The sequence below is a fragment of the Bombina bombina genome, chromosome 3 (genome assembly GCF_027579735.1).
Source record: "Bombina bombina isolate aBomBom1 chromosome 3, aBomBom1.pri, whole genome shotgun sequence".
NCBI classification, from domain to species: Eukaryota; Metazoa; Chordata; class Amphibia; order Anura; family Bombinatoridae; genus Bombina; species Bombina bombina.
Window position 1 is genome coordinate 490,190,175 of NC_069501.1, and position 125,622 is coordinate 490,315,796.

The 125,622-nt window shown below is 40.3% G+C and overlaps 1 protein-coding gene across 1 annotated transcript; it reads left to right on the top strand.

Moving 5' to 3' along the window:
• Positions 1–34,967: 34,967 nt before the first annotated feature.
• Positions 34,968–116,842, top strand: GGNBP2 (gametogenetin binding protein 2; the record flags this gene model as incomplete). Its single annotated transcript, XM_053706832.1, is given in 11 exon segments — positions 34,968–35,164; positions 46,616–46,696; positions 50,333–50,586; positions 51,380–51,478; positions 52,766–52,879; positions 77,198–77,407; positions 86,195–86,369; positions 113,586–113,780; positions 115,553–115,697; positions 116,487–116,609; positions 116,694–116,842. Coding segments are annotated over 11 exon segments (1,638 nt in total), but the record flags the coding sequence as incomplete, so codon positions are not given.
• Between the last annotated feature and the right edge of the window lie 8,780 nt (positions 116,843–125,622).

Sequence of the window (125,622 nt, forward strand, 5' to 3'; positions counted from 1 at the left end):
GCACTACCTGGACGGTAGGTAATTAGATAGTTAAACCTATCAAAAAAAAGACTCCACCTAACTTGTCTAGATGACAAAGTTTTGGTGGTTTTGAGGTATTCTAGGTTACGATGGTCAGTGTAAATTAAAATGGGCAAGTCAGTGCCTTCCAATAGGTGTCTCCAGTTCTCAAGAGCGACCTTAATAGCCAGCAACTCCTTTTCAGCGATAGGGTAGTTCATTTCGGCTGATGTGAGAGTTCTAGAGTGATAGGCGACGGGATGCACTGGAGTACTGATGGAAGTCCTTTGGGAAAGTATAGCACCAATTGCGTAATCAGAGGCATCTACCTCTAATATGTACTGTAGAGTAGGGTCAGGTAATTTAAGTATAGGCTCAGAGGTGAAGGCATTTTTAAGTTTGTCAAAGGCATGTTGGGCTTCAGAGTCCCATGTGAATCCTGGAGTGGTACCAGTGAGTCTTGTTAAAGGTTTAACATTGTGCGAGTAGTTCCTTATGAATTTTCTATAGAAATTTGAGAAACCAAGGAAACGTTGTAGTGATTTCTTATCGATAGGAGTAGGCCAGTTGAGTATGGATTTAATCTTATCATCCTCCATTCGGATCTCACCCGGTGTAAGCTTATAACCTAGGAAACTGATATTTTGAGAGTGGAATGTACATTTCTCTAGCTTTGCATACAGACGGTGTGTTTGAAGCCTGGCAAGGACCCATCGGACGTGTTTAATGTGTTCTTCTTCTGAAGATGAATAGATGAGGATATCATCTAAATAGATGACGACACAAATATCCAATAGGTCTCGAAAGATATCATTAACAAAAAACTCATAGAGGCCATATCTAGTGCGGAAGGCTGTTTTCCATTCATCACCACTCTTGATTCGCACTAAGTTGTAGGCACCCCGCAGATCAAGTTTTGTGAAAATTCTGGCCTTTTGTAACCTCTCCACTAGGTCAGGAATGAGTGGAAGAGGGTACCTATTTTTTATAGTTATTTTATTCAGAAGCCTGTAATCTATAATAGGGCGAATGGTGGCATCTTTATTTCTCACAAAAAACATACCAGCCCCAGCTGGAGAGGTAGACGGTCTTATAAATCCCTTGCGTAGATTATCATCTATGTAGGTCTTGAGTTGAGCGAGTTCTGGTTCGGACAAGGAGTAGACATGCCCGTAAGGAACACTAGAGCCGGGTAATAGGTCGATAGGGCAATCATAAGGACGATGGGGAGGCAGGCTTTCAGCTTCCTTTTTACTGAACACATCATGGAAATCTTGGTACTGTTCAGGTAATACATTAGTAGAAGGCTGTAGTAGTAGGTGGTGCTGTAGACAGGTTTTACTGCAGTAGTCAGAGTTAAAATTCACATGTAGGCTATCCCAAGATATGGAAGGGCAATGTAGTCTTAACCAGGGTAAACCAAGAATTAAAGGGTAAAAAGGCAAAGAGATAACGTCAAAAGTTATATGTTCAGTATGTCCAGAGGTAGAGCACATTTGTAATGGTATTGTGTTATGTGTAATAGGACCATTAGGGACAAGGGAGCCATCAAAGATTCTGAGAGACACAGGAGTAGATTTCTTAACAGAAGGAATTTCATTAACTTGTAACACAGATGAATCTATGAAGTTAGCAGAGGCTCCAGAGTCAATAATTGCTTCTAGATGTAGCAGCTTTTTGTCCCACTGTACAGACACGGGAAGTGTACAATAAGCAGAATGTGGGGAGTGTGTAGAGAAACAAGATACTGAATGGAGGCAGGTACCAATAGTTTTTTTATTTAGGACTGGGCATGAGCGGACTTCATGGTCACTTGCAGCACAGTATAGGCATAGGTTTTGGAGCTTTCTCCTACGCCTTTCTTCAGATGTGAGAGGACCACGGATAACACTTTTTTCCATAGGTACAGGCGGATTGGCTTGAGGGGTTGAATCCTGGTGTGGTCTTCTCTTTCTCTTATAGGACTGTTCCAAATGGGAATGTTCTGCTCTTCTTTCCCTGAGTCTTCTATCGATGATGGTAGCTGTTTTAATAAGTTCTTCAAGAGTGGGGGGTAGCTCTGTCCTTGAGAGTTCATCCTTGAGGTTCTCAGAGAGGTTTAGTCTAAACTGATTTCTCAGACTAATGTCATTCCACTGTGAGTCACGGGCCCATTTTTTAAATTCTATAACATAATCTTCAACGGGTCTTTTCCCTTGTTTGACTGCCCTTAGAGCAGTTTCTGCTGTGAATTGACTATCCATATCCTGGTATAATGATGACATTGCTGAGAAAAATTGTTGCAAATAATTTAGGATTGGCTCTTGGTTTTCAATAAAGGCGTTAGCCCAGGTTCTGGCATCCCCACGTAGGTATGATATGACTGTACAAACTTTAATGTGCTCAGAATGGTAAGTTTTTGGTTTCATCATAAACAATAGAGTACATGCAATTTTAAAATCTTTAAATTGGGATCTGTCCCCAGAGAATGTATCTGGGGGGCTAATTGAGGGTTCAGGGGCCTCTGGGATGTTGTGAGTAGAGGTTAATGTAGTAAGAGTTGCTTTTAAATGTTGAAAATCATGTTGTAGGCCCTGCAGGCCCTGGGTAAGTATGTCAACTGTGTGAGTCAAATTCAGAATGTGTGTGTTCATTTCAGCAGGTTCCATGTTGCTTAAATATAAATTAAGAAAACACAATCCAAAAGTTTTTTTTTTTTTACACAATGTATATATATAGAAATATATATATATATATTTTTTTATTTTGGGCTTAGGTATTCTGTCATATCAGAGTTTGTTAGCAGTTGTTGTTAGAGTGGAATCATTGACAAGAGGCCACACCATAGGAAACTGCAATTTGATTTAACTATCAGTAGCAGTCAGAGTCTGAGAGAACAGACAAGACTGCTAACAATAGTTGGTTAATTAAGGGTTAGCTGGCTTGCAGCTGATACTAATGTTGTGGGTAGATGAAAACATTATCTGAACACAGGGGCTGCCTTGAGATTAATGGAAAAATAAACAAACAATCTCTGTTTTAGATTAGTAGTTTATCAATAACAGTTAGAGACAAAGTTTGTTAATTGCAGTCCATTTAAGCAACAGGTTATAACAAGTTGATGATTAGTGTGTGTGCTGTTAGCAAAAAGAACTAGTAAGATTTGTTGTATTACATATTATAGCAAGCACAGACTTTGTGAGAGTTAATGAGCAGCACACATAAGCATAGATTGTAAGGGAAACAACTTATCTTATGGAAGGAATGCAGTCCTGTATAGGAGATCATAAGAGCAGTGATTGCCAGCAGTAATTCAGTAGTTAAGGTTAAAGGCTTTTCCAGACAGCAGGAGAGGAACAATGCAGCTTCAGTGTGGAGTGTCCTGCTGTTATAGAGAAACTGAAAGTGAATCCAGAAGCAGTGAAAAAGGCTGCAGCTCCTTTAAGTTAGCAGCTGATACAGACTGAGGAGCAACAGCAGTCTGTAGTTGATTGGCTTCAGTAAGTTGCACAGGAAGGAAACTCTCTGCAATTGAAGATACCTAAGCAGAGTGTTAGAGGAAGTACTGGCTTAAATAGGCTGAAGGAGGAGGGCCATACTTAAAGGGGCAGTAAGTTAGAGCATTACAGCAAGCCTGCTTCCCGCAATGTAAGAAGCAGCAGTCATTAGACCACTGCTTCTTACACTGTTTGTCCGCTGCCGTATGTAGTGAAGGAGAGCGGACAACTTCTTGAGCTTAGTACATGAAGGCCATAGAATTATATTATTTTGTCACTGCTTTGCAGAAATTCTTAGACTGGCATAGAAACACTCAGACCAAAGCATAGGTCTCAATAGACTTGCACATACATAAATGTTTTCAATACATGGGATAAACGTCTTAGAAGCACCCCTCACATTTCCTCATTAAGGTCCCCCCGTCTTTCCAATTCCAATGAACGTGGAACTATTGGGTGGCCCAAAATTTACTATCAACTGTAAAAACTACAAGGAAATAGGCTATACAATCCCAATACACACACTCTTAGAGGGTACTAATTTAAAATGTAGTAAAGAGTACTTGGGTGGCACGTATGGGAATTAGCTAAACTATAGGCAATTGCAACACCTTATTCATTCTTCCCCCCACAGACTTGACCTATTACCTATTTTACATAAAAAGGAAAATTCAAGAACAAGGGGTCAGGATCTCAAGCTGAAGGGTAGTATATTCAGGAGTAATTTGAGGAAGCACGTCTTTACAGAAAGGGTGATTGATTCATGGAATAAACTTCCACAAGCGGTAGTAATGACAAACACTGTGGGGGACTCTAAGAATGCCTGGGACAAGCATAAGGCTATCTTACAAACTAGATAAGTTTATACTTTTAGGATATATTGGGCAGACTTGCTGGGCCTATGGCTCTAATTTGCCGTCAATATCTATGTTTCTATTAAGGACCATGGGGCCAATTTATCAAAGCGCCAATCTCGTCGCATTCGCTGGAGGCAATACGCTCGCCAGACAACGCTGCTGCGAATCTACATTCAATGGCCTTATTTATGAAACAACCTGTCAAAAACTTGCACGTCAACTATGGCGCAATGTGTAGCGGACTGTTGATAAATAAGAGTCATCAATGTTGCGGATATGTATCAAATTATCTACCTTGAATGTCTATCAAATGAAGACAATTTAGTCTTCTTATTCCCAATTTGTTTATAATATTGTACATATAAACTTGTGTGTATATATATATATATGGAGGGTGAAGAATGGGGTTTCAGAATTCAGCGCTCATAGAAGGGAGAAAACAAAAAAAAACAAATTATGGTGCAGTATGTCAGCACTGCGGCAATAAGGCAAAAAAGAGAGATAAAACTTGCTCACCTATTTCGACCTCAAACATGTGAGGTATGTTGGAAGCGTGGAGGGGATATAATCCCTATCTGTGGTAAATCTGTTTTTGACTGATGAGTAGTCCCTCTTGGTAAGAAACTTTTTCTTTTTGGTATCCGTGGAGCAGTGTTGTGCTTCTTTGTGAACAGACTTCTCCTCTCTGGAGTATGGTGTAAATCTTTGTCTTTTATTTCTTGAAAGGCTTCTCCTCTCTGGAGTATGGTATAAACTTTATGTGTGGAACCCAGTTCACACACAGTTAAGGTGGTTGTGGGCGTTCTCTGCAGCAATTCTGCAATGCTTTAAAATGATGCTTCATTGATTGATGATAAAAAACAGCTTTATTTCTATATCCTAAAAAGTAAATATTAAAATAAAATCCTCCTGGTGTTTGCCCAGATGGGAGACAAACGGTTTGAAAGAGATGCAAATGAAACTGGTGTAAAATCCGTGGAAACCTGAACAAATAGTTGCAGGAGCTGATGTGAGTACAGCTGACTGAAACAGGTGTGAAATCCGTGGAAACCGGAACAAATAGTTGCAGGAGCTGATGTAAGTACAACTAACTGAAGAGTCCAGGTAGTTTTTAGAGCTCTGGATAGCTCACAAGGTCCAGATGGCTGTGGATTGAAAAGCCTCTCAGTGACAGGGTCCAAAATTGAAGATAGGAATCACGGTCTCGCCGGAACGGAAGTGACGTCAAAACTCTGTGTGTTGTATTAATTTGTTTTGTAATTTTCCCTATGGTTCTTGCACCCAGACCCGTCTGGGGTTAACTGCCTGTGACTCTGGGGACAGCACAGCTTCCTGTGAGTGCCGGTGAGCACCAAGGGCTGAGCATGTTACAGGGTCATGGGATGTGTACCCGGTCCGGTATGAGAGTGTAGTCCCCTTCTGTGTTTTGTATATGTCTAGGGTGATTACATAAGCCTGTGCACCCTTCCCTTGTTCCCAGTTTGTTTGGATTTGAGAGCTTGCATTGTGTGGCTGTTTTAGGGTCCCAGGTATTGGAAAAGACCTTGACGTGGTACCTGGGCTTGTCCCATTTGGCCAGATGCGGTAACTAACCTTTCCATTTTTGCTTTTAAATCTTAGCTGAGAACTTGTAAGTGAGTGCTGGACTTTCTCTGTGTGTTGTATTAATTTGTTTTGTAATTTTCCCTATGGTTCTTGCACCGAGTCCTGTCTGGGGTTAACTGCCTGTGACTCTGGGGACAGCACAGCTTCCTGTGAGTGCTGATGAGCACCCAGGGCTGAGCATGTTACAGGGTCATGGGATGTGTACCCGGTCTGGTATGAGAGTGCAGTCCCCTTCCGTGTTTTGTATATGTCTAGGGTGATTACATAAGCCTGTGCACCCTTCCCTTGTTACCAGTTTGTTTGGATTTGAGAGCTTGCATTTTGTGTCTGTTTTAGGGTTCCAAGGATTGGAAAGGACCTTGACGTGGTACCTGGGCTTGTCCCATTTGGCCAGATGCGGTAACTAACCTTTCCATTTTTGCTTTTAAATCTTAGCTGAGAGCTTGTAAGTGAGTGCTGGACTTTCTCTGTGTGTTGTATTAATTTGTTTTGTAATTTTCCCTATGGTTCTTGCACCCAGACCTGTCTGGGGTTAACTGCCTGTGACTCTGGGGACAGCACAGCTTTCTGTGAGTGCCGGTGAGCACCCAGGGCTGAGCATGTTACAGGGTCATGGGATGTGTACCCGGTCCGGTATGAGAGTGCAGTCCCATATATCCCTCATTCATGATTCAGATAAACATAGATTTAAAAACATTTTCCAATTTAATTCTATTTTCATATTTACCTATTTCCCTTTGCTGAAACCTAGATCCTCTCCATAAGGCCATACTGAGGTAGGCTCCATCGTGCACTATGGGCTCCATTTATTAAAGATTCAAAAAGTAGGAGAGAGCGTATGTGATAAAGTCTGTGTCACTTTGAGCCCTCCAATTTAGTGTCCAACGGCAAATTGATCATATATAGTGCAGGATATCTTTGCGTAAAATCGGATGCTATGGTCAGCGAAGATTGATAAATTAGACGCGGATAAGTGGATTTATTATCTCTAAATTTAATATTACAAAAAAAGTTACATTAAATGCCACTACAGTTGGATGGCCTAAATATAATTACATTATACACATTTTTATTAGAACTAATATACTCACCAAGTAGCCATCCATATGTCATTTCATTATTTGCAAACCAAGCATAAAGTACAGATTAACACAGAATATAGTAGTTGTGACATGAACCAGGGGAACCAGCACAAACAAGTTGGGTATCACATACCATTTGTACATTCAGGGAGTGAAAATGCTTTCCGTTGCATAACATTTCTGTTCTCTTCCCTTTGGTGGTCTCAAAAAAATATGTGTGCAGTTTATAGCACCTAATACATTTGGAATGCCAGCAATACTGATTGCCATTCCTCGGCTGTTTGATGGAGGCAAACACAGAGGGTGTGTACATGGAATCTACAGTCTGTAGGTGTATGGAGAATGTAGGTTGACTAATACCTACTGCAACTCTGGACACAGATTGGAATGACCCGGTGAGCATGAAATGCAAATTGCCCAACAATTTCAACGTGCCAGGGATAGCCTTTGTTCTGAAAGTAACTGGCTCCAAATAGTTCTGTATCTGGTCAAACAGCATCAGAATGTATTGCCTTGAAAGCCTGAATCTCTGCAATATCTCATGGTCTGTTAAAGCTTTAAGACCACAAGGAGCAAAACCAATTTTGGGACCCTTATAGTCTTTGTCAGTTAACCTCTTCCCTTTGCTGTAAATCAAGCTGTTGTCTATGGCACCTTCTAAGGAGAAGTGTTGTTAAGGGGGTAAATAGTAATACGTCCATTGCCAAGCACATATAAAACTAACTATTTATTTCTATGTCCCTACTTATATTCATTCCAACTTCCTCACTGTCTATTATTTTTAGTTGTGTTTAATTATAGACATGTTTGGAATACACATTCATTATACACCTGTTATGCACAAAATGCTCTTGTGACACTGCTTTCATTCAGACTTCCAGACTATTGTTTTGTATGGCATTCAAGACAAAGCAGGTTCCGAACATACCGTACATTTGCTATCCGGGTAGACTCTTAGGCGCAACTTTCAGAATGTACAGTGTAATAATCTGGAGAACTTAATCGGAGTTGGCTTAATATGGGCAGAAAATATGTGAAGTCGATCAGACATGAAAATACATTGTGATTGAATCCAAAAAACAGGGAAAAAAAAGATTGTTTTGAATAGGGTGCACACCTTGATAAATCTTAAACCTGAATTAAGCACATGTTTTGATATGTAGACACAGGTGGATTGAGGGTTGAAGGCTTGATAAATTGAGCCCTATATGACAGCTGTGTTTGCAACAATGTTATACATACAGTGGGGCAAAAAAGTATTTAGTCAGCCACCAATTGTGCAAGTTGTCCCACTTAAGAAGATGAGAGAGGCCTGTAATTTTCATCATAGGTATACCTCAACTATGAGAGACAAAATGTGGAAACAAATCCAGACAATCACATTGTCTGATTTGGAAAGAATTTATTTGCATATTAAGGTGGAAAATAAGTATTTGGTCACTTACAAACAAGCAAGATTTCTGGCTCTCACAGACCTGTATCTTCTTCTTTAAGAGGCTCCTCTGTCCTCCACTCATTACCTGTATTAATGGCACCTGTTTGAACTTGTTATCAGTATAAAAGACACCTGTCCACAACCTCAAACAGTCACACTCCAAACTCTACTATGGTGAAGACCAAAGAGCTGTCGAAGGACACCAGAAACAAAATTGTAGACCTGCACCAGGCTGGGAAAACTGAATCTGCAATAGGCAAGCAGCTTGGTGTGATGAAATCAACTGTGGGAGCAATAATTAGAAAATGGAAGACATACAAAACCACTGATAATCTCCCTCGATCTGGGGCTCCACGCAAGATCTCACCCCGTGGGGTCAAAATGATCACAAGAACGTGAGCAAACATCCCAGAACCACATGGGGGGACCTAGTGAATGACCTGCAGAGAGCTGGGACCAACATAACAAAGGCTACCATCAGTAACACACTACGCCGCCAGGGACTCAGATTCTGCAATGCCAGACGTGTCCCCCTGCTTAAGCCAGTACATGTCCGGGCCCATCTGAAGTATGCTAGAGAGCATTTGGATGATCCAGAAGCAGATTGGGAGAATGTCATATGGTCAGATGAAACCAAAGTAGAACTGTTTGGTAGAAACACAACTCGTCGTGTTTGGAGGAGAGAGAATGCTGAGTTGCAACCAAAGAACACCATACCTACTGTGAAGCATGGGGGTGGCAACATCATGCTTTGGGGCTGTTTCTCTCCAAAGGGAACAGGACGACTGATCCGTGTACATGAAAGAATGAATAGGGCCATGTATTGTGACATTTTGAGTGCAAACCTCCTTCCATCAGCAAGGGCATTGAAGATGAAACGTGGCTGGTTCTTTCAGCATGACAATGATCCCAAACACACCGCCTGGGCAATGAAGGAGTGGCTTCGTAAGAAGCATTTCAAGTTCCTGGAGTAGCCTAGCAAGTCTCCAGATCTCAACCCCATAGAAAACCTATGGAGGGAGTTGAAAGTCTGTGTTGCCCAGCGACAGCCCCAAAACATCACTGCTCTAGAGGAGATCTGCATGCAGGAATGGGCCAACATTCCAGCAACAGTGTGTGACAACCTTGTAAAGACTTATAGAAAATGTTTGACCTCTGTCATTGCCAACAAAGGATATATAACAAAGTATTGAGATGAACTTTTGATATTGACAAAATACTTATTTTCCACCATAATTTGCAAATAAAATCTTTCCAAATCAGAAAATGTGATTGTCTGGATTTGTTTCCACATTTTGTCTCTCATAGTGGAGGTATACCTATGATGAAAATTACAGGCCTCTCTCATCTTCTTAAGTGGGAGAACTTGCACAATTGGTGGCTGACTAAATACTTTTTTGCCCCACTGTATAATGCTCAAATCACCACTCTATCCGCCTACCCACAATAAAGATCTCAAATTATTAGGCATAGTATCTGGCATAGTATCTGTTATGATGATAGATATTACATGGTTATTACATGACCTTCTAGATATCACATAGTTGTCACATTACCCTCTAGATGTGACATGGTTATCATGTGGCCCTCTAGATATTACATGGCTGTCACATGACCCTCTAGATATCAAATGGTTGCCACAAGACCCTCTAGATATTACATGGTTGACACATGTGCCTCTAGATATCACGTTTGTCACATGACCGTCAAGATATCACATGGTTCTCTCATGACCCTCTAGATATCACATAGTTTTCACATGACCCTCTAGATATTACATGGTCATCAAAAAGCCCTCGAGATATCACATGGTTGTCAAATGACCTTCTAGATATGGTAAATTATTGTAATTAATTTATTACATTAGATACTTACTTTAGAGTTAACAAATGTGTGTTAATAATATTTAGTATTTATCTATATTTATATTTTAATAACAAATAAAAAAAAAGATAGCTCAGAGGCGTGTCCAGGCATAAACCAAGATGGCCACAAAAACTGAAGCTCGTTTCGAGGTCTAGGATATACGTTGCTTTTCCTAAGACATTGGCAGCATCGACACGTAAATAATTCTGCTATAAATACTCTATATTCTGGAGTACCGGACTGTTCATTCTAAGCTGCATACATGACCTACAGGCTCTTTTCTGGACATTTATTTATTTTTATTTATAATTTTTTTTACCAGGAAGGATACATTGAGATTTCTCTCAAGATCAAGACATTCAAGATCCCAGCCGGCGGCTTCCCTCCTGGATCTTGGCACCCTCCCCCGGTAACCCAAGCTAAGCAGGTTCACACCAACTGCTATATATTTTCCCACAGATTAAATTGAAGCTTGCTATCCACTTAATTTAACATGGAGGAGGAACAGTACAAGACTATACTAACTGCACTTGATGATTTTGAGAAATGTATGCTAAACAGTTTCGACCAGCTCATCTTTTTGGCGTATGTAGAGGGCGCTGAGGACATGACCAACATGGTGGAGAATAAGATCTCACACCAGCAATGCAATCACAAACAGTATAGCACACTGAGCCTTTCCACTGAGGTAAACACCTTTCAGAGCTTTTCTTGGGAGCTTACTGAAATTAGTACAAGGCAGCAAAGTGTTACTCAAGATAACCAGAAGTGCGACAACTCAGGCACCACAGTTTATTATTCTGCCCCTACAAACATCAGCAAAACGAATCTGCACCTACCATTTGCCTCATTCTGAGTAGACGCGGACGGTCTGCTGGGTAGCGTTTGGGACCTATGCACAGATGAGACCTCATGCACCCAAGGTCTTGGAGCATGGAGAGAGGGGAGGCTTTGTTACTATTATGGTTCCATGGAAGAGTGGCTACTTGAGACCTACCTACCACGGAGTCACTTGTACTCCCATCTTACTGTTCTGGGACAAACTGGATACCCTCGAGGACCCATAGTTTCCTGTATAGCATTAAAGTCTGGTGTGGGCTAGACTGAATCCTTGATCCTTATAGAATCTGCCCTGCTCTGAGAAGGTTTAATCTGCAGAACTGGATATCATTTGAGGGCTCTCTAGATCCAAACAAGATGTTAGGGGCTTATCTGTCATGTTAGACTCACACTCCTCTCTAGTACTAAACTTAATGAAGATATTACATGTTTTTGATATTGCATTTAGTACTACTCATGTAACCCTTTAAGCTGAGATTCATTAGCATATATGACTCTCTATTTTACCACAATCTAATTGACTATATCCTACTCATTATTGCCCTAACACCTACTGACCCTGGACCGAGGTAAAGAGAGACATAGCCTTCCTAGTCCTGATATACACTTGACAAGATGGGGGCTAGTTATCAAGCCGTCTACTTTTCTGGCTTCGCCGGCCCAATACGTCCGCCTAAGCTCGCCTACCTTCGCCGCCGCGGACCTTGAATACGTTCGCCTAAGTTATCAAATAAAGCTGTCAAAAAGCCGCGGGGCGATGAGCAGCGGACTGTGACAGTTATCACTCATCCGATCTCGCTGCCCTTCGGCTTTTTCCCAGCTTTATTGCTAGCCTGTCACTAAGCACTCACACTAAACTGCACTGTTCTGCCCCCTATACCGGCGCCCCCGGAGCCCCCCGCAACTAAATAAAGTTACTAACCCCTAAACCGCCTCTCCTAGACCCCGCCGCAACTCTTATAAATGTATTAACCCCTAAACCGCCGCTCCTAGACCCTGCCGCAACTCTTATAAATGTATTAACCCCTAAACCGCCGCTCCTAGACCCTGCCGCAACTCTTATAAATGTATTAACCCCTAAACCGCCGCTCCCGGACACCGCTGCCACCTACATTATACCTAGTAACCCCTATCCTGCCCCCCCTATACCGTCGCCCTCTATTATAAAATTATTAACCCCTATCCTGCTGATCCCGCACCTCTCCGCAACTAAATAAATAGTTTAACCCCTAAACCGCCGCTCCATGAACCCGCCGCAACCTATAATAAATTTATTAACCCCTATCCTGCCCCCCACTACGCCGCCGCCACTGTAATAAAATGATTAACCCCTAAACCTAAGTCTAACCCTAACCATAACGCCCCCCTAACTTAAATATTAATTAAATAAATCTAAATAAATTAACTCTTATTAACTAAATGAATCCTATTTAAAACTAAATACTTACCTTTAAAATAAACCCTAATATAGCTACAATATAAATAATAATTATATTCTAGCTATCTTAGGATTTATATTTATTTTACAGGTAACTTTGTATTTATTTTAGCTAGTTAGAATAGTTATTAAATAGTTATTAACTATTTAATAACTACATAGCTAAAAGAAATACAAAATTACCTGTAAAATAAATCCTAACTTAAGTTACAATTAAACCTAATACTACACTATCATTAAATTAACTAAATAAACTACCTACAAAGAACTACAATGAAATACAATTACATAAACTAACTAAAGTACAAAAAATAAAAAAAGCTAAGTTACAAAAAATAAAAAATTAAGTTACAAACATGTTAAAAATATTACAACAATTTTAAGCTACTTACACCTAATCTAAGCCCCCTAATAAAATAACAAACCCCCCCCAAAATAAAAAAAATCCCTACCCTATTCTAAATTACATAAATTTCAAAGCTCTTTTACCTTACCAGCCCTTAAAAGGGCCATTTGTGGGGGCATGCCCCAAAAAGTTCAGCTCTTTTGCCTGTAAAATAAAAATACAACCCCCCCCAACATTAAAACCCACCACCCACATACCCCTAATCTAACCCAAACCCCCCTTACAAAAACCTAACACTAATCCCCTGAAGATAATCCTACCTTGAGTCGTCTTCACTCAGCCGAGCCACCGATGGAACTGAAGAGGACATCCGGAGCGGAAGAAGTTAATCCTCCAAGCGGCGCTGAAGAAATCTTCCATCCGATGAAGTCATCATCCAGGCGGCGCTGAAGAAGTCTTCGATCCGGCCGATGTCATCTTCAAAGAGGCGCTGAAGAGGTCTTCTATCCGGGCGAAGTCATCTTCCAAGCCGGGTCTTGAATCTTCCTTCCGCCGACGCGGAACCACCTTCTTCACCGACGGACTACGACGAATGACGGCTCCTTTAAGGGACGTCATCCAAGATGGCGTCCCCTCAATTCCGATTGGCTGATAGGATTCTATCAGCCAATCGGAATTAAGGTAGGAAAATCTGATTGGCTGATGGAATCAGCCAATCAGATTGAGCTCGCATTCTATTGGCTGTTCCGATCAGCCAATAGAATGCGAAGCTCAATCTGATTGGCTGATTGGATCAGCCAATCGGATTGAACTTGAATCTGATTGGCTGATTCCATCAGCCAATCAGATTTTCCTACCTTAATTCCGATTGGCTGATAGAATCCTATCAGCCAATCGGAATTGAGGGGACGCCATCTTGGATGACGTCCCTTAAAGGAGCCGTCATTCGTCGTAGTCCGTCGGTGAAGAAGGTGGTTCCGCGTCGGCGGAAGGAAGATTCAAGACCCGGCTTGGAAGATGACTTCGCCCGGATAGAAGACCTCTTCAGCGCCTCTTTGAAGATGACATCGGCCGGATCGAAGACTTCTTCAGCGCCGCCTGGATGATGACTTCATCGGATGGAAGATTTCTTCAGCGCCGCTTGGAGGATTAACTTCTTCCGCTCCGGATGTCCTCTTCAGTTCCATCGGTGGCTCGGCTGAGTGAAGACGACTCAAGGTAGGATGATCTTCAGGGGATTAGTGTTAGGTTTTTGTAAGGGGGGTTTGGGTTAGATTAGGGGTATGTGGGTGGTGGGTTTTAATGTTGGGGGGGGTTGTATTTTTATTTTACAGGCAAAAGAGCTGAACTTTTTGGGGCATGCCCCCACAAATGGCCCTTTTAAGGGCTGGTAAGGTAAAAGAGCTTTGAAATTTATGTAATTTAGAATAGGGTAGGGATTTTTTTTATTTTGGGGGGGTTTGTTATTTTATTAGGGGGCTTAGATTAGGTGTAAGTAGCTTAAAATTGTTGTAATATTTTTAACATGTTTGTAACTTAATTTTTTATTTTTTGTAACTTAGCTTTTTTTATTTTTTGTACTTTAGTTAGTTTATGTAATTGTATTTCATTGTAGTTCTTTGTAGGTAGTTTATTTAGTTAATTTAATGATAGTGTAGTATTAGGTTTAATTGTAACTTAAGTTAGGATTTATTTTACAGGTAATTTTGTATTTCTTTTAGCTAGGTAGTTATTAAATAGTTAATAACTATTTAATAACTATTCTAACTAGCTAAAATAAATACAAAGTTACCTGTAAAATAAATATAAATCCTAAGATAGCTATAATATAATTATTAATTACATTGTAGCTATCTTAGGGTTTATTTTACAGGTAAGTATTTATTTTTAAATAGGAATAATTTATTAAAGTATAGTGTAGTGTTAGGTGTAATTGTAACTTAGGTTAGGATTTATTTCACAGGTACATTTCTCTTTATTTTAGCTAGGTAAGCTATTAAATAGTTAATAACTATTTAATAGTTATTGTACATGGTTAAAATAAATTGAAAGGTACCTGTAAAATAAAAATAAATCCTAAAATAGCTAGAATATAATTATTATTTATATTGTAGCTATATTAGGGTTTATTTTAAAGGTAAGTATTTAGTTTTAAATAGGATTCATTTAGTTAATAAGAGTTAATTTATTTAGATTTATTTAATTAATATTTAAGTTAGGGGGCGTTAGGGTTAGGGTTAGGTTTAGGGGTTAATCATTTTATTACAGTGGCGGCGGCGTAGTGGGGGGCAGGATAGGGGTTAATAAATTTATTATAGGTGGCGACGGTGTAGGGGGGGCAGATTAGGGGTTAATAAATGTATTATAGGTGGCGACGGTGTAGGGGGGGCAGGATAGGGGTTAATACATTTAATATAGGTTGCGGCGGGTTCAGGGAGCAGCGGGTTAGGGGTTAATACATTTATTATAGTTGCGGTGGGCTCCGGGAGCGGCGGTTTAGGGGTTAATATGTATAGAGTAGCTTGCGGTGGGCTCCGGGAGCGGCGGTTTAGGGGGTAATAACTTTATTTAGTTGCGGCGGTGTAGGGGGGGTCATATTAGTGGTGTTTAGACTCGGGGTACATGTTAGGGTGTTAGGTGTAGACAGCTCCCATAGAAATCAATGGGATGTCTGTCAGCAGCGAACTTGTACTTTCGCTATGGTCAGACTCCCATTGATTCCTATGGGATCCGCCGCCTCCAGGCTGGCGCTTTGAAAACCAGGTACGCTGGGCCGTAAAAGTGCCGAGCGTACCTGCTAGTTTTTTGATAGCTAGCAAAAGTAGTGAGAATGTGCCGCACTTGTGTGCGGAACATCTGGAGTGACGTAAGAATCGATCTGTGTCGGACTGAGTCCGGCGGATCGAAGCTGACGTCACAAAATTCTACTTTTGCCGGTCTCGAGCCTTTGATAACTAAGGCGTATCAGCCTCGCCACAAATACGCTGCGGAATACGCAGCGTATTTGAGGTTGACGGCTTGATAACTACCCCCCGATATATTTTGAATGCCTACGGCTGGGATCTCATTCAGTGTAATCTCACATGTACTATATATATTTTTCAGGCAGGTTCTATATGTTTAAATGCAATTTATATTAGTAGATTCATAGTATACTATATAATAACCTGTATTATATATAAAGCTTTGGTGCTGTTACTGTTTACAGGATTTATCTGGTTATATAGACATATTCTCCACCCCTACAAGGATTTGGGCTCTAGAATAAGGCTATAATATCCATGTCCTTCTCAAATGTGATGTATGTCTAATTAAGATCTGTGTAAGGCTTGGTACTCTATTTCAGCAAATGTCTTATAACTTATCACCTTAACAGCTATATGTGATGCACTCTGTAACATATCTCAGCCTAATATCACTTTCCCTTTAGGACTGCCTTCCCTGCTTCTGACAATCATGCTGGTTTGGGCAGTATTTGCATTCAGCTTGCCTGCCTGATTAATCATTCATGCACCTGATTTCCTCAGCCTCTTTTTAAGTCTTCTCAGGCCTAATGTGCTTTGCATTAACTTTGAAGTTGTGATCCTGAACAGAGGTCTGTGACTGTTTCCTGCATGAATTCAACCAAGTTATTCAAGCTACAGCCTTTCCTATGTCCGATGCTTAAAATCATCAAATCGCAAGTATCCAAATAATTCCATTTTTGTTACCTGGACACTGCTACTTAAACTCTGAACTTTATTATAAATCAAGTATACTTTTGGTTATCATCACTCTCTAATTATAACAACAGCATCTTACTCAGAACTTTATAACTATTCTCTGCAACAAGTTGTCATAGCTGAAATATCCATCTACAAATATGTTAACATATTCAGAACTCTGCATCTATGTGTTCAGTTAAAAGCTTTCAAGTGATTCTCCAATATATGCACAAACAGTAATTGATGCCTTAAACTTTCAACTTGACTAAACATGTGCTGCTCTGCTTATTACTGACATACAGCTATATATAATATTATGTACTGTGAACCTGCAACAAACCTTAGTTTGCATATATATGCACAAACAGTAATTAATGCATAAAAGTTGCAACTTGTCTATCACCTGTGCTGCTCTGCTTAATTCTTACATACAGCTCTATATAATATTATGTACTGTGAACATGCAACAAACCTTAGTTTGCATCTAAGTGTCAATCTTCTACCAGTTTACTTTAAAGCCTGATCATTCCATATTGCTATATTTTTCTCTCATTAAATCCTGCAGCTACTCCTATTAAGTAACTATAAGTCACAGTGAAGTCAGAATATATTGTATACACATGTTGCACTCTCCATTAATTCTACAATAACTTCTAGCAACTATGAATCACAGAATATCATCTATCCACGTCCAGGATACTCTTCCCCGGGTCAGGGGTCGGTGTCTTCAAATCCCAACCACTGCCCCAAGGGTCTGTGTCCTGAGCGCATGTACACCGGATCATGACAGAAAGTTAATGCCTAAAAAAGGGATCTGCAGTGGTAGTGGATGCACCGACCCTCGAAGGAAAAAAAAAATTACAACCTATCTCAGACCCAAGCTGTCCCCAAAAGAAAAACAGAAGATTTTCATACTTTTCAAAATTTAAAGACACAGTACTCCCATTCTAGAGTATCCTCTACTCATGTTCGAGGTTACCATTTTGGTGAAACTGATCCTGAATCTGACTATGACAATGAAGAGAATGTAACCATAGATTCAGCAGAAAAAATTCAGATCTTTAAAGATTTAAAGAGACAGAACCACTTATCTAGAATTTCATCTATTCCACATGTTCGTGAATTCCATTTTGGTGAAACTGATTCTGAATCTGACTATGAAAATGAAGAGGATGTATTCATAGATTCAGCAGAAAAAATGCAGATCTTTAAAGATTTAAAGAGACAGGACTACTGTTCCAGAATACCATTTACTCCTCCTGTTTGTGATTCCCATCCTGGTGATACTGACTCTGAGTCTGAATATGTCAATGAGGAGGATGACTTCAGAGATCCAGCTGAACTGGCATTAGACTGGTATGAGCACAACTTTAATTCACCACAAACTCAGACTAAACCTCAACCTATTGGCTATAATGACATCCTTGGTAGCTATATTTACAATATAGATGATACAGACAGCTCCCATCATGAAACCTCTCATGAAAATACTGATCTTCCTATTTCTGATATTCCCATGGATTCGTTAGATTGGACAGATTCAGAGCCGGAAGAAAAGACATCCGGTTTACAGACTGCAGTTTGGAGAAAAGGTTCCCTCAACTACTATGCTGATTTATTACATCAGAATTATGCATCCAGTGATGAAGAGGATTTCTGTTCTCAACCTGATATAAGGTACTACAGGCCACAGTGGCACCACCCTAAGAAACCTCATATAGGGAAGAAATATCAGTTATCTAAGCTCTCAAAAAATAAAAAGAAGAAAAAGAAAATCTTTCTGCCTACAGCAAATCAGAAGTGTAAAGAGGAAACTCAGCCTGAATCTCCTGTTTCAGTTTCTGTTGTGCCAGATCCTCTTTTGCCTCATGATATTGTCAACACCAAGTTGGATGTTGTCTCTAGTCACCATCAGTCTGTTTTTAAAGCATCTAATGGTATCTCTTCTCGGACTCTTCGACTACAAACACTCTGTCCAACTACTGATTTCTTACATCCCTCTCATGCTGCCTTAATGTCAATAAAACCTGTGCTAGAAGCAAAAGATAATTTTGATCCAGATATACAACCTTTCAGTTTACCAGAGATAGTCCCTGGAGAATTTAGCTCTGATATTCAAACTCAAATAAGTATGCCTGCTGAACCCCAGACAACTTCTCAGTCAGAATCTTGTGTCACAATTCCTCCGCTTCTACCTGAGAGTGGCATATTTCAGTACACTTCACCTTCTCAAAATTCTTTTGTTACTGCATCTAAGAAATTGTTTTCCTTGGGAGATACTTCACATCAACCTACATTTTCTACTACATCCGTTTCCTGTACAGGAATTCCTGATACTGAGCCCTGTGTGGACAACATTGTAGCTAGTTCGCAAGTGGACGTTCTTGACCCTGAAATTTGTACAAAAGTTCTTCAAGAAGATTCCCCAGTGGTCATTCCTGTCCCTGTTTTCCATGATGATACTACTAAACCTGGCATCAAGGTGGACTCTCCTGTTTTTGACCCTGGTATGGGTATTCCTTTGTTTAACCTAGAAATGGGTGTAATAATACTTGATCCTGAAGATAGCCATGCCCTCTGCTCAGAAGAGAGTATGGTTCTTGGCTCTAAAGTGGGTCTTGTAAATTCCTCGTTTATGAACCCTGAAGAAAGCCTTGCCCTCTGCTCAGAAGAGAGTATGGTTCCTGGCTCTAAACTGGGTTCTTTTCCTTTTTCTATAGTTGAACCTTGCCCTGGCATGGACATTCCTTCACCCGATCCTACTGAGGATATTCCTGAACCTTGCCCTGGTGAGGGCATTCCTTCACCTGATCCTACTGAGGATATTCCTGAACCTTGCCCAGATGTGGGTACTTCTGAACCTTGCCCTGACATGGGCATTCCTTTACCTGATCCTACTGAGGATATTCCTGAACCTTGCCCAGATGTGGGTATTCCTGAACCTTGCCCTGGTGAGGGCATTCCTTCACTTGATCCTATTGAGAATATTCCTGTACCTTGCCCTGATGTGGGTATTCCTGAACCTTGCCCTGGTGTGGGCATTCATATACCTTTTCCTAGTGAGGACACTCTTGATTCCGAATCCAGTAAGGAGACATTTCATATTGAATCAGAAGATGGCAAGAACTAGACAAATCTTGCAGTCTACACTCCTATCTCCTACTTCGAAGAAAGCCCTGTTATTGGGTTAGAAGTGGCTATAGCTTTTTCTTTTGGAGTATATCTAATCCTCAGACAAGAGGTTAATTCTGAGGATACTCAAATCTCTGACACAAAGGTGGATAATCTGGTTATCAATCCAGAATGCTGCATCTCTATTTCTGATGTTGAGGAAAGCCTACTCATATGTCTAGGACTGGGCGCCTTTTCATTGGCTGTGTACATGGTCATCTATTATGAAGAACATCCGCCTATCAACCCTCAGGATGTGTCAGATTCAGCTGTCTCAATACCTCCTCTCCTTGCCACACCTATTATTTCCTGATTGGTTGGCCCTTCCTTAAATAAGCTGTTCACCTTTCATTCCCTGCTCAGTATTGAAGTTCTCTGCCACAGTGAGGATTGCTTGCCAAAATCTCTCCTAATTCTCCTTGAAGAAAGGATTCTCTGAGCCTCCGGTTCTACTACAGATTTTCACTGGATTCCTTACTCAGGACACTCTCTCACTTTCATGGGGTAAAGTACTTGTCTAACTTTGCATAATTCTCCTCCTTGCCTCTTGCCGCAGCTGCAACCTTCTCTGCTACGCTTGTGCTTGTCAGCAAGATTCAGCGCTGCTCCCAAAAAAAAACAACGGACGTCACTTCCGGTTTCTCCGGTCTCAAACTTACTACACTCAGACGCTACCGAAGGGATTGCTGCTAGCTCTCCACACTTCACTTTGCTCCAAGGTACTTTCTACTTGTTTATGCAAATACCATATCAACCTCAGGCACTATATTGCTACATGTTCGCTAAGCACATACCATAACCTTTTTTCTGGCTCTTTCCTACTATCTGCATATTTTCTCTGGGAATCTGCCTGTTTGAAATCTCTATCTGTCTCCGCATATGCTGTTGTTATCTGAGTGTGATATTAACAGTTGTAGTCCACAATATCCAGTTCCATTCTGTATGAACTTACCATACTTGATATAGTATATCTAATCACTACACTGAAGGAAGCCTTTCCAGCGATAAGGGTTTCAGACAGTTTTGTGATACATACATACATTTATTCAGTATTCTGCAGTTGTGTTCCAGTCCTACTTTTATAGACTGAGTCTGATATATATTGTTTCTTACATAATACTGAGCCTTAAAAATTATGGAACCAGCAGACTTACGTCAGATAGTGTATAATCTTTCTCAAAAGGTTGAGCAGCTTGCACAAGGCCTGCATGACTTACAAATTGAGAATGCTGCACTAAGGAAAGTAATTACTGAATCTATTGCCATAAAGGGTAACCAGTCTGAAAATATAATTGAGCCTCAAGTGTCCCTCCCTGATCTTTTTTGTGGTAATAGAAAAGCCTACAGGCAGTTTAAAAATGCCTGTCTGTTACTCTTCTCTTTGAAACCTAGGACTTACCCCACTGAGAGAGTGAAAGTCCTCACTACTATCTCCTTTCTCAGGGGGGATCCGAGGAACTGGGCTGATAAATTTATAGAGAATCAGGATCCCATTTTAACATCTCTTGTGGATTTCTTTACCAGTATGGATCAGATGTTTCAGGACACAGACCTTCAGCTTACTGCTGAGATGAGTCTGAGGAGTCTCAAACAAGGAAAGAGACCTGTGGAAGATTATATCACAGACTTTAAACAGTTCTCCACAGATGCTCTCTGGACCCCTGTTGCCCTTCGTAACCAATTCCGGTTAGGGCTTTCAGAGTCATTAAAAGACGAATTCGCCAGAATCGAACTACCTACAACCCTTGAAGCTTTCATGAAGACAGCTATTCAGATAGACCGCCGACTACGTGAAAGAAAGGCTGAAAAATATGCCTCTGATATTAAACCTAAACCCGTTTATTCTTCCACGGCCTCCGCCTCTGTTTCTCCTACAAAACCCTGTGTAGAACCCATGGAAATTGGTTTCCTCAGAGGTCCCCTCTCTCAGGAAGAGAAGCAACGCAGACGCATAAGGAATTTATGCATGTATTGCGCTAGTTCAAATCACGGCGTTCAGGAATGTTCACTACTCTTAAAGAATAAAAAATGTAAGTCCACTTATTTGTATACCTCACTACATTCACCTGAACAACCGCCTTACTGTACTATGTCTGTCTCTCTACAGCTGGAGCAAAGTCATCTGAGGATCAGTGACGCCATTATTGACTCTGGTGCTTCAGGGAACTACATAGACCATGATTTTTGTATCAAGAAGAACATACCTCTTATCAAGAAAACCACCCCCATACCTATCAGAGTCATAGACGGTTCACTTATGTTCTCTGGTCCAGTAACTCATCAGACTACACCTATAATGCTCAATATAGCTGGACATTTTGAACTTCTTTCTTTTGGTGGCTTCAACTTCATAATCCCACTATTGTTTGGCACCCTTTTCAAATAAAGTTTTGTTCCACTTATTGCAGAGAAACATGTTTTCCTAGTCCCATTTTGTTACACACTACCATTTACTCTGAGGGCTTACCCTCTCAGTATATCGAATTCAAGGATGTTTTCAGTAAAACGGAAGCAGAGAACCTGCCACCCCATAGGACATATGATTGTCCTATCGATCTCCAACCAGGTGCCCGTATACCTTTTGGACACCTTTACCCTCTAAGCACTCCTGAGTTAGAACAACTTAAAGTATATCTCGACGAAAATCTAAAGAAAGGGTTTATTAGGCCATCCACCTCACCAGCTGGCGCTGGGTTTTTCTTTGTTCGTAACAAAGATTCCAGCCTCAGACCAATCATTGATTATCGTGAACTCAACAAATGTACGGTTAAAAACCGCTATCCCTTGCCCCTGATCCCAGAGATGCTTGAGAGGCTTTCTGAAGCAACTGTGTTTACTAAACTTGATCTCAGAGGGGCATACAACCTCATCAGGATTAAGGAAGGTCACGAGTGGCTGACGGCTTTCAGGACCAGATACGGTTTGTTCGAATATCTTGTAATGCCGTTTGGTCTTTGCAATGCCCCAGCCACCTTTCAATACTTCATTAATGATGTATTCCGAGATCTTCTAGATATATGTCTTGTCATCTATCTCGACGATATACTCATCTATTCCAGATCCTTGGTAGAACATGTCAGGCATGTCCGTCAGGTCCTTGCACGTCTCAGAGCGCATAAACTCTATGCTAAATTGGAGAAGTGCAATTTCCACACATCTGAAGTATCCTTTCTCGGATATGATATTTCTCCATCCGGTATTCAAATGCAGAAAGAGAAAGTTGAAGCAGTTCTGGATTGGCCTGAACCAAAGAATAAAAAAGACTTGCAACGTTTCCTTGGTTTTTCAAACTACTACAGGAAATTTATTAAAGGGTTCTCTAAAATCGTAAAGCCACTCACACTCTTAACAGGCTCAACAACACCCTTCACATGGGGAACAGATGCTGTACAAGCTTTTCATTATTTGAAATCCAGATTTACCTCTGCACCCATTCTCCAATTTCCTAATCCTTCCTACCAATACACCTTAGAAGTTGACTCTTCCGACTTCGCCATTGGTGCTGTACTCTCACAACAAAAATCTCCTACTGATCCTCTCCATCCAATCTCTTACTTTTCCAAATTAATGACACCTGCTGAACAGAATTACGCCATTGGAGACAAGGAGTTACTGGCCATAAGACGCTCTCTTGAACATTGGAGACATCTCCTTGAAGGCACTTCTCAACCTATTAATATTTATACTGACCACAAGAATCTACAATATTTGCAATCTAACAAGACGTTATCTGCTAGACAGGTACGTTGGAGCCTGTACTTTGACCGCTTCAATTTTGTTATTATCTACAGACCAGCTAATAAAAACATCAAAGCTGATGCCTTATCCCGCATACCTGAAAGACCATCCCATAATCCTACCAGAAAGGACATTGTATCTCCACAATGTTTCATTGGGCTGACCACCCCAATCTTAACCGACCTCCGCAACTATTGTAAGCAGCACCCAATTCCTCCTGACCTAGTTTTGAGTAAAGTGCATGGTATCTATTTCCATGGTGACAAATTGTTTATACCTCCTACCTTAAGGACACAAATTATACGGACCTGTCATGACATTCCTTTAGCAGGTCACCCAGGTCTTCAACGTACTCTGGACCTCGTCTCCCGAACGTATTGGTGGCCACACATGAAATCTACCATTTCAGATCATATTGCCACTTGCGCTGTCTGTGTCACCTGCAAACCGGAAAGAAAACCACCATTTGGACTGCTTATGCCTCTACCAGTCCCCAAGAAGCCGTGGCAACATATTTCCATGGACTTCATCGTTGATTTACCTCCGTCCAAAAAATCAAACCACTATCCTTGTGGTCATTGATTTATTTACCAAAATGGCCCATTTCATTCCTTACCATAAACTCCCCACATCCTCTGAAACAGCGACTCTCTTCTTAGACCACATCGTCAAGTTGCATGGGTTTCCCTCTATTTTGACAACGGATAGGGGCACACAATTCACCTCAAGATTCTGGAGCAAGCTATGTCAACTGGTCAATATGGAACATCGTTTTACCACAGCTTTTCATCCCCAAACTAATGGGCAATCGGAAAGGTTAAACCAATGGCTTGAACACTTTCTCAGATGTTATTGTTCTTATCAACAGAACGATTGGATGAAATATCTCTCTATGGCAGAGTTTGCCTACAACAATTTAACCAATGCCTCCACTAAATTATCACCATTTTTCGCAAACTACTCCTATCACCCCACTTTGGCCTTCTCTACACCTGCTTCGTCAGATTCACCTGCGCTGGATGAACTCCACTCCTCTCTCCAGGAGAATTTCAATGTTATTCAGGAGAACATTCGGAAGGCTCAGGATACTCAAAAACATTACTACGACCTCAGGAGACGTAAACCTCCTGATTACATCGTTGGAGATTTAGTCTGGCTCTCCACCAGAAACTTGAAATTGCAAGTTCCTTCAAAGAAATTGGCCAGTCTTTTCATTGGTCCCTTCACTGTCCAAAAGGTTATCAATGCCAATGCTGTCAGACTAAACCTTCCCAGTTCTCTTAAAATACATCCAACCTTTCACGTTTCCCTGTTGAAACCCTATGTTCCCACAAGGGATGGACAAGTTCTTCTACCTCCAACAACTTTTCCTTTAGCACCAGATGAATACGAAGTTGACTCCATATTGGATTCTAGGATCTCCAAGGGTGTTCTTCAGTACTTGGTCAGGTGGAAAAACTATTCAAGCGATGAGGATTCCTGGGAACCTCTTTCCAATCTAAACTCACCTAGGCTTTTGTCCCTATACCACCGCCGTCATCCTGACCGCCCACGTCCTGCCGCTGTGGAACAGCGTCCTTGAGGAGGGGGTTCTGTCAGATTCAGCTGTCTCAATACCTCCTCTCCTTGCCACACCTATTATTTCCTGATTGGTTGGCCCTTCCTTAAATAAGCTGTTCACCTTTCATTCCCTGCTCAGTATTGAAGTTCTCTGCCACAGTGAGGATTGCTTGCCAAAATCTCTCCTAATTCTCCTTGAAGAAAGGATTCTCTGAGCCTCCGGTTCTACTACAGATTTTCACTGGATTCCTTACTCAGGACACTCTCTCACTTTCATGGGGTAAAGTACTTGTCTAACTTTGCATAATTCTCCTCCTTGCCTCTTGCCGCAGCTGCAACCTTCTCTGCTACGCTTGTGCTTGTCAGCAAGATTCAGCGCTGCTCCCAAAAAAAAACAACGGACGTCACTTCCGGTTTCTCCGGTCTCAAACTTACTACACTCAGACGCTACCGAAGGGATTGCTGCTAGCTCTCCACACTTCACTTTGCTCCAAGGTACTTTCTACTTGTTTATGCAAATACCATATCAACCTCAGGCACTATATTGCTACATGTTCGCTAAGCACATACCATAACCTTTTTTCTGGCTCTTTCCTACTATCTGCATATTTTCTCTGGGAATCTGCCTGTTTGAAATCTCTATCTGTCTCCGCATATGCTGTTGTTATCTGAGTGTGATATTAACAGTTGTAGTCCACAATATCCAGTTCCATTCTGTATGAACTTACCATACTTGATATAGTATATCTAATCACTACACTGAAGGAAGCCTTTCCAGCGATAAGGGTTTCAGACAGTTTTGTGATACATACATACATTTATTCAGTATTCTGCAGTTGTGTTCCAGTCCTACTTTTATAGACTGAGTCTGATATATATTGTTTCTTACAGGATGATTCTTTGGTAGGAAGCTCATTGTATGTTACGTTCATGCATTCTCACGATGACTACAAGAAAGATGACTTCAAGTTTTGCTCTCATCATTTCCAAGATCTTTTGATACCTGAATTCCTTGGCTTTCGCTTTGTCATTTTACTTTTTCAAGAGATCTCCAACCCTCCTTTCTTGATTTCGGATTGGACTCACTACCTCCATACATATACTATCGGCTCTCCATATCATTTTTGTTCTCTCTCCATTTGGATTGCGTTGGGTGCCAGGAAGGTCACCTTTAAGGAGGGGGTTCTGTAACATATCTCAGCCTAATATCACTTTCCCTTTAAGACTGCCTTCCCTGCTTCTGACAATCATGCTGGTTTGGGCAGTATTTGCATTCAGCTTGCCTGCCTGATTAATCATTCATGCACCTGATTTCCTCAGCCTCTTTTTAAGTCTTCTCAGGCCTAATGTGCTTTGCATTAACTTTGAAGTTGTGATCCTGAACAGAGGTCTGTGACTGTTTCCTGCATGAATTCAACCAAGTTATTCAAGCTACAGCCTTTCCTATGTCCTATGCTTAAAATCATCAAATCGCAAGTATCCAAATAATTCCATTTTTGTTACCTGGACACTGCTACTTAAACTCTGAACTTTATTATAAATCAAGTATACTTTTGGTTATCATCACTCTCTAATTATAACAACAGCATCTTACTCAGAACTTTATAACTATTCTCTGCAACAAGTTGTCATAGCTGAAATATCCATCTACAAATATGTTAACATATTCAGAACTCTGCATCTATGTGTTCAGTTAAAAGCTTTCATGTGATTCTCCAATATATGCACAAACAGTAATTGATGCCTTAAACTTTCAACTTGACTAAACCTGTGCTGCTCTGCTTATTACTGACATACAGCTATATATAATATTATGTACTGTGAACCTGCAACAAACCTTAGTTTGCATATATATGCACAAACAGTAATTAATGCATAAAAGTTGCAACTTGTCTATCACCTGTGCTGCTCTGCTTAATTCTGACATACAGCTCTATATAATAGTATGTACTGTGAACATGCAACAAACCTTAGTTTGCATCTAAGTGTCAATCTTCTACCAGTTTACTCTAAAGCCTGAGCATTCCACATTGCTATATTTTTCTCTCATTAAATCCTGCAGCTACTCCTATTAAGTAACTATAAGTCACAGTGAAGTCAGAATATATTGTATACACATGTTGCACTCTCCATTTATTCTACAATAACTTCTAGCAACTATGAATCACAGAATATCATCTATCCACGTCCAGGATACTCTTCCCCAGGTCAGGGGTCGGTGTCTTCAAATCCCTACCAGTGCCCCGAGGGTCTGTGTCCTGAGCGCATGTACACCGTATCATGACACACTCTCTATATGCTTGGAATATATACAATCTCTACTGTTTAGTCGATCTGTGCTTATCTACTCCTACAACTGCTATATACTGAGAGTATGGCCCCAATCTTATAGCTCTCATATGATCACACCAGAGTTTTATGACTTATTTACCATAAGCCATACCAGGAACGATCAATTCATAAAGCTCTTTAATAAATGCCAATACAGAACTTTGAGTTTGGTTTGCTCTGATAGTCTTAGTTACAGGCAATGGAATTAATATTCTGCTGATCATACATAAAAATTGTTATAAGGGAACTGAACATAAGTGGAAAACCCTCTTGAAAACCATTCCTAGTAACTTCAGGCACTTTATGCTTATACCGGGGGTATAGTAGCGTGGACACCCAGTACAGGTCGTTCTCCTTCAGCTTTTTTATACGAGGGTCCCTCAACAGGCAAGACAGCATGAAAGACCCCATTTGCACAAGGTTGGATGCCGAGCTAATCATGTCCCGTTCCTCGTCCTCACTGATGTCACTGAGGGTATCATCTTCCCCCCAGCCACGTGGCGGTGTCACCAACTCCTCTGCAGAGCCACGCATTCCATGCTTGTCAGACGTCAGCAGGTTTACCCAATGCGCAGTGTAGGTGATATACCTGCCCTGACCATGCTTTGCAGACCAGCTATTAGTGGTCATATGGACCCTTGCCCCAACGCTGTGTGCCAGACATGCCATTACTTCCTTTCGCACAATCGAGTACAGGTTTGGGATTGCCTTTTGTGAAAAGAAATTTCTGCCAGGTACCTTCCACAATAGATACAAATTTTTTGAAAGCCTCGGACTCCACTAGCTTGTATGGTAAAAGCTGGTGGGCTAAGAGTTCAGACAAGCCAGCTGTCAGACGCCGGGCAAGGGGGTGACTTTGGGAAATTGGCTTCTTACGATCAAACATGTCCTTGACAGACACCTGACTGTGGGCAGATGACCAGGAACTGCTACGTAAGAGAGACTCAGTGGACGATGGTTGAGAGGGGGCAAGGAGGACAGAAGTGGTTGACATGGCTGAAGATGCTGGACCAGGAGGAGGAGGGCGGCTTTGAGTTTGTGTGCTGCTTCTACTCATGTGTTCTTCCCATCGGCGTTTGTGATGTGAGACCATGTGCCTTCGCAAAGCAGTTGTACCTAGGTGGGTGTTGGACTTCCTACGACTCAGTTTCTTTTGGCACAGGTTGCAAATAGCATCACTGTTGTCAGAGGCAGACACACAAAAAAAATGCCACACTGCTGAGCTCTGCGATGACGGCAATGGTGGTGGCAACAGCATGCGTTGATTGGCGTTGGCGTGCTGTCTGGCTGACCCCGGGTGCCGATGCATGCTGTCTGACTGTGCCACTAGCTCCTTGCGACGACCTCCCCCTGCTTCCAACTCATCTCCTCCTCCTCCTCTCTGTCTCCCCATCTGAACTTTCCCCCTCTTCTTCTTCTCTTCTAGCAGGCACCCACGTGACATCCACCGACACATCATCATCAACCGCTTCACTTGTATCTGACACATCAACAAAGGAAGCAGCAGCGGGTACAACATCATCATCATCATCACACCGTACCTCCATGTCTGTAATGCTGCCTGACTGAGACATATCACTGTTATCTACATCCTCTGTCAATGATGGTTGTGCATCACTCATTTCTTCCAACTGATGTGTCAATAACTCCTCTGACAGAACAAGTGAAGCGGCTGTGGTGCTAGTGTTGGTGGTGGCGACAGGCGGGCGAGTGGCACTGGTCACTTGAGAGGTGCCCAAAGCACAGCTGGAGGTGGATGGTGCGTCAAGGTTAGGAGGACTAGGAGCGGAAGCTGTAGAAGATTGGGTGTCCTGTGTTAGCCATTCAACTAGGTCCTCCTCAGAACTTTTCGCGTCCCTGGCACCTGGCCTCTGAACAATGTGCATATTTGTAGGGTCTAAAGGAATCACAGCACCACGACCACGACAGCACCTGCGTGGGTGGCCTGCCTCTGCCTGTCATTTTTTTTTTAAATGTACACTTACAATACTATTAAACAAATTATGAGTGGTGGCACTGGGCAAGTGGGCACAGTATACGCTGTGAGCCTGACACAAAAAAACAGACTGATGTTTCAAAGTCAAAAATGTTTATTTTTTAAATATTAAAAGTACTGTGACAACAAATATGATTGGTGGCACTAGTTGGCAAGTGGGCCTGGCAGGCACACACGCTGGGAGGAAGGCAACTGCAATTAGATTACACTAGCTGACTGATGCTTCACAGTCCAAAAAGTTTTTTTTAAATTTTTTTACAATACTGTTAGAACAAATATGATTGGTGGCACTAGTTGGAAATGGCAAGTGGGCCTGGCACACACGCTGGCAGGCAGGCAACTGCAATTCAATTGCACTAGCAGACTGATGATTCACAGTAAAAAAAGTTTTTATTTTAAATATTTTCAAACCTGTTAGAACAAATATGTTTGGTGGCACTAGTTGGCTTGGCAAGTGGGCCTGGCACACACGCTGGGAGGAAGGCAACTGCAATTAGATTACACTAGATGACTGATGTTTCACAGTCAAAAAAGTTTTTATTTTAAATATTTACAATACTGTTATAACAAATATGATTGGTGGCAGTAGTTGGCAGCAAGTGGGCCTGGCACACACGATGGCAGGCAGGCAACTGCAATTCAATGGCACTAGCAGACTGATGATTCACAGTCAAAAAAGTTTTGATTTTAAATATTTACAATACTGTTACAACAAATATGATTGGTGGCACTAGTTGGCTAGTGGGCCTGGCACACACACTGGCAGGCAGGAAACTGCAATTCAATTGCACTAGCAGACTGATGATTCACAGTCTAATTTTTTTTTATTTTAAATATTTACAATACTGTTAGAACAAATATGATTGGTGGAACTAGTTGGCAAGTGGGCCTAGCACACACGCTGGCAGGCAGGCAACTGCAATTCAATTGCACTAGCAGACTGAGGATTCACAGTCAAAAAAGTTTTGATTTTAAATATTTTCAAAACTAATATAACAAATATGATTGGTGGCAATAGTTGGCAGCAAGTGGGCCTGGCACACACGCCGGCAGGCAGGCAACTTCAATTAGATTACACTAGCAGACTGATCTTTCACAGTCAAAAAATATTTTTTTTAAATATTTACACTACTGTTATAACAAATATGATTGGTGGCACTAGTTGGCAAGTGGGCCTGGCACACATGCTGGGAGGAAGGCAACTGCAATTAGATTACACTAGATGACTGATGTTTCTCAGTCAAAAAAGTTTTTATTTTAAATATTTACAATACTGTTATAACAAATATGATTGGTGGCACTAGTTGGCAAGTGGGCCTGGCACACACGCTGGCAGGCAGGCAGGCAACTGCAATTCAATTGCACTAGCAGACTGATGATTCACAGTCAAAAAAGTTTTTATTTTAAATATTTACACTACTGTTATAACAAATATGATTTGTGGCACTAGTTGGAAAGTGGGCCTGTCACACACGCTGGCAGACAGGCAACTGCAATTAAATAACAATAGCAGACTGATGTAAAAGTTTGTTTTTAAAAAAGTTACACTAATGTTACAACAGATAGGAGTGATGGCACTCAAGATAGAAGTAGGCACAGTATGTGCTGGCAGCCTGACACACAGGCTGGCACTAGTGGCAGGCTGGCCTGGCAACTAAAATTAAATAAAACTAGAAGACTGATGTAAACGTTTTTTTTTACAAAATTTAAACTAATGTTACACCAGATAGGAGTGGTGGACTGGCACTGAGGATGGAAGTAGGCACAGTATATGCTGGCAGCCTGACACACAGGCTGGCACTAATGGCAGCCAGGCTGGCCTGGCAACTAATATTAAATAACACTAGAAGAGGACTGATCTAAAAAAAAATTTTTAAAAAAATTTACACTAATGTTACACCAGATATAAGTGGTGGAAAAAAGAGCTATTAATCACACTATATGATGTGGGCCTGACACACAGGCCTGATGGAAAATGAAATTAGATTACACTAGCAAAATGATTTTTTTTTTTTTTTTTAATTTACAATAATTTTTATGAGTGGTGGCTGGAGTGGTGGCTGGCACAGCAATTAAGAACAGTATATGCTGTGTGAGCCTGAGACACAGGCCTGATAGAAAATAAAATTAGATTACACTAGCAAAATGATTTAAAAGTTTTTTTTTAAAATTTACAATAATGTTAAGCAGATATGAGTGGTGGCTGCTGGCACAGCAATTAACCACAGAAGCCTGACACACAGGCCTGATAGAAAATGAAATTAGATTACACTAGCAAAATGATTTAAAAGTTTGGTTGTTTAAATTTACACTAATGTTAAGCAGATATGAGTGGTGGCTGCTGGCACAGAGCAATTAACCACAGTATGTGCTGTGTGAGCCTGAGACACAGGCCTGATAGAAAATGAAATTAGATTACACTAGCAAAATGATTTAAAAGTTTTTTTTTTTTAATTTAAAATAATGTTAAGCAGATATGAGTGGTGGCTGCTGGCACAGCAATTAACCACAGTGTATGCTGTGTAAGCCTGACACACAGGCCTGATAGAAAATGAAATTAGATTACACTAGCAAAATGATTTAAAAGTTTTGTTTTTTAAATTTAAAATAATGTTAAGCAGATATGAGTGGTGGCTGCTGGCACAGCAATTAACCACAGTGTATGCTGTGTAAGCCTGACACACAGGCCTGATAGAAAATAAAATTAGATTACACTAGCAAAATGATTTAAAAGTTTGGTTGTTTAAATTTACACTAATGTTAAGCAGATATGAGTGGTGGCTGCCTGGCTGGCACAGAGCAATTAACCACAGTATATGCTGTGTGAGCCTGAGACACAGGCCTGATAGAAAATGAAATTAGATTACACTAGCAAAATGATTTAATTTTTTTTTTTTTTTTTATTTACTATAATGTTAAGCAGATATGAGTGGTGGCTGCTGACACAGCCATTAACCACAGTATATGCTGTGTAAGCCTGACACACAGGCCTGATAGAAAATGAAATTAGATTACACTAGCAAAATGATTTAAAAGTTTGGTTGTTTAAATTTACACTAATGTTAAGCAGATATGAGTGGTGGCTGCTGGCACAGAGCAATTAACCACAGTATATGCTGTGTAAGCCTGACACACAGGCCTGATAGAAAATGAAATTATATTACACTAGCAAAATGATTTAAAAGTTTTGTTTTTTAAATTTAAAATAATGTTAAGCAGATATGAGTGGTGGCTTCTGGCACAGCAATTAAACAATGTTGTATGCTGTGTAAGCCTGACAACACAGGCCTGATAGAAAATGAAATTAGATTACACTAGCAAAATGATTTAAAAGTTTTTTTTTTTTTAATTTAAAATAATGTTAAGCAGATATGAGTGGTGGCTGCTGGCACAGCAATTAACCACAGTATGCTGTGTAAGCCTGACACACAGGCCTGATAGAAAATGAAATTAGATTACACTAGCAAAATGATTTAAAAGTTTTGTTGTTTAAATTTACACTAATGTTAAGCAGATATCAGTGGTGGCACTAATCACAGTATATGCTGTGAGTCTCACACACAGGCTGAAAGCCAGGCAAATGCAAATAAAAAACAAAAAAACAACAACAAAAAAACAACTGAAGTTATAGCCCTAAAAAGGGCTTTTTGGGGTGCTGTCCTTACAGCAGAGATTAGATGAGTACTTCAGGACTGTAGTGGACACTAAATACACTAGCCTAGCTATCTATTTCCCTATAATGTCAGCAGCAGCAACACTAAAGCTCCTCTTACTAAGAAAGCAAGATCGTAATGAATCTAAAATGGCTGCTGCCAAGGAGCTGGGAGGGTCTGTGAGGGAGTGTTTGCTGCTGATTGGCTCAAATGTGTCAGAAGGCTGTGAGATACAGGGTCAAAGTTTCCTCAATGATGACAAATAGGGGGCGGATCGAACATTGCATATGTTCGCCCGCAACGGCGAAAGCGAACAAGCTATGTTCGCCGGGAACTGTTCTCCGGCGAACAGTTTGCGACATCACTATTACTGAATGGGATTGCGGGCTGGAGGGGGTGCCTACTGTCATAGGCACCCCCTCTGACACAATCCTATCATTGAAATCACACGATCCCCTGAACTATGGCGTGATTTCCATTTTTACTTATTTGTTTACATCTGAATTTTGTTCTGATGTAGACAAATAAGTACCATCAGGAAGGGGTTAAGCATTATATTGTAACATATGTATCTCTCCATATCCATAAGCCAAAATAACGAGATAAACAATTATCAAACTAAATTTTGCCTTTGTAAAATTATTTGTTGTAATACTGACAGACTGACTAGATGTCTTAGATCATTTCACAAGACCAGAGCTTTAGAGAATCAGGCCACAATACTGGTTGTTAAGAAAAACTGTGATGCTGAAAAAGGACATGCCTCTGCAAGCCTGACAAGAAACTCAGGTTTATTCAGGACAGGAAAATATAGCCCCCTTTTTAAGAAAAAACAAAGAAAAACTTGTTTGCAGCGTCTTTTAAAAGAGACATAAGCGCTATAACCGTATGCTAGGACTGCATAATAATCCCAGAATATATTAACACACTTTGCAATAAAGAGTTTAAAAAAACTTGCATGATATGCACATAAACATAATATGCTGACCATCTAAACGTTATAAAATATGCTTCTCAAATATTCCAATTTTATTTTAAGAACATATTATTGGGTAAAATTCGTGCTAGCAGACGTTTTCTGACATTTAGTTGCAAAGCCAGTGCATTTGACAGAAAAGGGAGGTGTCAATTATAAAATGGGCGGAATTTGGGTTAGAAGTGATTATTCCGCAGATTCTAGGCGCAAAGCTGTTTTTGTATTTTTTTGTTGTCATTTTTGCAAAAAATGGCTGAGTCTCACATAATTGTGTGACCTATTATCACGTTTGTAATAAATGTTACTTCAGTGAAAACACGAAAAACAAAACCGGTAGGTCAAAAAGGTTTACCCAGCAGACCACTTATAAAACGAGCACACGTTACCCAATTTACTGATATAAAGAAGACTGATATGATGTAAAACTATTAAGTCGTCAATCTGAACTTTTTTTTAAAAAAAAATAGCAAATGCTCACTTTAATATTTCGTCATACTGTCAACCTTTTTTTTTTTTTTTAAACATAAGTAAACAGTTTTAGATTGGTTTATTTCAGTAATAAAATGGAACATTATCTGTCCCCTTAGCTGTCAATTGTTAAACTAACAAGCATTAATTGAAAGTAACTATATATTGTACTGGAACCTTCTCTGTTCATTTGAAATGGTGTTATTAAAGTTATACAAAAAATCCCGGAAGCTACCTACGTTTCTCTTCGGCAGATTCGCCACTTAACCCTGTCTAAAAATCAAAATAAAAAAATGTTACAAATATTTTACCGATAGATATACATTTATTTCCTTTAAAACGTAAACAGTTAGCCAAATAATTATTTGTTCTTCTGCACTACGTGACTGGCATTAGATAAGAATGTGCTGATGTGGACAGACACATCACGGAAAGCAGGGCTTTGAGGGTGGGGGTTCCGCCTGCTGTTTACGACATTGGTTGTACGTTGTTGTATTTCAGGCAGGAGCTAGGAGAAGTGGCAGCAGCTATGGCGCGTTTGGTGGCAGTATGCAGGGACAGCGAAGAAGACTTCCCCTTCGATATGAGGCAAATTCCTCTATACATAGACGATACAATGACGGTGAGATATTTTGTGCGTGCTCTTCTTTCGAGAAAAGTTTATGGGTATTTTATTCTACGTAAGCAAAGCAAAGGTTGTGCGAGGAGGAGGGGACGTCAGATGAGCCCAGAGGCGCTGATCAGAGTGCAGACTGTAACTGCTAGGCCTATACTTGTTCTGCAAACACTCAGCACATATACATATATATATAGTAAACCTTTTGGTGCTTAGTTTAACCGGTGTGGTCCGTTGAACTAAGGGTGTTTACAATTGGCTGCTAAACTCCTATGTCTGTGCCCTCCTTTTCATATCGTATAATAACTATTAGACAGACAAATTGTTAATCAATTTTAAATGCAAACTTCACGGTTATATTGTTTCAAGACCTGTATAATCTAAGTAGTGCTAGGTTTAGAGACTGTTGGTTTTGTTCCCATTTACAGACGGACCTTCATGTCTAAATAGTTCGTGTTGCATTTTAGCAACCCACATTTTTTTTCTTTCATGTTTCAGATAGAGCATACAACTTTCCAATTTACTTACATTATCAATTTTGCTTCATTCTCTGTGTCCTTTATTGGAGCAGCAGCAATGCACTATTGGCAGCTGAACACATCAGTATACCAATGACAAGAGACATATGTGTGCAGCCACCAATCAGCTGTTAGCTGAGTCTACTTAGGTATCCTCTTCAGCAAAGAATACCAAGAGAACAAAGCAAGTTTGGTACAGAAGTAAATTGGAAAGTTGTTTAAAATTTGCTATCTGAATCACAAAATATTTTGTGTACCGCAATTATAACGATATTGAACATCTTATTATTTAACATTCGGCTTCAAAGTAAAGCGTCTACCGTTTTATATAGTAGCTTCATTTATATCAAAGGCAAACACATATTTCAGTGGTCAATAGCATTAGACACTGAAATTAAGTTTCACTTTTGAGGAAATATTTGGTAATTATGATCCATTTTTAACCTCTTAAGGAGATATGACGGAATTTTTCCGTCATAAAACAATTGAGCAAACTGAAAGCTGTGTCCTTAAAGGGTTAATTTGAAGGAATAATTTGTTTTTATTCCAAGTGAATCACATCACGCATCAACACAATATTAACTCATGAAGGGAAAGAGTGCTTAAAGGGGTATCCTGCCCAGTCTCACAACTGGATTCAAAGTAATTGTCTCACCTAGATACACGGCACCTGAATGTATGGTAACATTATAACCTATGATGTATTGATAATGGAATACTACCCCTTCATTTAATTATTAACCCTTTGAGTGCTAATGACGGCTCTGAGCCGTCACAGAGTTTCTCACTCTGGTGCTAATGATGGCTCAGAGCCGTCATGAACACTCTCCCACCTTGAGGGAGATCTGGGTGCTCCTAAACGCTCCTACCCCGGCGATCGTGCATTGAAGAGTAACAGGCATCGCCGAGGCTTGATGCAATGCATGGTGACGTCACGCGCAATGACGTGATGACGTCACCACGCAACTTTATACTTAACAATGTTAAGTATAGGAGGAGTGGGCATGCTTAGAAGCCTGTATCTCAGGCATCAAAGCAGCTACAGACCCACTGTTGGCAAGGTAATCGCCTAACCTTTCCAAAAAAAAGAAGTTAAAAATAGTTTTTTCAAAAATTAAAAAAAATGAAAAAAAAAATTGGAAAATATTAGCACCCAGGTGGGAAAGTGCTTAGCACTCAAAGAGTTAAAGGGACTCTGAACCCAATTTTTTTTTTTTGTGATTCAGATAGAGCATGCAATTTTAAGCAACTTTCTAATTTACTCCTATTATCAATTTTTATTTGTTCTCTTGCTATCTTTATTTGAAAAAGAAAGTCCAGAACCATGGATAGCACTTGTTTATTAGTGGATGAATGTATCCACCAATCAGCAAGAACAACCCAGGTTGTTCACTAAAATGGGCCGGCATCTAAACTTACATTTTTGTTTTTCAAATAAAGATACCAAGAGAATGAAGAACATTTGCTAATAGGAGTAAATTAGAAAGTTGCTTAAAATTGCATGCTCTATCTGAATCACGAAAGAAAACTTTTGGGTTCAGTGTCCCTTTAAGTAGTGCAATTGGTCTCTATCTAACACACTAAACATTCTCCAGATATTTGCTGGATAAATAAATCAAGTTAACGGCGCACACAGAAACAATATCTGCATTTTTGTTTTTTATGGCAGCAATTCTTCATCAGCAGAAGCCCCCCCCCCCAACAATAATTTAGTTTAAGTGGACCATAAAAAGGAGTTATTTTGCATATTGGTTTTTCTTAATCATTTTTTTTCCCCCCTTTTTTATATTATAATTTACATAAGCTTTTGTATAGTTTTCATACATGCAGCAGCTATTGGTGTTAAGGTTGCTGTGATTTGTAGATTTTTATACACATGCACTCAAAAGGCTTGTGTCTTAAAATCTTGCATAGTCACATCTCTATGGTTGCTCCAGCTAAGAATACAGCTAGTGAGCAGCATAATAGAATTTTGTATCATACAAGCTATTGCTAACTCTCTGAGCGGACATGGGGTTCCATGTACTAAGCAGCAAAAGCTGCCCCGGAGCTCTTGCAGTGCAGGTCTGCATATGCATTGCAAGCCTGCTTCCTGCAATGTAAGGAGCAACGGTGGCAAGAAGATAGAGAGAGCACTCACTCTAGTTGATTGACAGTCCCCGGTCTCATGCAAGAGAAGGATGGTGGGCTTTACTCGCTAACTTGAGCGTCTAATGATCCAAACGGCAGCAGATCCTGTTCATGTGCTGCCCGTGTGTAGCGAAGGCGAACAGAAATCTTCTCGAGTTGAGAAGCTTGTCTGCTCGACCTTTAATACATGTGGGCCATGGTGTTTGAATACTGGTGTACTGGCCCTCACAGGATATGTGCATATGCCGCAGAAAAACAGTAATATCTTTTATTAGAAGCATTTTTGCTAATGGAGGTATATTTAAAAAATGCTTCTATTTCAAAATAAAATGCACCAATGTACATTTAATTTTTTACCTTTCTAAGCCTTTAAAAGTGATCTATAAAACATAAGCTATAGAAGTAAATAAATCAAATCCTGAAAAAAAGATGCAGACCAGTGATCCAGCATTTTCTCAGATGTGTGCATGATGTAGAGGGTAAAGAACTCCACATGCAAAACTTTTTTTTTTGTCTCTGAAGAATCTAGATGATCATTGAGAGGAATGGTAATTGCCTGTTTAAGGGGCAAGCAGGGTGATTTTCTTTTGAGTGAGTGGGGCTATTACAGAGCTTCGGTTATTCACCATTGATACTTAAAGGGATATTAAACACCTTGAGCATTTTATATAACATGTTTAGATATGCATAATGAAACGGCTTTGCAGTGTATTTTCATTGTTTTGTGCATGCTGTTTAGCTCTGAAAATTGAATAAATTCCAAATCTCAGAACTTGAAGTGTAGGCTTGCTGACTTCTTAAGGCAAACTGCTACATATATAGGTCCCTGATTTACTTTATCAGAAAACAAATGCAAAGCAATATATTTTATACTAAGTTTATTACAGTGGCTATCTTTGTTTTTTTTTTTTTGGTCTAAAAACAAAATTGGCTCTTCCAAATAAGGCAAAAGATAGATGGAGTTTGGCAATGGAAAAATAATTGCACTATTGCATATTTGTTTTAAAAATGTTAATACTTAGCTGGTAGCTTATTGTATAGCAACACAATCTAATTTTTAAAAGGGACATCCAAGTTACAGAAATTATAGAGTAGTGACTTTTCTTTGAAGGGTATCATGCTCCTGTTAACGTAATTGCCACACACACATCATGGTGATGACATTCCAGATGTTTTAATAGATGGTGGCTTCAAAGGAACCTCTATTTCCTAAAAGATAACATACACTGCACACACTATCCCCAGTAAAAGAGGAGATTATCCTCTTTCAAATGAGGAGTTTAATTATTTGGCAATCACCTGTTCATTTTGTGACTTTGATATGGCTTTGGGCTCTAAAGTGGACCATTGTAATTCTATGCAAGCTCTAAAATGGGTAAGTGAGGGTCCCATGTCTAAATGATTATCAGGGGATTATAATGGTATCATTGATTTACTTCACACTAGGACACAATATAACTCCTGATTTCAGTGCTGAATTGTTTCAGCAGGTCACTGGTTCCCCAGGATTCTGACTCTCTGAGGATTCTATATAACTGTTTTGTGCAGTTTACATACTTTGCTGTGGTCGTCAAGAAAGGAACTGTAGTTATGCCAGAAGAAAACCTATTCAAACAAAATAACTAAGTATTTAGGTGGAAAAAATATGCCTCTGGCACAAGAGTAAATATTAACTAAATAAAACAGAACTGGAATAATTTGTAAAACTTAACTTTTATTATTAAAATTTAGAAAAGGTGAGTTTCAGTAGACAGCAAAAATAATGTGCACGTCTTTGCTGCCCAAAAAGATTAAAAACACTATATTGCTTGTATTTAGTTCATACACTAATAACAATTATATTATGTACAGAAGGGGGGCAAATGGTAACTTGCTGTTTAGAATAACCATAAAATGTATATTTTTTTAAGAGCAAAAACGCCCCTTCCGAAATATTAAGAGGAGAGAAAAACTTGCAGTGCTGAAAAAGTAACAAAAGGCTGGCACTGCAATTGTTTGAAACAATTTAACAATTGCAAAAACACTTAAATAGTCAAATGTTGCGGTATAATATATATTTATGTCACAGGAATCTGTATAAGATAAGTTTCAAGTGTTATACAGTTATTAAACATTACGTGTAAATCTCAACGGAGTTATCGCCACCTCCGCTAGTTGCTGAAGAATGTGGCCGAGATGTAATGCTTTGAAAACTATTTCCTGCTAGGCGGATGTTAACCAAATATGAGCCGTGGGTATATAATATAGTAATCGGACTGAGTAGCTATTATAATGGTCGTACTCTCCAACCGAAGTAAAAAGTTAATCTATACCAACGGCTTACACAAGCCACCCCTAGCAGACTAGAGATCTCAGCCACCCAAGCTTATAGCCAGGAATGTGGCTGAGATTATCGTTGTAGCGTGATGATTAAGTATTCGTGTATATTATAGTTAGGACAAGCAATAAGCAAATTTAAAAACTTTCAGAGCCCCTCAGAAGAAAAGTTTGTCCATCCCTGCAACGCTCCATGGGACAAATCTTAGTGCACTTTTCTAGGTGCTAGGGCAAACTTACTTGGCATCCAGGAGGATCAAGCCCTTTTTAATAAAAAGGAGAACTGGGTGACAGTAAGAATATGAAAATGTGAGATTTTATTTTTTTGCAATTATTTTGTGTTTGTGTGTTGCGTCATATGATTTTATCATTGCACTGACTGAGGTTGACAAACCTGGTTGCCACTGGCATGTTAAAATTAAGCCCTGGTTTGAAGCCCCCAAGACACAAACAGGTGCCCCTTATTTACCCACTGCAGTCAATCGTTTGCGCAACACGGCTGCTACCCCCGGGTCTTGCGCAACAGATGCCCTTGCAGCACCCTTTTGTCTTCAAGAACATCCATTTCCTTTTGTCTCCTGGCTGTGCTGCCTTTGCCCCCGGGACTGTCCCTTCTCTCAAGCAGTCTACAATTGCATGTGGTTATTCAATGCTGTATTGTGGCATTATTGGTGTCCTTCATACATTTAACAAACTAGTTTTAACCTATTATGTATATGTCTGGCTCCTAGATTTTGGAAAAAAGTTGTCAAGCACTATATTAGATTACTTAATGACAACTTTAACCCCTTCAGTAACTGGAATTTCAGAGAAAAACTTTCCAAAAATAACAACATTTTTAGCATTTTTGTTATCACTCCATTTAAACAGAAATAGAGCCATGTGGTTTTTTTTGTGGAAATTGGGAGGCAGCTAATCGCAACTGCGCACCACACTTCTGAAATTCCCGGCATTGAAGGTATTAATTAGATAGCTGGTAAGGGTAATACTATTGTAATGTAGGGATTATCCTCCCACCTCCCTGATCCCTCCCAAACAGCCCCCCATACTCCTCAACCCCATCTTAGGTACTGGCAGAGAGTATGCATTCTAGGGCTTTCTTTTTCTTTTTTTCTCATGTTTATGGATCCATCCTCAACCCTCCCAAACGGCTATCTAACCCTACCCCATACCACTAGTGGCTGCCATTTTAAGTACTGGCAGCTTTTTAAAAAAAAAATATATTTTTTTTGCTGTAGCGTAGTGTGCCCCCATCCACCTGATTTGACATGTTTTCTGTAGTGTAGCATCCCATCCCTCCCAAATTTCTTAGGTAGCTTAGTGTCTCTCCCTCCTACTGCCAAGTTATTATTACAATATTAATCACTTGGTAGCTATAAGGACACATGCCACTTATATGTATTGTGGGGCTTTCATTATGTTTGATCTACGGTGAAGGGTTAAATAAAAAATAAAAAAATGCAGAGAGGTATTTGTTATTGTTTTAACAATTAGCAACCGGATGAGCACAGGACCACATATTTGAAAGATGAAGATAGCTGCTATCAAAGAAGGGTTCTAAACTTGGTCTATGTATTGTGGAATGCAACATAGAGGGGTGTTCTCCACAGAACATTTAGCCAGTCATGTGACGTTATGAAGTGCTTGGTTGGGGCAGTTAAATACTTTGCAATGCTCTAATATTTTCTTTTTAAGTTTTATACAAGCTATCCAAAGCACAAATTAATTGCATAATTTAATGTAAAATCATACATTTTTCAACAAACATTGAACGTTAATATTGGCTTAAGTTTTTGCTGGGACTGATCAGTAAAATCATCTGGGTGGTGTAACCATTAAAAAGGTCCTACAGGGAACACATAGTGGATACCCAATATCTCTGAAGATGTTCCATATGCTTATGGTTCAGTCAGGTGGTCACCCGATAGCCACCTGGGCTTGTGACCTCTCAAGGTGGGTCTGTCCTTTTTCTAATGCGGACTCACTTGCCCATTGAAGTGTTTTTATTTTGGGGTGTCAGGATCCCTTGTATAGCCTAGAGCAGTGGTCAACAAATCTGTTCAAAATTTAGGAGCCAGTAAGAATATTTCTGAGCCAGACATACTTTTAGGAGCCAGACAGTGGTATTTGTGTGTGTGTGTATATATATATATATATATATATATATATATATATATATATATATATATATATATATATATATATATATATATATATATATATATTATGTTTGCACAAAGTTAGGAGCCAGTGGCTCCCTGGGTTTGTCAAACTCTGGCCTAGAGCACCATAAAAGGAATTTATTTTACAAGTGATTGCAGTTTTAATGGCAATCACCTGCTTTCTTAAAGGGACACTGTACCCAAAAATTTTCTTTCGTGATTCACATTGAGCATGACATTTTAAGCAACTAATTTACTCCTATTATCAAATTTTCTTCATTCTCTTGGTATCTTTATTTGAAATGCAAGAATGTAAGTTTAGATGCCGGCCCATTTTTGGTGAACAACCTGGGTTGTCCTTGCTGATTGGTGGATAAATTCATCCACCAATAAAAAAGTGCTGTCCAGAGTACTGAAACCAAAAAAAAGCTTAGATGCCTTCTTTTTCAAATAATGATAGCAAGAGAACGAAGAAAAAATGATAATAGGAGTAAATTAGAAAGTTGCTTAAAGGGACACTGTACCCAAAATTTTTCTTTCGTGATTCAGATTGAGCATGAAATTTTAAGCAACTTTCTAATTTACTCTTATTATCAAATTTTCTTCATTCTCTTGGTATCTTTATTTGAAATGCAAGAATGTAAGTTTAGATGCCGGCCCATTTTTGGTGAACAACCTGGGTTGTCCTTGCTGATTGGTGGATAAATTCATCCACCAATAAAAAAGTGCTGTCCAGAGTACTGAAACCAAAAAAAAGCTTGGATGCCTTCTTTTTCAAATAATGATAGCAAGAGAACGAAAAAAAATTGATAATAGGAGTAAATTAGAAAGTTGCTTAAAATTGCATGCTCTTTCTGAATTACAAAAGAAAAAATTTGGGTACAGTGTCCCTTTAAAATTGCATGCTCTTTCTGAATTATAAAAGAAAAAAAATTGGGTACAGTGTCCCTTTAAGGGGCATGAGAACCCTTGCTTGAAAATGAGTGAGGGGCCTCCTTATTTCGTGCGAGTGTGTGTGAAATGCTGTGTTTAGGGAATAGGGGCTCCTTTGGAACTACTTTCCTTGATGCAATAAATAACCTAGGTTATTTCCATGTTATGACAGTCGCTTACCTATTACCCACATAGTGCAATGAAATAGCTTACAATCTACTTTCATGCAAGTAATCTCAAACCTGCTAGTAAATGTAAATTATTTGTCCACTATGTGCAGCCAAAAGCCTTTGAATCAATAATATATAGCCCTCCTCTTTAGTCTAATCAATGATCATTGTCATGAATAAATAAAATATGGTATTCTGGAGCGCATGCAAAATCATTTTTGATTTTGCCACACGTCTGCACATAGTGCAGAATTATATAACATTATATTTTAGGTTTACTGTCCCTTTAATAATTATCCATTTTGATGCGCTATTTGTCATACAAAAGTTTTCCATGATCATTCCATGTCATCAATATACTACAAGCTTGTTAGCTTCGGGGATTCTATAGAAACTCTAACAAAATAGATGTGATTTTGTATTTTTCATATTATGCTCATCAATTGATTAGGGGTTTAATTTAATAAAATATCTAAAAGATTAATAGTACTGATGTTATGCTCGTTATTAGGGGAAATTCACCAAGTGCTCACCTAATAGCGCCGCTCCATCACCCGCTCTGTGATAGAGATAGTGTGATAGATAGAGAGTGGGTCTGCTGTTCTCGATCGACTGTTTTGGTGACGTCCGCAGCTACATAGGGGCTTCGGCATGTGCATCATGGTAAATGGTGGCCATATTCCTACCTGGGTAGACCCCCCCCCCCCCGATGGGAATCGGATAATGAGTCCCATTGGGGGTTTGGAAACTAGGAGATTTTCAATAGCTGAATGCAACGAAACGGCAGAAAACTCAATGATCTTTTGAATGCTGGAAACTTTATTTTTAGGTTTCTATGTCACTTTAATGCAGTGTGCTCCTGCGCTGGGTAAAGCAGCCAACAACTTTACTCAAAACAGAAGTGTGCAACAGTAAATTGAACCGTGTAATCTGGTGCGTTGATTAGAAGGGTTTTGGCTGCATAAAAGTATAATCTGAAATTAAAAAAAAAAGATATGGCTATCATAATTTATAATTCTCCACATAGTGCATAATTATGTAAAAATATACATTTATCCTCTCAGAAGTAACAGTCTAAGCACTAATGATGTTCCTACAGCCCTAGAGGAATAACATATCCTTGCCCTTTCTAGGATATATATTATCCCTTTAGGTAATATTTTTAGCACATAGCCAAAATGTGTGTTTGTCAATTCTGCAATAGAAGTATACATTTTTTCACTCACTAACTTTTACTCTCCACCATTCAATTTCCACTTGCCAATGGCTAGTAAAGAGTGGAAATTGAGCCCTATATGTGTGAGTGTAATCGATTATGAAAATAGTTGAAAATAGTTGTCAACGAATCTCATAATCGATTAGTTGGTTTGCAATTAGTTGGTCTGTGCACAACACCACCTGCTTCACTCCAATAAACTCCTGCATATTGTATTGTGTTTTATGGTTATGTCCTTAACCTAAAGGATGTCTACTTTTCACTTTTTCAGGAGAGTATACTTTTACAACTACCCCTGGCTTATGTGCAACCCAGATATAATAGTCATTTTATTGTTTATATTAAATCTGGTGATTTGGAACTATGCTTTTCATGATATAGTGCCAAGCTTGTTGTTTACACCTTGCCCCTAGATTGCTGGGAGTTATTTAAATTGATGTGCACTATTATCTGTTTGCACAATTATTAGCGTATTGCTTGCTATTGCTGATTATATGTACTGTATAAATAAATGTGTAAGGCTTTGTGCTGTTATTGATATACAGTCCTTAACGCTTTTTATTTAGTTTTTTTTTTATATATATTTTTAATAAATTGTGATATGTACCAGATTCAACCTTTATAAGTATATATTCGTTATTTTAGAGCGGACTAGATATTATAGCTGGTTATTTACCATTGCATATAGATTTTCAAGATATTTTTATGTTAGAATGAAGTCAAGGGTTACTTTATTGAAAAGCCCCTTGCCAATGTAGAAAACACTTAGCATTGGTGAAGAGCTAACAAAGATAAATATCCCACTTTGGTGAAATTGGCAAAACCCTACTTATACACCTCAACAGCCTTTTCTCTGCTGCAGGAAATATAGCTGCAAACAGAGAACCAGCCTTAGCCAGAAGCATGTGGACATGTTGAGATTTTTGCATTTCAATGCAAAGTTTCTGAAAGAGTGAATAACAGAATGTTATTAACAGTGATAGTCTAACTCTTTCTAGTTCTACCTCCTTTTTCAAACGGTTTTGTTTAATTATAAAACTGTGCTCTGCTGCTTAAAAATTGAAGAAACAGTTGTGTTAATGTAAAGTTTTAGTCTGAAGTTTATATTTGTAACACTCATTATGTGGATTTTATTTAAAACATAGAAAACTATTATTGATTCTCTTTTTATCCGATTAGTCGATTAATCGAAAAAATAATCGGCTGATTAATCGATTATGAAAATAATAGTTAGTTGCAGCCCTACATACATACATTTCACAAATGAAGCACTTTTCGTCTTCCAAGTTTAAACAGAATGTTTAATAAATAAAAGTTTTTGGGGTCTCCCCCGTCCTCAGACTTACAAGCAATAAAAATTACCTGACATATAAAGGGTTACCTGCACCAGTGAAGCCTGATACTGCAGCATCCCCATCGCGCAACTGCGCATGCGTCCGTACGGTAGCCCGGACTGTTCAAAAAAGAAAAAACATCAAAATGAAAGGCTCGGCATGAGTGCCATACAGGAAGTGTTGTGAAATAATTTCAAAAAGCAGCTGATCCTGTTTAGGAGATTTTTCTTGCATTAGTGGGAGACCAGTAGGTGAGGCCTTAGAAAATACAATGCAAAACAAAACGCAAATTGTTCAGGTTAACTCAACAATGACAACCTATATTATTTATCATTAATAATATTATTATATATTTTTTTTTATTTGCTTCGCTAATTATGATAATTAACATCCTATAAGCAATTTCTGTTTTGTATTTGTCATTTTTCTAAGAGCATCTGTGTTCTAGAAATAAGTTGTTCATGTTTATTAATTATATACAATACAATTTAACAACTTTGTACATATTAAATGCATTTATCCAAATATTTTGCAGAAGTTAAAATTTAATAAAATGACTTTTCACCTGACTAGATTTTTTTTTTTTTTTTCCTTTTTCAGTCTTATTTAAATTTAACTTGAGTTTTGGTGCGAAGGATATTGCATTTCATAATTTTCACTTTTCCCTCTTTATTTCAGATGGTAATGGAATTTTCAGATAATATGTTAACACTTGATAAGCAGCAAATAGATATGCTACAACTTAAACAATTTGTCCAGGTAAGAGATATTAACATGGTTACATTTTTATTTATTTTTTTGCAAAAAAATAGAACCCATTAACTAGTAAATAACATAGAATACAATATGTTCAAGATTTCTACATTTGTTAAAAAAAAAATTGTTCAAACTACTGAATTATTAGATAAGCCTGATAAGGCAATACATGCTCTTCTGTAAAAGTAATCCAGTGTGCTGTGCTCTCCTTTACTTAGATGCCAGAGGGAGAAATAAATAATTTGGGAATCCTAAAATAGTATCTATTTTAAAAAATAAATAGGTGTAGCAATTATATTTTTTTTTTGTTAAAATTAAACTTGCATATATGTTATCTCTCAATACAGCATTATAGTTAAATGCACAATAACATATACAATGAGGGAAAGACTTGCTTTTATCAAGCTGATATGATTATTAACCATTTCAGAAAGGCAAAACGTCCATTTGCATTTGCCACCATTCTAGCCACAGGCCTTTTGGTTGTTTGTTAATCACGCTCTTCTCTTTCAGCACTACCTAATTTTTCCGGTAAACTTTTTATCTTGTCCTTGCCACCTTGTCTATCCTTTTATAGTCAGTAAACTGGCATACCTTGCCAGGCATGATCCCTGATTTTACCAGATCTTTGGATTACTTTTTTTTTTTTATTTATTTTTTTTACAGGATATATGTCATTGTATCGTCTTGCACCATATTTTCCATTGCTTCTTCTACAAGTCTCATTTTGGACTTGACCGCTCTGAACCTATCTGCAGCCAAACACATAATGATTCTCCACTTCTCCTCAAAATTTACATTTGGCTCAGAGAAGGTTGTTGCTATCTTGGTGTTATCATCTTGTTCTGTACCCCTATTTATTTCTTTGTTCTTGGTGGCTGCACCTGAAAAACGTCCCTTTCCTGGCACAACAGCTAGTTCCTTGCCTTTCTGATCTGGTACTCCCCTTTTTTTTCTTTTCTTCCCTTGGCCACATTTTAAAACTGCAGGGATTTGGGTGGAAGGAGGTGTTTAAATTAATGTTTGAAGTTTTTGTCTTGAAGATTTTTGTTGCTTGATAATAACCCATTAGTAATGAATCATCTCCTGTTTCTTCATTCATGACGAGTGATTCACCAGTAAATAGAAATCTTTTTTTTCTTTTTCTTGAGTCACCCATATGTGATTTTGTGTAGTACATGGATTGATTGGTAAACAGTCACTCAAAAGCCTCTCTCATTTTCCTACCATGATCAGAAACAGTAGCTTACTGTAGAGTCCTCAGGTGGAACTTTCAACACAACCAACGCTTTTATTCAATCTTTAAAGGGTCACTCAAGTCAAAATTAAACTTTCATGATTCCGATAGAACATGCAATTTTAAACAACTTTTGTATTTACTTCCATTAACAAAATGTGCAGTCTTATTATATATTTACTCTTTTCGTATATGCATTTGTGATTGGCTGATGGCTGTCACATGATACAGGGGCAGTGGAAATTGACATAACTTTAACATTTGTCAGAAATAGACTACTCCATTTGAAGTTGACTAAATGCTATTGCATTGTCTTTTTATCATTCATTTGTCGCTTATGCGCTGGTTCTTTAATATAATGCTGGTAATTTTAACTTTTGACCACTACTACCTTTTACCTGTAGCAGTATTCTGTTCAAAATATCATATATACATAAATTTGATAGCAGGTTTTACTCTAGAATTGAACACCTATTATAGAGGTAAAGGACCACTAAACACAGAATTGCATAATCAATAAATGCATAATAATGAGACACTGCAAATGTAAGGTAGTTACATTTTTCTTACTAATGAATCAAGTGGCTGCCATTAGCCAATCACAAAATGCATATACGTATATCCTGTGAATTTTGCTCAGTAGGAGCTGGTGCCTCAAGGTGTCAAAAAAAAAAAAAAAAAAAAAAAAAGTTCGCACATTTAGATAATTGAAGTGAATTAGAAAGTAGTTTAAAATTGTGTGCTCGTATCATGAATGTGTTTTGTGTGTTTTTTTTTTTTTTTTTTTTTTGAATTTTGACTCGTGTCCCTTTTTAACTGACCTACAGGTACTACACTTACCGCTTTGATGAGAGTATCAGAAACCCTTGACTAAATTAGCAAAACTTTTAAGCTATTTATTTTTTTACACTGATACAGAACCGCCACTGTTTAGCTTCTGGTGAGTTTTTCAGGTGGTTGCTCAGCAGTAATTGCCTTTAGAGGAGTATTCACTGAAGTGTATTAGACATTTTATACTTATCTGCTGTTAAAGCGCATGTATATATTTTTTTTATATTTGCAGCCATAGGTTTCCAATAATCTTTTCATTAAAGATTTTTTTTACCCCAGGTTCTTTAAATTCTTGATACACGTGTATACATTTTGTCCACAATGGCCATGAGCTGGTACATACTATGTATGAGACACTGAATTTAATGTCTCAAAGTCTCTTTGAAAGAGGCTGCGTTTGGTTGCTTAGAAGCTAAGTGCTGCCTGTCCTTAGATGACTTGGCTGAGTTAGCACATGCTAAGCCAGTAAGAAGCGATGGCTCAGAGATGCATACTACACAGAGGTTTTGAATGCTGCAGCTGTTTTCTAAGATGATTTTCCACTTGTATTCTTAAGGGCATGACATTTATTTCTGTACAGCTCTGTGTGTCTATTGCTTTGCTTGCTTCTATATTGTCTCTTGCACCCCCCTCATATTTCCATTATATTCCAGCAGTAGTGGGATATAGACATTATGCATCCTTGGAGTAAGTTGAAAGTCACTAGGGACTATGTACACAGACAAACCGCAAATGAGTTCCTTATATTTGAAGCTGTTGCATGGGGGGACACCCTTTAATTGGACTGACATTGCTAGATTGCTTTCTTCTACTACCTCACATTTACATTTTCTGTAGCCATTACTGCAGTACTGACATTTTTAGTGCAGATTTTAACAGGTATATAGCAACTATTTCAAAAGACAAAATAAAGGGAAATTGTTTGTAAAACATTTATTACACTCCAGCAGGTAAAATGGATAATTAGGAGCATATTGAATGGAAGAACATTTTTACAGTACAATCCTTTTAAAAATGCAACCCTTCCTGCTGGGATTTGCTTTGTTTTTTCACATTTGGGGGAAGGTAAGGTGAGCTGCTACAGCCTGTTCTTATTTCAAATTAAGAAGTGGATCCCTCCTAGATCAAACTTGATACTACAAGGGCTACTTAGATCATTAAATACAGTTAAATTTCATAAACCACAAATGTACATTAAAGACAATGCACTAGCACTCAAAACTTCATATTTATCAGTTGATTTTTTTTTTTTTCTTTTCCTGAGAAATTTCAAAGATTACTTATTTCCCTGCCCACTATATCATGTGACAGCTATCAGCCAATTACAAACACATGTATGCATGCACTCTTGCACATGCTCAGTAATGTACTACATAAGATAATTTGAAAATTCTATTTTTTTTTTTCTCTGCAAGATTATGTTTTGGAAGCATCTGTAGAACTTTTTTTGATTTGTTTCTGCACTTGTTGATTTGACCAGTAAAATAGAACCCAAAGTAAATATTTCAATATCTTAAAGGAAAACAAGATGTGCAATGACGGTTCTTTTTTTTTTTAATTCCATTTCTTAGCGCCATAGCATGCTGAAAGAGCAGGATCTTAATATTGCAATGATGGTGACCTCACGTGAATTATTCAATGCACTTTCCCAGCTAGTTCCATGCGTTGGTTGTCGGAGAAGTGTGGAACGCCTTTTCAGCCAGCTTGTCGAGTGTGGAAATCCAGCTTTGGATCCACTCTCAGTGGGTGCCAAGGGTATTCTTACACTTTCACTCAAATGCATGTCTGATGCAACAAAACTGTACACTCTGTTTTATGTATGTGGGTAAGTAACAGTTTCACATTGTGTGTGTGTGTATATATAAATATGATCCCAGTAGTGCATTGCTGATTTAACTTTGCAAGGGAGTAAACGCATAGCTATATGCAAGTTACAGTGCAATAATACGCAATAGATTCCTGATAAATAAGTAGTCCAATAAAAGTTATCTGTTATTGGCAAAACAATAAGGAACCAACTAGTTCCTGCAACATAACCAACATCAGTCTGTCCATGACTGAATTTTTAATAACCATTGGTGTAAACCCAATGAACTTTCAGTTTATTACTATACATTATTTAAAGTAAAAGGCTGTGATGCATTGGGAATATGAATAAGATGAAAACGTTTTAAAAGGTTATTAAACAGCAAATTCTGTAATATGCAAATCAAATACCTGGTTTGTTCAAATTTGCAGCACTTAGATTACAAAATGTGCTTTTTGGCTTTTCTAGGAAGTGTGGAACAAAGCACAATTGTTATCACTCAATTACTAATGCTATATAAACTTATTTTGTCTTCACATGAGATCAATTTTTTTTTTTTTTTTTTTAGATATAGGCACAAAAAAAAGTTTATTAGTATGTTTCCTGAAACCTTTATTTTTTTCTTTCCTGTTTTACTAGCCAATTTATGCTTTTGCAGATGTTTGCTATGTTTTCTAGAAACTGTATAGAACACGAGCATTCTGTATGCTGTCATTTGTATTTGCTCAAAGTGATTAAATATGTTTTAGGGAGTAATTGTTAAAGATGATAAATTGTTTGCTAAATGTAATTTTTGTGTTTCATTTTGCAGGACTAAACTGAGCAGTATGATAGATGCAATTCCAAAAAGCAAGAAGAATAAGAGATGTCAGCTGCATTCTCTAGATACGCACAAACCAAAGCCTTTAGGGTGAGTGTCAGAAGTCCCTTAATCTTTAATTTTCGGGATGCACCGAAATTTCGGTCGCAGAAACGTTTCAGATGAAAATGGCGCTTTCGTTTTTTTTTGGGGGGGGGGGGGTTTGCCTGTTATTTTCGGTAAAATTGTGTAGCATATTTCAAATTTGATGCTAGCCTAGAGCTGCTGTTAATTTCTTGACTTACTGTTTTGTAAATAATAGTTTTCTAGGACTATACTTTATTTGGATAATTAGTAAAGAAAAAAAAAAAAAACCCTGTTAAATCTGATTCTGTTACACAGAACTAAACAAAGAATAATACAGTATATTAATATTTAATATTGTGTAGGGATGCAACAAAATTTTGGTCGCAGAAACATCTTGGCCGAAAATGGCAGCAGCGTTTTTTTTTTTTTTTTGCCTAGTCTTTTCTAGGGAAAATTATTGTGTAGCATATTATCATTTTAATATAAAAATATATATATAGATAGATAGATATATATATATATATATATATATATATATATATATATATATATATATATATATATTCCATGGATTGGAGTTTTGCAATTCAGATTCATTAGTCTAATTATGCAAAAAAAAAAACACTCAAATATGTATTTTAACCCTTTGAGTGCTAATGACGTCACTAGCACTCTCCAGCCTTAAGGGAGATCTGGGGGCTCCTACCCTGGCGATCGTTCCTGTATAGGGACAGGCATCGCCGGGGCTTCCCGTTTTGCGTGGTGACGTCACATGCAATAACGTGATGACGTCACTGTGCAACTTTATTTATACTTAACAATGTTTAGTATAGGAGCAAGGGGGCATGCTGCAGACCCCCAAGACCCACCATTGGAAAGGTAATCGCCTAACCTTTCCAACAGTGTAAGTCTTGGGGGTTAAAAAAAATTTGTTCTAAAAATAAAAAAAACTTAAAAAAATCATAGCACCCAGGTGGGAAAGTACTTAGCACTCAAAGGGTTAAAATAGTTGCCTAAGAAAACATGTTTACAGTAGACTTTATATAGGCGTTTTAAAATACTTTGTTTAAAAAAAAATATATATATTTTCGGCCAAGGGCATCCAGAATTTTCATTTCGGTGCATTGCTATATTAATTTCTTTTAATTTTGTAAAAAAATGAGCAGTAGCATTTGGCAGCTTTTATTTTTTATTTTTCTTAAACCAAGTAGGGATATCGATACTAACTTGTCCTAGACATATAAAGCTTTCTAGTTTATATAAAGTTTAATATAAAAAAATTAATTGTATTTTCTATTTATTTTCTTGCAGGGGTAATTGGATGGATATTTGGGAAGTTATGTCCCAGGAGTGTAGGGATGAAGTAGTTCTAATCGATTCCAGTTGTCTCTTGGAAACCTTAGAAAATTATCTTAGAAAGCACAGGTAATTTTTTGTTTTCCATATTTCCCTTCTGTTATGCATAACACTACTATACCTTTTTTATGGAAGGAAAGTCCTGTCCCTATAGTGAAATGGGCAGTCACAAAATATATTACATTTCTTTCGTAAGGTGGTGAGTACATAACTTCTGCGTTTCAACTCCTGGCAACTAGGAGAAGGCAAAGATTTCCCAAAATTCCAAGAGTGTTTTCATCCTTCCCACCTCACTGATTAGACAGTTTTAATCTTTGCCTCTCAGTTTGAAGAAATGAGGTGCCCCAGATTTCAGTAGAGAGTGTTCCGATTTGAGGCGTAATTTTCCTCCTTGCAGAGCTTCAGCAGTATTGCAAGAGCACTAGATGACAGCACTATTTGCTGCCATGTGTTGCTCCGTACACCTAAGGCAGTATCTCTTCAACAAAGAAAACCCATGGGAATGAAGTAAATTTAATAATAGAAATAAATTTGAGACGTCCCCTTTTTTTTTTTTTTCTTTTTTTTTTATATGATCTGTTTTAAATCACAAAAGAACATTTTTGGGTTTTATATCCTTTTAAGTGAGTACTAAAAAAGGGAATCGCCCTGCTTTTTAACAATTGAGTAATAACTTAAAGGGACAAAGGTATGCTTTTTAACAAAGGATACCAATTGAATGAAGCAGTTTAGATAATAGAAGTAAACTGGAAAGTTGTTTAAAATTGCATGCTCTCTATCTGAATCACAAAATAAAATTTTAGTGTCCCCTTTAAACCCCGCAAAAATTGTCTCTATTGGCTTATTGAATGTGTAACAAAAAAAAAGACACTAAAGGAACATTTTCTTCTTAAATGGCAAGAGTCAACAGCTGCATTCATTACTTTTGGGAAAATAAGAACCTGGCACCAGGAGGAGGCAAAGACACCCCAGCCAAAGGCTTAAATACTCCTCCCACTCCCCTCATCCCCCAGTCATTCTTTGCTTTTCGTCCCAGGAGGTTGGCAGAGAAGTGTCAGAATTGAATTGTCTCTTATGGAGGGTAGTACTCCGACATCGGACAGGAGTTTTAAGTAGTCCTGTCAGTCTCTTAGTGAGGGCTTGGATTAAATTTAGTCTGGAGACGCAGGGAGAGTCTGCGAAACCATCCCGACTCATGTTAACAGCTCCTCAAGCAATCGGCGTTGTCTAATCTTCGCTGCCTGCTTTCTTCTCTCAAGTCCATGGTGGAGGCAATTTTTAAAAATCTGTCACACTTGAAGGGCCGTGTTCCTGTTCCACGGCGTAGATTCCGGTAAGATTGTTTCATTTTCTTTCTTTGTGAATTTACTGTACTACAGATGTTTTCCCGAGAGGCTATACCACCTTGCGGGACTAATTAAATAACATAAGGGTCTCAGTGAGTCTCCTTTTAGTATCTTGGAATCAAGGGTTAATATCTCCTGAGGGGGGTTATTGAACAGGGGGGGTTTAATCATGTTTGTTATGTGATTCAATCTGCTTATGTGTAGTGTTAAATGGACTCATGGCTTAGAACATAAAGGCCTTTGGAAATGATGCGACCTTATGGTTGGACGCGCTTTTTTTGGACTATACGGTTTATCTTCTAGGCAGGCGTTATTACGTTCGGTCCTCCATTCCTGACCGTGTGGCGACAGAGAAATTCTAGTTCGCAGGGGTCTGGTTCATAGGAGGTGGTGAGTGCCCCAGCCATTGTGGGTGTCAGGTGCTGTTTTTTTTTAATCTTAAAATAGTCCATATTGGCATATTCTCTATCCAGTTATGGAGGATTCTGTTGCTGAGACTATTCAAATTTCAGATTCTTCATCCGGGGAAGAATCCGGATTGGCCTCGTTGACACATGTCAGTTATGTTCGGGGTGCCGTATTAGAGCGCCTTGTTCCTCAGGCTCGGGGAATCAAGGGTCAGCTGAGCCATCCGCCTCTGGGGGTCCTGTCCTCCAAGAGGCGAGTTCCATACTTCTACACATGCAGGTAACTCAGATTATGATTATTCCTCCACACAGGGCGGCACGTTCGCCCCCCTCCTGGAGGTTGCAGCACGTTTTCGCTTCCACGTATTCTTGGTGATTATTCATCTGCAGAGTCCATGCATTTATGCACGATTGTGCTAGTGCCCTATTGTCCCCGGGTCTACCGTCTTGGCCTGCGGGTGTAACTGTCCCTGAGTGTTGTGCCTTTCGTTAGAGTTGCGTACCTTCGTGTCATGTTTTTCAGATTGAAAATTCCCGTATCCTATAAGGATAGGATCATTTAATGTCTGCTTCAAATGGTGCACCTCATTAGACATGTGGGGATGATGTAATCTCCTGACTGTTCTTTTTGAGATCCTTCCCAGTTTTTTGGAAGATTAGGGCTCCGTGTGGCTGGTCCTGCGGTAGACCTGTTTTCTTATTGGGCGTTAACCTACAGGTTGCCTTATATTTTTCTTTTTATTCGATTAGGATGTCTCTTAGTTTTTTTTTTTATTATTTTCCTTCTGGAATCTTAAACTGGGATCAATACTCTGTTACTTCTGTGGAAGTGTTTTTGGGGACATGTTAGTCCCCTGTTTGTCTGTTTTCCCTTCTTCCCCTCTAAGGTAGGATTTATGCAGCTTGACTGTTAGGACCCGGGTTGCAGGCTGGTCCTGTTGGGTTCGGTTCTGTCTTGTGGCTGTTCAGACACGTGGCGCCGTTCTGATTGGCTGGTCCGGTCGAGACGCGGAGTTATCATTTGTTTTACATTCAAGTAAGCATTCTAGAGAACCAGTGGGTCTGCAAGGCAGGAAGGATTGTCTTAGTCATTTTAGCCTTCAATTTGAATGACTGGGTCAGTGGAGTTTCCGCTGCGTCACTCTCTTTTGCGTCTGGTATTGTCGGACCCTAGAGTTCCTCACCAACTTGGTGGAGAGTTAGAGGGCTTAGTGCCTTCTTACCGCAGAGTGAGCGGTTTGGCTTTTTTTTTTCTTTTGAGGCTCTGGGATTGTCCTTTTGGACTTGGTCCTCAGCAGCTAGTTGTTTGAAGAGTAGTTCAGCTGCATGTAACCAGCTGCAGCTATTGCACATCGACTTTGTAATGTCAAGCTGTTTTTCTGAGACTTTTTGGTCTTCCTCTGTGGTCTCCATGTTAGGGACACTGGGCGTGGTCTCCTTGTGCTTGCTTAGGGTTCCTCCCGGAGCTGGGGATGGTCTGCGCCCCTTTCTCCCTGTGATTATCCGCATGTACGGAGGTGATGTGGAGACCAGCCTTTGCTCGAGTGGTTTTGACCGTGAGGTATCCCCTTGCCTTATTGTCCTGAGGCTGTTGGCGAGTCTAGAAGCTCTAGTGTCGTTGTATGACTTTTACCACCTTAGCTCCTTTGGTGAGTGGGACTTCGGCAAGGGGTGGTCTCTTCCTTAGGTCGGGACTTGCAAGTTTTTCTCGTTATCCAGGTTAATCTGGATATTGCATTACTATCCCCTGTGGTCTGGGTTATTTCAGACGAGGTGTTAAGTTTGCGGGTATTGTTTGTGTAAACAATTGGGGGTTCAAACCTGTTCTCCTTAGGGTTGTGGGTTGTTACCAGACCTTTTAGGCTCCAGGGTTAGTTTGGGGTTCCTGGAAACTTGGGCTATGTTTTTTTTTTTTTTTTTTGTTTTTTTTTTTTCGGATTACCTGACCTGGTCTTGGTTGGCCAGGTTTTCTGAGTGCAGTAGTTCATTGGGCTTGTTTTGCACCTTAGGCGGTTTTCCTTGGTCAGCTTTCTGTAGTATCCATTGAATTCACTGCTCTGCAGGTGAAAGGACTTGCAGTGTCACTGCTGCTACTATTGCACATTGGTTGCGTGTTAGCAGGCTAGTTTTTAGGGTAATCCCTTACAACAGGGCTTCTAAATTGGGGATTGATCTCTCCTTTAGCCTGTGGCTTCGTGGTTTGTGAAAGCTGCTGCCTTTTAGCACTTTCCCCTTCTTGGGTGAAAGCTTAGTCTCCTTTTTATGGAGATGTGGTCCTTTTTCTTAGGGCTTCTCCTGGATCAGGAGATGGGGCCTGTGAGTTTCCCTAGCTGAGAGGGGTATTCTCTCTGGGTTATTACGTTTCCATCTGGAGTCTTGCCGGCACCGTGTCAAGACTAAGTTGTTATAAGCGCCAGCAGATTACACAGCGCTATATAAGTAACAATAAAACATTACAAGGATGCATTTACATACACAAACAAACAAGTACACTATTGGGGTGCATTACAGTTGTAGGTGCAATAATTTAGTTATACAAAAGGAGAGGAATGCTCTGCCCTTGAGCACAATCAGTAGTAGTTCACTTTAAATACAAAGTGGCCTACAGGTAGAGAGGCTCTCAAGCTTACAATCTAAAGGAGAGGGAATGGACACAGAAGGAAAGGAGAAGGGAAATATGTCTGATATAAGGCAGGGTAAACTGAGAGTGAGTAGTGATCTAAGCAAACAATAAGAAAAAGTGTGTGGGCAAATGAGGATTTGTAGAGAGTAACAGCATTTGGTTAAGTGTCAGTATACAGGCTGTGAGAATGAAGTAGTGTTTCTATCCTGGATTATTAGTGACAGCTGCACCTAATTGCTGTTAGGTGTGTATATATTAAGGTTAACACCAGGGAGGATTGGAGGGCTAGTGCTTGCAGAGCAGGATAAGTTTTGTAGTTAGAGATGCAGCTGTAGGAAAGCGAATGGTGAAAAATCCTGGTTATAAAGTAAGGGGAGGTGTAGTTTGAGACAGGGTAGAAGGGGAGGCAAGAGATTGGACCTTTTTGCTAGATCCTTTGGGTCTACAGTCCTGTTGTCTGTTCTAAGGAGTCGGGTTGTACCTGTGCTCTGTTGGATTGGCTGTGGCCATTCTTCCGCTCGTCTTTTAGCTGGTTTTGGGGTTCTTCTGTTCCCCTTTTTCAGTCCTGTCGTTGCTGGGGCTGGCCCGGCTGGGAGTGGGTTCTCCAGGATCTAGGTGGGCATAGTAGCTAGCTCCCTAGGCTTACAGGTAGAGGGTCTAGGATTGCTCCACCTTGGGTTCTGGGTGTCACTTCTCTTTCTTGGGGGGCCTCGTGGAGGTTATGCGATACCCCTTTTTTTTGGGAAAACCTGTGGGTAGGTCTGGCGGCTTGGATTGCCTAGAGGGAGCCCTCTGTCTGGGAGTTGTCTTTGGCAATCTGTTCTTTTGCTCTCAGAAAGTATTCTCTGTCATCCTGAGGATTGCGGTGTGCTCTTGACTTTTTTTTTCCGTCTAGATCTGTTGCGTTTTTTTTTTTGTAGCGGAATACTTCAGTGTTCAAAGTTCGGACGATGTGAGGACTCCATCTTCTGTTGTCCTTTGGTGCTGTTGCACGACGTTTGAGAGAGGTTTCTCTGTTCCTATGCCCAATCCTATACCTCCCGGTTTCTCCTGGTCTAAGCATATTCTCCCATTGTCAGGAGCCATTTGCGCCCTTGTGAGCTGGGCTCTCTCTGGGGGGTTTTCCTTTATGGATTTGTGACCTTTCGGTTTTTTTCCTTCGATCTCCTGGCCCTATTCCTTTGGGAGTTTAGGCTGGTGTTCCCTTCTTTAGTGAGGGGTGAGTGGTGAGGGACCGACTTTTGGGCGGCAGTGTCTCCTGGAGGCCCGTTGACTCAGTTGAGTCCGATTTTGCCATCTCTAGCTAGGCTCTGGACTACCTGGGGGTCAGTGTCCTCAGGGCTGTTTCCTTTTAAAGTTTTCTCGGCTTCGGACGAAGCTTGTGTTTTTTGTGGGCAGTGGTTTCAGGCTTGGTGTCCTCCGAATGGCCCACCTATTGTACCCTCCCGTCTTGGCATTCAGTGTCCTCTATATAGCTTGGGTATTGCTTTCCCAAAAGTAATGAATGTAGCTGTGGAAACTCTCTATTTAAGAAGAAAAACATAAATTATGCTTACCTGATGATTACTTTTTCTTCTGATGGAAAGAGTTCACAGCTCCCCACCCGTATTTTTAATGTGGGGCGTCCTTATTTTAGTCTTCTGGCACCTTTCACCCTGATATTTCTTCTACTGTTCCTTGTTCCTCGTCAGAATTACTGGGGGATGAGGGGAGTGGGAGGAGTATTTAAAGGGGCAGTATACTATAAAATATTTTTTCCCTTAATGTGTTTCCAATTGCTTGTTTTACCAGTTGCGGAGTATAAAATGTATATTTGCTTTTTTAAGGCTTATTTGTGTATATGAATTAACTGATTTTGTGTTTTGAAGCCACAATCTAATAAAATGGGTTGAGCTTGTAGGTATAATCAGATCTCATTACTTTATTACATTGTGTAAATATACCTTCTTCTTTCTCTTATATCTGTCCATAAACCAATCACCAATACTTGGAGAGAAGAATGGAAAATTAACATTTTATTGCCTTATCTCTTCTATAACCCACTGGGAGTGTAATTTCTTCTACTGGCTGTGTTACCACAGCTTGGCCTCTAGGCCAAAAACTTTCAGGATGGGTGGGGATATACCACAGGCTAAATAAACTATTTTAAATGCTAATATAAGGGTAATGAAAATACTTGTAAATAATTTAATACACGTCAGCAGGTAAAGTGGATAATTGGAAACAAATTAAAGGGGGGACATTTTTTGAGTAAACTGTCCCTTTAAGCCTTTGGCTGGGGTGTCTTTGCCTCCTCCTGGTGGCCAGGTTCTTATTTTCCCAAAAGTAATGGATGCAGCTGTGGACTCTTGCCATCAGAAGAAAATTATCAGGTAAGCATAATTTTGTTTTTTGCATTTGAAAAAGCTGGTTTTGCTCATTGAAATCTTAACCCATTGTTCTCAAGAGGATGCCAATTTAAATGGGCTGTGCCTGAAGCAATCAACTTTTTTTATAGTTCTCTTTTCATACAAAGGTCAAAACTTAGGTGTTAACATTTTCAGTTGCTAGAATAAACCTAAAGGTGCAATTTCCTATTCATTTAAAGGGATATAAAGAAAAAAAAAAAGTTTTGTGATTCAGGCAGAACATTCAATTTCTTTCATGTAATTAGCAAGAGTCCATGAGCTAGTGACGTATGGGATATACATTCCTACCAGGAGGGGCAAAGTTTCCCAAACCTCAAAATGCCTATAAATACACCCCTCACCACACCCACAATTCAGTTTTACAAACTTTGCCTCCGATGGAGGTGGTGAAGTAAGTTTGTGCTAGATTCTACGTTGATATGCGCTCCGCAGCAAGTTGGAGCCCGGTTTTCCTCTCAGCGTGCAGTGAATGTCAGAGGGATGTGAAGAGAGTATTGCCTATTTGAATGCAGTGATCTCCTTCTACGGGGTCTATTTCATAGGTTCTCTGTTATCGGTCGTAGAGATTCATCTCTTACCTCCCTTTTCAGATCGACGATATACTCATATATATACCATTACCTCTGCTGATTCTCGTTTCAGTACTGGTTTGGCTTTCTACAAACATGTAGATGAGTGTCCTGGGGTAAGTAAATCTTATTTTCTGTGACACTCTAAGCTATGGTTGGGCACTTTGTTTATAAAGTTCTAAATATATGTATTCAAACATTTATTTGCCTTGACTCAGAATGTTCAACTTTCCTTATTTTTCAGACAGTCAGTTTCATATTTGGGATAATGCATTTGAATTAATCATTTTTTTCTTACCTTCAAAAATTTGACACTTTTTTCCCTGTGGGCTGTTAGGCTCGCGGGGGCTGAAAATGCTTCATTTTATTGCGTCATTCTTGGCGCTGACTTTTTGGCGCAAAAATTATTTTCCGTTTCCGGCGTCATACGTGTCGCCGGAAGTTGCGTAATTTTTTTGACGTTATTTTGCGCCAATGATGTCGGCGTTCCGGATGTGGCGTCATTTTGGCGCCAAATAATGTGGGCGTCTGATTTGGCGCTAAAAAATATGGGCGTCGCTTTTATCTCCACATTATTTAAGTTTCATTTTTTATTGCTTCTGGTTGCTAGAAGCTTGTTCTTGGTATTCTTTCCCATTCCTGAAACTGTCATTTAAGGAATTTGATCAATTTTGCTTTATATGTTGTTTTTTCTCTTACATATTGCAAGATGTCTCACGTTGCATCTGAGTCAGATACTACAGGAAAATCGCTGTCTAGTGCTGGATCTACCAAAGCTAAGTGTATCTGCTGTAAATTTTTGGTAGCTATTCCTCCGGCTGTTGTTTGTATTGATTGTCATGACAAACTTGTTAATGCAGATAATATTTCCTTTAGTAAAGTACCATTGTCTGTTGCAGTTCCTTCAACATCTAAGGTGCAGAATGTTCCTGATAACATAAGAGATTTTGTTTCTGAATCCATAAAGAAGGCTATGTCTGTTATTTCTCCTTCTAGTAAACGTAAAAAATCTTTTAAAACTTCTCTCCTACAGATGAATTTTTAAATGAACATCATCATTCTGATTCTGATGACTCTTCTGGTTCAGAGGATTCTGTCTCAGAGGTTGATGCTGATAAATCTTCATATTTATTTAAAATGGAATTTATTCGTTCTTTACTTAAAGGGACAGTCTAGTCAAAACTAAACTTTCATGATTCAGATAGGGCATGCAATTTTAAACAACTTTCCAATTTAATTTTATCATCAAATTTGCTTTGTTCCCTTGGTGGTGTTTTTGAAAAGCTAAACCTAGCTAGGCTCAAACTGATTTCTAAACAGTTGAAAACCGCCTCCTAGCTCAGAGCATTTTGAAAGTTTTTCACAGTTAGACTGTACTAGTTCACATGTGTCATATAGATAACATTGTGCTCACTCCCGTGAAGTTATTTGGGAGTCTTCTCTGATTGACTACACTGCATGTCTGTCAAAGGCACTTAGATAAGGAGGTTGTCTGCAAAGGCTTAGATACAAGTTAATCACAGAGGTAAAAAGTATATTAATATAACTGTGTTGGTTATGCAAAAACAGGGAATGGGTAATAAAGGGATTATCTTACTTTTTAAGTAAGAAAAATGTTGGTGTAGACTGTCACTTTAAAGAAGTACTAATTGCTTTAGAAATAGAGGATTCTGGTCCTCTTGATACTAATTCTAAACGTTTGGATAAGGTATTTAAAGCTCCTGTGGTTATTCCAGAAGTTTTTCCTGTTCCTAATGCTATTTCTGCAGTAATTTCCAAAGAATGGGATAAATTGGGTAATTCATTTACTCCTTCTAAACGTTTTAAGCAATTATATCCTGTGCCGTCTGACAGATTAGAATTTTGGGACAAAATCCCTAAAGTTGATGGGGCTATTTCTACCCTTGCTAAACGTACTACTATTCCTACGTCAGATGGTACTTCGTTTAAGGATCCTTTAGATAGGAAAATTGAATCCTTTCTAAGAAAAGCTTATCTGTGTTCAGGTAATCTTCTTAGACCTGCTATATCTTTGGCTGATGTTGCTGCAGCTTCAACTTTTTGGTTGGAAACTTTAGCGCAACAAGTAACACATCATGATTCTCATGATATTATTATTCTTCTTCAGCATGCTAATAATTTTATCTGTGATGCCATTTTTGATATTATCAGAGTTGATGTCAGGTTTATGTCTCTAGCTATTTTAGCTAGAAGAGCTTTATGGCTTAAAACTTGGAATGCTGATATGGCTTCTAAATCAACTCTACTTTCTATTTCTTTCCAGGGTAACAAATTATTTGGTTCTCAGTTGGATTCTATTATTTCAACTGTTACTGGTGGGAAAGGAACTTTTTTACCACAGGATAAAAAATCTAAAGGTAAAAACAGGGCTAATAATCGTTTTCGTTCCTTTCGTTTCAACAAAGAACAAAAGCCTGATCCTTCATCCTCAGGAGCAGTTTCAGTTTGGAAACCATCTCCAGTCTGGAATAAATCCAAGCCAGCTAGAAAGGCAAAGCCTGCTTCTAAGTCCACATGAAGGTGCGGCCCTCATTCCAGCTCAGCTGGTAGGGGGCAGGTTACGTTTTTTCAAGGAAATTTGGATCAATTCTGTTCACAATCCTTGGATTCAGAACATTGTTTCAGAAGGGTACAGAATTGGTTTCAAGATGAGACCTCCTGCAAAGAGATTTTTTCTTTCCCGTGTCCCAGTAAATCCAGTAAAAGCTCAAGCATTTCTGAATTGTGTTTCAGATCTATAGTTGACTGGAGTACTTATGCCAGTTCCAGTTCCGGAACAGGGGATGGGGTTTTATTCAAATCTCTTCATTGTACCAAAGAAGGAGAATTCCTTCAGACCAGTTCTGGATCTAAAAATATTGAATCGTTATGTAAGGATACCAACGTTCAAGATGGTAACTGTAAGGACTATCTTGCCTTTTGTTCAGCAAGGGAATTATATGTCCACAATAGATTTACAGGATGCATATCTGCATATTCCGATTCATCCAGATCATTATCAGTTCCTGAGATTCTCTTTTCTGGACAAGCATTACCAGTTTGTGGCTCTGCCGTTTGGCCTAGCTACAGCTCCAAGAATTTTTACAAAGGTTCTCGGTGCCCTTCTGTCTGTAATCAGAGAACAGGGTATTGTGGTATTTCCTTATTTGGACGATATCTTGGTACTTGCTCAGTCTTTACATTTAGCAGAATCTCATACGAATCGACTTGTGTTGTTTCTTCAAGATCATGGTTGGAGGATCAATTTACCAAAAAGTTAATTGATTCCTCAGACAAGGGTAACCTTTCTGGGTTTCCAGATGGATTCAGTGTCCATGACTCTGTCTTTAACAGACAAGAGACGTCTAAAATTAATTACAGCTTGTCGAAACCTTCAGTCACAATCATTCCCTTCGGTAGCCTTATGCATGGAAATTCTAGGTCTTATGACTGCTGCATCGGACGCGATCCCCTTTGCTCGTTTTCACATGCGACCTCTTCAGCTCTGTGTGCTGAATCAATGGTGCAAGGATTACACAAAGATATCTCAATTAATATCTTTAAAACCGATTGTTCGACACTCTCTAACGTGGTGGACAGATCACCATCGTTTAATTCAGGGGGCTTCTTTTGTGCTTCCGACCTGGACTGTAATTTCAACAGATGCAAGTCTCACAGGTTGGGGAGCTGTGTGGGGATCTCTGACGGCACAAGGAGTTTGGGAATCTCAGGAGGTGAGATTACCGATCAATATTTTGGAACTCCGTGCAATTTTCAGAGCTCTTCAGTTTTGGCCTCTTCTGAAGAGAGAATCGTTCATTTGTTTTCAGACAGACAATGTCACAACTGTGGCATACATCAATCAGTCCTCTAGCTATGAAAGAAGTATCTCGAATTTTGGTTTGGGCGGAATCCAGCTCCTGTCTACTCTCTGCGGTTCATATCCCAGGTATAGACAATTGGGAAGCGGATTATCTCAGTCGCCAAACGTTGCATCCGGGCGAATGGTCTCTTCACCCAGAGGTATTTCTTCAGATTGTTCAAATGTGGGAACTTCCAGAAATAGATCTGATGGCGTCTCATCTAAACAAGAAACTTCCCAGGTATCTGTCCAGATCCCGGGATCCTCAGGCGGAGGCAGTGGACGCATTATCACTTCCTTGGAAGTATCATCCTGCCTATATCTTTCCGCCTCTAGTTCTTCTTCCAAGAGTAATCTCCAAGATTCTGAAGGAATGCTCGTTTGTTCTGGTAGCTCCAGCATGGCCTCACAGGTTTTGGTATGCGGATCTTGTCCGGATGGCCTCTTGCCAACCGTGGACTCTTCCGTTAAGACCAGAACTTCTGTCTCAAGGTCCTTTTTTCCATCAGGATCTGAAATCCTTAAATTTAAAGGTATGGAGATTGAACGCTTGATTCTTGGTCACAGAGGTTTCTCTGATTAATACTATGTTACAGGCTCGTAAATCTGTATCTCGAGAGATATATTATAGAGTCTGGAAGACTTATATTTCTTGGTGTCTTTCTCATCATTTTTCTTGGCATTCTTTTAGAATACCGAGAGTATTACAGTTTCTTCAGGATGGTTTAGATAAGGGTTTGTCTGCAAGTTCCTTGAAAGGACAAATCTCTGCTCTTTCTGTTCTTTTTCACAGAAAGATTGCTATTCTTCCTGATATTCATTGTTTTGTACAAGCTTTGGTTCGTATAAAGCCTGTCATTAAGTCAATTTCTCCTCCTTGGAGTTTGAATTTGGTTCTGGGGGCGCTTCAAGCTCCTCCATTTGAACCTATGCATTCATTGGACATTAAATTACTTTCTTGGAAAGTTTTGTTCCTTTTGGCCATCTCTTCTGCCAGAAGAGTTTCTGAATTATCTGCTCTTTCTTGTGAGTCTCCTTTTCTGATTTTTCATCAGGATAAGGCGGTGTTGCGAACTTCTTTTGAATTTTTACCTAAAGTTGTGAATTCCAACAACATTAGTAGAGAAATTGTGGTTCCTTCATTATGTCCTAATCCTAAGAATTCTAAGGAGAAATCGTTGCATTCTTTGGATGTTGTTAGAGCTTTGAATTATTATGTTGAAGCTACTAAATCTTTCCGAAAGACTTCTAGTCTATTTGTTTTTTTAACAACTTTATTTTTCAAATTTTTCTCAGGGTAAACCCGATCAGCATCACATAGCATTACACAATTATATTCATTCTTTGACATAACAGTGTATAACACAGTATAGACTTTTCAATGCGGCTGGGTCCGATCAAAGTTCATAAAGTCTTTTCTTGAGCCATGTGAGGCGGTCAGGCCCCTTTTCATACTTAGAACAGTTATAACAAGACATAACCTCAACAACAAAAAGAAAAAGAAAATAACTAAAAATAATATAAAATAAAATAAGGAGAATAAGATAACAATAAGAATAAGGTAAATAATTAGTTAGGTAAGAGATAATGGCAATCGGCATCAAAGAGATCACTGACATTGTAAGATTATACATTTCGAGGTATATTAGAAACTCGCTCCTAGGCACTAACCGCACATTGGTGAACTCTTCATCACCCATGTAAGTCTCATCCTGCGTCAATCATGACTGTGCGTGTGCAGGTCTGTTACATAGTCTGCTATATTGAAAAACCTTCAACATTCCTAAAATCAGAGGCAGTATTGCCAATAATTAACACCGGGTACAAAATATGAGACATAAAGCAATCTAGGTACCTTCACTATGTAAGTGTAATGGAATTGATATTCAGGCTTCTGCTACGGCGGATGGCTGTGGCCCCCATTCATGGGTCTCCTCACTGGACCAAGAGTCCCTCAAGTCAGTCAGTCGTGGTCAGTTTAAGAGTCAGAGTCGGATTCTGAGGTGTACCAGTGTCCACGCAAGTTTTCAGTCAGCATAAACACAGAGTGTTCAAAGGGACGTAATACTTTTTTCCTAAGGCCCTTCGGTAGGTACATAAGGTATGCGTCCCACTTGTTCATAAATGATTTAATTCTAGCATCTTGGTCACTCTGTGTGTCTGCAAGTTCTACCAAGAATTGTTGGTATAGGGCATGAATTAGTTTTTTGAAGGGGGGTTCCCTATTTTTAACCCAGTATTGCAGGATCAATCTCCTAGCCATGAGCACTACGAGGTTAAAGAACCTCTGGTGGTTGGAAGATGGAGAGGTGTCTTGAAAGAGGAATACACTAGCTACCGTTAAAGTTATATCTGTTGTAAGTACTTTTGACAGCCAAAATTTGGTCTTGCCCCAAAATCTCCGTAGTTTCGGACAGTCCCACACTAGGTGTACCAAGTCTGGGGTATGAGCTGAGCACTTAGGGCATTCATCTACAGCATCTTGAACCCATTTGGATCTGATGTGAGGTGTTATATATGCATGATGCAGGAATTTAGTTTGCGTTTCTCGTAGGCTCTCTGAAAGGGTGGCTACTCTTACCCTAGTTATGCTCTGTGTGATATGTTCTTCCATTACTTCAGGGATCCTCTGGTCTTGCCATTTAGTAGTGATGTCATGCAGTGTTTGTGGTTCATGATGTGCAACTATCAGTTTGTAAATGGGGGATATGGAGTGTTGTCCTTGAGCTGCCATGTTGCAAAGGGAAGCAATCTTAGTTATGTCCAGGGAAGCTAAACCTTCTGTCAGTAGGCTTTGCACATAATGTCTACTCTGGAAATAAGCGAATCTGTGTGTGATAGGGAGGGCGTACTGCGTTCGTAGGTCGTTGAAGGGGTGTATCTGCTGTGTCAGGGGGTTAATCAGTTGCGCTACCGTGGTCAAACCCTTTTGTTCCCAGTGTTGAAAGACAGTTGTGGTATACCCTGGAATGAAGTTAGGGTTCCCTTGGAGCGGTAAGTATTTGCTAAATATGAACTTTATTCCCCATGTTTTGCATAGCTTGGCCCAGGCTCTCAGCGGATCTCTGAAAAGTATGTTTTGCTTTATGTGTGGGGGGAGTGTCGCCATCGATGTGTGTGGCAGGAAGGCCGGGTGTATGGGTGTCAGGAGTTCTCTTTCCACAGGAGGTGAGAAGTAATCTGATTGTGTCAGCCACCCCACCACTATCTTAGATAGAGATGCCCAGTTGTACCATTGAAGATTAGGGAGACCAAGTCCGCCCACCCCAACTGGCATTGCCAGATGGAGTCTATTAATTCTCGGTTTCCTGTGTTGCCAGATAAATTTGCCAAACAGAGCCGACAAGTTGCCGAGATCTCGTTTGGTCAGTAAAAGAGGTAGCATCTGTAGGGGATAAAGTAATTTTGGTAGTATAATCATTTTCAGGAGTTGGGTTCTACCCGTCAGTGATAGAGGTAGATTTCTCCAGCCTGTCATCTGATTTTGAATGTGAGTTATTGTTTTGCCTATATTTAGGTGGTACAATTTGTTCACATCGATATTGAGATGTATTCGCAGGTATGTGAAGGTGCCCTTAGTTACTTTAAAATCAATGCCCTGCAGTTGTGTTTTATTTGTATTACGTAGCCATGTTAATTCGGACTTGTCTATGTTGATTTTATAACCGGAAACATTACCGAATAGTTCTAAGATGCGTAATATTTAAGGTAGGTTAATATGTGGATTGGGGACATATAATAGGAGGTCATCAGCATATAAAGATAAGTGTACTGTCTGTCTGTGAATTTTTAGACCCTCACTGTGTTGGCGGATGTAGCATGCCAGGGGTTCAATTGCCAGGTTGAAGAGTAGTGGGGACAGGGGGCAACCCTGTCTGGTTCCCCTTTCTAAGCGGAATGAGGGAGATATTTGACCATTAATGAGTATGGAAGCTGAGGGTGAAGTGTATAGTTGTTGGAGTGCTTGAAGGAAGTGCCCATGTATGCCAAACTGTTCCAGAGAGGTATAGAGGTGGTCCCATTCTATTCTATCGAACGCTTTTTCGGCGTCAATGGCGAGTAAACATGCATCTACAGTGGGTTTTTGGTGTTCTGTATAATATGAGTTGCAGTAGTGAGCTATGATAGCTAATGTTTTCCTAATGTTAATTACTGAGGATCGATTCTTAATGAAGCCAGTTTGGTCTGGGTGCACCAGATCTGGCAGTATGTTTGCCAACCTGCTTGCCAAGATTTTGGTATATAATTTCTAATCGCTGTTAAGCAGAGATATCGGTCTATATGAGGAGGTTAATGTATGGTCTCTGTTTGGCTTTGGTAGAATACATATGTTAGCATCTGTAAACCTTGCATTTGGGGTAGATGTTCCTAACAGGTAGCTAGTGTAGGTGGAAGCTAGTACTGGGGCTATATCGGTGCTAAGGATCTTGTAATATTCGATAGGAAGGGAGTCTGGTCCTGCAGCCTTTCCTATTTTTGAGGTGCCAATGGCCTTCAGCACTTCCTGTATATGTATGGGCGAGTTAAGATTGTCTCTCTGTGTTTCAGTTAGTTGGGGTATGGTAACCTTACTCCAAAATGTGTGCTTGTCTTCTGCTTTTGTGTTTTGACTGGTGTATAGTGATTTGTAGTATGTTGTGAATTCCTTCATTATATCTTTGGTGTCCGTCTTAAGGTGTGTCCCAGATTTGATTGCTGTTATGATGGATTTAGGTGTGTGTAATTTCACCAAATTTGCCAGAAGTCTGCCAGCCTTATTCCCATGTCTATAAAACCTCCCCTGTCGATGTATATTAAACTTATGGTCTAGGATCTGCAAGTGTGAGTCTCTCTCTTTCTTGGCATCATAGTATTTCTGGCGATTCAGTGTTGTAGGGTTAGTTAGGTATGTATTGTATGCCTCAGTCAAGTTACAGAGGAGTTGTGTGGTGACTTTCGCTTGTGACTTAGTGTGATTTGACGTGTAGGCTGTGATTCTTCCCCTAATAACCGCCTTAGAGGCATGCCAAAACAAGTCAGGGTTGGCTCTGTGTTGGTTATTGTCAGAAGTGTATTCTAGCCAGAAGGCCTTCAGGTGTTGGCGGAAATCTGCATTAGTGTATAGATATGAAGGGAACCTCCAAGCTCTTTGGAAAGGAGGCAGTTTGCATGGCTGTAAAGTTAGTTTTATGGGAGCATGGTCTGAAATTGTGATTGGGAGGATAGAACTGTCTAGTATATTAGGAGCAAGTTGAGGAGATGTGAGGAAGTAGTCAATGCGTGAGAAAGTATGATGAGTCTTAGAGACACAGGTATAATCCCTGTAGTCTGGGTGTCTGGACCTCCAGAGGTCATGTAGTCCCAACCCCTCTCTGAAAGTCGATATTATTTGTATTTCTTTTTTATGTTTGGGGTGTGATCTTTGCTGTGTAAGAGGAAGTGTTGGGTCCGGGAATCTATCTAATGGAAGTGCTTGCGTCATGTTAAAATCCCCTCCCACTATCACTGGGGAATCTGAGTGTAGGGCAATGAGTGATTGTAGAGACGCCCAGAACATCTGATCAGAATGGTTGGGGCCATATACATTACATAACTGATACTTATTTGCGTCAATATGAACAGTAGTGAATATGTATCTGCCTTTGTTATCTATTTTTGTATTGGAAAAAGTTACTGGCAAGTTTTTGCGTACTAGGATGGCCACCCCACACTTCCTGCCCTCCGAAGGGGAGTAAAAAATGCGCCCCACCCACCTTATTTTTAATTTTTCGTGTTCCTCAGCCGTGAGGTGCGTTTCTTGCAGTAGAGCAATATCAGCATGTAATGAGTTAAGAAATTGGATGATTTTGCTCCTCTTGGCTGGGGAAGTTATGCCCCCCACATTCCAAGATACTATCTTAAGGTTTGTGGCCATGGAAGAGGTTGATGGAATATTTGGGATGATGCATCTGTGTGGAGGTATAAGAGGCAAATAGTGCTAGAAATAGGGGCTGCAACCAAGGTGTGAATAGTATCCCGAGGGAAAAGGTGAGGGAGTGTAGTGGTAACTTTTTTGTGATCTGTTGTGTGATATGGAAGAGAAGAGGACTCACATACAGTATCGATGAGAAGTGATCAGTCAATGTATTCGTCATTAGTCGGAATCTCCATTTGCAGTTAGCCCATCCGCCGAGCTCAGCCCTTAAGTATTCCACTAGAGTAGAGGGAAAAATAAAGTTAAAGTATACAATGGTACGTGTTTTATAAGCGAAGGATGATATCGGTACAGCATATTATGAGGGCTATCTAGAATACAATGGGAAATGGTTAGGTAACTTGGCTTGATGGCATCAGGGCTAAATATATGGTCAGTATGTAGATTACCCAAAAATGGAAAAAGGTATGCAAAAGAAATAAAATAAATCATTAAAAAAACAAGAACAACAACAACAGTTTGTAATAACTTATGTTCTAAAGAGGTGGGGGCTCCAGGAGTGTATAGAGCAGCTCTCATTAGGGACCACTCCCGTGTCCATTTCCAAGGTGTGACCCCACCAGCGAGTGGAGGGTCTTCAGCTTGGAGGACCTCTTGTTTCATGTAAACCATCATTTTGAAAAAGAAAAAGAAAAACCAGGCAGCAAAATTGTATATGTTCAGGTTCCTGGATCCACTTGCTGTTTCTCCATTTCTAGAAAAACTTTCAGTTCTTTGGGAGATCGGAAGAATTTGGCACCCCTAGGGGTCTGTAGCCTGAGTTTGGCAGGATAGAGAAGTGCCACTTGTCTGCCCTCCTCATATAGTTTGGAGCAATAGGGGGCAAATTCCTTGCGTAGCTTGGTTACTTCTGCTGAGAAGTCCTGGAACAGTAGGAGTTTTTTCCCTTCAAAAATAACATCAGCCTCATGCAACCTATAAGCCCGCAGTAAAGCAAGTTTTTCTTGGTAGTTCAGACATTTAAATATAACCTGGCGAGGTCTGGTTGCGGAGGTAGTAGAGAGGCCGTTGTCTGGGCCGATACGGTGGGCTCTTTCCACGTCCAGAGGGAGACGATCCGGATCGACACCTAGTAGTTTTGGAAACGTGAGGGCTGTAAATTCCAGCAGATCTTTACTCTTGATGCTTTCTGGAACTCCAATTATGCGGAGGTTGTTTCGCCTACTACGGTTTTCAAGATCTTCAACCTTGTCTTGTAGTGCCTGGTTTTGCCGTAATAGTTGTTTGATGGAGGTAGAGGTGCTGTTCTGTCTGTCCTCCACATCTGAAATCCTCTGTTCTGCCTGATTCATGCGTGTGGAAAATTGGCGCATCTCATTGGTTAAAGTGTCCATGCCTGTTTGAAGGGATTCCATTTTAGGCAAAAAAAAGGATTTTAATTCTTGTAGCAGATTTGTTGATTCGGTAATTGCTGGTTGAGAGGAGCCTGGGGAAGGGGGATTGTCAATCTGTGATTCTGTAACATGCCTCTGCCTCCTGTCGGTTTGCTTTGATTTTGAGGTCATCCTGCTTTCTAATGTGTTGGTGATAGGTTTGAAGTATTTATCAACCTTCATGTGAGGTGTATAAGGCACTGATATTATGATAATACAGTTCAGAGAAAAATAGAGCTTGATGTGCTTGTGCCACTAGGTGTCACTGTTGCTTTAGAAATGGTGGATAGCGGGAGATACATGTGAGAGGATTTGCAAGGGCCTTTTTTTTTCTTTTTTCACTCTCCCTATCACGTGGCTGCAATAAACTTTCTTTCAAGTCCCTGACCTAGACCATACATGTACTACAACACTCTTTTAAAATGAAGAAATTCTGGTTACCGTGTGTTTGCTAGTTGTTGTAACACTCAGGCATCCCCAGCATCAAGATATGAAATCGTGTAGGATTCAGTTCAGTTAGTTTAGTTGGTGCCGGAACAAAGTTCGGTTACCATGTGCTTGCTAGTTGTTGTGGCACTTAGGCATCTGTAGCATTAAGATGTGAAATCGCTTAGGATTCAGTTAGTTTGTGCAGGAATATGTATTAAAATGGGGTTGGCAAATAAAATACAGTCAGTGTTATTGTACGTCTTTCTTGCGTTGCTTAATCTGGGCCTGTCTGAATTTTTGACTCTCACACTGGTACCTCAAGTGCAGCACTGCTGCTGTGTCCGTCTCCCAGCTGGACTCCTTGCAGCAGGACTTTCTGTTATCGCCTGTGCTCTGCCTGGTATGCGAGTCCTCTGGATTTAGATGTAGACAGGTCTCCAGCAAGTGTGATTGTGTAGCCAGGATTCTATTCCAGCATGGCGCCCTGCAGGTTGAGTGTGGCCCGGTCCCCTTGCTTGCTTTTCTGCCTTGTTTCTCGGCGGGTATTGCCTTTCCGTTACTTGTGTGTCATCCGGCACTGGGGTTGTCTGTGTCCCTGTGTCTGCCACTGCTCCGCGGGCTCCGTTGTGCGATCTGTGGCCTAAGGGTCTTTCCAATATGGCGCCCAGTAGTTGCGGTGTATCTGCGCGATGTTGCGCAACAGGTTCGTTCCGAGGGCAAGGGCGATGTAGGGCCCCTCACTAAAGGCAGCCAGTCCGGGCTTGTTATTGCCCAACAAGGCTAGTGTGTGGGAAAAACGGCAGACAGCAGAATCAATGGAGATAGGAGCTCTTAGAACACGGAGCTCTCACTCCTTGCTGCCTGCCGCTAGCTCCGCCCACCGGAAGTCCGACTTCTAGTCTATTTGTTATCTTTTCCGGTTCTAGAAAAGGCCAGAAAGCTTCTGCCATTTCTTTGGCATCTTGGTTGAAATCTTTAATTCATCTTGCCTATGTTGAGTCGGGTAAAACTCCGCCTCAGAAAATTACAGCTCATTCTACTAGGTCAGTTTCTACTTCCTGGGCGTTTAGGAATGATGCTTCGGTTGATCAGATTTGCAAAGCAGCAACTTGGTCCTCTTTGCATACTTTTACTAAATTCTACCATTTTGATGTATTTTCTTCTTCTGAAGCAGTTTTTGGTAGAAAAGTACTTCAGGCAGCGGTTTCAGTTTGAATCTTCTGCTTATGTTTTTCATTAAACTTTATTTTGGGTGTGGATTATTTTCAGCAGGAATTGGCTGTCTTTATTTTGTCCTTCCCTCTCTAGTGACTCTTGTGTGGAAAGATCCACATCTTGGGTAGTCATTATCCCATACGTCACTAGCTCATGGACTCTTGCTAATTAGATGAAAGAAAACATAATTTATGTAAGAACTTACCTGATAAATTCATTTCTTTCATATTAGCAAGAGTCCATGAGGCCCGCCCTTTTTTTGTGGTGGTTATGATTTTGTGTAAAGCACAATTATTCCAATTCCTTATTTTATATGCTTTCGCACTTTTTTATCACCCCACTTCTTGGCTATTCGTTAAACTGAATTGTGGGTGTGGTGAGGGGTGTATTTATAGGCATTTTGAGGTTTGGGAAACTTTGCCCCTCCTGGTAGGAATGTATATCCCATACGTCACTAGCTCATGGACTCTTGCTAATATGAAAGAAATGAATTTATCAGGTAAGTTCTTACATAAATTATGTTTTTTCTTTTTTTAAATTCTTGTTTACTTCTATTTGCAGACTAGATTAATTCCCATGGTATTGTTTTTTCCACTGGTGTTTGGAGTGGTGGTGGGGGGGGGGGGGGGGGGTTAAAGGGTATTGTATTCCAAGCACCAGAATCAACCTCCCACTGGGAGATTTATTTTTGTTGCCTTACCTTTCCTTTAGAGAATACTGCAATATTAATATTTTTGAATAGTGGCTATTTCAAGTGACAAAATAAAGGCAGAGGAGTCATTTTAAAACTATCCTATATAATAAATGGCCAAGTATGTTTGTCAGATGCAGTCATGCGCAGTAGAGACTGCACGTGACAAACATACCTGGCCGTTTGTATCCTGGCACTCGGCACAGAGCAAGGCTGAAGCGGAGTGTCAGGGGGCGTGGCCGACGGTAGCGGCGAGGGTTGTGGCCGGGTACGGCGAGGGGCGCGGCCGACGGGTGTCGCCTCGATTGAGGCGTGGCCAGAGCGGCAAGGGGTTTGAAAGACAGAGAGCCAGAGAGAGGGAGCAAGAGAAGGGGTGAGAGAGCCAAATAGAGGGGGGAAGAGAGCCAAGGGGGGGGGGGAGAGAGCCAAAAGGGGGGGGAAGAGAGCCAAAAGGGGGGGAGAGAGCCAAAGAGGAGGGGGGGAGGGAGAGAGAGAGCCAAAGAGGGGGGGGAGAGAGAGAGCCAAAGAGGGGGGGGGAGAGAGAGAGAGAGAGAGCCAAAGAGGGGGGGGGGAAGAGAGCCAAAGGGGAGGGGGTTGAGAGAGCCAAAGAGGGGGGAGAGAGCGCAAAAGAGGGTGGAGAGAGCAAGGGTTGGGACCGCTGTACTGCAAAAAATGGCCTGTGTACACAGGCTTTAGTACTAGTTTAATATAATCCATTAGGCAATATAAACCATTTAAGCACATTATAGGACCAGTAAATACAGTGGATTTGCATAATCAAAAAATTCATGTTAAAAAGACAATTCAATAGCAATCGGCCAATCACAAATGCATATATGTATATTCTGCACATTCTTGCATATGCTCAGTAGATGCTGGTGACTCAAAAAGAGTATAAGAAGACTGCACATTTTGTTAATGGAAGTAAATTGGAAAGTTGTGTGTGTTTTTATTTTTTTAAATTGCATGCTCTGTGAATCATTAAAGTTGAATTTTTACTTGAGTACCATTTTACAGTACAATTTCCCCTTTAAAACTCAATTTTATTCCTTCATAAAATGTTTAATTATGCATAATTTAAAGAAAAAAATCTTGGAAATGTATGTTCGCTGATATGCCTGATTTTACTGTAATTTAACTCTGAAAACTGTAGCAATCCCTCTCCAACCAAGTGAGGCTGGTGATTATTTCATGTATTGCATTCCCTAATATGTCACAACAAAGGAAATAAATATTAATAAACATTCAAGAGCAAAACAATGCATATTTTTCTAACAAAATGTCAAAATGCTTTTAAGATATGTTTTGTAATGCAGTGAATAATTTTTAATGCATTACAATTTTTTTTAGTGTGATAGTAAATGCAAACACCGAATTTCAAAAGGTGATACATAATGTAAACTATAACGACAAGTATGTGATATAGCCAATAAGGGGCACAACATGCAATATATATTTCTACAGCAGCCCGCACTCTATCCAATCACAATGTAACTGCACTCCAGGCATAACAATCTGATAGAATATTGCATTTCAAGCAATTTTCCCATTTACATATCAATTTTGCTTAGTTCCCTTGCTATACCCTTTTGTTAAAGAGTAATCCCAGGTGAGCTCAGGAGCGCGCCCGTGTCTTTTAGTCATCTGACAGCAGTGATTATATCTATTTATAACGGCTATAAACACTGATGCCATAGAGGGCTAAAGCCATGTGCACGCTTCTATCAGTCTACCTAGCTTTATTCATCAAAAAAGAATACCACTAAAACTAAGCAAATTTGATGATAGAGCATGCAATTTTAAATTTTTCCAATATGCTTTTTTTTCTGAATCCTTAAAGGGATATGAAACAAAAAATTTAAAAAAATGTGATTGACAGAGTAACATTTTTAAAATGTTTCCAATTTACTTCTATTATCAAATTCGTTTTGTTCCCATGAAATTCTTTGTTAAAGAGATACCTAGGTCATTTTCTGGAGCACTACATGATGTGAAATGATGCTGCCATCTAGTTAGTGCTCTTGCGTATGCTGCCATATAGTGCTCCAGACACGTGCATGCTCCTGAACTTACGTCCCTGCTATTCAGAAAGATACCAAGAGAATGAAGAAAATTAGATAATAGTAGCAAATTAGAGTTGTTTAAAATGGAGTGCTCTATCTGAATCGTGAGAAAATTTTGGTGTTTCATGTCCCTTTTTTAAAGTTTGATTTTGACTTATGTCATTAGTGGATGCTTTTTCAAATCACTTTAATTTCTTGCAAAAACTTAAAAAAAATAAAACATTTACAATGATACTGTGCATGGGAAATATACAGAACGTCTGAACAAAGATCACAATATGCCTCAGGTTGTAAAAAATTAAATTTGACTAATTTTAAATGACTGGCGAGGCAGGCAAAATACATATTAAGCGTGAATTTCCAAGTGTTTGTTCCCTACTGCAGTGATTTTCAACCTTTTTTTTTTTTTTTGCCGTGGCACACTTTTTTACATTTAAAAAAAATCCTGCGGCACACCACCATCCCAAAATTTTACAAAATCACACATTGTAGCCTAATACAGCATGTATATGTGTGTGTGTGTGTGTGTGTATGTATGTATGTATACATACAGACATACATACATACTGTTATGCCATGCCTCCTACAAACTATACATGACATATTGACATTCATTCACAAACAATCCTAATGATAGTCGGTGAATGAATGCCAATATGTCATGGCTGTAAATGATGCCTGCCTGTCTGCCTTATGAGCCTGTCGCATCAAAAAAAGCAAAATTTTAAAAATGTCACTGTTGGCGGCACACCTGAGGATCTCTCACGGCACACTGGTTGAAAAACACTGCCCTACTGGGCATAATTTTAAGGGACACTAAAGTCAGAATAAACTCTTATGATTCAGAAAGAGCATGCAATTTTAGGACACTTTCTAATTTACTTCCATTAGCAAATTTTGCAGTCTTTTTATATACATACTTTCTGGGGAACCTACTCAGCATGTTCACAGGGTATAAATGTGCTAGTCTGTGATTGGCTGACTGTCACATGATACAGGGGGCCAGAAAATGGGAGAAAAAATATATTTGTCAGAAAAAAAATCTACTGCTTATTTGAAATTCAGAGTAGGTGTTAAATCATTGTCTTTTTGATATGCACTTGTAAATTATGCAATTCTACTGCATTAGGTGGTATTTTAAACCTTTTTATGGGGGATTTTTTAGCTCAATGTCCCTTTTTAAATTGGTGCTATTCAGTAGGACTTCCATAATATCACATACTACAGGCATATAGACCACTCCAAAATTTTACAGAAATCTTTAGCTATTTTAGGAATACAGACCTTATCCTATCTGTAGTAAGGCACACACAAATGTATTGTAATGGGGATATATACATTTATTTATTTAAACCCTCTATATCATGAAATAAATACAATTTCCAAATCAAATAAAAGACCGCTTTTTATATTTTTAATCTATATGCATATTTTATTACTTCTTACAGGTTTTGTACAGACTGCAAAAATAAAGTGCTCAGAGCATATAACATATTAATTGGAGAGCTTGACTGCAGTAAAGAAAAGGGCTACTGTGCTACACTTTATGAAGGTCTTCGATGCTGCCCACATGAGCGACACATCCATGTTTGTTGTGAAACGGATTTCATTGCTCATCTGTTAGGTCGAGCAGAGCCTGAGTTCGCCGGAGGGTATGAGTATGTAACTTGCTAGAGTGGGCTATCTAGCGCTTTTTGCTTACTTTTTTTTTTTTTTTTTTCTCAAATAAAATAGTATATACAAATGTTATTTTAAGCATGTAAGTCTTTCTTTTGTTAAGGGCTTTTTGTAGCAGCAGATTATTTGTTGTACTGCTTTAGCATAAATCATAAAGGCTCCTCTATGTAATAACCTTTCTCAGAGACACAAAGGGCCTGATGATATAAGCTCAGACAAGATAAAAAATAATTCTTCAGCACTGCAAGATCCCTAGTGAAATTCTAAAAAGATTTTGCTTTACTTCTCCAAGGGGTGTTCCCTACATTTCTGTATGTGCAGGAGAGACAAGCCGAGTGACATATATCACTGTATAGCATGACAGTTCTGCTTCCTTTACACTTTGTATTTTATATTACTTTACACTTCAGATTGTTTTATTACATTTAAACTTTTCTATTTTCTTTTACAAGATACGATGAGTCCACGGATTTCATCCTTACTTGTGGGATATCGCCTCCTGGTCAGCAGGAGGAGGCAAAGAGCACCACAGCAGAGCTGTATATATAGCTCCTCCCTTCCCTCCCACCCCAGTCATTCTCTTTGCCTGTGTTAGTGATAGGAAGAGGTAAAGTGAGGTGTTTGTTTAGATTCTTCAAACAAGTGTTTATTATTTTTAAAATGGTACCAAAGTGTGCTATTTTACTGTAGGGTGTAGCCGTATTCCTTGTCAGCGTCTAGAGTAAAGCTACAGGTGGCTTTAAAGCAATGGGAACTGGTGGTATTTAATTCTCTCTGTGCCTCCCATACTATGTGCTGCCCTGCTGAATATGGTCTTAGCAGATATTATCTAAGACCCAGTTTGTTCTCACAGATTTCCTGGAGGAGAAGGACCTCTTGCAGTGTGGGAAAAGTCATGCTGTCGCTCAGCATTGAGGTATGTGCAGTCCCTTATTTTCTGTGACACTCAGTAACTCAGAAAAGACTATTAGTTTTTCTTATGTAAACTTGGGGGTAATCAGTTGGCTCTTACGTTCACATGTCTGTGTTCTAGGGCTCCCCTCATTATTTGGTGCCTATGTTAGGACTGACATAATGTTTGTGGGGTTTTCTTGTGATTTCAACCCTCTTTACACTGTGGGCTGACGCTGGGGATCTGACTTAGAGTATTATACTCCAGTGTGCACTGCTCTAGGATTTTTAGTCCCGGCGGGGATGTCAATATCAACAGACCGGGAGCTTGTTCTCAGAGAGGACTTGTTTATTTTTATTAATATGCCACTGAGTTATGTGTGGGTTCTGTCCCGGTGGCTCCATTTTGTTTTAAACACAGTACTGAGCCGCCCAGGAGTTTCGGAATGATACGCCCACAATGAAGGGCGGGACCTTTCGTTTGTGCGCTGGTAGAAGTTGTGCAGTGTGTTCCTGGGAGTCGGGCAGTGTGCTTTCGGCTCCGTTGTTTGCCTTAGACCGCGTGGTTGGAAGACGAAACACCGGCGGTCTTAGGCACTCTGCTGATCAGGTAGACGTTGTCACCGTGTCATAGGGAGCAGGTAGGCGCTGCAGCATATTGTCATATAGTTAGCTTGTTTGTTATAAGTAAGACACGGTTCTCTCTGTTCAGAATTATTGTACAGAGTGCTGGGCAATAAAATATTTTTATTTCTTCTGTTAAGTGTGATCAGTCCACGGGTCATCATTACTTCTGGGATATTACTCCTCCCCAACAGGAAGTGCAAGAGGATTCACCCAGCAGAGTTGCATATAGCCCCACCCCTCTACGTCACCCCCAGTCATTCTCTTGCACCCAACGACTAGATAGGATGTGTGAGAGGACTATGGTGATTTTATTTAGTTTATTTCTTCAATCAAAAGTTTGTTATTTTTTAATAGCACCGGAGTGTGTTATTCCTTCTCTGGTAGAGTTTGAAGAAGAATCTACCAGAGTTTTTACTATGATTTTAGCCGGAGTTGTTAAGATCATATTGCTGTTTCTCGGCCATCTGAGGAGAGGTAAACTTCAGATCAGGGGACAGCGGGCAGTTTATTCTGCAAAAAGGTATGTAGCAGTTTTTATTTTCTAACAATGGAATTGCTGAGAAAATCCTGCCATACCGCCATTATATCATGTATGTATAATTTACATTTTAGTATTCTGGGAGAAGACAGGTTAATAAGACTTCAAAGTGCTTGCCGCACCCTTCATTCCATTCAACACCCATCGGTGGCTCAATGCATGGAGGTAATCGGCCTAATGGTAGCAGCAATGGACATAGTGCCATTTGCTCGCTTACACCTCAGACCACTGCAATTGTGCATGCTAAGTCAGTGGAATGGGGATTACTCAGACTTGTCCCCTTCTCTGAATCTGGATCAAGAGACCAGAAATTCTCTTCTATGGTGGCTTTCTCGGCCACATCTGTCCAGGGGGATGCCATTCAGCAGACCAGACTGGACAATTGTAACAACAGACGCCAGCCTTCTAGGTTGGGGTGCCGTCTGGAATTCTCTGAAGGCTCAGGGACAATGGAGTCAGGAGGAGAGTCTCCTGCCAATAAACATTCTGGAATTGAGAGCAGTTCTCAATGCCCTCCTGGCTTGGCCCCAGTTGACAACTCGGGGGTTCATCAGGTTTCAGTCGGACAACATCACGACTAGCTTACATCAACCATCAGGGAGGGACAAGGAGCTCCCTAGCAATGATGGAAGTATCAAAGATAATTCGCTGGGCAGAGTCTCACTCTTGCCACCTGTCAGCAATCCACATCCCGGGAGTGGAGAATTGGGAGGCGGATTTCTTAAGTCGTCAGACTTTTCATCCGGGGGAATGGGAACTTCATCCGGAGGTCTTTGCCCAAATACTTCGACGTTGGGGCAAGCCAGAGATAGATCTCATGGCGTCTCGACAGAACGCCAAGCTTCCTCGGTACGGGTCCAGATCCAGGGATCCAGGAGCAGTCCTAATAGATGCCCTGACGGCACCTTGGGACTTCAGGATGGCTTATGTGTTTCCACCCTTCCCGATGCTTCCTCGATTGATTGCCAGAATCAAACAGGAGAGAGCATCAGTGATTCTGATAGCACCTGCATGGCCACGCAGGACTTGGTATGCAGACCTGGTGGACATGTCATCCTGTCCACCTTGGTCTCTACCTCTGAAACAGGACCTCCTGATACAGGGTCCTTTCAAACATCAAAATCTAACTTCTCTGAAGCTGACTGCTTGGAAATTGAACGTTTGATTTTATCAAGACGTGGGTTTTCTGAGTCAGTTATTGACACCTTAATACAGGCCAGGAAGCCTGTTACCAGAAAGATTTACCATAAAATATGGCGTAAATACCTATATTGGTGTGAATCCAAAGGTTACTCTTGGAGTAAGGTTAGGATTCCTAGGATATTGTCTTTTCTACAAGAAGGTTTAGAAAAGGGTTTATCTGCTAGTTCATTAAAGGGACAGATCTCAGCTCTGTCTATTCTGTTACACAAACGTCTGTCAGAAGTGCCGGACGTTCAGGCTTTTTGTCAGGCTTTAGCGAGGATTAAGCCTGTGTTTAAGACTGTTGCTCCACCATGGAGTTTAAATCTTGTTCTTAACGTTTTACAGGGCGTTCCGTTTGAACCCCTCCATTCCATTGATATAAAGTTGTTATCTTGGAAAGTTCTATTTTTAATGGCTATTTCATCGGCTCGAAGAGTCTCTGAATTATCAGCCTTACATTGTGATTCTCCTTATTTGATTTTTCATTCGGATAAGGTAGTTCTGCGTACTAAACCTGGGTTCTTACCCAAGGTAGTCACTAACAGGAATATCAATCAAGAGATTGTTGTTCCATCTTTGTGTCCAAATCCTTCTTCAAAGAAGGAACGTCTTCTGCACAATCTGGATGTAGTTCGTGCCCTAAAATTTTACTTACAGGCAACTAAAGAATTTCGACAGACGTCTTCCCTGTTTGTCGTTTACTCTGGTCAGAGGAGAGGTCAAAAAGCTTCTGCTACCTCTCTCTCTTTTTGGCTTCGTAGCATAATACGTTTAGCCTATGAGACTGCTGGACAGCAACCTCCTGAAAGAATTACAGCTCATTCCACTAGAGCTGTGGCTTCCACTTGGGCCTTTAAGAATGAGGCCTCTGTTGAACAGATTTGCAAGGCTGCAACTTGGTCTTCGCTTCATACTTTTTCCAAATTTTACAAATTTGACACATTTGCTTCCTCGGAGGCTATTTTTGGGAGAAAGGTTCTTCAGGCAGTGGTTCCTTCTGTATAAAAGAGCCTGCCTATCCCTCCCGTCATCCGTGTACTTTTGCTTTGGTATTGGTATCCCAGAAGTAATGATGACCCGTGGACTGATCACACTTAACAGAAGAAAACATAATTTATGCTTACCTGATAAATTCCTTTCTTCTGTAGTGTGATCAGTCCACGGCCCGCCCTTTTTTTTAAGGCAGGTAATTATTTTTAAATTATACTCCAGTCACCACTACACCCTTGGTTCCTCCTTTCTCGTTGGTCCTTGGTCGAATGACTGGGGGTGACGTAGAGGGGAGGGGCTATATGCAACTCTGCTGGGTGAATCCTCTTGCACTTCCTGTTGGGGAGGAGTAATATCCCAGAAGTAATGATGACCCGTGGACTGATCACACTACAGAAGAAAGGAATTTATCAGGTAAGCATAAATTATGTTTTTTTAAATAAAAATTTTTAAAGTTACTGTTTTTTTTTGTTTTTGTTTTGCATGGCTAAACGAACCACTATCCCTATTGAGGATAGTTGTGCTTTTACGGACCCTATGGATAAGAAATTGGAGGGTCTTCTTAAAAAATATGTTCATCAAGGGTTGGTATTGCAACCGGCAGCCTGCATTGTTAGTTACGACTGCGGCTGCTTTTTGGTTTGATGCTTTGGAAGAGTCTCTTAAAACTGAGACTTCTTTGGACGAAATTCTAGACAGAATTAAAGCTCTTAAGTTATCTAATTCTTTTATTACAGATGCTTCTTTTCAGATTACCAAATTGGCGGCTAAGAGTTCAGGATTTTCCATTTTAGCACGCAGCTTTATGGTTAAAATCTTGGTCTGTGGATGTGTCATCTAAGTCTAAGCTTTTAGCTATTCCTTACAAGGGTCAGACCCTGTTCGGGCCTGACTTGAAGGAGATTATTTCTGACATCACGGGAGGTAAGGGTCATTCCCTTCCTCAGGATAAGAAATCCAAACAGTGGGGTCGACAGAGTAATTTTCGTTCCTTTCTAAACTTTAAGGGAACCCCCCCTTCCTCTTCTAAACAGGAAGTTAACTATTCGCAAACCAAATCTACCTGGACACCAAACCAGTCTTGGAACAAGGGTAAACAATCCAATAAGCCTGCTGCTGCTCCCAAGTCAGCATGAAGGGTTGGCCCCCGATCCGGGACCGGATCTAGTAGGGGGCAGACTGTCTTTCTTCGTCCCGGCTTGGATACGAGATGTTCAGGATCCCTGGGCATTAAAAATTGTCTCAGGGATACAAGCTGGAATTCAGAAATTCTTCCCCCAGAAGAAGGTTTCTTCTTTCTCGATTGTCTGTAGACCAGATAAAGAGAGAGGCGTTCTTGCGCTGTATAGGAGACCTCTCCATGAGAGTGATTTGTCCCGTTCCAATTCAGGGACAGTGGTTTTATTCAAATCTGTTACATAATTTGGACGTAGTCCGTGCTTTTGAAGTTCTACTTACAGGCGACTAAGGATTTTCGCCAATCGTCTTCATTGTTCGTTGTTTTTTCTGGGAAACATAGGGGTCAGAAAGCTTCGGCTACCTCTCTTTCTTTTTGGCTGAAGAGTATCATCCGTTTTGCATATGAGACTGCTGGACAGCAGCCTCCTGAACGTATCACGGCTCATTCCACTAGGGCTGTGGCTTCCTCATGGGTATTCAAAAATGATGCTTCTGTTGAACAGATTTGCAAAGCTGCAACTTGGTCGTCTCTTCACACTTTTTCCAAATTTTACAAATTCGATACTTTTGATTCGTCTGAGGCTGTTTTTGGGAGGAATGTTCTTCAAGCAGTGGTGCCTTCAGTTTAGGTTCCCTGTCTTGTCCCTCCCGTTTCATCCGTGTACTATAGCTTTGGTATTGTATCCCACAAGTAAGGATGAAATCCATGGACTCATCATATCTTGTAAAAGAAAAGGAAATTTATTCTTACCTGATAAATTTGTTTCTTTTATGATACAATGAGTCCACGGCCCACCCTGTTTTTATGAGACAGTCTTTATTTTTGTTAAACTTCAGTCACCTCTGCACCTTGGCTTTTCCTTTCTCTTCCTAACTTCGGTTGAATGACTGGAGTGGGAGGGAAGGGAGGAGCTATATATACAGCTCTGCTGTGGTGCTCTTTGCCTCCTCCTGCTGACCAGGAGGCGATATCCCATAAGTAAGGATGAAATCCGTGGACTCATCGTATCGTAAAAGAAACAAATTTATCAGGTAAGAATAAATTTCCTTTTTGTGTTGTTTTGTATATAGCATCGTATTTATGGTTGTGATTTTACAAATTTAGATTCCAGTTTTAGAGTATCTAACAAATAAGGATCATACTTTGTATACTTATGTGAATCTTTTGCACTTTGCATTTCATCTGTTTTTAAAATAAAACTGAAAACCTGACAGCTTCAGTTTCCCATAGAGCTTCATTACTTTCTATGGGCCCGGTAAGCAACGATTCTTTAGTTTGGAGAGAAATTATAGTTCAGACTTCACAGGAGCTGAACTCGCTGAATTAAGTTGCAGAAAACGGTCGGAACCTGGAAGTCCCAGAGAGATGAGTTTCCTTCCTTAGAAAGTAAAGAGGCTCTCTGGGATACAGAATTTCACTGGAGAGAGAGAAGTTAATTGGAGAACACCAGGGGCTGATATAAAGTCTGTTTGCAGCAAATACAAATTAAACTGAAATGTTTTCACTACAATTTAACTTGCTTTTGCCACTAGTTTAATTTTTGTTTTCTGTAACTTAAATATGTTTATTATGAATTTGGAGCGAAGTTAACCTCCATGCAGCTATCAAGATAATTGAGACCAGCTTGTTTAAAATACTTAAACATTTTACAAGAATTGTGAGAGAGCTTCAGACATGTCCAGGGAACTTCCCCGTCCCTCGCACTTTCTGAAGCTGTGATTTTATTTATGCAATGTAATTTGAAAAAGATACACAGAAATATACAAATTATTATGATCCTGTTTTGTTAAAGTGAAAGTCCATTCTAGCGTTTTACAAATGACAGGATTGACTATTGAAACAAAGGGGACTTTAATTTATGCTGTAGCAGCTTAGAACGCTAGGATTGACTTTCACTTTAAAGTAACACAAACTTTCAAAACATAATCATTTTGTAAAATCACTGCTTGGATCCAAATGTATTAAAATAGAAAATGGAAAGCTTAAATATAATATTGAAAGGACCCCCATCTGAAGTGTAAATATAAAATACAAAGTGTAAGTGTAACAAAACTCTTGTATCATGCAGTGCTATATTGCACTCTCCTTTACATACAGAAATGCTGAGAACACCCCCTAGACAAGTATAGCAATATTTGCCTTTCTAGAATCTTGTTAGAGATCTCACAGTGCTGGAGGGTTTCCGACCTTTTTCTTTGATCATTCAGTGAGTTCAGCCCCTGCAATGTCTGCAATACAATTTCTCTCCTGCAGGAGACTCCTTTTTATCAGGCCCATAGACTGTTGTGTGTTTTTTTGTTGAGTATTTAATTTTTATCAATTTAAATATTTCTAGTATTTCATTCATACTTTATGTACCAATAAACCTTTCTTGTTTCTACTGGCTTGTCTAATAGTGACCCAATACAAAATAAAAATGTAGATCCTCAATATGTAGTATAATTGCATTTACTGTATATTTATGTAGGCCAAAACCATTATAATAAAAATACTGACCATACCTACTGACCTAATTGTAGTCCACTACTATCTATCTCCTATCATATCCGTTCAATCATTCAAGCTAAAGAGGGAGCATACATATAAACATTGTTTACATGTATGCTCCCTCTTTAGCTTTGTTTTTACTCTTGGCCCTTTAGGATCCTCTATTTGGCAATACAGGGTTAATAATGTCAGTATTACTTTGAAAAAAGCCTTTTTCTATAACCCCGCCTCTGTGTGTTCCTATTGGACCTTGTTTTAATTAGCATTGCTATAAATTGTTTGTATGTGCAGTGTATTTTTAGCTTGACAAAGGGGCAGTAGCCCCGAAACGTTGCTGTTCACTCAATAAAAGTTCTTTCACATTTCTGAGTGCAAACATTACTTGCTTTTGACATTTACCTGGAGCTTGTGGGTTTTGGCTCTATATGTTTGCACCTACCATGTTGTTTATGGACATTTGATGACTACAGGTGTGCTGGTCCTACCTCTGTGCTATTACTGTTTGATTATTATAGCGGAGGTGCTCTATGTTGGACTTTTTAGACATGACAAGGAAACTTGTCAACACTTTTGTGCAAGCATCGGTTTCTAGGATAAGAAACATTTTGTAATCCTGTTAACGCAAGCTTGCTGAAACGCATTTTATACTACTTGCTTTATTTGATAAAACTTGCATTAGCTGTGGTGGCAAGCTTTTTATCATAAACAACTTTACTACCCTGCATGGTGTATTTGTTAAAAAAATTATGTGTGTAAATTTCGTTAAAGATTTTACATTGGAACAGTCTATTAGAGTTGACTTAAATTATGTAAACAAGTCATACAAAATGTAATATGTAAATTTAATTTTTTTCCCCCTTGCTCTTTAAGGCGTAGAGAAAGACATGCCAAGACAATAGATATAGCTCAAGAAGAGGTTTTGACGTGTCTTGGCATTCATCTATATGAGAGGCTGCACCGCATTTGGCAGAAACTGCGAGCAGAGGAGCAAACATGGCAGATGCTTTTCTACCTTGGAGTTGACACATTACGCAAGAGCTTTGAGGTACGTTACAAATAAAATTTAAAGGATTGTGCTTTGTCCCACACTCCTTAAGGATGATTGGTGATTGCAAGTTGACTAAACTAAGCTGCCTAATTAGTGCATCTGCAGGTTACAGATTTTGAAATGTTCTTTCTGTAGGGCAGTTGTCTCAAAGTACTGGCCCTGGGGCTATATGTGCCCCTCAAGATAGGTTGTGTTTTTTTTTTTTTTTTTTTTTATTTATTTAAATATTTTTTATTGAAAAATAAGGAGATGAATGTTCACATATTTGAGGAGACGCAGCTCCAAATCGTCAAAACAAATTTTAGAGATATGACATACATTTAACTACATCAAAATTAAAGAAACAGTTCAACATGATGGGAGGTGCAGAGTCTGAGTTTTTCTTATCGACCCTTAACACATCGGTGATAAGCTTGAGAGAAGGAGGGGGCATCATGCCCTCTGAGTATTATATATTCTTATGTAAGCTAGGGATGGTAGGTAAGTGGGGTCAATGGGCGGGTCTGGGGGGGAAAAAAAGGGGGGGTATTTGGGGCTCGGTCTCAGTCGTGTTGTATAAGTAGTAGGCGTGGCTAGGGCACAGTCAGTTAGCTAAGCGTCGTGGGCAACTGCGTTGGGTTTCCAGTCTGTGTTGTGGAGCTCTTTCCAATCTGCCCAGACCAGCTCGAACAGGTCAGATTTATTTAATTTATAAAAGATATCCTTTTCCATGGTATATATATAAGCCATATTGTTACAAACTACAGACTAACTGGGAGGTAATTCCTTTTTCCACGAACATGCAATGGAGTATTTGATAGTCATAAACAGGTAAATACAAATATATGCATGGTGTTTAGGTAGGGGGTGAAGATTTAGGTGGAGAAGAGCTGGGGTAAAGAGCCTGGGGAGACGGATGCCGATACTCTGTAGGACCGTGAAGCATTTTTGCCATACAGGTTGAATCACAGGACACTCCCACCAAAATGTGGTGAGCATTGCCCCTATGGCCACAGTTTCGCCAACACTCAGGGGACACACTCGGGAAGATTTTCGCTAACCTAGTGGGCACATAATACCAATGAGAGAAGTTTAAAATAGGGCTCGTACAACGTTGTACAATGTATGGCCTTCTGGATCAATGAGAAAGCTCGCTCCCACTCCTCAGGAGTAATGTGCTTCCCTATCAGTGTTTCCCAACGGGACAGATGGGTAGGTGTTTCCGGACACTGTGTGCCACCTAGTAGCACGTAATGAGTAGAAAGGGGCCTACACAACCTATTTCCCCTGGCCCAGGTGGACTCCCAGAGGGTTAATGGCCTAGCTAGATTGGGCTTAAATCCCCAGCTGCTTAGAAAACTCTTAATCCTGTGAAATTCAAAAGATAAGTACGAAGGTACCTGGAAATCTCCACTAATTTGGGATAATTGTTTGAAGGAGTCCCGGGGAGATGAAGACCAAAGGTCCGATATAAGATTAATTTCTTATTGGGCCCATTTATTGGGGTGAGAGTCTTGTAGGCCCGAAAGAAGGCCTGCTATGGAGGTGACTGGGGAAGGATGGGGAGCAATATGCGGATGATGCCGGATTCTATCCCAGAAGTCGAGACACTCACATACAACAGGGTTGATCAAGGCTAGTTCTCTGCGGGAATGTGGTGGGGTCCAGATTAGGTCCAGCAAGGTAACTTGAAAGGGTAGTGAGGCCTGTTCAATGGCTTTCCATTTAGCATCAGAAGTCTTTACCCCCCATTGGGATACATGGGTGAGCATTGCACCTTCATAGTACCGGATCACTGACGGGGAAGCTATGCCACCCGAGGATTTAGGGAGTTGAAGTACTCTGTGCGCGACTCTAGGCGGTTTACCCATCCAGATAAATTTGGTAAACCCGCTCTGGAATTGGAGAGGTAGATGTTTCGGTATTTTAATTGGTAGGCAGCGGAATAAGTAAGTCAGCCTGGGGAGGAACGACATTTTCAACGCTGTGATCCTACCAAGCTAGGATACATGCTGAAGATTCCAGTCTTTTCGCAAGGAGCGAAGTGAAGTTAAGAGAGGGAGATAATTATCTTTAATTATTTGAGGAAGGCTGCTAGAGAGTCGGACACCCAAGTGTAGAACAGATTGATCAGTCCAGTTAAATTATAACTCTTAGTGAGGGGAACTAACTGCACACTTGTGAATCCTTGTGTATACACTTGAGTTTTTGATAGATTCAGTTTGTAGTAAGAGTGGGCGCCAAAAGTAGTAAGTATATCTAGGAGTCTGGGAATACTACGCTCAGGATCCGACGAAAAGGGGGTGACGTCGTCGGCAAATAGTGCTATCTTGTGTGAGGTGCCCGACAGGGTGACACACTTGATTTGGGGATCAGCTCTTATTTGCTCTGCCAGAGGCTCGATCGAAAGGGCGAACAGAAGCGGCGAGAGGGGACCCCTGTCTGGTGCCGTTTGTGATGGAGAAGAGAGGGGAGTGAAAGCCTAGACCACTTACAGAAGCATTGGGAGTGGAGTAAAGGGCCTGAATGGCCATTATGAAGTCAGTGGGAAAGTGAAATCTTTCAAGGACCGCCCAAAGATATTGCCATCTGACACGGTCAAAAGCCTTCTCGGCGTCAAGAGAGATGACCGCGAGTGGCTTTCGGAGTCGCGAGGCAAGAGTGAGAATATTGAGGAGTCGCCTCGTATTGTCTGGGCCCTCTAGTTGAGGGACAAATCCCACCTGATCTGGTTTGATCAGGGAAGGTAACAGGTTGGCGAGACGGTTAGCCAATATCTTTGAATAGAACTTAATGTCCGTGTTTATCAAGGAGATAGGCCTATAGCTCGCGCAAGAGGATGGGTCCTTGTCGGGTTTTAGAATGGTGACAATATTAGCTTCTAAGAATTCCCTCTGAAAGCAGCCTTCTTTTCTAGCTAAATTATAAAACTTTAATAGTAACGGGGCAAGCTCTTGTGCGTAGACCTTTATAGAAGTGGACCGGGTAGCCGTCTGGGCCAGGGGACTTGAAGGGATTCGCGTTCTTGATGACTCTCAGTATTTCTGGGAGGGAAAAAGGGGAGCTTAAAATGTCTGGTTGTTCCGAGGCTAGCGTGGGGAGCGACAAAGTCTCTAGATAAAGTCTGTAGAACCTCCTGAGGAATGGACCTAGGCGACTCAGCTGTGGCTATATTATAAAGTTTGGCGTAGTAATCGGCAAAAGCCTCGCCTATCTGGGACGGAATCTGGAGAAGGGAACCTGAGGACTTTATAGTGTGAATTCGGGACGCCCCCAACCTATTTCTAATTTTGTTCGCTAGCAGAGTATCAGCCTTATTACTTTAATAGTAAAATAAGTACTTAAGCTTGGCAAGATTGAGCTGGGTTCTACGTAGCTCAATCTGGGAGATGTGGTCCTTAAGCGCGATAATTTGGGATGTGGTATTTGCGGTGACTGCACTTCTGTTGCCTGCTTCTAGTTGCCTCAACTTAATGTGAGCTTGTGAGAGGGTAAGGCCTGCCTGCTTTCTAAGGTGTGCTTGTTTAGTAATAAGGAGACCTCTGATTGTAGCTTTGGCTGCTCCCCATAAAGTGTCGTCTCTAACAGATTCTCGTTAGTTTGGATGAAGTGAGTAATGTCTTTGCAGAGTTCTTCTCTGAAAGGAACGTCTTCCAGAATCTGTTGGGGTAACCGCCATTTGGGTCTAATGCGAGTGGTGTTAGTAGAGGTTATGTCAGTCTGGACTAAATCATGGTCTGACCAGGCACAGAGGGATATTCTGGCCCACTTAACCAAGTCAAGGGTATCAGCCGTGGAGAAAATGTAATCTAGTCTTGAGTATTGTTTGTGGGGGTGTGAGAAGTGGGTATAGTCGTGGTCACGTGGGTGTAGGGCTCTCCAGATGTCATAAAGGCCTGAGGCTGACATTATTTGCCGGAAACTAGTGGATAATTGGTTGGGGAGGGTGTTGTATTTTATCTATTGTGTGATCCCAGACCATGTTAAAGTCCCCAGCTATGAGGACCCTTCCCTGTTGGACCTGGGAGAGGACATGGAGGATATGTTTAAGGTATCGTGGCTGATTGGAGTTCGGGAGATATATAGACACTAGGGTGTAGGTGACATGATTTAGTTTACAAATGAGTATGACATATCTTGGCTGTGGGTCTCTGATGACTTGTACAAGTTCAAAGGCCAGACGCTTGTGTAATAGTATTGCTACTCCTCTGGCTTTTTTAACAAAGGAGGCAGTTTCGATGTGAGTATAAGACTTGGAGGTGAGCCTGAGAGGCTCCTTGTCCAGCCAGTGGGTCTCCTGCAGAAATACCACATCTGGGTTATGGTGTTTTAAGGACCTAAGCAAAAGGCTACGTTTATGAGGAGAATTAAGGCCTCTAACATTATGTGTCAGTAGCCTAATGGTGGACATAGCAGATGAAAAGAGTAAGGGTAGAGAGCCCTAAGGTGTGTTTAGACTGTGTCGTGAGCGAGGGGGAGGGTAGAGTATTGGGAGAAGAAGGGAGGAGAGAGGAGGGCACAACGAGTACCCAAAAGTGGGGTGGAAATAGTCCACTTCAGAGTCCTGGAGTGGACTTCTATGTGGGGGCGGAGCAGTTTAGGCAGTTAAGCTAAGGTGCGCAGAGCTGAAAACATCATCAACAATAGCCCCGCTCTGCAAAGTATATGTACTAAAATACAAACTAAATGTGAACGAGTAATATAAATCTTGTCTAGAACAGTGAAACATCAATCAGTAGAACATACTTGACAATAACAAATGCATCAGGTAATGCAAACATAAATCTAGTAAACATAAGAACATAAGTTCAAGGAGTGACTATGATTTGGGGTCAAAGTTAGACCCATATAGAAGTTGGAAGGTACAAGTCCATGGGTTCAAGAAGTGACTACTGTGGGTTGGGGTAGTTTCGCCCTTTTTACTCTGTGATCATTGACAGTCCACTCAGGCGCAGAGGAGCGCAACTTAGGGTAGGGAGGGTCCCGTTGAGGGGGAGGCTCAGGTCCAAGTCCCCAGTTGGTAAGGAGGGCCAGGCCCTGAGGCACAGTTTGCGGCCACAAAGGTTTGATTGTCCTTAGTGATGAAAAGGCGGGTTGGATACCCCCATATGTACTTAATGTTGTTTTTTCGTAGAGTAATAGTGACAGATTGGTAATGCCGTCTCTGTTGAAGGGTGTGAGCCGAGAGATCAGGGAGGAGCTGTATGTCTTTAAATTTCTCACTGAGAGGTGGCTGCTTGGATAAGTCTATCCTTATACAGAAAACTGTGGAAGCACACTATTACATCACGCGGTTTGTCTTGAGCCACGTTTCTAGAGAGCAGCGCCCTGTGTGCATGCTCCATGGTATCGGTTAAGCCTTCTGGGTTGCCTATTAGGGTATGAAACAGTTCCCTCAAAAAGTCCTGCAGCTCAGTTGGCGCTACCGACTCCGGAATTCCACGGAATCTGATGTTGTTGCGCCTGGATCTGTCCTCTACATCTGCCAACTTGAGTTCTAATTGAGATATTTGATCAGCCAGGCTTTCTGAATAAGTTAGGTTAGATTGGTCCACTACTATGTCATCTTGCTTTCGTTCAAGAGCGTCCACTCTTTCTCCGATTTCAGAAATCTCTTTTTTTTTTTTTTTTTTTTTTTTTTTTAAATGTTTATTGGATGAAGTATGGTATTACAGAGGAATGCGACATAAATCACGTTAGTCACAGATCGCAATAAGAATACAACAAGTTTATACAGGTGGCGCGTAAATTGTCGCCCATGAGGTTAATCTATCATCCGTTTTTAATAACTCAATTTATCTTACTATTAGTCAATCTTATTTAAAACAACAACATTAAAACAATAGAACTATGGTTGGTCATGAAATGGGTATTAAACCAGGTTTTTTTTTTTGTTTTTTTTTTTCTCATATGTATCCTATTTTGGATATGTCCTAGCTGATCTTATAGGGCTATTAGGCTGTGTGTGGTCTTAGTGTGTGTGCATACGTGATTCCCAATAGAATTGTATGTTATGATATGTTTCCATGTCTTTGCGGATGAAATAACCGTATTCTTCTAATTGTATTGTGTGTTCCATGAGTGATTCCCATGCTTGGTGTGTGGGGACTGCTTGTGATTTCCAGTTAGCTACTATCAGGGATCTTGCCGTGTTTAATGCTAGCTGAATCAATTTCCTCCGAATTTTACATTTACAGTTTGGGAGTAAGTTTAATAGAGCTGTAGGGAGTTGAATCATATAGTCATTCTGTTGATTGCCTATGGCTTTAATATATTCTCCTACTTGCTGCCAAAAGGGCTGTATGAGGCTACATGCCCACCATATATGAGTCATGGTGCCTCTGCTACCGCAGCCTCTCCAGCACATGTCTGAAGCTGCCGGATAAATCGCTTTAACCCTTGCCGGGGTAAGATACCATCTGGCCAGGATCTTAAAATTTAACTCTAAGGATTTGGCGGAAACCGATGATTTCTTTGTGTTGTAGAATATGTGTTTCCATTCTATTTCAGTTATTTCCCTGTCAAGTTCCCTGCGCCAGTGGTTAATATAAGCCGGCATGTCTGATTTATCTGTGCCAACTAGAGATTTTTTTGCCCATGCTAAAGTATGCCTCAATGATTGGTCTTGTAGACATAGTTGTTCAAAAGGGGTGGGTTGTCTTATCATCTGTTCTTTGTCTGTAGATGTATTTAGGTAGTGTTCAAGCTGATAATATTTCAACCATTTTGTGAAGGTTCCCCCTAGCATATCTCCTAAGTCCGATCTCGGTCTAAGTTTTTTGCCTTGTAAGAAGTTATATATAGGAGCAGTGTACCCTATCTCCCATTCTAGCTGTTTGTTCATTTTGTGTTCTAACCCTCCATGTAGTTAGGCATTGGGTGAGACCGGGGACATGGGGGATCTCAGCGACGAAATATTCTGATCTTTAGCTATAAGACTATCCCATATCTCGAAAACATGTTGAAAAAGTGGGTAAGACCCGATCCAGGGCGGCCTGCTTTTCTTATCTACCCAGCACAACACTCCTGGGGATGGGGACTTCAGGATTTGTGAATCCAGTGCCACCCAAGCCTTATTTACCACATTACGGTGCCAATCCAAAATCCTTTGTAGGCATTTTGCTTTGTAATATGTCTCTATTTTAGGGAGTCCTAGGCCTCCAGTCTGGGCAGAGCGATACATTGTGTTTTTAACAATTCTAGGTTTGACCTTCCCCCAAACAAATCCATTTATTAATTTTTGGAGTATATTACGGTAAGAACCAGACAGTGAGATTGGCACCGTTTGGAGGACATATAAGATTCTGGGTAATACCGTCATCTTCACCGCTTGAATACGCCCCCACCATGAGATTGTTTTATCACTCCACCTGTCTAGATCTTTTTTTAGATCCTTGTACAAGTTTTGGTAGTTCCGCTCAAATAGTACCTTAGGCTTGGGCGATAAATAAATCCCTAAATATTTAATAGCCTTTTCTTTCATGTAATTAGCAAGAGTCCATGAGCTAGTGACGTATGGGATATACATTCCTACCAGGAGGGGCAAAGTTTCCCAAACCTCAAAATGCCTATAAATACACCCCTCACCACACCCACAATTCAGTTTTACAAACTTTGCCTCCGATGGAGGTGGTGAAGTAAGTTTGTGCTAGATTCTACGTTGATATGCGCTCCGCAGCAAGTTGGAGCCCGGTTTTCCTCTCAGCGTGCAGTGAATGTCAGAGGGATGTGAGGAGAGTATTGCCTATTTGAATGCAGTGATCTCCTTCTACGGGGTCTATTTCATAGGTTCTCTGTTATCGGTCGTAGAGATTCATCTCTTACCTCCCTTTTCAGATCGACGATATACTCTTATATATACCATTACCTCTGCTGATTCTCGTTTCAGTACTGGTTTGGCTTTCTACAAACATGTAGATGAGTGTCCTGGGGTAAGTAAATCTTATTTTCTGTGACACTCTAAGCTATGGTTGGGCACTTTATTTATAAAGTTCTAAATATATGTATTCAAACATTTATTTGCCTTGACTCAGAATGTTCAACATTCCTTATTTTTCAGACAGTCAGTTTCATATTTGGGATAAATGCATTTGTTTCAATCATTTTTTCTTACCTTAAAAAATTTGACTTTTTCCCTGTGGGCTGTTAGGCTCGCGGGGGCAGAAAATGCTTTATTTTATTGCGTCATTCTTGGCGCAGACTTTTTTGGCGCAAATTTTTTTTTCTGTTTCCGGCGTCATACGTGTCGCCGGAAGTTGCGTCATTTTTTGACGTTTTTTTGCATCAAAAATGTCGGCGTTCCGGATGTGGCGTCATTTTTGGCGCCAAAAGCATTTAGGCGCCAAATAATGTGGGCGTCTTTTTTTGGCGCTAAAAAATATGGGCGTCATTTTTGTCTCCACATTATTTAAGTCTCATTATTTATTGCTTCTGGTTGCTAGAAGCTTGTTCACTGGCATTTTTTTCCCATTCCTGAAACTGTCATTTAAGGAATTTCATCAATTTTGCTTTATATGTTGTTTTTTTCTTTTACATATTGCAAGATGTTCCACGTTGCAACTGAGTCAGAAGATACTTCAGGAAAATCACTGCACAGTGCTGGAGCTACCAAGCTAAGTGTATCTGCTATAAACTTTTGGTATCCGTTTCTCCAGCTGTTATTTGTATTGCATGTCATGTCAAACTTATTAATGCAGATAAAAATTTCCTTTAGTACTGTTACATTACCTGTTGCTGTTCCGTCAACATCTAATTTTCAGAGTGTTCCTGATAACATAAGAGATTTTATTTTTTAAATCCATTAAGAAGGCTATGTCTGTTATTTCTCCTTCTAGTATACATAAAAGTCTTTTAAAACTTCTCTTTTTTCAGATGAATTTTTAAATGAACATCATCATTCTGATGCTGATAAATTTTTGTATTTGTTCAAGATGGAATTTATTCGTTCTTTACTTAAAGAAGTGTTATTTGCATTAGAAATAGAGGATTCTGGTCCTCTTGATACTAAATGTAAACGTTTAAATAAGGTTTTTAAATCTCCTGTAGTTATTCCAGAAGTGTTTTATCTCCCTGATGCTATTTCTGAAGTAATTTCCAGGGAATGGAATAATTTGGGTAATTTATTTACTCCTTCTAGACGTTTCAGCAAATTATATCCTGTGCCATCTGACAGATTAGAGTTTTTTGGGACAAAAATCCCTAAGGTTATGGGGCTGTCTCTACTCCTGCTAATGTACTACTATTCCTACGGCAGATAGTACTTCATTTAAGGATCTTTTAGATAGGAAAATTGAATCCTTTCTAAGAAAAGCTTACTTATGTTCAGATAATCTTCTTAGACCTGCTATATTTTTAGCAGATGTTGCTGCAGCTTCAACTTTTTGGTTAGAAGCTTTAGCGCAACAAGTAACAGATCATAATTTTATAGCATTATTATTATTCTATAACATGCTATTAATTTTATTGGTGATTCCATCTTTTGATATCATTAGAGTTGATGTCAGGTATATGTCTCTAGCTATTTTAGCTAGAAAAGCTTTATGGATTAAACTTGGAATGCTGACATGTCTTCTAAGTCAACTTTGCTTTCCCTTTCTTTCCAGGGTAAATAATCATTTTCGTTCCTTTCCTCACAACAAGGAACAAAAGCCTGATCCTTCATCCTCAGGAGCGGTATCAGTTTGGAAACTATTTCCAGTTTGGAATATATCCAAGCCTTATAGAAACCTATAGCCAGCTCCTAAGTACCTATGAAGGTGCGGCCCTTATTCCAGCTCAGCTGGTATGGGGCAGATTACGTTTTCTTCAAAGAAATTTGGATCAATTCCGTTCTTAATCTCTTGTTTCAGAAACATTGTTTCAGAAAGGTACAGAATTGGCTTCAAGTTAAGGCCTCCTGCTAAGAGATTCTTTTCTTTCCCGTGTCCCAGTTAACACAGCAAAGGCTCAGCATTTCTGAAATGTGTTTCAGATCTAGAGTTGGCTGGAGTATTTATGCCAGTTCCAGTTCTGGAACAGGGGCTGGGGTTTTATTTTATCTCTTCATTGTACCAAAGAAGGTCAATTCCTTCAGACCAGTTCCGGATCTATCATTATTGAATCGTTATGTTAGGATACCAACATTCAAGATGGTTACTGTAGGACTATCCTGCCTTTTGTTTAGCAAGGGCATTATATGTCTACAATAGATTTACAGGATGTGTATCTGCATATTCCGATTCATCCAGATCACTTTTAGTGTCTGAGATTCTCTTTTTAGACAAGCATTACCAGTTTTGTGGCTCTACCGTTTGGCCTAGCCTCAGTTCCAAGAATTTTTTTCAAAGGTTCTCGGTGCCCTTCTTTCTGTAATCAGAGAATAGGGTTTTGGTATTTCCTTATTTGGACGATATCTTGGTACTTGCTCAGTCTTCTCATTTTCGAAGAATCTCATACGAATCGACTTGTGTTGTTTCTTCAAGTTCATGGTTGGAGGATCAATTTACCAATCAGTTCATTGATTCCTCAGACAAGGGTAACCTTTTTAGGTTTCTAGATAAATTCAGTGTCTATGACTCTGTCCTTGTCAGACAAGAGAAGTTTAACATTGATATCAGCTTGTCAAAACCTTCAGTCACAATCATTCCCTTTGGTAGCCTTATGCATGGAAATGTTGGGTCTTAGGACTGCCGCATCAGATGCGATCTCCTTTGCTCGTTTTCACATGCGACCTCTTCAGCTCTGTATGCTGAACCAATGGTGCAGGGATTACTCAAAGATATCTCAATTAATATCTTTAAACCGATTTTAAGACACTCTCTGACATGGTGGACAGATCACCATCGTTTAGTTCAGGGGGCTTCTTTGTTCTTCCGACCTGGACTATAATCTCAACAGATGCAAGTCTTACAGGTTGGGGAGCTGTGTGGGGGTATCTGATGGCACAAGGGGTTTGGGAATCTCAGGAGGTGAGATTTCCGATCAATATTTTGGAACTCCGTGCAATTTTCAGAGCTCTTCAGTCTTGGCCTCTTCTGAAGAGAGAGTTGTTCATTTGTTTTCAGATAGACAATGTCACAACTGTGGCATACATCAGTCATCAAGGAGGGACTCACAGTCCTCTGGCTATGAAAGAAGTATCTCGAATTTTGGTTTGGGCGGAATCCAGCTCCTGTCTAATCTCTGCGGTTCATATCCCAGGTATGGACAATTGGAAAGCGGATTATCTCAGTCGCCAAACGTTGCTTCCGGGCGAATGGTCTCTTCACCCAGAGGTATTTCTTCAGATTGTTCAAATGTGGGAACTTCCAGAAATAGATCTGATGGCTTCTCATCTAAGCAAGAAACTTCCCAGGTATCTGTCCAGATCCCGGGATCCTCAGGCGGAGGCAGTGGATGCATTATCACTTCCTTGGAAGTATCATCCTGCCTATCTCTTTCCGCCTCTAGTTCTTCTTCCAAGAGTAATCTCCAAGATTCTGAAGGAATGCTCGTTTGTTCTGCTGGTAGCTCCGGCATGGCCTCACAGGTTTTGGTATGCGGATCTTGTCCGGATGGCCTCTTGCCAACCGTGGACTCTTCCGTTAAGACCAGACCTTTTGTCTCAAGGTCCTTTTTTCCATCAAGATCTGAAATCCTTAAATTTAAAGGTATGGAGATTGAACGCTTGATTCTTGGTCAAAGAGGTTTCTCTGACTCTGTGATTAATACTATGTTACAGGCTCGTAAATCTGTATCTCGAGAGATATATTATAGAGTCTGGAAGACTTATATTTCTTGGTGTCTTTCTCATCATTTTTCCTGGCATTCTTTTAGAATACCGAGAATTTTACAGTTTCTTCAGGATGGTTTAGATAAGGGTTTGTCCGCAAGTTCTTTGAAAGGACAAATCTCTGCTCTTTCTGTTCTTTTTCACAGAAAGATTGCTATTCTTCCTGATATTCATTGTTTTGTACAAGCTTTGGTTCGTATAAAACCTGTCATTAAGTCAATTTCTCCTCCTTGGAGTTTGAATTTGGTTCTGGGAGCTCTTCAAGCTCCTCCGTTTGAACCTATGCATTCATTGGACATTAAATTACTTTCTTGGAAAGTTTTGTTCCTTTTGGCCATCTCTTCTGCCAGAAGAGTTTCTGAATTATCTGCTCTTTCTTGTGAGTCTCCTTTTCTGATTTTTCATCAGGATAAGGCGGTGTTGCGAACTTCTTTTGAATTTTTACCTAAAGTTGTGAATTCCAACAACATTAGTAGAGAAATTGTGGTTCCTTCATTATGTCCTAATCCTAAGAATTCTAAGGAGAAATCGTTGCATTCTTTGGATGTTGTTAGAGCTTTGAAATATTATGTTGAAGCTACGAAATCTTTTCGTAAGACTTCTAGTCTATTTGTTATCTTTTCCGGTTCTAGAAAAGGCCAGAAAGCTTCTGCCATTTCTTTGGCATCTTGGTTGAAATCTTTAATTCATCTTGCCTATGTTGAGTCGGGTAAAACTCCGCCTCAGAGAATTACAGCTCATTCTACTAGGTCAGTTTCTACTTCCTGGGCGTTTAGGAATGAAGCTTCGGTTGACCAGATCTGCAAAGCAGCAACTTGGTCCTCTTTGCATACTTTTACTAAATTCTACCATTTTGATGTATTTTCTTCTTCTGAAGCAGTTTTTGGTAGAAAAGTACTTCAGGCAGCGGTTTCAGTTTGAATCTTCTGCTTATGTTTTTCGTTAAACTTTATTTTGGGTGTGGATTATTTTCAGCAGGAATTGGCTGTCTTTATTTTATCCCTCCCTCTCTAGTGACTCTTGTGTGGAAAGATCCACATCTTGGGTAGTCATTATCCCATACGTCACTAGCTCATGGACTCTTGCTAATTACATGAAAGAAAACATAATTTATGTAAGAACTTACCTGATAAATTCATTTCTTTCATATTGGCAAGAGTCCATGAGGCCCGCCCTTTTTTTGTGGTGGTTATGATTTTGTATAAAGCACAATTATTCCAATTCCTTATTTTATATGCTTTCGCACTTTTTTATCACCCCACTTCTTGGCTATTCGTTAAACTGAATTGTGGGTGTGGTGAGGGGTGTATTTATAGGCATTTTGAGGTTTGGGAAACTTTGCCCCTCCTGGTAGGAATGTATATCCCATACGTCACTAGCTCATGGACTCTTGCTAATATGAAATAAATGAATTTATCAGGTAAGTTCTTACATAAATTATGTTTTTTTGAGGGCTAAATGGGCAGTTCTCTAAAATTTCAGAGTATTTGGCGTGTGGTATGGATATGTTCAATATCTCTGACTTTTGATCGTTTAATAAAAAATTAGAGAATGATCCAAACTCCCTAAATTCTTTTAGTACTTCAGGTATGGAATCAGCTGGGTTGGACAGGGTGAGCAGCACGTCGTCTGCGTAGAGCGACAGTTTGTAATCATCTTGTCCTATCTGGATTCCTGATATTTTCTTATTCTGCCTGATTTTTTGGGCCAAAATCTCCATGTTCAAAACAAACAAAAGAGGGGACAGGGGACTGCCCTGACGGGTACCATTGTTTATATGAAAAGCCTCTGATAGAATGTTGTTAACTTTTACTTTAGCTGATGGGTTGCGATATAGACTAAAAATTCTATTTATGGTGATTTCTCCAAATCCTGCTTTGCCCAAGACGGCCTGTAAAAATTTCCAATTTAAGCGATCGAACGCTTTTTCAGCGTCGGCGGAGACAACCACCATCCCGACTTTGTGTACTTTAGCATATTCTATTAATTGTAATGTCCGGATGGTGTTGTCTCTCGCTTCCCTTCCAGGAACAAAACCTGCCTGGTCAAGATGTATGATTTGGGGCAGAACTTTGTTAATACGCTCTGCTATGATTTTTGCAAACACCTTTAGGTCCGTATTGAGCAGGGAAATGGGTCTGTAGCTGCTGGGTAGATTGGCTGGCTTGTTTGGCTTGGGTATCACAGAGACATAAGCCTCTAGACATTCTGTAGGAAAATACCCTTTTTCATCTATGTGTTGGAATGCTTGTAGCAGGTGAGGCGCTATGGAAGATTTATACATTTTATAATAGTCGTTGGAGTATCCGTCTGGGCCGGGGCTCTTATTATTAGGTAAAGCATCTATCGCGTCTAAAACCTCCTTCAATGTCAGTGGGGTATCTAAGTTGTCTGCTTCCTGTGAAGATATTTTTGGGGTGTCTACAGAGTCTAGGTAGGATCTGAGGTCATCTTGGTTATTTGTGGTATTTTGATTTGTGATATTGTATAATTTGGAGTAATATTGGCCGAAAGTGTTTGCTATACTTTTTGGGTCTATTTCAGACTGTCCCCTATCATTTTCGATTTTAAAAATGTGGGCCTGAAAAGCTTTTTGAGAGAGAGCCTTTGCTAACCAGTTGCCTGCTTTATTATTATTATGGAAATACATTTTTTTTAAGTAGTATGCTTTTTTGATTGCGTTTTTCTGTAAAAGCTTTCTAAAGGCCTCCCTAGCTTTATTAACTGATTTTGTGATATCCTCTTTCTGGGGATTGAGTTTATGTTGCTGTTCTAGTACTTGTAGATTAGAGAGCAGTTTGTCGTATTCTATGTTATATTGTTTTCTTAGGAGAGTTTTTTGTTTAATAAGCTCACCTCTAATCGTTGCTTTATGTGCTAACCAGTTATTGATACTATTCGTGGCTGCTGGGGAGTTGTGCAGGAAGAAGTCTGTAATGTTGGACTCAATTTGATTTTTAACAATTGGGTTATATAGTATAGTAGGGTCTAAGCGCCACATGGCGTGGCGCTGGGGAATCGATGACCACGTAAGGTCCAAGGTAATTAAGGCATGGTCCGACCATGAGATCGGGAGGATCTCTGTGTCGGTGGCTTTGGATATGTTATTATGATCCACCAGCCAATAGTCGATTCTTGAGTAGAATCGTCCAGGATGTGAATAGAAAGTGTAACTTTTCGTTTTAGGATGGTGCAGTCTCCACACGTCCATTAACATCAGTGTGTCTAGTGTTTGGGTAATATGTGTCCTTTGCTTTTGAGTCAATTGACTCTTACCTGTAGAGCTGTCAATATTTGGGTTCAGGGTCATGTTGAGGTCCCCTCCTATTATTACCATCCCTTTCTGCATATCTCTTAATTTATTTAGTGCTTTGTTAAAAAACCCTAGCTGTCGTGTGTTGGGTGCATATAAATTCATTAGTGTTAAGGGATTGTTATAGAGAGTTCCCACTAGTATCAGGAATCTGCTGTCTCCGTCAGAGTGGTGCTCTAGGAGCTGGAATGGGAGTTCCCTACTTATTAATATGCCCACCCCGTTCTTCTTAGTGGTATTTGAACTAAAGTGTTGTTGTGTATAAAGTTTAGAGTACAATTTGGGTCTTCCTTGTTTAGAGAAGTGGGTTTCTTGTAGAAACACTATTGCTCCCCTCTGTTTTTTAAACCAAGTTAGAGCAATAGATCTCTTGTTTGGGGAATTCAGGCCCTTACAATTCTGTGAGATAAGTTTTATGTTGTGAGCCATTATGTGTTGTGCCCCTCCCCCTCCCCTTTAGTGCTATGCGGCTTGTTACCTGATTCTAATTCTTCTGTTACCCGACGAGGGATATGTCTAGGTGCCTGATGAGCATCGAAATATTTCTCCCAGTACATTTCTGACCAACCAAACAAAATAACCTGTAAAAACTTTTGAAATAAACAAAACAACATTATTAACAGCAAAAAATTAAACAGTAGTACAATTTCCACTCTCCCAATATCTATGGAGAGTGAACACCAATAAGTTGGGGGAATACAAAGACCTAATTCGGTCCAGACACAGTTGGGGTTACCTAGCTTTATGTTTGTTTTTATTTGTTATATTCTTAAAATTTTTTTTTTATTTTTTTTTAATATTTATTAAGCCATTCGTACAACTTCCTCTATCATTTATTACTAAGCTACATTGTATGATTTAGGGCTATAAAGCCTTCTGGAGTCTATTAACAACCTGTCCCTTCTTGTATTCAGAGAGACTTCAAGAGTAATTACTCACCCTGGTTGTCCAGGGAAAAAAAAAAAAATAGAGGCGACTGACCCTTTTTTAGGTCTGGTCATGGCCCACCTCTAGTCGGAAGAGCCCGAGTCATCCATTCTCTGTGTTTGAAGTAGGCGGTGAGCCAGATGTAACTGATTCTCTCAACCTTTTTCTTTGAACTGTTTGCCAGCGTGGTCTCTGTTGCAGTGGTCTTGTTTCTTCTGTATTCTTTTCATCCCGCAGTGATGGTAGTGAAGGTTGTGGTATACCAAGCTGGGAGCAGAAGGACTCCAAATCTTCCAGAGTCTTGTACACATGCATTCGGTTATTCTTCAACACTTTTATACTAAATGGGAAACCCCATCTATAAGAGATCCCTTTATCTTGAAGGTGTTGTGTTAGAAATCGTGTTTCTTTTCTGTTTTGTAGAGTGAGTGGGCTAAGGTCCGAATAGAGTTGTAGTTGGTGTCCTTGATATGTTATTGATTGTTGTTGTCTCGCCGCTTTCATTATCCTCTCTTTGTCAGTAAATTTATGAAACTTTATGATAACATCTCTTGGGGGGTCTGAATCCTTGGGCTGTGGTCGTAATGCTCTATGAGCACGATCCAGAGGAATATCTGTGAGATCAGGTTCTCTTAGCACTGTCTTGAACAAATCTTGGAGGGAGGAGGACAGGTTTTCTGGAACAATTCTTTCTGGTAAGCCTCTAATCCTGATGTTCTGCCTCCTCCCTCTATTGTCCAGATCCTCTAGTTTCTCTTGTAGGAAAGATATTTGGGATTCCTGTGCCGAAACTTTTCTATTCAGTAGGTCAATATCAGAGGTCTGAGATTCAGATTGTTCTTCCAAGTATTCCATCCTATTACCTAATTCATTGACCTCCTTTTTGACCTCCGCCAAGCCATCTTTAATCATGCGGCCCACTTGATGAATAAATGTGGAAAAATCTTCCTTTGTAGGCAGATCCTTAAGGTCAGCTCTAGACAGTGGGGTTTCTGATGCGAAATCTTGGTGATTGTCTGCATCCTCTGAGGTCTGCAAAGAATCTTCATCCTCTGCCGTTAATGTGTTTGCTGCTTTGAAAAACATGTTCATTTTGCTAGGGTTGCTTTTAGGGTTTTTCTCTCCTTTTGGTGCTCTTTTTGATGCCATTTTAATAACCTAGAATGCCTCTGTTGGTTGCTGCTTATATGGGAGCTTTATCTGCACTAAGGTGCTTTGTCTTATAGGCTATAGGTTAATTTCTGTGTGATTCAGGCCAAAGTTTTTTTTTTTTTTTTTTTTTTTCTTTCCCCTTTATATCAAGAAGGCGTGCTTAAAAGCTTGTTTAATTCTATCTCTCAAGCTTATATCTGGTCCTTTCTTTTTATATGATTCACTTTGTTAGCTTATATGTGAGCCCTAACTGCGCTAAGGTGTTCTGTCCTGTAGGCGATAGGTTAATTCTGTGCAGTTTAGGCCAGAGTCTCTTTTTTCTTATATCGTGAAGGTGCTATTAGAATAGGAGAGTAAAACTTTGCTATTTCCCAAGCTTGTTATTTATACCTTGAATTGCTGACTGATCATTCAAGTCTGTTGCCTGCAGTGTGGGTCATTCATAGTGATTGTGGTGCCGATAACTGTTTGTTAAGCCTTTCTCCTTTCATCTAACCCACTTCATAGGCATCCGGTCATGAGTGTCTGACATTCTGAGGTAACTAAATTAACTTGAGTTGGTTATTTTCCCGGTGTTGCTGTGTTCCGGAGCAGGCTAATGAATCTCTTGTATGCAGGTCCCCACCCGGTTTCTAGTGCCGTTATCTTTATCCAGTACTGCGGCCAAAGTCTCTTTAATGTCCCCTTATTAACTGCGTGAGTGCGTGTGTCATGAGAGGCCTCTACTCACATGTCCGGGTAAGTTGCCGGCTGACCGTGATTCACGTAAGTCTTCTCTTCTTTATTAAGTCGTGCAGGTCCGGAGTCTCTCCGTATCAGGCCGCTTCTGCTTTTCGGTCTGTGCTCTGCTGGGATCTATTTTCTAAACGAGGCTGCAGCAATGGCGGAGTTTGGTGCTTCTTTTCTTTTCTTCTTGTTAATAGCTGTTACACTGACTGCTGCGTTTAGTCGTGGTGATTAAAGTGGTGCCACGAGATTATTGCTCATTTCAGTGCCGTTCTGCAAACGTAAAATACTAAACATAGGAGTTTATCCCCATACTGTGTATTTAGGCTAGTGGAGCTTCACTGTTTTGCGGCCATTTCAGTCCATGGTCGGCTCCGCCCCCCCAGAAATCTCTTTTTTGAGCTCAGCAGAACTTTGTTGTATTTCCTGTGTAATGAATTTAGTCTGTGAGGCTAACAATTTCTTTAGCGTTTTCTCAGTAATGTAATGTTGTGAGGCAGACGCAGATTGAATACTAGATTGGGACTCTTCATCTTGCGAGTCAGGGTCACTCAACTCCCTTTGGGATTCCATATCTAGGCCCTTGGACTGTTGCGTAAAGTGGTCGTAGACCGTCTTCTTAGATTTCGATGTTGATTTAAGGGACTTCCTACCTGATTGCGGCATATTGTAAGGGCTAAGTTTTGACAGTGGTCCCCAAGGGAAGGATACTTGAAGTATATTTGCAAATTTCTATACAACTCTGCTGAAAAGAAAGTTAGTGAATCACGTGTATATGACAAGTATTACTCTAATAACTGCAGAGCAGGGCTTATTGTCATATAATTTATTACTCACATGTTGGGTATAAACGCTCACATCTAACATATCAAAACTGGCCCCTCACCCCAGGGAGTAAGGGGATGCGACCCGAAGGAAGGGGAAAGGGAATTGGAGGTGACCCACCCGGACAAGCCGGGCGAGAGCGGGGAGGTGAGGGACCAGAAAACAGTGGCTGACCTTTTTGATTCACAGGCAGATGGTAGGAATACACAATACAAAAAAGATCCTAGAAAAGTAAGTTACCTTGGGGGTACCTTGGGGTATTAGGCCTAGCCCCTCACCTTAGGGGACTTGGGGATGCGACCCGTAGGAAGGGAAAGGGAAGATGGAAGTGACCCACCCAGACTAGTTGGGCAGGAGCGAAAAGGTGAGGGATGAGCACACGGGTTACACCTAGAGGCCTACTATCACAAGAAGGTCAAGTAATTAACCTGGAAATATGGTAAATACCAATACAATGTTGTTCAGGGTTAGTCTCTCTAAAGTTATATTCTTTGTAGTGTACTATTGTCTGAATACGAGCTTAACTCAGTTTGTTCTCATGAATGTGTAGTGAAGAATGTATGTTGGGTCTAATCTGACCCAGTAGCGTTGTCTAGTTATGCGCTGGGCTAGTGAGAAGCGTGCACACTATTGTCTGGGTGTGGACTTGGGTCGATTTGCTCAGATATATTAATAGTGAGGGGTGTGTATCAGGGCTAAACTGAACCAGTGGTGTTATGTAGTTGTGTGCTGGGCTAGTGTGATTTGTGCACCATAAGAATACTACCCACCATCTGTAATTATTGTGGGCCTAGAGCCTGGCTGCAAAATAAGTTAGTAGCCTATCCCTTAGCATAGACAACCTGAAAAGGAAGAAATGGTAAAACAGGAGCAGAGCATAAAAAAAGAAAAACACTACCCTTGGGTAAAAAAGGCCCAAGAACAATGTAGCTGTCGCAGCAGCTCTCAGTGGGACTAGTGTCTTGCAGGGAGTCCCTTCACAAGTTAGGTTTGAGTCTTTTAATGTGATTGTTGTGCCCTGAAGTAAGGTGAGGTTGTGTACAGAAAGGGCCACTGATTTAAAGAGAGCTGACTGTTAAACTCCTTCAGGGAGAGCCAGAGGGATACGTGGCAACCGCTGTATTAAGTTTGTGTTGTTTGTTCTCCCCCCTGAAACTTGATTGTAGATCAGCCTATGCAAAGGGCTTGTGTGAGCACTCTTGCAGCTTTTAGGTATTAAGGGTTCTTAGAGCAGGCCTAATGTATGATGAGGGCCACAGAGGTCTAACCTCCACCACAGATGGCCTTCCTGAGGTCTTAGTCAGCCCACGAGTTCATTTGCGGCCTGGCTTACTATTTTGGTAGGTGCTGCTCAGGGACCGTTCACCTTAGTCCCCTTTAAGGATGTCCAGCTGGCCGCCTCTACAGAGCGTGTCTCAGGTCACAGCGCTTACAGCTATTATCAGGGAAATATGGGTAGTAAATTAGTTCCCTGGGTTCTCAATAAATAGGCGGAATGTCCCAGATTGTGTACCTAAAGTGTTGCGTGTAAGGGTTATTAGCTAGATCACTGGAGGAGTATGATTTTTCCCACCAGCTCACGTGGGGCGGTCAGGGCCAGAGAGGGCCTCTGGCACACAGCAAACACTCACCAATGGTCGGAAGGTCTCCAGGTCTCTCCCTGCCGTATGTCACAACTTCAACACCAGGCTAGAGGAGTTCCAAGGTACTGGTTCTGCAGAGTTGGGTAGATCTCCTAAGTCCCAATGTTTGCCGTGCAGGCTGAAAGTGAAGGCCTAAGATGGCCGCTTTTCGCGCCTTTATCCAAGCGCCTTTATCCAAGCGCCTTTATCCAAGCGCCCTGGAAAATAGGCCGCCTACCCCTTGCCCCAAGGGAGTATTAGACGTCCGAGTTCGGAAGGCCTTTTATGTCTCCCGTCAGTGGTAGTGAGGTTACTCCGTCCCTTTGAAGGCTCCGTGCAGTCGGCTCTCCGGATCGCTTGGACTGCGCCACAAGGTTAGACAAAGTTAAGGGGCCAGGTGTTCCCTCACCCCAGCAATCAGCGACTAGCAGGTGAGAGCTCCGGAGCGGATCCCCGACCCTCCGGAGCAAGATGTGATGTGTGGCTGGCTGTGAGGTGTGAGCGATAGCGGTGGGGTGAGGCCGGGAGCGCTGGGTTGAATGAGGTATTCTCCCGCACATCAGGGGAGCACTTCAGGGATTACAATCGGCTTCTTAGTCTCTAACCTCTATTAAATTAGGCAATTTAGCCTCCGGAGCGGAGCCCCGAACCTCCAGAGAGCTAGCCCCCTGGCTGTTACCTTCAGTTTCTTTTCAGGCCAACCGGAGGTAAAAAGGCTGCGTACCAAGTTGTCGAAAGTACCGCCAGCAAAGTCTCAGATATAAACTGTTAGAAGTCCAAGTGGTAGAAGTGGGGAAAATTCCGCAAATTTCACTGCTTTAATAACTTTTTTGCTAAGTTTTAGCGAGAGCTGCACAGAAACACGTCTAGTCTCTGCAACGGTTAGCTCCGCCCCCCACCTTAAGATAGTTTTATCTGGCCCTTTCTTGTTTATTAGGTAAATTTATTAATTTGGCCCCATCAAATTTTTTTAGGGTCCTAATCGATAGAACAAGTTCATCTTCTATTTAGGCAATGTCAATATAAAATATAAAGACAAGCATGCATTGTCCATTGCAGACTCCCATTATGCACTGCTTGAATAAATGTCACTTTCTTTTACAAGATATGACGAGTCCATGGGATATCGCCTCCTGGTCAGCAGGAGGAGGCAAAGAGCTCCACAGCAGAGCTGCATAAATAGCTCCTCCCTTCCCTCCCACTCCAGTCATTCTCTTTGCCTGTGTTAGTGATAGGAAGAGGTAAAGTGATTTGTTAGTTTAGATTCTTCAATCAAGTGTTTATTATTTTTCAAAGTGGTGCCACTGAGTACTACTTTTTGCTGGGTTGTAGCCTAGACCAAATCACTCTCTTCAGAAAGAAAAAAGAGAAGCATTTGGTGGCTTTCAGGCAATGGGAACTTGTGGGACATAATTCTCACGTGCCTCCCATACTGTGCTGCTGCCCTTTCTGTGATGGCCTAAGCTGCAATTGACTCAGGCTTCATCTTTTTCAGGACTACAGGAGGGACCCAATGAACCTCTGAACCCAGTTGATGCTGTTCTGCTGTCGGACAGCATATGAGGTAAGTGCAGCCTTTTATTTCTATATCAGAGAGAGCTCCTCAGGGACTTATTTATCTCATGGGAGGTTTGTCTGCACTTATGTACAAGGGGACTCAGGGGCTCTGCCTGTATAGAGCTTTTTTTCCCGGTAGCTTTTTCAGACTGACTGCGCATTTCTGGGACATGTGTGACTATGGACTCACTGCGTTAGTCATATCTGGCAACTAACATTATCTAAGACTTGTCTTGGCTATTGATACTAATTTTTGACATACACTTCCCTTTACATTGAGGCATAGTTGGGGTCGGTCAGTGTGAGTTCCCCTCCCAGTATTTTGTGTAACTGTAATGGCGACCGGGAGATACATATTAACGCCCACGAGTAAAGATCGGGGTTTTTGTGGCCTTTATAAGGGGAATCATGACTGATACACTGTGTTATGACTAGGCTGTTCTTAGGGACAGCGGGCTGCTCCATTTTTATTTGTACATATCGCTCCCGGTGCCTTTGCATATATCAATGGCGACCAGGAGATAGCTTAAGACACGCCCACGAGGGGCGGAGTTTATTACAGGCGCCAAAATGAATGGTCCCAAGTTCTCTCCTTCCTCCTTATTCTAGTTTGTGATTTTGTAAGGAGCGGTGGACCATTATTTGCCTAAGGTACTATAGAGTTCCTCATAGCAGGGTTATGAGCAACAGCTGTTGGCAATAACAAGGCACGGAGGACTCTTTTTAGATGTGTGGCGCACTTCTATCACTTCCGGTTCTCGGAAGTTATGATTCTGAGCTTGTCGCAATTTTTGCGGTCCACTCTGGGTGTATAGAAGAATTTCAACTTGTACATTTTAGTTGCCTTTTCTTTTATTCATTGTTGGCTGCATTCAAATAAATCATTGCAGTTTACAATTTCATACAGAACTTCTGGTTCATCCGTTGTGCTAAGATTTAAGTGTTAGAGATTAAAGACACAGTAAATCTGCTTCAGACTTTTCAACTGTTAATTATATACATTTATTTTTCTAAATGCAACAACTGTTCACAGTTTGATCCATGGCTTAATATAGTGGCCAAAAGGATTTATGACCCACAAGCAGTACTCTGTGGTTCCCTGCAAGGATGTCATAACATCTAGTTACAGCAATGCTCATATTGTCATTGGATTTTTCTGCGTAATTTGCATGCAAAATTATGAAGCACCAGAGATAAGGCATTCTTTTAAAATTTAAAGAGGCAGTAACATTTTTCTCTGTACATTTTATTGCATGTCTTGCAGGGGATTATTTGTTTATTCATCCTTTATTAAGTTGGATGGTACAAAATATATTAAGTGGCTCATAGACACGAAAATGACTTGTTTTCAGATTTAAAGAGACAGTACTGTTCATGTTTCTCAGCTGTTTTTGTTGCTTCATCCTTTATTGAAATAAACTTTGTTAACCTAAGTTTTTTTTCTACTTAGTGGGGGCACTTTTACTGGCGTCTGCCTACATCCTAAGATTGGCGGGTACCCAAATTTACATGTGTCGCAATATTGCACAAGCCTTTCATTTGCTTTTGTGCTAATAAAGTAAATATTCTCTGTTTTTACAGTTCTCAGAACAGTACGTGTCCTTTTTAGCAGGACATTACTGCTGTTCCTTGGTGTACAGTCATCTTTTGTGATTTAGGATGGAACTGCAGCATACAGCAATAGTTTCCTTTAAGATGTAAACGGAATTAAAACGTCTTAACTTAGCGTTTTCCGATATAAAGTTTCTGAGGTTTCTCTGCAGATTACCAAGTAGGCGGCTAAGAGCCCAGGATTTCCGTCTAAGCACACTGTACCTTTATGGTTGAATTCTTGATCTGTGGTTGCGTCATCTAACGCTAAGCTTTTTGCTTATTTTTTCCGTGAAGGTATCCGAACAGAAGGGACGTAATTTCCGTTCCTTTCAAAATTTCAAGGGAGTTCACTCTTCCGCTACTCAGGAAGGGTGTTATTCACAAGACCCAACCAGTCTTGGAACAAGAGTACACAACCCAAGAAGCCCACTGCTGCTACCAAGATGGCATGAAGGGGCGGCCCCCGATTCGGGACTGGATCTAGTAGGGGGCAGATTTTCTCTTTCTCCAGGCTTGGCTAAGAGACATTCGGGACCCCTGGACACTAGAAATCGTGGCGCCTTAGCTGGACGATATTCTTATCCAGCATCGTCTTATCAACTGACAAAGTCTCATACCGACATGGTTCTGTTCTTTCTAAGGACTCGCAGGTGGAAGGTGAATCTAGAAAAGAGTTCACTAATTCCACAGACAATGTTTCCTTTCCTGGGAACTCTAATAGTTTCTATATCCGTGAAAATCTTCTTGACGGAAGTCAGAAAATTAAAGATTCTGAATACATGCCGAGCCCTTCAGTCCAATCCTCGGCCATCAGTGGCTCAGTGCATGGAGGTAATTGGATTGATGGTGGCAGCAATGGACATCATTCTGTTTGCTCGTTTTCATCTCAGACCTCTACAACTGAGCATGCTCAGACAGTGGAATGGCGATTATGCAAATTTTGTCTCAGATAGATCTGGATCAGGAGACAAGAGACTCTTCTTTGGTGGTTGTCGCTGGATCATCTGTCCCAAGGGACATGCTTCCGCAGACCTTCAGGGGTGATAGTGACAACAGACGCCAGTCTGCTAGGATGGGGTGCAGTCTGGAATTCCCTGAAGGCTCATGGTGTGTGGACTCGGTCGGAGTCTCTACTTCCAATCAATTTTCTGGAATTGAGAGCAATATTCAATGCGCTTCAGACTTGGCCTCAGTTGGCTTCGGCCAAATTCATCCTCTTTGTCAGACAACATCACGACTGTGGCTTACATCAATCAGGGTGGAACAAGGAGTTCCTTAGCGATGACAGAAGTATCCAAGATAATTCGGTGGGCAGAGGCTCACTCTTGTACATCCTAGGAGTGGACAACTGGGAGGCAGATTTTTTGAGCAGACAGACGTTTCATCCGGGGGTCTTTGCCACCCTGATTTTCAGGTGGGGCAGACCAGAGTTGGATCTGATGGTGTCTCATCAGAATGCCAAGCTCCCAAGATACGGATCCGGGTCCAGGGATCCTCAGGCCGAACTGATAGATGCCTTGGCAGTGCCTTGGTCGTTCAAGCTGGCTTTTGTGTTCCCACCGTTTGCTCTCCTTCCCCGGGTGATTGCACGGATCAAACAGGAGAGGGCTTTGGTGATTCTAATCGCTCCTGCGTAGCCTCGCAGGACTTGGTATGCCGATCTGGTGGACATGTCCTCTCTGCCGCCCTGGAAGCTTCCATTGAGGCAGGACCTTCTCATTCAGGGACCCTTCCATCATCCGACTCTAATTTCTCTGCAGCTGACTGCTTGGAGATTGAACGCTTGATTTTATCTAAGCGAGGGTTCTCTGATTCGGTCATTGATACCTTGATTCAGGCACGTAAGCCTTTTACTAGAAAGATTTACCATAAGATATGGCGTAAATATCTTTATTGGTGCGAATCCAGGAGTTACTCATGGAGTAAGCTTAGGATTCCTAGGATTTTGTCTTTTCTCCAAGAAGGATTGGAGAAAGGGTTGTCAGCAAGTTCCTTAAAGGGACAGATTTCTGCCTTGTCTATTTTGCTTCACAAGCGTCTGGCAGATGTTCCAGATGTTCAATCCTTTTGTCAGGCCCTGACTAGAATCAGGCCTGTTTTTAGACCAATTGCTCCTCCTTGGAGTTTGAGTTTAGTTCTTAATGTTCTTCAAGGGGTTCCGTTTGAACCCATGCATTCCGTAGATATTAAGTTATTATCTTGGAAAGTTTTATTTTTGGTTGCTATTTCTTTTGCTCGCAGAGTTTGAGCTTTCGTCATTACAATGTGATTCTCCTTATCTTATTTTCCATTCTGATAAGGTAGGTGGTGTTACGTACTAAACCTGGTTTTCTTCCTAAGGTTGTTTCTAACAAGAATATTAATCAGGAAATTGTTGTTCCTTCCTTGTGTCCTAACCCCTCCTCTAAGGAGGAGCGTCTGTTACATCATTTGGATGTAGTTCGTGCCTTGAAGTTCTACTTGCAGGCGAATAAGGATTTTCGTCAAACATCTTCGTTATTTGTTGTTGTTTTTTCGGAAACGTAGGGGTCAGAAAGCTACGGCTACCTCTCTTTCTTTTTGGCTGAAGAGTATCGTCCGTGTTGCATATGAGACTACTGGACAGCAGTCTCCAGAACGAATTACGGCTCATTCTCCTAGGGCTCTGGCTTCCTCATGGGCATTTAAAAATTATGCTTCTGTTGAACAGATTTTGCAAGGCTGCAACTTGATCGTCTCTTCACACTTTTTACAAATTTTACTATTTGATACTTTTGCCTCGTCTGAGGCTGTTTTTGGGAGAAAGTTTCTTCAAGCAGTGTTGCCTTCTGTTTAGGTTCCTGTCCTGTCCCTCCCTTTCATCCGTGTCCTATAGCTTTGGTATTGTATCCCATAAGTAAGGATGAAATCCGTAGACTCGTCATATCTTGTAAAAGAAAATTAAATTTATGCTTACCTGATAAATGTATTTCTTTTACGATATGACGAGTCCACGGCCCACCCTGTCGTTTTTCTAGAGACAGGTTTTTATTTTTGTTAAACTTGTCACCTCTGCTCCTTGGCTTTTCCTTTCTCTTCCTAACTTCGGTTGAATGACTGGAGTGGGAGGGAAGGGAGGAGCTATTATGCAGCTCTGCTGTGGAGCTCTTTGCCGCCTCCTGATAACCAGGAGGCGATACTCCATAAGTAAGGATGAAATCCGTGGACTTATATCGTAAAAGAAATAAATTTATCAGGTAAGCATAAATTTCCTTTTTAATTCAGTTCCAGAATGATTACTTCACTTGGCACTCACAAGATAAATATACTCAATTGTGCATGTCTATTGAGGGCTACCAATTCTCACCATGCACTACTACCTGGGTAAATGTCACTTCCAGTTTCTAGTATATCCAGTTCCAGAGCACTCACTCTGTTCAAGTGGCTCCCATGGGAGCAGAGCACTTGGCCAGTGGCCCCCCACATACATTGAGCTTGATACCCCTTCTCTAGGGAGTGTGGGACAAACACAATTTAACACTAAAGCTAGTGGTGTTTGATTTTAATTTTGTTTAAATTTTATTGTGGCAGTTGTAACCCATGACCAATATTTGTTTCAAGGCTACTTGAAAACCATAGAACTCAGGTTCTCTTCTTTCAACACCATTTTTTTCTTTTTTTCAGCTTGTCAATAGGTCATATATTATGCATTTTTATTTTTTCTTACTCTGCTCATGCTGTTTACTTATTTGTAAATTACTTTTTACTGCATTTTCATTTTCTAATCTGTATCTCTCTTGCTTGTTACCTAGATGGCTGTTGAAAAAGTACAGGGAATCAGTCGGTTAGAACAGTTGTGCGAAGAGTTTTTGGAAGAGGAGCGAGTCCAAGAACTAAAACAAGAAAAGAAAAGGCAAAAGAAGAAGAACAGAAGAAAAAATAAATGTGCCTGTGATATTGCAGTGTCCCCAGAATCATCAGATTCAACAGTGACAATCCAAGAAAACGTAAGCAGCAATCAATGATGGATAAATTTTAGATCTTATTTTCTTTTAACCACATACAAAAAAAATACAAGATTAATGTTTTTTTTTTTTTTTTTGTTGTTGTTTTTTTTTATACTATTACTTAAAGTGAAAGTAAATCCTAGCGTTTCAAACGCTAGGATTTACTATTGAAACAAATAAAGGGCACTTTCATTGATGAAGTATAGGATACTTCATGTAGAAAGCTCCTTTATTTGATTCAATCGATCGCCGCTGAAATTATTTACATAACGTTTGTGTAATCATGGCACAAATGATTGTAAAAGCTTCTCTGGGATCCCCGTTGTTCAGAAATTGCAGACGTACATGTCTCTGCCATTGCTTTTTGGTAATAAGAAAGCCACTAGTTGCAGCTGCGTACCACAATTCTATTTCTGGCAGTGAAGTGGATAATTAGGCAGCTTGTAAAGTTAACTGTAGCTTTAGTGTAGAGATTGCCCTCCTACCTGATCCCTCCCAAACAGCTCTCTTCCCTCACTCACCTCCAACTGGTCCCCACCATGTTCATGCAGCTCGGACGTGTATATATATATTTGTCATGTTGGTACGATGAGCTGGCTAATTTAAAAAAACTGATATAGCGAATGGTAATAGAGTAGGGGGAAAAAAAGTTTTCTTTCGTGATTCAGATAGAGCCCCAGAGGCAGAACTTATCTCCACTTTCTGCAATGAGATATTTTTTTTTGTGAAAACATTTCTGCAGATCAGTTAAACTAAAGGAACAGTTGATTAACTGGGGAATAAAGCAATTTTTAAACTTTTATAATAAAATGAGGCAGTTGAAAGTTGCATTGCAAATTAATTGAAAGAAGAAAAAAAGTTTTTAAAATGTCTCGTGAAAAAAAAATCCCAGAGAGATAGTCATCCATAAATGCACTTCTTTGACAAGCTGCTCCATATTTGACTGTTCTGGATGCACTGTGTTAAGGAAAACTTACACCGTGCCGCCAGAACACAGTGCTGCAAAGCAAAAGGGCCAACAGTTCCTGCATGTTTCCCATTTTTTTCAGCAGACATGCTGCATTTTCTGCGATGACATCTCCGATTACAGCATGTTTCTGCCTTGGAAATCTTCTTGGAAATCTTCTTTACAAATAAAGATACCAAGAGAATGAAGAAAATTTGATAATAGGAGTAAATTATAAAGTTGCTTAAAATTGCATGCTCTATCATAGAGCATGCAATTTTAAGCAACTTTATAATTTACTCCTATTATCAAATTTTCTTCATTCTCTTGGTATCTTTATTTGTAAAGAAGATTTCCAAGAATGTAAGTTTAGATGCCTGCCCATTTTTGGTGAACAACCTGAGTTGTTCTTGCTGATTGGTGAATCAATGTACCCACCAGTAAACAAGTGCTGTCCAGCGTGCTGAACCAAAAATCGGCTGGCTCCTTCGCTTAGATCCTTTTTTTTTTTTTTTTTTTTTTTTTTTTAAATAAAGATAGCAAGATAATGAAGAGAAATTAATAGAAGTAAATTAGAAAGTTGCTTAAAATTGCAGGCTCTATCTGAATCACGAAAGTAAAATTTTGGGTTCCGTGTCCCTTTTAAGGATGTTCCTTGCATGCAGGATTTCAGATCATATTGGACTAACAGCCCATTTTATGGTGTTTACCAACACAAAAAGTAGCGAACCATTATTTCTATTAATGTTAGCACTATATTCAGAATAAAAACTATTGAACAGTTTCTTCCAAATGATTCAATAAAATTTGCATTTTTTACCTTAAGGAATCATCTGTGTTTATGGAGACAACAAACTGCAATTCCTGCAACAACTCAGAGGACCTTTCTATCTGTTCAGAAGTTAATGTAATAAATGAAACCTCATCATGCACTTGTCCCAGCAGCAGCAATATTTTGGGATCTCATAAACGTACGTTTCTTTTTCTTGTTTTTGACTGTTGAGGTCTGAATTTTTTTATTTTTTTTTTTAAAAAGGGTTTAAAAATGATTAAAGGGTCAATAAATACATTGTAAATACAATACATTTCTGTTGCTTTTCAATATATGTGCTACTGAGATTTTTTTTTTTTTAAAGTTGTTTAGGGAGAACGGATGCAAATTTCTTTCTTTTTTTTTTTTTTTTTTTTTTCCTTTTTTTAGTTTTTTAACCCATTTTGCGTTTTATGACAGTCAGTTTTAAGTCATCTGGGATTAGTGGACCACTGAAAATTTCATACCCTGTATATAATTAAGGAATATTAATTGATTGCATTCTCTGGATTTAACAATAACAAAAAAATATTGAGTGCGCTTTCTCAGACATCTGAGGAAGGGGGCTTGCTCCCTGAAAAGTCAACCATGTAAAACATTTTTTTTTTTTTTTTTAATGTTGCTAAATCCAGTTAGTGTGGTGCTTTACTATTCTTCTTAAAAAAATTTTTTTCTCTACCAGCACCCTGGTAGTGACTCGTGAGAGTGCAGATAATCCGTATGCATGTGTCTATCTTGCATTATTTAACACACTTGTAGCAAGTGAAACCAAACAATATGATTATAGCCTAGAAGTGAAGTGGCACCGTGGCTGCTTGTGTCATAGGTTTGGCACTCCTGTTACATGGGAACAAAGTAATCAAATAAGAACACTCTGTCTTAAGAAATGCATTTTCACAACAAATTAAGGAAGCTAATGACCACAATTTCTTTACCCTTTCTATTGCAGGAACTCCCCATTCTAATAATAGTGATTGTGGCTATTCCTCTAGCATGGAGGGCAGTGAACCAGGGTCTAGGGAGGGATCAGATGTGGCTTGTACTGAAGGCATTTGCAACCATGATGAAGCAGGTAGGATTATTACTAACTTTTTTTTTGTTGTTGTTCCTTTTTTAATGTGCTTCCCCTAACAGCATAAATCTTTGTCACTGACAGTTGACGATTCGTGTGTTAACTGTGATAAGGAGGAAGAAGAACGTGATAGTTGTGTGGAATGTTGGGCCAACGCTACCGAAAACAATTTAAAGGGAAAAAACAAAAAGAAGAAGAAGAAATGCAAACCTTTTAAATGTGAAAATGAAAGTGTAAGTTATTTATTTAAAGGTATCCAGCTCATGTTGTAAAACTATGCTAGAAAGTGGCTATTTATGCTTTTGATGCCTTGATATGTTTCCTTTTTTGTTTTAAAATTAATAATTAAAAATCAATATTTAATTTGTTGCACTCCCTAATAGATATGTGGCATAGGCAAAATAATAGTTTCAGATTTTTCCCACGCCGAGTTCAGCGAATTCTGCATTTGTTTCAGCCGAATATTATATTTATTTTCAATGTAAGCGGCAAATACATACAACTAAATTTAACAAAAATCTTGCATTATAGAATTTGAGCAATTAAAAGAACCAATCATTCAATGATAACAGAACATACAACTCACTGATTAGATTTGAGTCAATGACTAGCTTACAGAGGCACAGAAGTCATACTACTGCGTGTTCCAATGGGTCTAGGCAGTGATTGAAAATGGCTGAGCTCCTCCTTGTTTCCCACCTCCCTCTGCTAGGTTAAAACCTAATTGACAAGCCTGTATGACTAAAATCCAACATTTATTGTCTGACTGTCCCAAACATCAATCATTAGTAATACTATTGCAGGATTGGAAAGGGGGTGATGGACCCATGAATGGTCAAGACCCCCTATACATCATTATGAACAAATAGCTGATTAGCAACACTATTTTTCCTTCCTGTACCTTTTTTCTGGAGCTAATTGAGTCAATTTGGACAAGCAATCGTCTGTTCTTTGTCCGTGCAATAATGTTTCCTGTTGTTCGTGTATCGAACAACTTAGAGTCCGCATAGATTAAGACTAATTTGTATTCTTCTAAAGCCAAATGCACATTTCTAGTCTCCTAATGACCTCTCTTTTAAACACAAATATTTCATAGAAAAATAAAGAAGCAAACAACAAAAACAACCCAGTTCCTTTACATGCAATTTTATATCTACCAATATTATTTAAGTGCCTTAAACTGGCTTCACATCCTGTATGTTAACACATTAGTATGTGTTACTTACATCTTAATTTAAGTACCTATGAGCTTTAAGGGCATAAATCCCACCAAACATTTATGGAATAATGATATTCTATATAATTTTGTCTAGAATATGTATTAATACAAAGCAAGTTGCATCTTGAGTGACTTAAAGGGACATGAAACCCAACATTTCCTATAATGATTCAGATAGAGCATACCATTTTAAACAACTTCCCTACGTCTGTTCTCTAATTTGGATCATTCTCTAGGTATCCTTTGCTGAAAAGCATACCTTCATAGACTTAAGAGCAGCAATGCATCATTGGAGCTAGCTCCTGATTTTATAGCTGCACATGTACTATGTGAAAAAAATGCTTTAATGTTTAAATGCTAAGTTTATATTTTAATGAACAAAATGCAAAGTGAGTGAAGAGAAGAAAAATCTAAATCAAATGAATATTCGGTATGACCACTTTTTACCTTCAAAACAGCATTAATTCTTCTAGGTACACTAACGCACAGGTTTTTAAGGAATTCAGAAGGTCTTGGAGAACTAACCACTCTTCTTCTGTGGAATTAAAAACATCAAGCAGAAGTAGGTACAGCACTCCAGGGGTGTGCAAGCCAAAATGGATGGTTACTTAACCTCCAATAAGCAATTCAAAGAAAACAAGTAGAAGTGGCAGCACAACAGCTTTATTGTGGTCACAACACAGCCAAAAATAACAGCGACGTTTTGGGTGTATAACCCTTATTCATGCTGACAAACAACTGACAATTTCTCCTATTAATACCTTATAGCCACTAGAGGGTGCTATGGGGACAGAGAAATAATTAAGTATTAATAATGTCCAATTCTCTATTAAGACCCACAGGGTCCATGGTCCCTAATTTGAAAATCCAAAATGCCTCTTTCTTCTGTTAAGTGTGATCAGTCCACGGGTCATCATTACTTGTGGGATATTAACTGCTCCCCTACAGGAAGTGCAAGAGGATTCACCCAGCAGAGTTGCTATATAGCTCCTCCCCTCTACGTCACCCCCAGTCATTCTCTTGCACCCAACGACTAGATAGGATGTGTGAGAGGACTATGGTGATATATTTAGTTTTTATATCTTCAATCAAAAGTTTGTTATTTTATAATAGCACCGGAGTGTGTTATTCCTTCTCTGGTAGAATTTGAAGAAGAATCTACCTGAGTTTTTCTATGATTTTAGCCGGAGTAGTTAAGATCATATTGCTGTTTCTCGGCCATCTGAGGAGTGAGGTAAACTTCAGATCAGGGGACAGCAGGCAGATTAATCTGCAAAGAGGTATGTAGCAGTTTATTATTTTCTGACATGGAATTGATGAGAAAATCCTGCCATACCGTTATAATGTAAACTCAGCCTTGAATGCAGTAGATGTAGCTGATATCAGGCTGTCATGTATGTATATTTTACACTTCAGTTTTCTGGGAAATGGTACTTCTCTGGCTTTTAAACTGTATACATAGACTTAACCTATTTTGCAGGGACTTGCAATAGGTTTTAAATGACAATTAATTATTGAGGTAAAATGTTTTTTTGCTGGCATGTAAAAACGTTTTTTTCTCTGAGGTACTGGGTGAAAAAATGTTTTGGGCACTTTTTTTCCACTTGGCAATAGTTTTGATTTAAATTAGAGCAGTTCACTGATCCCTCTCACTGTTATGTGTGTGGGGGAGGGGCCATTTTGGTGCTTTCACTATGCATCAGAAAAACTCAGTCAGAGGTTCATTTTCTTCCTGCATGATCCGGTTCATCTCTACAGAGTTCAGGGATCTCAAGAGTCTTTTTTGAGGGAAGTAATCATACAGCAGAGCTTAGTAATCATACAGCAGAGCTGTGCTGATTGTATTGACTGTGATATAAAAAACGTTTATTTGTGTATTTTTTTTCTGCTGCCTGGGTTAGTTATCATTTGCTGAGGGGAACAATCCTTTGCTAAAACTGTATATTCTGACAAAGATTGATGCTATAACTTAATTATTTTATCTGTTATAATATTTTTCTGTGCTTCTTAAAGGCACAGTTCGTTTTCATATTATTTGTAAATTACTTTGAAAAGTATTTCCAAGTTGCTGTTTATTTGCTAGTGTGTTAAACATGTCTGATTCAGAGGAAGATATCTGTGCTATATGTGTTAATGCCAAAGTGGAGCCCAATAGAAATTTATGTACTAAATGTATTGATGCTACTTTAAAAAATAGTCAATCTGTACAAATTGAACATATTTCACCAAACAACGAGGGGAGAGTTATGCCGACTAACTCGCCTCACGTGTCAGTACCTGCATCTCCCGCTCAGGAGGTGCGTGATATTGTAGCGCCGAGTGCATCTGGGCGGCCATTACAAATCACATTACAAGATATGGCTACTGTTATGACTGAAGTTTTGGCTAAACTACCAGAACTAAGAGGTAAACGTGATCACTCTGGGATGAGAACAGAGTGCGCTGATAATGCAAGGGCCATGTCTGATACTGCGTCACAGTTTGCAGAACATGAAGACGGAGAGCTTCATTCTGTGGGTGACGGTTCTGATCCAAATAAACTGGACTCAGACATTTCAAATTTTAAATTTAAGCTTGAGAACCTCCGTGTGTTACTAGGGGAGGTATTAGCGGCTCTGAATGATTGTAACACAGTTGCAATCCCAGAAAAAATGTGTAGGTTGGATAAATATTTTGCGGTACCGACGAGTACTGACGTTTTTCCTATACCTAAGAGACTTACTGACATTGTTACTAAGGAGTGGGATAGACCCGGTGTGCCTTTCTCACCCCCTCCTATATTCAGAAAAATGTTTCCAATAGACGCCGCCACACGGGACTTATGGCAAATGGTCCCTAAGGTGGAGGGAGCAGTTTCTACTTTAGCTAAGTGTACCACTATCCCAGTGGAGGATAGCTGTGCTTTTTCAGATCCAATGGATAAAAAATTAGAGGGTTACCTTAAGAAAATGTTTGTTCAACAAGGGTTTATATTGCAACCTCTTGCATGTATTGCGCCTGTCACGGCTGCAGCAGCATTTTGGTTTGAGTCTCTGGAAGAGACACTTCAATCATCCACACTAGATGACATCACACACAAACTTAAATTCCTTAAGTTAGCTAATTCATTTATTTCAGATGCCGTAGTACATTTAACTAAACTTGCGGCTAAAAATTCAGGATTCGCCATTCAGGCACGCAGAGCTCTGTGGCTAAAATCCTGGTCAGCTGATGTTACGTCTAAATCTAAATTGCTTAATATTCCTTTCAAAGGGCAGACCTTATTCGGGCCCGGCTTGAAAGAGATTATTGATGACATTACAGGAGGTAAAGGTCATGCCCTGCCTCAGGACAAGGCCAAAGCCAAGGCTAGACAGTCCAATTTTCGTTCCTTTCGTAATTTCAAAGCAGGAGCAGCATCAACTTCCTCTGCACCAAAACAGGAAGGAGCTGTTGCTCGCTACAGACAAGGCTGGAAACCTAACCAGTCCTGGAACAGGGGCAAACAGGCCAGAAAACCTGCTGCTGCCCCTAAGACAGCATGAATTGAGGGCCCCCGATCCGGGACCGGATCTAGTGGGGGGCAGACTTTCCCTCTTCGCCCAGGCTTGGGCAAGAGATGTTCAGGATCCCTGGGCGTTAGAGATCATATCTCAGGGATACCTTCTGGACTTCAAATCCTCTCCCCCAAGAGGGAGATTTCATCTGTCAAGGTTGTCAACAAACCTAACAAAGAAGGAAGCGTTTCTACGCTGCGTACAAGATCTTTTATTAATGGGAGTGATCCATCCAGTTCCGCGGTTGGAACAAGGACAAGGGTTTTACTCAAATCTGTTTGTAGTTCCCAAAAAAGAGGGAACCTTCAGGCCAATCTTGGATTTAAAGATCCTAAACAAATTCCTAAGAGTTCCATCGTTCAAGATGGAAACTATTCGAACAATTTTGCCCATGATCCAAGAGGGTCAGTACTTGACCACAGTGGATTTAAAGGATGCTTACCTTCACATACCGATTCACAGAAGTCATTACCGGTATCTAAGGTTTGCCTTTTTAGACAGGCATTACCAGTTTGTAGCTCTTCCATTCGGACTGGCTACGGCTCCAAGAATCTTCACAAAGGTTCTGGGCACTCTTCTGGCGGTACTAAGACCGCGAGGAATTTCAGTAGCTCCGTACTTAGACGACATACTGATACAAGCTTCAAGCTTTCAAACTGCCAAATCTCATACAGAGATAGTACTGGCATTTCTAAGGTCGCATGGATGGAAAGTGAACGAAGAGAAAAGTTCTCTCTTTCCACTCACAAGAGTTCCCTTCCTGGGGACTCTGATAGATTCTGTAGAAATGAAGATTTACCTGACAGAGGACAGGTTAACAAAACTTCAAAGTGCATGCCGTGTCCTTCATTCCATTCAAGAGACCAGAAATTCTCTTCTATGGTGGCTTTATCGGCCACATCTGTCCAGGGGAATGCCATTCAGCAGGCCAGACTGGTCAATTGTAACAACAGACGCCAGCCTACTAGGTTGGGGCGCTGTCTGGAATTCTCTGAAGGCTCAGGGACTATGGAATCAGGAGGAGAGTCTTCTTCCAATAAACATTCTGGAATTGAGAGCAGTCCTCAATGCTCTTCTGGCTTGGCCCCAGTTAGCAACTCGGCGGTTCATCAGGTTCCAGTCGGACAACATCACGACTGTAGCTTATATCAACCATCAGGGAGGGACAAGAAGCTCCCTAGCAATGATGGAAGTATCGAAGATAATTCGCTGGGCAGAGTCTCACTCTTGCCACCTGTCTGCAATCCACATCCCGGGAGTGGAGAACTGGGAGGCGGATTTCTTAAGTCGTCAGACTTTTCATCCGGGGGAGTGGGAACTTCATCCAGAGGTCTTTGCCCAAATACTTCGACGTTGGGGCAAACCAGAGATAGATCTCATGGCGTCTCGACAGAACGCCAAGCTTCCGCGCTACGGGTCCAGATCCAGGGATCCGGGAGCGGTCCTGATAGATGCCTTGACAGCACCATGGACCTTCAGGATGGCTCATGTGTTTCCACCTTTCCCGATGCTTCCTCGATTGATTGCCAGAATCAAACAGGAGAAAGCATCAGTGATTCTAATAGCGCCTGCATGGCCACGCAGGACTTGGTATACAGATCTGGTGGACATGTCATTCTGTCCACCTTGGTCGTTACCTCTGAAACAGGACCTTCTGATTCAGGGTCCTTTCAAACATCAAAATCTAACTTCTCTGAAGCTGACTGCTTGGAAATTGAACGCTTGATCTTATCAAGGCGTGGTTTTTCTGAGTCAGTTATTGATACCTTAATACAGGCTAGGAAGCCTGTTACCAGAAAGATTTACCATAAAATATGGCGTAAATACCTATATTGGTGCGAATCCAAAGGTTACTCTTGGAGTAAGGTTAGGATTCCTAGGATATTGTCTTTTCTACAAGAAGGTTTAGAAAAGGGGTTATCCGCTAGTTCCTTAAAGGGACAGATCTCAGCTCTGTCCATTCTGTTACACAAGCGTCTGTCAGAAGTTCCAGACGTTCAGGCTTTTTGTCAGGCTTTGGCCAGGATTAAACCTGTGTTTAAAGCTGTGGCTCCACCATGGAGTTTAAACCTTGTTCTTAACGTTTTACAGGGTGTTCCGTTTGAACCCCTTCATTCCATTGATATAAAGTTGTTATCTTGGAAAGTTCTATTTTTAATGGCTATTTCCTCGGCTCGAAGAGTCTCTGAGTTATCAGCCTTACATTGTGATTCTCCTTATTTGATTTTTCACTCGGATAAGGTAGTTCTGCGTACTAAGCCTGGGTTCTTACCTAAGGTAGTCACTAACAGGAATATCAATCAGGAGATTGTTGTTCCATCCTTGTGCCCAAATCCTTCTTCGAGGAAGGAACGTCTTTTGCACAATCTGGATGTAGTTCGTGCCCTTAAATTTTATTTACAGGCAACTAAAGATTTTCGACAAACGTCTTCCCTGTTTGTCGTTTACTCTGGTCAGAGGAGAGGTCAAAAAGCTTCTGCTACCTCTCTCTCTTTTTGGCTTCGTAGCATAATTCGTTTAGCTTATGAGACTGCTGGACAGCAGCCTCCTGAAAGAATTACAGCTCATTCCACTAGAGCTGTGGCTTCCACTTGGGCCTTTAAGAATGAGGCCTCTGTTGAACAGATTTGCAAGGCTGCAACTTGGTCTTCGCTTCATACTTTTTCCAAATTTTACAAATTTGACACTTTTGCTTCCTCGGAGGCTATTTTTGGGAGAAAGGTTCTTCAGGCAGTGGTTCCTTCTGTATAAAGAGCCTGCCTATCCCTCCCGTCATCCGTGTACTTTTGCTTTGGTATTGGTATCCCACAAGTAATGATGACCCGTGGACTGATCACACTTAACAGAAGAAAACATAATTTATGCTTACCTGATAAATTCCTTTCTTCTGTAGTGTGATCAGTCCACGGCCCGCCCTGTTTTTTAAGGCAGGTAAATATTTTTTAAATTATACTCCAGTCACCACTACACCCTTGGCTTCTCCTTTCTCGTTGGTCCTTGGTCGAATGACTGGAGGTGACGTAGAGGGGAGGAGCTATATGCAACTCTGCTGGGTGAATCCTCTTGCACTTCCTGTAGGGGAGCAGATAATATTCCACAAGTAATGATGACCCGTGGACTGATCACACTACAGAAGAAAGGAATTTATCAGGTAAGCATAAATTATGTTTTTTGTTTGAATATACGTTCCCTATCTCCTCCTCCTGCGTGGCATCAATATATGTTCAATTATTTGAAACCTTAACTGGTTAATTGAATGTCCCATTTTCAAAAAATGATGGGATACGGGACGGGGGCTTTGACATTACCTGTTCAAATGTTGCTTTTTTGCTCAATAATTCTATCTCTAATGGCCCTAGTTGTTTCACCAACATAACTCCACCCACAAGGGCGTTTAATGATGTATATAACATATTGAGAATGACCGGTATGGTAACCCCTAATATTAAATATCTTTCCAGTAGTGGGATGGTAAAACAGGGAGTCCTTTATCATATTATTGCAACATGAACATTTTAAACATAGGTAACAACCCTCATTCTTACTAGAAATACATTTTTGTGTACATTTCTTACTGGAGCCTATATCGTCTCTTATCAATTGTTGTTGGAACCCTGTTTAAAGGCAGGCACAGGATAATTTTTAAACTCAAGAATATTAGGATTACAATCAGTAAGTACTTTCCAATGTTTTCTCATAATATGTTGTATCTGGTTAATTTGGGCATTAAACTCAGAAACAAATATAAGACTATGCTCATCCTTAAAAGTCTCTCTTGGAACTGATAGAGCATAATCTATTTCTTTATTGATCATCACAAGAGGGTACCCACGTTCCCCAAATCTCAGACTCGTCTCTTTTAGCCTTTTATCTAAAAGTACATCATCTGAGACAATTCTGCGGGCTCTTAAAAATTGACTACAGGGTAGGGCTTTCAATAAATTTAGTGGATAAGCGCTATCAAACCTCAAACTATTGCGGTCTGTATTTCTCTTACATGGTGTATCCAGTCCACGGATTCATCCTTACTTGTGGGATATTCTCATTCCCTACAGGAAGTGGCAAAGAGAGCACACAGCAGAGCTGTCCATATAGCTCCACCTCAGGCTCCGCCCCCCAGTCATTCTCTTTGCCGCTCTAACAAGTAGCATCTCCACGGGAGGGTAAAGTGAATGTGGTGTTAGATTTAGTAAAAAAGTGTGCGCTTTTTATTATTTAAAGGCACAGTACCGTTTTTTCAACAGTAAAAGAAACAGGC